General features: G+C 43.3%; 2 protein-coding genes across 5 annotated transcripts; both read right to left on the bottom strand.

The window, feature by feature from the left end:
* Positions 1 to 38,276: 38,276 nt before the first annotated feature.
* LOC140740087 (glutaryl-CoA dehydrogenase, mitochondrial-like) lies at positions 38,277 to 71,257 on the bottom strand. Of its 4 annotated transcripts, XM_073068960.1 has the most exons (12): positions 70,915 to 71,257; positions 67,384 to 67,422; positions 66,720 to 66,866; positions 58,525 to 58,587; positions 53,175 to 53,345; positions 52,500 to 52,629; positions 50,825 to 51,041; positions 45,274 to 45,377; positions 44,504 to 44,629; positions 44,246 to 44,406; positions 41,133 to 41,224; positions 38,277 to 38,718 (listed from the first exon to the last, which is right to left on the bottom strand). In XM_073068960.1, the coding sequence occupies exons 1-11, from the start codon at positions 71,006 to 71,008 to the stop codon at positions 41,151 to 41,153; spliced, it is 1,326 nt and encodes a 441-aa protein (XP_072925061.1). In that variant the 5' UTR covers positions 71,009 to 71,257; the 3' UTR covers positions 38,277 to 38,718; positions 41,133 to 41,150. The 4 variants fall into 4 exon arrangements, with proteins under 4 accessions (XP_072925061.1, XP_072925060.1, XP_072925062.1 ...); XM_073068959.1 differs by having other exon boundaries at positions 38,277 to 41,224; XM_073068961.1 differs by having other exon boundaries at positions 38,277 to 41,224; positions 66,720 to 66,863.
* A 2,421-nt stretch (positions 71,258 to 73,678) lies between these two features.
* LOC140739656 (uncharacterized) lies at positions 73,679 to 143,890 on the bottom strand. Its single transcript, XM_073068030.1, has 21 exons — positions 143,649 to 143,890; positions 141,177 to 141,265; positions 138,123 to 138,262; positions 137,183 to 137,376; positions 136,112 to 136,160; positions 134,507 to 134,688; positions 133,173 to 133,327; positions 130,331 to 130,620; positions 120,691 to 120,798; positions 117,172 to 117,366; positions 113,008 to 113,136; positions 99,486 to 99,617; positions 96,709 to 96,833; positions 94,082 to 94,307; positions 93,492 to 93,639; positions 90,819 to 90,988; positions 89,515 to 89,695; positions 79,659 to 79,767; positions 79,104 to 79,224; positions 77,075 to 77,141; positions 73,679 to 75,355 (listed from the first exon to the last, which is right to left on the bottom strand). Exons 1-21 carry the CDS (start codon positions 143,888 to 143,890, stop codon positions 74,964 to 74,966), a joined length of 3,444 nt encoding a protein of 1,147 aa, XP_072924131.1. The 3' UTR covers positions 73,679 to 74,963.
* Between the last annotated feature and the right edge of the window lie 289 nt (positions 143,891 to 144,179).

Here is a 144,179-nt window from a genome sequence, read left to right as displayed (position 1 = left end):
GGGAGTTAAGTGCGGCTGCCAGCTCCGAGGCTTCCCCCCTACCTGGGGGGCGGGGCCTAGTCACGACTCCCTCCTCCCTCCTCCCTTTACTGGTGCCGGCCACCTCTCTGGGGTCCACCTCTAGCTCTAGCTCCTCCTCCGAGGTCTCCTCAGCCTCATCCTCGGAGAAGGGGTGGAGCCCCCACAGCCCCTCCTCCCCCGGAACACTGACCGTCGCCGGCAGTTCCAACGTCCTGACGTCAGCACTCGTACGAACCAACACCCAGCTAGACTCCACCTCTTTACCACACCGTCTAGCTACCAATTCTACCTGCCCAATACCCTTCACCAAACTTAACCCCCGCACTAACGCGTCTCCTGAAATGCGAAAATCCACTCCGCTCACTATGCATGCATACTGCACCGGTACACCTTCAAATTCGCACCAGCTAACAATCTTATCTCTGTCCATCTCCGCTCTGTTGCCTGCGCGATTCCACAGCCCCTGACAATCCAATCCGGGATGAGCACCCCACAAATGTAACACTTACCCAAAAGGCTGGTATATGTCTAGGGGAAAAGGAGATCCAGCCACACACCAACCCACCTCCCGTACACGTAGGTGCTGTGAGAATCGAGTTTATGCCTCGCGCCGCCCACAGTATCAACTTCACACCAAATACCGTTATGAAATACACTTTAAAGAGTTTACTAACATTAACTAAAGAAGTATTAGGCAATACAATACATATATATATATATACGAGGAAAGAAAAAAAACAAAAGGCGCCAACTTAAAGTTCAGTCAGTGTAGTGCACATCGTAGGAGCTCAATCAACGAACCATCCGACCGCCACGTCGTCGCACCTGGGACCACCCCAGTGGTCTTACGAGCAGTCCAGCACATGTCCACCTTCCTCGTCCGTCTTCCTCCCAACTCTCTTCACACCAAAAGCCCACGAAAACCCCTCCCCCAAGTTCCCAGCCTCACAAAACACAATAACATTCCCCATTGATTAACAAATGAATACAATTATCATATCAGCCATTCTAAAGCGAAACAACGGTGAGAGAAACACTTATCAGACAAAGAAGCATTCCTACTCGTAACAAACCAAAGAAGCCATTTTGAGTAACATACACTGGACATTGTACATGTACATACAGAAGATGGTATAGAAAATGGAACAATATTCCTTACTGCCAAAAGAGCAGGCTATGGGACCTACAAATAGTGGTATTGCAAATGATCTTCAGCCAAAATTGCGTTCTGTCCTTCCCAAACAGACGACAACCTATTAAATTAGACACGGTGGAGCTTAGCATAGGAGAGCTGAATTTGTTTCAAACCTTTCTACTTTGTCCTGGTGTGCCTGTAAACTTATGTGGAAGAGGTTTATTGTGTAAATGTAAAATGTGAACTACTATTACCTACACTCCTAAGGGACTTAATGTGTATATACCAGACAGCCTTTGTGGACTCCACTTTTTTGTATAAGTGGTAGTTACTCACATCACTGAGGAACTCACATGGTCTATGCATACTAGCTGTGTGGTGAAAAAGACAACAGCGCCACTTTCCCCTCAGACAGTTGAGGAAGTTTGGTCTAGACTTCCTAAGAACCTAAGAACCAAATCCTAAGAACTTTCTACAGGGGCACAATTGAGAGCATCCTGACTGGCTGCATCACTGCCTGGTATGGGAACTGCACCTCCCCTAATCAGAGGATTCTGCAGAGTGGTGCGGACAGCCCAGCGCATCTGTAGTTGTGAACTTCCCATGATTCAGGACATTTACAAAGACAGAGTCACCCCAACCACAATCTATTCCAGCTGCTACCATTTGGAAAACAGTATGGCAGCATAAGAGTGAAGACTAACAGGCTCCAGAACACCTTCTTCCACCAGGCCATCAGGCTGATTAACTGAGGCAGATTTGAGTGTATTTCTATGTTACATTCACTGTTCTATTTATTATAAATTACTGTGATTGCACATTGCACATTTAGATGGAGAGGTAACAAAGATTTTTACTCTTTATGTGAAGGATGTAAAAAATAAATTCAAATTCAGATTTTGACTTGGCTTAAAATCTTTCCCCAGAAGCTGATTGATAGATCATATAAATCACACATAGTGTGTCCCAGGTTTATTGTAAGCTGTAAATCAGGTTTGTGAACAATGTATGATGTGTATTTTACAAAATCAGGGAAATTAATGAAGGTGGAAGGATCTCATACACCACCGTTCGTGCATTTGCAGATGGATTTTATAGTATTACCTGCATGAGGATCTAAAATATCGATTGATCATTATTGATGTTTTTCACCGTGGGTTGAAGCATTTCCTTGTAGAAAGAATGATGCAGTTACAGTAGCTAAATGTTAATTGAAGGAAATCATCCCAAGGTTCGAGATCCCTTGGAAACCCGGGTTCTAATGACAAGGGTACCTATTTTATTGGGAAGTTAATAAAAGAAGTGTGAAAAGTCTTAGATCAGCATTTCAATTGTAGCTATAATCCTCAGTCGGCAGAAAGTCCGTAGGAGAAAGGATGAATGGAACGATTAAAAATACGCTTAGTAAAATGTGTGAGCAATTGAAAATTAACGAGGCGAGCAAAGTCTGACCGAAAGAAACGCCAAACATACGATAAACTACAAAAACTACACTGATAGAGACAAAAAAGTCTAAAGAGCAAATATTTGCATTAACTGAACAAGCGAAAAAACACTATAGTTCAATCCAAACTTGTATAAAGTTTCAAAGCAAACTAAAAACAAAATGTTAAAACGCAGCCACGATTTCAAGTGGGTGATCCAACTAGTTACATCTCGAATGACACAACTGCCGGTGCTCCGCCCTAGGGAACACTTATTTCTGAAGCTCCGCCCAAGGAATTGCAGCTCATATCACATACAGCTCCAACATCTGAATTTAGAATTACAAAACTCCACGTACAGCGACACCATCTTAACTCCGAGGAATTACAGGATGACCACCATATGGATTCTACAGCGGCCCCTAGCAAGACATGTGGGAATGACATTGAAGAAACAAAAAGATGACAGCTGTGTCAGATGAAACAATTGCTAATTAATATAAGATAGTGGCCGATCAATCGACTATTGCTCAACCATTCAACAATCTTTTGAAGGAGAGGAAGTGCTCAGACGACCTTATGACTCTTAATGAAGAACAACTGAAAGCTCTTTAAACTTTAAAGGAGACTTTGTGTACTACACCTGCATTGAGAATCCCTGATTCAGCTGGGCAATTCACCCTGTATGTCAACGAAAAACAGTCTTAATTCAAGAACATGGAAATTACAGCCCCACATCCTACTGGGTATCACATTGCAAAAAATTTAATTCTATACAGTGATTGAGAGAGGAAATCAAATGGTTGTTTCTGGAACCGAGGCCATTGATTGGGTAACATTATTGAAACTGAAGGGGCAAGGTCATCTCTCTGGGGAGCAGTAAAGCTACACGTACGGGACTGACAAATCTCAGTCCTCCTTTCCGCTAAATGGCACTTATTGGGTATGTGCTTACTGGGTCCACCACTGTTATGTGTGAAGCCAAGCAGAGCTGCAGAACGGATGCTGCTAATAAGAGGGAGATAAAGGAGACCCATTCAAAATGCTAATGAGAGAGAGACACATAATTCAGTTTTTTGGCGTCTGCACTGATACTGCCACGGACATTTGCTTTGAACATGAACTGCTCGTTAACACTCCTGCTGAGACAACAGGAAGTGGTGAAGTTTGATGGACAGGTGATACCCCATGGGGGGGGGATAAAATAGCGGGTTTGCTAAGACACAGGGAGACACGCCACGAGACCCTGGAGAGAGCATTGTGCCCCCACAAATTGGTGGGAGTTTGGAGGATCGATTCACGGGGATCTGCCAGAGGCTCACAGGGTGTAAAGGTACGGCCGGTGGGGACCTGTTGTGTGTCCACCCTTGGCTGGGTGACGGGTTCACCACGGGACAACGGCCGCATCTGGAACGGAGGGGTCACAGTCGGTGACCACAACGGGACAAGAAGACAACGGAAGGTTTGCCTGAAATTTCAGCTGTCTCTCTCACTCTCTCTCCAACGGTACCACAACAACTACCTCGAACTACAGTAAACTGAACTGAACTCTGCTTCACTTGAAGACTGATCATTTACCCCTAGACTTTGACAGAGCTTGGCTGATTCCTATTCCCATATTTCTGTGTAGATGTGTATATTATCATTGCTAACCTGTTACATTTATATCCTTGCATTTAGTGTACTGTATTACTTAATTTACTAATAAACTTTATTAGTTTCTAGTAATTACAGACTCCAACGAGTGTTCCACTTCTGCTGGTTTGACAACCCAGTTACGGGGTACGTAACACCACTAACTGACAGGTATGTGCCGTGAATATGAGGGGAAGTGGGGAGAGCCGTAGCCCTTGAAGAGCAGCTGATCTTGCCTATGTAGTACCCCACATGTGACATTTGGTGTCACTATCTTAACACCCTCTGGTCCGGGCAGGAAGATCTCAGACAGCCTCGCGCTGCTGAGGGACACCATCGCTTACGTGCAGGACGGGGTGGGGGGTGGGGGGTGGACGCCTGCCTGGTCAGCTTGGACCAGGAGAAAGCCTTCGACAGGATATTGCACACGTACATGACGGATGTACTCTCCAAAATGGGATTTGGAGAGGGAATCCGGAATTGGATCAAACTGCTCTACACGGACATCTGTAGCGCAGTCCAGGTCAACAGGTGGGAAACAGACAGCTTCCCCATCAGGTCTGGAGTCAGGCAGGGCTGCCCTCTCTCCCCTGTCTTGTTCGTGTGCTGCATAGAACCCTTTGCCGAAGCCATTAGGAGGGATGAGAGCATAAGAGGGGTTCCTGCCAGGCAGTGGAGGGACCCAAGTCAAAACCTCCCTGTACATGGACGACGTCACCGTCTTCTGCTCTGATCCGAGGTCAGTTCGCAGGCTGATCAGCATCTGCAAACAGTTCGAGCAGGCGTCGGGGGCCAGGGTCAACCGTACGAAGAGCGAAGCCATGCTCTTCGGCAATTGGCCCGACCGATCCAGCCTCCCCTTCACCATCAGGGCTGATCACGTGAAGGTGTTGGGGATCTGGTTCGGAAGGGCCGAGCCGTGCAACAAGAACTGGCAGGAGCAGACTGCCAAGGTCAAACAGAAACTGGGGCTGTGGGGAGGGCGCTCCCTATCGATAGCGGGCAAGAACCTGGTCATCAGGTGTGAGGTGCTCTCAGGGCTGCTGTACTTGGCGCAGGTGTAGCCAGTCCCCCGCTCCTTCAGCTCGGAAATCACCCGAGCCGTCTTCAGATTCGTCTGGGGATCCAAGATGGAGCGTGTCAGACGGACCACCATGCACAAGTCCCTGGACAACGGGGGCAAAAACGTTCCCAATGTCACCCTCACCCTGATGGCCAGCTTCGTGTGTGGCTGCATCAGGTTGTGTGTGGATCCCAGGTACGTGGGCACCAAGTACCACTATGTGCCCAGGTTCTACCTGTCACCCCGGCTACGAAGGATGGGTCTGGCCCCTTTCCCGCGCAACACCCCTGTCAGCTGGTCATTGCCGCCATACCTGTCCGTAGAGAAGTTCTTTCAGGTCAACGCCTTTGACCTCAGGGCCATCAGGCAGTGGTCAGCACATAAAGTCCTGCAGGCACTGCAGGAGAAGGACGTGATAGACACAGTGGGGTGGTTCCCTGAGCAGACTGTCCAGTTCATCTGGCAAAATGCCTCATCGCCAGACCTCATCAACAGGCACCAAGACCTCGCCTGGCTGGCGGTGAGAAGGGCCCCCCCAGTCCGATCCCTCCTGTACGCCCGGAACGTCGACTACACACCCCTCTGCCCACGGGAGGACTGCAGTGAGGAGGAGTTGGTGACACACCTCTTTGCACACTGTGGGTTCGTGGAAAAGGTGTGGAGGAAGATGGAAGGGGCAGTGTCGAGGTTCATCCCCAGCAGCTGCGTGACAGAGGACTCTCTGATCTATGGGCTGTTCCCGGGGACGCACACCGAGACCAACATCCGGTGCTGCTGGCAGATCATCAGCTCGGTCAAAGACGCTCTTTGGTCGGCCCGAAATGGCACATTCTCAGCTGCAGGAGTACGTGCTGAGGGATACACTCAAACTTGGTGCAGCCACCGCAAGGGCTCGGTGGGAAAGGACCACAGTCTAGGGTTCTTCTCCCGCGGGAGTTGAAGGGTAGGGGGCGAGGTGCATTCCCCTGAACAAGTGTATGTAAATATGGAATAACAGAGTGCCACGTGGGTGGCGAAAAGTGTGAAAATGTAAAGACAGGAATGGAAACAGTTGTAAAGGACTGAAGGTCATTGAATGGTCTATTGTATATAATTTATTTTTGAATAAAGTATATTTTGTTTAATTTAAAAAAACACCCTCTGGTCCAGCAGCACCAGAGGTCCATAACAGAGTCCAAGAGATTCTGGTTGATTACCTTTCTGGGATATGGGACTGTGATACTGTCCTGGGAATTGATTAATATAGCATTGGCTTTGGAGAAGGGAATGAAACTGTATGTCTTTGATCAAACCCAATAAGCATTAACCAAGTTGTTAGTAGAACTGATAACTGTTCATACAGTAGCATTACAGAATAGAATGGCCTTGAATATTATTCTGTCAGAAAAATGGGGCATTTGTGTGGCTGTATTGCTGTACTTACATCCCTAACAAATCAGAAAATATAACTAATTTGGCAAAAAAACACCTGAGAAGCTACCAAAGATATTATGTAAGTCGGGGATCAATATTACAACTACTACACTCCTGGAGGTGAATGGTGGCCATTTGGGGGGCTGGGAAGATGGTGGGCAACTATTCTGTTTTATGATATAACTTATTATAATGACTGTTATTCTTTTACAATTTTGTGTGAAATCTCAGGATGAAGGAGAGGATAGTAAAGGAATGGGTACTATTTGAAGTGGATAGATGAAAAGGGAGTTGTTGGTAGGGCTTTGAAACTGCATCATTGCTTTATATAATATGTATATGTATATTTACTGTTTTTTTGGTGAAATATAGTGTTATCATGAAATGATATAAAAGAGGGAAAGTGGAAATGAACCTGTAGTAACAAAATGGTACTTTTGCCTGTAACAAAACCTTTATTGTACCAGAGTGCTTTGCTAATAGCACTTCTGCAACATGATGTCCATTGACCTCGAGTATATGACAAACTGCAGAAAGACATGTGGATTCAGTTACTGGAAGAATGCCAAGAACATGAAATAAGCATCCTGTCCTTGAACTGGAGCAGGTTAGTCCTGACGAAGGGTCTCGGCCCAAAACATCGACAGTGCTTCTCCTTATAGATGCTGCCTGGCCTGCTGTGTTCCACCAGCATTTTGTGTGTGTTGTTTGAATTTCCAGCATCTGCAGATTTCCTCGTGTTTGGACTTTGCTACTCTTTTCTTTTGAAGCTATCACTGGCCTTTATGCAGTAATGGTCTTCCCTTGCAACAAGTAAAATAAAGATGCTCATGATTGATCCACTCTGAGTTATTTGTTGTTTGCTATAAGACATAGTGAAAAGATGCTCAACACTCTCCATAGATGCCACCTTATCTGAGCTCCTCCAGCATTTTGTGTATGTATAATTATTCATATGACTATTAATCACACTGTAGTGAAAGTTTCTAGTTTTGGATTGCCACACATTTCAAGGCAGTGTTTACATATTTATCCTACCCAACCAAACAATAACTTTAAAGACTTATTTTTCAAATCACATCTATGTTTCTCATTCCTAAGTACAAGGTAAACCAGCAACACTATAGCCATGTTGCACTACAATGCATTAATATTCTAATTAGGTTCTTGTAAAGATTGTTTTTAACTTTTGTTTGATTAGTTTTTCTTGTCAATGATGCTTACCTGATGCTTTGTTCCTCTGATGCTGCTGCAAGTAAGTTTTTCATTGCACCTGTCCATACCAAGTTGACAAACCTTTTTTAGGGAGTGTGCCCACATTGGCAATAATCTTCTAAAAATTCTCTCATGCCTTGTTAATTTTGAGCAGAGATTATCATTGCTTAATGAAATGGTAAAAATAATTATGGACTTTAAGGAAAAAGAAGAACCCCGTTGCTTATTTAATTGTATTCATTGCTTTACTATTAATAAAAGTATAACAAAAACAGATCAAAACAAATAAAATATTTTAGAAAACCTGTTCAAATATTATTATTAATCTTTAAAAAACAAATGAAAAATAAGATAATTTCTAAATAGTTTTGTTACTGTAACCATTTACTTTCCAAACATGGATGTATGCACAAGGTCTGTGAGGATTTCCAATATCACATATTCTTGCCATTGTCAACTGGACGAGACATTTTCCGTGAAAACATCTCACTGCTCTTGGGTCGTAAAAAATCTTTGCTGCTTTATTTGGAGGTGCTGTAGTGTAGTGGTTAACACAACATTTTACAGAACAGACCCTCTGCTGCTTGTAAGGAGTTTGTATGTTCTCCCTGTGACCACTCGGGTTTCCTCCCTCATTCCAAAGACGTACCGGTTGGTAGGTTAATTGGTCATTGTAAATTGTCTTGTGGTTAAGCTCGGGTTAAATTAAGGGTTGCTGGGCAGTGTATCTCGAAGGGCTGGAAGGTCCTATTGCATGCTGTATCTCACTAAACAGCAATAATAAAAATTTGTCTGCACTTTAGACACATCAGACTGCTTCTTGTGTTCTTTTGGCCAAAGCACTACAGACATTCAGCATTGCTATATTAAGATCAACTGATTTAATAGTCTTGTTCAGATGAAGTGTCTTGACCCAAAATGTCTACTATTTATTCTCTATCATAGATGATAGGTTGAGAGGGATAATAAATCAGCCATAATGGAATTGCAGAGCACACTCACTGGGTCAAATGGCCTAATCCTGCTCCTCTATGTCTTATGGTCTTATGCTATCTGACTTGCTGAGTTCTTCCAACATTTTGTGTGTTACTGACTGTGTTGTTCTTTTTTTTTACTTTGTTGATTACAAGTTGACAAGTGGCTCTGTAAAAGTACAGCAAGGCACAGACACCGAGCCAAAATTTTACTTTATAGCTAACAAAATGAAAGCTGTATTTTGAATAACCAATGCCCATGAAGTCACTATCATCAACCACGATTAGCAGCTATGCTCTTCAGTGGTTGTCACAGTGAGCCACAATGGTTTTGATTTGGACATCCTCAAGCAGTGGAATAATGCCAATCAACACAGAAGAAACTAGAATTCTGATTAGCTAAAAAGATTCTGCTGTTACTTCGGTCGCACACGCACTGATAAAACTCCCTTGTGTTATTCTGAGGTCTCCCCACCAAAAGATGCCATTAAGAGCAGAAATGTGACACAGATACATATTTTAACAGGGATTTTTTGCAACTGGGCATTTGAGGCTGATTTACTTATCTATGTGTTATAATGAGACAATGGGTTGAATAAGCTTAATTTAGACATAGTTTGAGCAGATGTTTTAATGCAGAGAAGAGGGAGCTTTACATCTAACAGTCCTCTGCATGAGCCAAGAGACTCAAGACTATAATCTGAAATGGTGCTGCTCTCAATAAAGGCGTATTGATGGGAAGGCATGGTTGAGGATATCTTACTCTGTGAGGGGTTAAAATATATGGAGCTGGTACATGTGGATGATGTGAGGATACAGATGAACCAGGAATTCATTGAGTAGCAGAACAAGCTAAAGAATTTTATTGTTCTACTCCTGTTCCTATATGCCTCTGTTATCTTCCATACAAGTGCCCCACATCTGACCACTGAGTGCTTGGATAATGTTAGAACAGAGGACAAAGTTCACTGTTAAATTGACAAAAAAAGCAGACAAATAATTAATGGGATATGTGGGAGATGAAGTGAGGTTTTAGGACTGTTGGTTTTTTATCCTCATGGCTGTACTTTTCCTTCATATCCTTAAATACTAATCAAATTTGACTCTAAGTTCAGTTCTTCCAGTGAAACAAAAAACAATCTGTGAAGCAATGTGAGATTGAGTCAGTGTATTGTTGAAGCACTGAGGAAGATTAGTGTTACTGATAAGACCAAATCCATTAAAGTGAGACATGTTAAATTCTGGTGGTGAGACAGGCAACAGTTCCAGCGTCTAATTCATGATATTCCATGACCACCCATCTCCCCACCCTTCTCGTTACAGTCGATACCTGAATACAGGATGTATCTTATGACCACCACTTTCTCACACTTCTTATTACAGTACATAGTTGAATGCAAGATGCAGGGTGTATCTCAAGGACTTAGGTACTTAGATGCAACTCTCTTGTTGCACTGTCCTCTTAAGAACGCAAAGTTAAACCATTCTGCACTCTCTGCCAAAACCACAGATATTCATCATTGACTTTTGGTGGGCTTATGGCTCTCATGAGCTGTTAAGTTTCTTCTACTTCATCAAAGTTTAAGGGAATGAGTTTAGTGACTATCAGAATCAAGTATCCTCAGTTCAGTTGTTAAATGCAAATTAGAATCTCTGCTCTGTACTAATCTTGGTCACATGTTACATACATGTCTCATGTTTTTATACCAGGTACTCATCCTCTGTGAAATTTAATCTCTGAATAATATTGCCAAATTGTTGTTTGCTCTATGCTGTCGTTCCATCTATCTTTACCGGTTCACTGGGAGGACAACCCTACTGCCTATTGTTTTGATTTCCTGGAGGTTTTGCTCTTGATTTTGAGTCTTTACAGCCACAGACTACTTTGGGTGGGTTTCCACAAGTCTTGGCTCCAGCTGGCTTAGGCCGTCCACAACTACAGACTTCATTCTGTTGCTCATTTCCCCAGCCTTTAGGTGGTTTAGATTTTCCAGTGCAATTGGCTGGAGCTGGTTCAGAACTTTTGACTTCTGCGGTTGATGTGACATTACAGCGACAGGGTTCTGCCACTTTAGGCTTTGCACAGGGAATGACATCATTGTTTTTACTGGGCCTTTCTACTAGTGTTCTGAATTGACAGCCACCAACCTCTGGCTCTGTTCTGGGAACACCCTGTGCTGCTTTTGGTTTGTCAGTCATGCTCTCTTCTAGTTGCTGTTTTCCACAGGACGTTGCTTCTGGCCATTTGGGTTTTGTGCTAGCACTGTCTTTTGCTGCTTTTGTGTAGCCATCTTGGGGTGGTTTTGGTTTTTGATCTGTGCTGTCTTCTGGTTTGGGTTTTGTACAGGTACCTTCTTTTGATGTTGATTTATCATCATTGTCCTCATTTGCCGGCTTAGATTTCTCATCTTCTGGAGGCTTTGGTTTTGGACATGTTTGGCCCTCCTCTTCTTTTGCTAGTTCTGTAGGTGCTTGGTCCTTTTTAAATATCTCCTCAGGTGGTTTCTCCTCTTTTGGAACCTCCTCAGGTGGTTTCTCCTCTTTTAGAACCTCCTCAGGTGGTTTCTCCTCTTTTGGAACCTCCTCAGGTGGTTCTTCCTCTTTTGGAACCTCCTCAGGTGGTTCTTCCTCTTTTGGAACCTCCTCGGGTGGTTTCTCCTCTTTTAGAACCTCCTCAGGTGGTTTCTCCTCTTTTAGAACCTCTTCAGGTGGTTTCTCCTCTTTTGGAACCTCCTCAGGTGGTTCTTCCTCTTTTGGAACCTCCTCAGGTGGTTCTTCCTCTTTTGGAACCTCCTCAGGTGGTTCTTCCTCTTTTGGAACCTCCTCAGGTGGTTCTTCCTCTTTTGGAACCTCCTCAGGTGGTTCTTCCTCTTTTGGAACCTCCTCAGGTGGTTCTTCCTCTTTTGGAACCTCCTCAGGTGGTTTATCCTCTTTTGGTGCTGCTTCCTCCTTTGGTGATTCCTCCATTACTGCTCCTTCTTCAGATGCTGGCTGTTCTTCTGCTGGCACTGTCTCCAGTCTTGTTGGTTTCTGCTCATCTCTTGATACTTCATCCTGTGCTACCGCCTCTTCCTTTGTTTCTACTGGCACTGACTCCTCTTCCACTGCTTCGGCAGGCATTGCTGGCTGCTCATCTTCCACAGGCACAGCCTCCGGCTCCTTCTCCATTGTCACAGATACCAGCTGCCTTACAGCTGACGCAGGCCTTCATGTGTGCTGCCGGGCAGTGAGTGCTAGCAGCTTGATGGAGCAGGGGCATCACAATGAACCTTTGTCCTTTTGTCACCTGATGTACACTTGCTCAGACTATAGGGCTAAAGAGGGGGATGGGGAAGTTGATTTAACCTCTCCTGTTTATGGACTTCCTGCCTACAGTTGCAGACTCGAAAATGAAACCCACCTGAACTCACTGGTGATGCTCATAGGAAGAGAGCAGCATCACACATGGCTCTGTTGTCAGTTCCTTAGCAACCCTATAACAATTATGGTTAACAACTATGATAATATATCATATTATATTATGTATATAGATTATGATATATATAAATATACGATGAACAATCATAACAGCTATGATTCAAAAGAGTATTTGTTTCCTGTCCCATAATTGCCTCATCTACTGTTATCAAAAGAAAAATTGATAAGAATTTAATGGTTGTTTAATGCTATTCTACAACACTGTATAACCTAGAGTAAGTGAAGACTATTTGGAAGTTTAACAGAAGTGTCTGAAATCATGAAGTGCTTTCATAAAAAAAAATATTTCAAGTTGTCAACAACCTGAATTTAAAATAAATGGTAAAAGATCAGAAACAGCCAAGGAAAGTGTGGTTTTATACACAAAATTGTGATTTTAAATAAATGCAGTGTTGGTGGCTGGATAACTGGTTCAGTAATATCTTTTGAATGTTTCTTGTAACACCATTATAGCACCAGCAATCGGAAGATGTCTGTAAGGAGTTTGTATTCTCTCCCCGTAGCCATGTGGGTTTCTTCTGGGTGCTCTGGTTTCCTCCCACATTCCAATAAGACATACTAGTTAGGGCTAGTGAATGCTGGGCATCTATGTTGGCACCAGAAACGAGGTGACACAGTAAAATCCTCATTGATTTGAACTGATGTAAATGACACATTTCACTGTATGTTTTGATATACGTGTGACAAATAAAGCAAATCTTTATCTTTATATGAATTTTCACATACTCAGAGACTTCCTTCTGATTTTTTTAAAGAACAGAATAATGTTTTCAGCTGCAGTGGCAGTGAGGATTGTTTATATGCCTGCAGCATTAATTCTCCTGTTGCTTCATGTATAATTGCAATTATTGTTCCATTTACTTAATGAGGAAGCTTTTCCATGTATCTCTGGGTGCCTGAAGTAGAAATTAAAATAATGACATGCTGAAAGGAATTGAGTCTCCCTGACAGCTGGAAAATCCAGTGTTACCATGTGTAGTCTGGTGCCTAACCACCCCATCACCACTACATACACGTCAGCTGCTCCTCTCCACCGTCCCTCAGTACCCTTCACTCTCTCCCCCATGCACTGCCAATTTACATTTATACGCCACATTGTAAGCTGGAGGTTCCCAAACATTTATGGCTTCCAGTCCACATCACTCTCACCCCCCTCCCTTCCTCCATTACACAAAACTATAAAGAATGTTGATTTACAATGCACAGTGACAGAAAATATTAACTGCAAATTCAAAGGAACAGCAAATAATTGAAAAAATATTCAAATCTATTTAAGTTTACAAATAAAATTATTATTTATTTAATTACATTTAAATAATTTTCATCAACAATTCTAGAGCATACATTAGTAGTCCAGCTAAGTAAAGTTCAAAGTAAATCTATTATCAAAATACATATATGTCACTATATACAATCTTAAGATTCATTTACAGTGCTTTCAGGCATTCACAGTAAATACAAAGAAACACAACAGAATCAATGAAAAACTGCACAAGAGCTAACTTCTTCATTGCTTTTTCATTTTTCTTTTTTTTGTAATTTATTTTTTTATTGAAGTTCATCATCAAACAAACATTTCCATAAGATGTATTTCAGATATTGTACATATATATCATATAATCATATATATCAGAAATCTCCACAAAGTATTTATCTGGGGTATACACTCATAGAAAAGAATGGAAAGAAAAAACAAGCAAAAGGAAAGAACTATGTACAAGTAGGGAGTGATCTTTTTTTTTTACAACAGATTCATTGATTTGTGAGAATAAAATCAGGCCTATGAGGCATTATGTAGTTAAACCATTTTTCCCAGTATGAATCAAATTGTTCCAAATTGGATAAAATTCTCTTATGTTTGATTGGATTTAATAGCCCATTCACATTAAAAGAAATGAATTTTACCTTGTCCTTAGCCATCTATATTTATCTGTCAATGTACCATTGAAATTAGAATAAAACTTAATTGATCTACTCCCTGAACAAATAAGAACCAAGAAACGCAAATAACAATAAAAATGGCAATGAACGTGTGATTCCAAGGCTGAGGTCTCTAGTAGATGACCCTGCGTTGAGCTAGAAGAAATGTCTAGCTGTGGGGGATAACCCCTCCTACTTGTGAGTTAAGGGCCCCCAATGCAGTATTCATAAAAGTCAGTGAACAAATCCATTACACAGAAAAGATTTCCCTGTGTACTCCTATATATATATATCATACATACACAAACACACACACACACACATATATGTATACACATACATACATACATACATTACATACACATATATATTCTCATTTTGGTGGGGGGAAAGGAGTAGGTGAGAGAATAAAGAATAACAACTAAGTAATATAAAATCCACATTATAATAAGTATTTCTCGAGATAGGTATATCACCGTGTACTTTTGCTTCCGTTTAGCTTCTCAACATTTTTAAAGTTAGCCAAACCTTATGGCTGTTCTGAAGGGGGTGAGGACTGTCTTTAGGAAACTCCCGGTCTCTTCCTTATATATTTCTCTCAGCCTCCTCCCATCTCCTGCCTTCTCGATTCTCGCACTATTTCCCAAGCAGAGCGGGATAATTCCTCAATCAGGCTTTCTTTCCTTTTGATCATGCCGACGGGCAACCCTCTGGCCTTCATGTCCATAGTCGCCTCTTCCACTGTCTGGTACAACTGCGTCCCGTTGTCATAAAAACACTCGAAGTTTAGCAGGGTACGGAGTTTGAAATCTAATATTGTTTTGCTTTAGTACTCGCTTTACTTCAGAGTATTCTTTGCGTTTCTGCAGGACCGCGGGGGAGGGTAATCTTGGTCGAAATATATTAATTTATCTTAGTAAAACACTCTCTTCTTACCCCAGGCCCTTCGTAGAATCTCTGCCTTGGTGCTGTACCGAAGGAATTTAATTATTACTGAGCGTGGCTTTCTATCCTGGGTAGGTTTTGGGACTAACGTGCGGTGGGCTCTTTCGATTTCCAGCTTCATAGCCGGGGGAAGATCTAACGAAAAGCAGTAGCTTTTCGACAAACTCCGCTCCTTCGGGAACGTTGTAGATTCTGATATTTTTCCGCCGTGATCTTCCCTCCAGGTCAAGCAGTTGACCTTCTTGGTGATGTATGATTTTTATTGTCTTGTTCAGTATCCGTTCCACGTTTTGAACGCGATCTTCCACCTTCTCAATGCGAGTCTCTGCCACTGCTATTTTTTGATTAACGCTGGCGAGCGCTGCCTTAATATCACGGAGCTGTTGCTTTATATCTTTCTGGACCTCCATTATTTCTTTCAGGATTTCGAAGACATTCGCTGCTTCGACTGAACGAGGCCCAGCAGCCGCCTCGCTAGCACGCGGTCGGGTAGGAGAGCCGCTCGCTGCATTCCTCTCGGCCGCAGGCTCCGCAGTGTCGCTTTTTTATTTCCATTTCTTATCCCCATTCTTGCCCCCTTTTCAGTTCAAATATTTTTCAAAAAATATTATATTTGACGGGTTAATGGGGCTCAATACGCGTTTTTCCGGAGGAGCTAGTGACTTAAGCTGCCATTCTCGACGATGACGTCACCAGAACCCCCGCTTTTTCATTTTTCAATGAGATGGCGGGGGTTGCTGCGGTGATATCAGCTTCTCCACATCAGGAGTATCAGATTCCCATGTTCAGTAATTTGCAGTCTGTTTCATTGCTTTAAAAGAAGTTGGGTGTCTGCACTGAAACTGTGCTCTACTAAATATGATGTTGGAAAGGGAAGAAAGAAGATTTTGATCTTTTTCCACAGTGCAGTATTATATATTGATAGTATTATAGTATTCAGAGATTTTTTCTATAACCAAAGGTCTTGATATGATTGTTTTGAACCTTGGCTTCAGTGCAGTCATTTTGTAGCAAGAGTAGTTATTCCTCCATCCTTCCTGAAAATTCCTCATTACAAGTGTTCAAGAATGGATTTATTACCCGATCTGGAATTTGGATCAAGAGAACATCCTGAAATCTCTCCGACATGTCTCTTCCAACTCAGAGAGGCTCAGAAACTGGAAAGTTCGAGACAGCCAATGTTGCATTTAAATAGGGTTAACCTGAACAGAAATGTGCAGACGACTGATTTAACTTTGATAAGATTCATATAATTTCATTGCAATCAAAGATTGATTTAATTAAACTTTGTGAATAATTTTGACAAATGAGTAATGTCACGCCTAATATTCTTAAGTTGATTACTGAATGAAGCATTCAAGTCTTCTCAAAATTTTATCATAGTTTCAAAAAGTGTATTAAAGTGTCTCAGATGGTTTCCTTTTGAAAGTCATCTGATGCAAGCGTTCAAACAGTTCATCTTTCTCAATAAAAAGCTCTCAAAATAGTTGAGATTCAGGAGTATGGGTCTCCATTTTATTTACCACTACAATAACAGTATTTAATGATTTGTGCAGCTGATCCCTTACAGTAGATCTTAGCTGTGAATTACACAGCTAAATATGTTAGATATAGCATTTTTCAAGAATGTAATAACCCCACAGTGGAATCTTGTCATTGATGGTGCCCCATCTGCTGCACAAGTAAGAATGTTGGTAGCGGAATATCCTTCTCTTTGAAAAGTTGCCCAACAACCTGAAATATTGACTCCCCCTTCATATCTGTTTCTAAACCCCTTGCAAATAACAACTCTTGAACCATGTTTTCATCTTTTATTAAGCAAACGTTATCAAGAAGCAAATATTCACTGTCCAGCAAAGTTGACTTATCTAACTGGTTGACTTATCAAATTCTGTTGTCCTAAGAATATTGCACAATGTGTCTTCCACATTCTCAGACAACTTATCTATTTGCCTTTGAACAGAGTTGTCGCTGAGCAGAATCGCTTTATTTGGTCTCGTGACTTATGCAAAACCGTACTCAGAACCTCCCTTATTGCTGGTAGAATCACTTTTCCAATTGTATAGGGCTGTCCAGATTTAACAATGAGCAATGAAAAGTTGTATGAAGCATGCAGAGCATCACTGTTTTGTTGTGAAGTGCTGGTAAACATGTTTTGAAGCATTTTCTGTCTCTGAGCTAATAAAACTGCTAACAATTCTACTAAATATACTATACTTCTTTTGCACTACAATCTGCAGTTTTGAATTTCCCTTTGGGGGGTTGTGTTTTTGAACTGTCTGAAAGACCTAGTGTTTTTGTGGCATCTTGAAGGATTTAGTGTTTTGGACTCTTGAGAATGCACATACGGCCAAGGCAGCCATTTTCTACTCTTGGGCTGAATGGAAGTGATGGGACCAGGGCCTGAGAGTGAAAACTAAACCAAGGTTTAGCCAATTTTAAGTTCCGTTCTTTATGCTGCCACGGATTTGAACTAACAATCATTTCAATCTCCTTCACACTTGTATGATGAAGAATAACAATAAATAATCTGAAATCGTATTCCTCACTCCAGAACTGATGCTGCCAGAACTCAGCACACCATTTATGTGAAACTGTTCTTGAAGCTTTTAGTCAATAGACTGATCCAGCATCTTCACTCTTGGCAGTGGAGAGCAGAGAACAAATGCCTTTCTGTTCAGTGATGTAACTCGTGTTAATTTGTGAAGAAATCTGACCAAAGGTTTTTACATTATGGAGTAGACATGAATATATAAATCATAGATCTAGTGATAAATCGAAGATCAAGTGAATGTAGTAGGCCTCTGTTAGTCTTGATAGACCATGGAAAGGTTCCAGGGGACAAGGTTTTTTTTTTATGGAAGACCAGCAGTTGCCCAAGCTGCAAGTCTTCCCTCTCCACACCACCGATGTTGTCCAAGGGAAGGGCATTAGGACCCATACAGCTTGGCACCGATGTCATCGCAGAGCAACATGTGGTTAAGTGCCTTGCTCAAGGACACACACGCAGCCTCAGCCAAGGCTCGAATTAGCGACCGTCAGATCACTAGATGAATGCCTTAACCTCTTGGCCAACGCGCCAACTATTCAAGTGAATAGTGCCACATTCACGAGGCCCACAGAGGCAATGACAGCAGAAAAGTCAATTTCAGTAACTTTTTGAGTATTTGATACTGGGAGTGGCAGGTTGATATGGGTGAGATTGTGAGGGTATTCAATGCAATGTGGTCCAAGAACGTGTACGTGCCTTAGGCAGCCCAATACACATTCTGAGAAGATTCTCTGAAGTGGTGAAGGCTAAAGGAAGTTCTGATATTGGTTTATAAGATTATGAAAGGCGTAGGTAAGAGCTGTCAGGCAGTATCTTTTTCCTAGAATTGATATGTCTAATATCAGAGGGCATACATTTAAAGTGAGGGGAAAGTTTTTACACAGAGAATGGTGGGTGCCTGGAAGGTGCTGCCCAGGGTGGTAGTAGAGGGAGTTACATTAAGGGTTTTTCAGAGACGTTTAGATGGGCACATGAATATGAGGAAAATGGAAGGATAGGGTCACTACAGCTAGTAGTTTTGTAAGCTGCCTGCTCACATGGATCTCTTAGAAATAACAAAGAATTTTAGCTCCCGATAATGTCATTTTCACCTGTTTACATCTCTGCAATTTTCACTTAATTGTTGTCTATCTGTAAATATACCTTTCAGGACATCTTAACATACTTCACAACCAATCAACACACTAACAATGCTGGAAGAACTCACTGTGCTGAGTTCCTTCAGGATTTTGTGTTTGTTGCTCAAGATTTCCAGCATCTGCAGAATTTCTTGTTTGATTGACAGGCAATCAAGTACTTTTGAAATGTGATCATTAATATAGTAAATGTAGCATCCAATTTGAACATAGCTTGTCTCTGTTACATGATAATGATCTGAAATCTCATTCTGAGACATCGGTATAGAATTAAATATTGTTCAGTCTTCAAGGGATATTTGTTTTACCTATTTTCTAACAGTTCAGTGAAGGTTCTTTTATATCTACATGACTGTGCAAAAGTCTTAGCCACTCTAGCTAAATATACAAGGGGTGATTGATAAGTTCACATCCTATGGTAGAAGGAGTGAATTTTAGAAAACCTAGCACATTTATTTTTCCTACATTTACACACTTAGTCCAGCGGTCATGAAACACATGGATCCCTTCTTTGTAGAAGTCAGCGTCTTGGACCTCCAGAAGTGGTCCACAGCATGAGGTGATTGATAAGTTCATGGCCTCAGGTAGAAGGAGATGAGTTATTAACTTCAAACTAAAGTTCATTCAAAGAGTTGAACTGCACGTGCATGTAACGAGCTGTATAACTCATCTCCTTCTGCCTTAGGCCACAAACTTATCAATCATCCCTGCTGAGGACTAGATAGATAGATACTTTATTCATCCCCATGGGGAAATTCAACTTTTTTTCCAATGTCCCATACACTTGTTGCAGCAAAACTGATTACATACAATACTTAACTCAGTAAAAATATGATATGCATCTAAATCACTATCTCAAAAAGCATTAATAATAGCTTTTAAAAAGTTCTTAAGTCCTGGCGGTTGAATTGTAAAGCCTAATGGCATTGGGGAGTATTGACCTCTTCATCCTGTCTGAGGAGCATTGCATCGATAGTAACCTGTCGCTACCTGGAGGTCCAAGACGCTCTTGTTACATGCATGTGCAGTTCAACTCTTTGAGTTATAATGCAGAAAGTTTGACATTAATAACTCACCTCCTTCTACCATAGGCCACGAACTTATCAATCACCCCTCAAACACTTAGGATTTTTGTACAGTACTATACCTGTTTGATCCTGAAGCTTTGCAATCCAAAGGATCTTTAGAAGTTAACAATGAGACATAAAACTCGTTGGTTATGATCATTTTATTAAGTGTTACAACAGTAGAGGAGAGGAAGGGAGAAGCATGGTGAGAGACAAAGGTAAAAGAGAGCAGGCAGTCAAGAGCAGAGCAAGAGAGCAAGACAAAGGTGGTGCAGTCTTCTTATAGGAGACTACTACAGGAACTCCCAACAAATAACAATTCAGTCCTGCCGAAGGGTTTCTGTCCAAAATGTCGACTGTACTTTTTTCCCCTAGATGTTGCCTGGCCTGCTGAGTTCCTCCAGCATTTCGTGTGTGTTGAACCAATTAAACAGACAGATTCAAGTAATGCGATGCTCACAACTTAAACCAAGAAAATACAGAGCCAACTGTAATCACTGAAATACTGACTCAACAATTACATATTTATATATATTATACAAAATATGAATGAGCATAAGGAAGTTAAACTATTAGAAAAGTAACAATTCTACAGCCCAATCCAACATACCTGAGGGAAATTCAAACCTACAAACTTATTTACAGTTTGATCGAAAGACCAAGTACTGGAAATACCTGTTTCACTATCATATCAACTACATCAAATTAACAACCATGGAGACTTTTCCCCAATATAAGTAATCCCAGGTCCAGATATATCAAAGCCCCACCATTTCCTGTCACTGGAGATTAATTGAAGGGAGTATCTTTACAAAGAGCTAGTATAACACCACAGGTTTTCAATGACTGGGCACATTTTGAAAATACAACAGATTTGAATCCCTGTTATGAGCATCTCTCAGTTCAAGCACAGTGAATAAATAGTGTTGCTGAGAAGTATACTGTATATATTAGCACAAGATCTTTTATAAGATCACAAGACATAGTAGCAGAGTTTGTCCATTTGGCCCATTGAGTCTGCTTCACCATTCCACCATGCTAATTAAGGACAATCAATACATAGGTAAACAAGGTTTTTTTTTAATGATATTGAATCAAACGTACCCAGCAAATGTGCCACACCAGTGAAGGATGAGATCAGTGTTTCAGGTTGAAACCCTTCCATCTGAATTGGGAATGGGTGAAGATCAACACATTCTGATGTGCAGGTAAGGATGGTGGCCTGTGACTGGTAGAAGGGAGGGGACATGATGAGACGTTCTCCTACCTCCCCCCAATCACCACCTCCCCTCTGAGCCCCGTTAATTACAATCTTCACTTCACAGAACAGAGGTTGTCCACTTGGCTGTGGATGTACGAGGAGAACCACGCCGCGTCGTGTTCCATAATCTATTCGCGAAGACTCTACCTAGGTCCACGTGCAGTGTACTTTTCGATACAGCACCCGAGACCCCGTACCAGTTGATACACCCGCCACCGCCAACCTACCGAGGCCGCGACTCCCGCCGTGCGCACGCGTAGGAAAGCGCGGGACTCTGCAGGGGTGGCGCCGGACGGGCGTCTGACGTCATGTCGTTCGTCGGGTGATCGCGACGGCCCTTAGCAACGGGGTCTGGGGTGTCGCCGGTGTTGGAACCTTTTTGTGCCTTGGGGTGCACGGCTGCCGAATAACAGAGCGAGGCTTTGGCACGGCGTGGTGTGAGTGAGGGTCTTGCGGGTAGGAAAGGTGAGAGGAAAGTGGGGCTTATGGTTCTAGTCCCACCAGCACGGTGTTGTCCAATGTCGGGGGAACTCATCAGGTCAGAGACATCTGTGGAGGGGAATAAACATTCGACGTTTAGCGCCGAGAGCCTTCGTCTGGTTTCACAGTGACCAGCCCCAGGTGCTACCAACCATTGACAGAGCTGGAAAACTGGTGTAGATACCTTGCTGGGTCAATTTAGAAGGCAGAAACCTCTACTGTACCTCATGAACACTACATACCTCATGTTCTTGAGCAACACACAAAATATTGGAGGAACTCAGCAAGTCAGGCAGCATCTGTGGTGGGAATAAACAGTCGACAGTTTGGGCTGAGACATTATTATTTGCTCTATTTTATTTTGTAATTTACAGTAATGTTATCTTTTTGTACTGCTGTCACAACAAATTTCACATCATATAAGACCTATTTTTGATCAGTAACTGCTCCATCCTGTGGAGGAAATCTGATTGTGGCACTTATTGATACTGAGAAGAAAACGTAAACCATTGGATTAAGTCCAGCAGCATCTGTGGTGGCAAAGAGATAGATAGTTGTCATTTCAGGCTGAAATCCTGCATTATTATCTTGAGTTTGGTAATTACATAAATCAGAAATTAAAATGATATTCACTTATGAATATGACATGATTGTATTGTTAAAAACAGGGTCTAGCTCACTAATGCCCCATAGGGAAGGAACTTTGCCAACCTTCTCTAATCTGGCCTGAATGTAGGAGCCACAGTAATATAGGCTGGCTCATAAATATTTTTGAATGGCTCAAATAGAGTAATTAATATGAGCTTTGTCAGGAGTGGCCAGAACCTACAGGTGAATAATAAACAAAAGAATTTGAACAAAAGAATTTAAGAGAAACAGCTCGACAAAGGAAGTGCACTAGCTTTTTGTGCTTGGTTATCATTTTGGAGGACTGATATCTCAAGAGGTATTGTTGGGGCTTTGAGAGAGGCTATTTCAAAATAACCCTCTATCCTCAATGAATTAGAGGGAATGGCTTGTTTTCCAGCCAGGACACCTTATTCAGCATCAGTTTGTACGATTACCTGAAGCTGATTAAGAAGCAGACTCAGCTCCTGTGTGTATGAGAGACAGAATGGCTGCTCAGTTATCAATGAGGCTTTGGAACTTCAAATAACTGAGGAAATAGATGCTGAGCTTTCACTGAGGGCTGACTTGGTTCCAAGCTATTACAGAATACACAAATACAAATTTTATTTTCCTCATAATTCCCCAATGGAATAGCACAGTTTAGAACATTCAGCCCATCATTTCCATGCTGTCTCTTTTAGAAAATTTCCATTTCTTTGTTTCTTCCTTGTGGCTATGGTATTAAATTTGTAAATGACCATCAGTTTGTATCTGAGGTGTTAAAATGTACAATCTATATTCTTAGAAGCCTAGAGGTAACGGTCCAGCTGGGCTACATTGAGCCATATTTCATCCTTAATCTGCCGTTAAAGGATGTTGGGTGGAAATTGCGGTTTCCTGTTCATACAATTTACAGAATTTTTGTTGAGGGCCATCACTTGAATGAAGTACCAACTTGTGTTTGGGCTCCATGGTTTTCTAACATAGCATAGATAGTGCTTCACAAAGAGGAGACAACTGAAGCACGATGAAACCTAATTAAGTTGATCATATCTGATGCAAGCTGTTAAACTCTCCTGCTTTTAGACCAGGATGGCCAATACAGATTATGACAGTGAACAAATGAAAGGAAGCATTAATGAAAATAAAATGCAAACAAGTGGATGCAGGAAAAATCTCTACACAGAGGTCAGTGTAAGGTGAGCAAGCCTGAAGTTATTTTATTATGGGGGCAATGATAATAGGACTGAGCCTCTGAGTTCCATGTTCTGAGCCTGTTGATCTTGCTTAGTAGTCAAAGTAAATTTATTATCAAAGTACGTATATGCAGCCATATATTGTACTACCTTGTGATTAATTTTCTTACAGGCATTTACAGGAAAATAAATAAATACAATAGAGTTTATGAAAATAAAGCTAAACATAAACAAAGAGTGACAAGCAACTGTCGTGCAATAAAAAGTACTGAGAACATGAGTTGTAGAATCCTTGAAAGTGAGTTTATAGGTTGTGGAATCAGTTCAGTGTTGTGGTAACTGAAGTTATCATACTGGGTTGGCTGCTTGATAGCTGTAGGATAATAACTGTTCCTAAACCTGGAGGTGTGGGACCCAAGGCATGATACCTCCCACCCAGTTGTAGTAGCGAGAAGAGAGCATGGCTTGGATGGTGGGGGTTCTTGATGATGGAAGCTGCTTTCTTGTGGCAGAGCTTCTTTTAGATGTGCTCATTGGTGAGGATGGCTTTGTCTGTGATGGACTGTGCTCTATCCACTACTTTCTGTAGTCTTTTCTGTTCCTAGTCTTTGGTGTTTCCATATCATCCATGATGCAATCATTTCATTCAGATACTCTCTATTGTACAATACAGTAGTAGTATGAATTGTTGTTCTTGGGCCATGAGCCTTAATTTTCAGCTTTATTTGCACCTGATGCCTTTTCTGTTATTAACTTGAATGCAGCCCCTGATGTCAGGAGCTCATGATGTTTGTTTTATCAATTGGTGGTGAGGAGCTTTAACATTTAATTACTCTTAAGGTCCACACAGTCAAACACAGATTTAGTGGTTGCTTAACTCTGGGTTCTACCTTTAAGAATTTGCTGATAAAAAATCTTTGACATGCTCGGTGGAGCCATAATGACAAAAATGTTTGGTTCATTTGCTCAAGAAATTAATAATGTATTGGTAATCTGTTACAATCGGAAATTGAAATGTTATTATTTATGAAAAATCATTAGAGTACCCAACCTCTCACCCCCAACTTCACTGTTCCCCCCCGTCTCTTTCTGTCTTAGTCTGATGCTCCTCTTGGCAAATGAGTGTGTTAATGTCATGGACAAAATATTAATCTTGTTCTGTGTTTAGTTGGTATGTTCAGTCATGTTGGTGGTTGGACCCTATATTGGTCATTCCTCTGCAGATGTTGGAAATCTGAGCAACACACAAAATGCTGGAGGAACTCAGCAGGCCAGGCAGCATCTATGGAAAAAAGTACAGTCAACATTTTGGGCTGAAACCCTTCGGCAGGTCATTCCTAATCACTAACCAGTAAATGTTGCAAGACAGCATGTGTGGAGTTTTTCACGCTAGGTCAGGATCTGGATAAATTGTGATGTTCCAGTGTTTCTTATGTTCAGGATGTGCAGAGTGTGTAGACCTCCGTTAGTCTCGCTAGACCATGGATTTGCGCCTTGGAAAGTTTCCAGGGCGCAAGCCTGGGCAAGTTTTTTTTATGAAGCCCAAGCTGCAAGTCTCCCCTCTCTACGCAACCAATGTTGTCCAAGGGAAGGTCATTAGATGTGCAGAGTAGTAAATGAAGGAAAACTGCAAAGGGAATTGTAGTATAAAGCTCGGATTAGTTTAATAACAACCACTACTTGCAGTTATAAAGTGCATTTAATAAAATATCCAAGGCATCTTACTTGAGTGCTCTCAATGAAATTTGACATTAAGGTACAAGAAAGGCACCAAAAAGTTTGATCAAAGATCTAGATGTTGAACAACAAAATAAAAGAGAAAATTAGGTGTGGTAAGTTTTAGGAGTGGGATTCTCAGTTCCCAAGCAACAGCAACTTGACCATCAACGGTAGAACATCACGGGCTGACCAGCTGTACTCTGCTGTACTGTTCCACGTATTTTTACAGGACCAGTCTCAGACACCCGCAACTGCAACTGTCCACTACCAGCTCCAAAGATTTTTAACATGTTGCATATTCCTGCATTATAGCTTCAGTTATGAACCTGGCAGGTGACCATTTTTGTCTGACTTACAAAAAGGAGTTCTACTTGTATTGTTCAAAAATATAAACATATGTTATTAGGATTGGAACACAAGTTATTTCCCAGTGAACAATCAGGAACACTCAATGCTCTGTCTCAGCACAGTAATGATTTTTTGTTTTGATTTTTTTCCCAAATTTTAGAGATACAGTGGATCTCTAGAAATACAGATTTTTTACAGGGCAGAACCAAGCTAAGTGGTAGGGCACTGAGGAGTGCAGTAGAACAGAGGGATCTGTGAATACAGATACAAAATTCCCTAAAAGTGGCATCACTGGTAGATAGGGTCGTAAAGAGAGCTTTTGGTACATTGGCCTTTATAGATCAAAGTATTGAGTATAAGAGTTGGAATGTTATGATGAGGTTGTATAAGCCATTGGTGAGGCCGAATTTGGAGTATTGTGTGCAGTTTTGGTCACCAAATTACAGGAAGGATATTAATAAGGTTGAAAGAGTGCAGAGAAGGTTTACAAGGATGTTGCTGGGACTTGAGAAACTGAGTTACAGAGAAAGGTTGAATAGGTTAGGACTTTATTCCCTGGAGCATAGAAGAATGAGGGGAGATTTGATCGGGGTATATAAAACTATGATGGGTATAGACTGAGTGAATGCAAGCAGGCTTTTTCCACTGAGGCTAGGGGAGGAAAAAAAACCAGAGGACATGGGTTAAGAGTGAAGGGGGAAAATTTTAAAGGAAACATGGGGGGGGGGGTAGGCTCCTTCACACAGAGTGGTGGGAGTGTGGAATGAGCTTCCAGATGAAGTGGTAAAAGCGAGCTCACTTTTAACATTTAAGAAAAACTTGGGACAGGTGCATGGATGAGAGGTGTATGGAGGGATGTGGTCCTGGTGCAGGTCAGTGAGACTAGGCAGAAAAATGGTTTGGCACAGCCAAGAAGGGCCAAAGGCCTGTTTCTGTGCTGTAATGTTCTGTGGTTCTAACAGGCCCTTCCAGCCCACGGATCTGTCTGTCCAGCAACCACTGATTTAACCCTAGCCTAATCACAGGACAGTTTACAATGATCAAATAACCTATTAACCGGTATGTCTGTACTGTCAGAGGATACCAGAGCACCTGGAGGAAACACGTGCACATGGGAAGAATATCCAAATGTTCTACAGGACGATGCTGGAATTGAACTCCCAACTTTGACGACCAGGTTGTAATAGCTTTGTGCTGCTATGCTAACATGGTGCCCTTTCACTAAAAAGATTCATCACACATTGATGATTCATTAGGGCTGCTTCCTGAACCCATGCTAAGTTCATCAATTTCATAAAGTTTGCCTCCAACTTCCACCCTGTCATCAAATTTACTTGGTGTACCATGGACATCTCTCTCCTCCTCATGGATATCTCTGTCTCCAACTCTGGAGACAGAGCCAACTGATATCTTTTATAAATGTACTGACTCTCACAGCAATCTTGGCTATTCCTCTTCCTGCCCTATCACTTGTAAAATGCTGTTCCTTTTTTCCTGTACCTCTGTCTCCCCGCATCTTTTCTCAGACGTGACTTTCCATTCCAGAACATCAGATATGTCCTGCTCCTTTAAACTTTTGCCACCTTACCGCTTAACACATCTTTCCTCCCCCCCCCCACTCTCTACTTTCTACAGTGATTGCTCTCTGTGACTCCCTTGTCCACTCACCCCTCTTTGCTGATCTTCCTTCTGGCATTTATAGCTGCAAGTGGGGCAAGTGTTACACCTGCCCCAACACTTGCAGCCTCACCCACCATTCAGGCCCCCAAACACTCCTAGGTGAGGCAACACTTGAAGTTTGAAGTTTCATGCTTAGTTTCCTGATGCACAGTTATTGATGTACAAGGTTATTTTTTTCTCTTTACCAGTAAGACCCTGTATTTTGATAAATAACATTCTGATCACAACCTGAAAAATGTTCCATGAAAATTATTGTACTAATGCTTTCCATGTTTAATTAAAAATAATTCATTATTACTGTAATGGAGGCAATAACCTATGTTAAAGGGCCAGGTGTTACACTTTGGGAGGTCAAATGTAAGGGGAAGCTGTATAATCAACTTAACAACATTGATATACAGAGGGATCTTGGAGTCCAAGCTCCCTGAAAGTTGTTGTGCAAGTGGAGAGTGTGGTAATGCTTTCCTTCATTGGCTAGGCACTGGGTAAAAGAGTAAGGAAGTCGTGTTACAGCTATATAAAACTTTAATTAGGTCACAGTTAGGAGCATTGCGTACAATTCTGAATACCCCATTACAGGAAGGATGTGGAGGCTTTGGAAAGGGCATAGAAGCATTTCACCAGGATGTTGCCTGGATTTGAGGGTATAAGTATGAGTACAAACATGGCTTATTTTCTCTGGACTGACAGAGGCTGAGGGAAACCTGAAATCTGATAGAGGCTTATAAAATTAGAGGGAGCGATAGGATATCTTTCTCCCAGGGTTGAAATGTTTAATACTAGAGAACATGCATATAAAATTAGAAGTTGGAAGTTTAAACGGACCTGTGGTGGGTGCCTGGAATGGGCTGCCATGGTTATTGATAACAGTAGATATGATAGTGACATTTGAAAGGCTTTTAGATAGTCACATAGATTGTGCAGGGAATGGAGGGATAGGAATCGTGCAAGCAGAAGAGATTTAGTTTAATTTGGCATCGTGTTCATCACAGATTTTATGGATTAAAAGGCCTATATGTGTACTGAACTGCTCTGTGTTATATGATAGTAACGATGATCTCTAGGTTCTCCATGCCAGCTTATGTCAAGGTTTACTCTAAACAGAAGCACAATGATTTATGAAACATTTATTCATACATTAGTTGTATTAGGTGAATTGGTGTTCAAAGAACTCCATTAAACAGAATGCCAGGTATACTGGCTCCATTCTTAAAAATCTCCCTCTGACTGTGGTTTCAATTACCGATGAATAGAATTGTCTAGGTAACAATGTTTGGATATTGTATCAAATCAAACAGAAGGAATTTATGCTGCTTGTCTCACCACAGTTTTTGTCATCCCCTCTTTATTTGGTTCACTATATTCATAGATTTTAAATGGTTCTCCCTGTACTTTATGACAAAGAGAACAAAGACTAATTAAGATAGTGTTTCTTCATTTAAAGTATCCAGATGGTGCCACTGTATTCTAATTGTGACACATACTGGTGCTACACCTATGTTTATTTCAGGAAGGATTTGACTCTAGGTATCATTGCACCCAAGTATCTATGATTCTAATTTTCATTTTCTTGTAACAGAGAGGAATCCTGCAGCTTAGTGAATGAAGCAATGGCAACCTCAGATATTGAGGATTCCACACTGGATTTCACTGTCAAGCCTGCACACTGTTTTGTAGGACCAGATTCCAGTGTAGAAGGGTTGTGCGAAAGAACAAAACAGCTAGTTAACGAAATAAATAAAAGTAGAATAAAAGATCACAAGTTGATGTGCAACTTTAAGGACACTCTTATTATGAAGGTAATTATATCTCTTTCCTGTAACCAACCAAATGTTGCAACACTCTTAATTTATGTATGGCAGGATTTTGTGTGAAGAATGTTAAGTGTTTGTTTATTAAGGGAATTATCTCTTTCACAAGACTTTATTCGTCATGGAATTCTGTAGCTCCAGTAAAGAGCCTTGAATGCTTGCCAACTATTCCTTGTAGGCGTCAAGTGCAGTAGAAGTTGTGACAAAGGAAATCTCATGCACAATCGATTCCCTAATAGAGGATTATGGTTTTGTTTTGCAGCCTTCTCCTTTTATTTCCAGATTCAACATTCAAAAATCGAGATTGATTATTGTCATTCTTCAGTACCAAATGTAAAAGAGAATGAAGTGATTGTTACTCCGGATTCGAAGCACATTAAAAAAAATTGCACTAAGCATAAGGAATAAACAATAAAAATACCCTTTAAATACATAACATTAGCTTATATACATAGACTGATAGTGTATACATAAAGTGATGCTAGCTACAGGGGTATCTATATATAAAATGACTCCGACAGGAAATGATAAAGCTGTGGTGGTGGGGGGGATATGGTGGGATGAGTTAAAGTGTTGATCAGCCTGATGGCTTGAGGGAAGTAATTGTTTTTGAGTCTGATGATCCTGGCCTGGATACTGCATAGCTTTTTCTCTGATGGGAGTGGCACAGTCCATGAGTGAGGGAGGGGTGGGATCATTCATGATATTGCTGGCCTTTTTCAGTGGCACAGCAGTGGAAACATCTCGCCCAACCTTGCATCATCCCAGAACAATCCTACACAGTGATAAAGCTCACCAATGCCTCTTCTTTCTGAGGAGACTGAAGAGAGCTAGACTATGCACATCAATAATCACAATCTCCTACAAATGTGCATGAGAGCATCCTAATATGCTGCATCACTATGTGGTATGGAAACGGCACTGAGGCGCACAGGAGGGCTTTACAACGGGTAGTTAAAACTGCCCAACGCATCACTAACACCAGCCTACCTGCTATCAAGGACATACATACAGAAAGGTGCCCAAGTAACTGTTGGATTTGGTGATTTCAGCCAATGAGAATGTGTAATTGGACTCAGATGAGAAAGCAGAAAATAATCACCTTTCTCTGTTTCTTGATCATCAGGTGATTCAGTTCTGCAAAAGGTCAGTTTAAAACAGGATTGGGATTAGTCTTAATGATGCCTGTTCACCGTGTAACAAAAGCAAGAAACAGGTCACTTGGGTGGGGATTGCAGGTGCAACTCAGATGGATCCTCTCTTTTAAGAGTAGGTGTGGGGATAGAGAGAATGCGGGGAAAAGATGTATAATCACTTGTGATTTTTAAGGTTTCAGAGTTCTCTAAGAAGATGGAAGAAAGATTGTTTGAAATCTACAGCAGTGAGAATAAATTGATCGAGGACGCACTACAGGAACTATTGAATATCCTGGATAGAATCAGAGGTTTAGAGTCTGAACTTAAACAGACCTGCAATGCCATGGCCACAGTCTACAGGGACATGTGTTCACAGTCAGAAGTCTGAGTGGTACTTTATGACATGAGGTACTCTGCAGAATCAGAGTTTATTTTCTTTTTTGGTGTACTAGGTAAATCCTTTGTGGCCAGTTGGCTTGATGACTTAATGTTTTTTTGCAAACCAGTACAGTAATGCTTTTACCACAAAATGTCAGAACGTATACTCTGCTGAGATATTATTTCTCAAACTTAGTTAATACTCAACATAGATTTATATAATTAATTTTGTTTGGCAAGCTCATCTAACAATTGTAAAATAAATTACAGCTTTTGAAATGGCTTTAGATTAGTTTGTTCTCTTTAAAAAGAGAAACAAAAGGGTGGGGGTGGTTGTATTGATGTCTTCATATAACATGTATTAACATAGTGAATGTATGTGAGTGTAAGCAGTGTGCTTACTGTACTGTTTCCAGTACATATTCTTTGTGACTGGAAACAGTACAGAAAAGATATGTACATATGTGGAATATTTAGATACTTGTTTACACTTCTAGAACACACACACACACACACACACACAAAAAATGGTAGTAAAATAGGATCATATGGGAGATCTCATTTTAAAATATTTTATTGACTATGCATTCTGCTGTGCTTTTTGCAAAGTTAATGGATAGGGAGGACTGGTCTGTACTTCGGAGAGAGGAATGGGGTGGGGAGGTGGAATCTCATTGAAACCTACTGAATATTGAAAGGCCTTAACAGAGGATGGAGACAATGTTTCTATTAGTGGGAGATCTAGGAGCAGAGGGCACAGCCCAAAATACAAAAATGTCCCTTAAGAGATGAGTAAGGAATCGCTTTAGCCAGAGGGTGGTGAATCTGTGGAATTCATTGTCACAGATGGGTTTGGAGGCCAAGTCGTGTCAAAAGATTATGGGAAGAAGGCAGGAGAGGGTTTGAGAGAGATATGATCAGTCATGATTAAATGTAGGAGGAGACCCAATGGGTTGAATGGCCTAATTCTGCCCCTGTATATGGACTATGCATTAATGATTTAATACTGCAAAGGGCAAATGAGTGGACATTTACACTCAGTTAACCTCTGACATGGCCTTTATTCTGAGAGATCAAGAGAATTAGAAACATAGAAAACCTACAGCACAAAACAGGCTCTTTGGCCCACAAAGTTGTGCTGAACATGTCCCTACCTTAGAAATTACTAGGCTTACCCATACATAGCCCTCTATTTTTCTAAACTCCATGTACCTATCCAAGTCTCTTAAAAGACCCTTTCGTATCTGCCTCCACCACTGTTGGTGGCAGCCCATTCTACGCACTCTGAGTAAAAGTCCTACCCCTGTCATCTCCTCTGTACCTACTCCCCAGCACCTTAAATCTGTGTCCTCTTGTGGCAACCATTTAAGCCCTGGGAAAAAGCCTCTGACTATCCACATGATCAATACCTCTCATCATCTTCTACACCTCTATCAGGTCACCCCTCATCCTCCGTCGCTCCAAGGAGAAAAGGCCAAGTTCACTCAACCTATTCTCATAAGGCATGCTCCCCAATCCAGGCAACATCCTTGTAAATCTCTCCTGCACCCTTTCTATGGCTTCCACATCCTTCCTGTAGTGAGGCGACCAAAACTGAGCACAGTACTCCAAGTGGGTTCTGACCAGGGTCCTACATAGCTGCAACACTACTTCTTGGCTCCTAAATTCAATTCCACGATTGATGAAGGCCAATACACCATACACTTTCTCAACCACAGAGTCAACATGCGCAGCTGCTTTGAAAATTCTATGGATTCGGACCCCAAGATCCCTCTGATTCTCCACAGTGCCAAGAGTCTTACTATATTCTGCCATCATATTTGACTTACCAAAATGAACCACTTCACACTTATCTGGGTTGAACTCCATCTGCCACTTCTCAGCCCAGTTTTACATCCTATCAATGTCCCGCTGTAAGCTCTGACAGCCCTCCACACTATCCACAACACCTCCAACCTCTGTGCCATCAGCAAACTTACTAACACATCCCTCCACTTGCTCATCCAGGTCATTTATAAAAATCACGAAGAGTAAGGGTCCAAGAACAGATCCCTGAGGCACTCCACTGGTGACCAACCTCCATGCAGAATATGAGCTGTCTACAACCACTCTTTGCCTTCTGTGGGCAAGCCAGTTCTGGATCCATAAAGCAATGTCCCCGTGGATCCCATGCCTCCTTACTTTCTCAATAAGCCTTGCATGGGGTACCTTATCAAAAGCCTTGCATGGGGTACCTTATCAAATGCCTTGCTGAAATCCATATACACTACATCTATTGTTCTTCTTTCATCCATGTGTTTAGTCGCATCTTCAAAAAATTCAATCAGGCTCGTAAGGCACAACCTGCTCTTGACAAAACCATGCTGACTATTCCTAATCATATTATACCTCTCCAAATGTTCATAAATCCTGCCTCTCAGGATCTTCTCCATCAACTTACTAAACAATGAGGTAAGACTCACTGGTCTATAACTTCCTGGGATATCTCTACTCCCTTTCTTGAATAAAGGAACAATATTTGCAACCCTCCAATCCTCCGGAACCTCTCCCGTCCCCATTGATGATGCAAAGATCATCGCCAGAGGCTCAGCAATCTCCTCCCTCGCCTCCCACAGAGGCCTGGGGTACATCTCATCTGGTTCCGGCGATTTATCCAACTTGATGCTTTCCAAAAGCTCCAGCACATCCTCTTTCTTAATATCTACATGCTCAAGCTTATCAGTCCACTGCAAGTCATCACTATTATCACCAAGATCCCTTTCCATAGTGAATACTGAAGCAAAGTATTCATTAAGTACCTCTGCTATTTCCTCTGGTTCCATACACACTCCACTGTCACACTTGATAGGTCCTATTCTTTCACGTCTTATCCTCCTCTTCACATGCTTGTGGAATGCCTTGGGGTTTACCTTAATCTTGCCTGCCAAGGCCTTCTCATGGCTCCTTCTGGCTCTCCTAATTTCCTTCTTAAGCTCCTTCATAGTAGCCTTATAATCTTCCAGATCTCTAATGTTACCTAGCTCGCTGAACCTTTGGTAAGCTTTTCTTCTCAACTAGATTTATTACAGCCTTTGTACACCATGGTTCCTGTACCCTACCATTACTTCCCTGTCTCATTGGAACATACCTAGGCAGAACTCCACACAAATATTCCCTGAATGTTTGCCACATTTCTTCTGTATTCTTCCCTGAGAACAGCTGTTTCCAATTTAAGCTTCCAATTTCCTGCCTGGTAGCCTCATAATTCCCCTTACTCCAATTAAACACTTTTCTAACTTGTCTGTTCCTATCTCTCTCTAATGCTACTGTAAAGGAGATAGAATTATGATCACTGTCTCCAAAATGCTCTTCCACTGAGAGATCTGATACCTGATCAGGTTCATTTCCCAATACCAGATCAAGTACAGCCTCTCCTCTTGTAGGCTTATCTACACATTGTGTCAAGAAACCTTCCTGAACACACCTAACAAACTCCACCCCATCTAAACCCCTTGCTGTAGGGAGATGCCAATCGATATTTGGGAAATTAAAATCTCCCATCACAACAACTCTGTTATTATTAAACCTTTCCAGGATCTGTTTGTCATCTTGGCCAATGACTCCCATCCACTCCATAATGTACTGGTTAGGCACAGGAGTACATTCAGCCAGAGATTCATTCGACCAAGCTGTAACACTGAGCGTCATAGGAAGTCATTCCTACCTGTGGCCATCAAACTTTACAACTCCTCCCTCGGAGTGTCAGACACCCTGAGCCAATAGGCTGGTCCTGGATTTATTTCCGCTTGGCATGATTAACTTATTATTATTTAATTATTTATGGTTTTATATTGCTGTATTTCTTCACTATTCTTGGTTGGTGCCGCTGTAACAAAACCCAATTTCCCCTCTGGATTAATAAAGTACGTCTGTCTGTCTGTCTATCTGCTCCTCGATATCCCTGTTACTATTGGGCGGCCTATAAAAAACACCAAGTTATTGACCCCTTCCTGTTCCTAATCCGTAGACAATCTCTCCATGGCGTCCACCCTTTCTACAGCCGTGACACTATTTCTGATCAACAGTGCCACGCTCCCACCTCTTTTGCTTCCTTCCCTGTCCTTTCTGAAAGATCTTAAATGCGGCACTTTAACTATTCCTGTCCCTGAGCCATCCAAGTCTCTGTAATGGCCACCACATCGTATGTCCAAGTACTGATCCACGTTCTAAGCTCATCCTCTTTGTTCACAACACTCCTTGCATTAAAATACTTATTTCAAACCCTCGGTCTGAGCACATCCCTTCTCTAATCACCTGCCTATCCTCTCTCACACACTGTCTCCTAGCTTTCTCTCTTTGTGAGCCAGCCACCTCTTCCCCAGTCTCTTCAGTTTGGTTCCCACCTCCCAACATTTTCTAGTTTAAACTCTCCCCAGTAGCCTTAGCAAACCTCCCCGCCAAGATATTGGTCCCCCTGGGATTCAAGTGCAACCTATCCTTTTTGTACAGGTCACACCTGCCCCAAAAGAGGTCCCAATTATCCAGAAAACTGAATCCCTGTCCCCTGCTCCAATCCTTCAGCCACACATTTAACCTCCACACCTCATTCTATTCCTATTCTCACTGTCGTATGGCACAAGCAGTAATCCCGAGATTACTACCTTTGCGGTCCTGCATATCAACTTCCTTCCTAATTCCCTGTAGTCTTTCCAGGACCTCTTCCCTTTTCCTACCTATGCCGTTGGTACCAATATGTACCACAACCTCTGGCTGCAGGATGTCTTAGATGCGATCAGAAATATCCTGGACCCTGGCTCCTGGAAGGCAAACTACCATTCGAGTTTCTTTCCTGCGTCCACAGAATCACCTGTCTGACCCCCTAACTATAGAGTCCCCTATCACTACTGCCTTCCTCTACCTTTCCCTACCCTTCTGAGCCAAAGGGCCGGAACTTTTGCTTCCCCAGGTAGGTTGTCCTCCCCAACAGTACTCAAACAGGAATACTTATTGTCAAGGGTACAGCCACAGGGGTACTTTGCAATACCTGACTCTTCCCCTTCCCTTTTCTGACTGTGACCCACTTGTCTGTCTCCCGTGGCCCCGGTGTGACTGACCACCTGTCTATAATTCCTATCACCTCCTCGCTCTCCCTGACCAGGCGAAGGTCATTGAGCTGCATCTCCAGTTCCCTAACTTGTCCCCTTCTCTCGACACACCAGGTGCAGATATGGCCGTCCGGGAGGCTGGGAGACTCCAGGACCTACCACATCTGACACCGAGCACAGAAAACTAGCCTCACACACAAACTTCCTCCTTTCCGCAGTTAATACAGGTAAACCTACCTCACTTCATCCTGTTACCGCCTAAGCCCGTTGAGCCAAAGCCCTATCATTCTGCTGCCTGCTGTCTATGGCGGTCTTCTTTTTAAACCTTTCACGCTCTACTGGCTGATGTCACGCGCCTGCGCAGTCTTGCCTCTCTTTTACCCCATGTAGTAAAAACTGCCTTTGCTCTTGAAATCAGTCGTTCACTCGCAGCCTTCTTGCTCCGAATCTGTAATGAAGACTCTAACTTGGATCACTGAAGAGAAAGGAACATGGATATTCTAAATAACAGAACATAGTAACAGGCCATTTGGCACACAATGTTGCGCTGAACCAGATAAAAGGCAAATCAAAAACACCCAGACACTAATCCCTTCATCTTCCTTACATGCATCTGCCTATCCAAATGTCTCTTAAAAGCCTCTAATGCATTTGCCTCTGCCACCATACCAGGCATCCACTGCTCTGAATAAAAAGCTTACCCCTCAAATCCCCCTTGAACCCAACCCCTTTCACCTTCAATGCATGTACTCTGGTTTTAGACATCAAATAACTGATTTTTCCTACATTCCCAACTTGAGAGTTCGGTGGGTTTCAGTCAGCTGTTCTGAGGTTTAGCTGTCAAGGGAGCTGATCTAAATTGCTCCTATTAGTAATATAAATGAAGAATCCCAGTGGTGACTAGACCAGGCATTGATGGGTCTCTATCTAGGTGACATATCTGATAAAAGAAACATGTCAAAACTTCTAGAATAATATCCTTTTTCCATCTAAAATGGAAGAACATATTGTCAAAAAGTACACCAAACTTTTCTTCCTGTATTTCAGTTTGTATCTGGGCATTATCTAGAAGTTTAGCTGTGCATTTTTCCTCAGGATGGCATTTGTAGGCTGTGACAGATGTAATGTCACATTGTAAAGACTTTACTAGTAAACCTGCTGCTAGCGTCATCCAGTGGCAAAGTTTCGATATTACAGTACTTAATACTGATTTTTAAACAGATTAAGAAGAAATTCCAGTCCAGAAACAGGTCATTCTTCCAATGGATTAATGCCTGTGTTGAGCTCCAAACAGCCTCTATGTCCAATCTTGGTAACATAACATTTTCTGCAGAGATGCATCATCCTGGCTAGGTCTTGCCTTAATGAATTCAAATTGCCCACATGCACATCAATGGCTGTTCCTGCAGGTCCAATCAAGTCAAGTGAAATCACATTTATTGTCATTTCAACTATAACTGTTGGTACAGTACATAGTAAAAATGAGACGACGTTTTTCAGGACCATGGTGTTACATGACACAGTACAAAAACTAGACTGAACTACGTAAAAAAAAAACAGAGAAAGCTACACTAGACTACAGACCTACACAGGATTGCATAAAGTGCACAAAAACATGCAGGCATTACAATAAATAATAAACAGGACAATAGGGCAAGGTGTCAGTCCAGGCTTCGGGTATTGAGGAGTCTGATAGATTGGGGGAAGAAACTGAAAAAGTCTCTATTTTCTGACTCTATTTACCCCATCAGATTTAAAGGAACATTTTCCAATAACTGTGCAAATACAACTCCATTATCCAAACATGCTTATCTAAAAACTTGAACCTGATTTATAATTATATATAATCTTTATTTATAAAAACATGCATGGTGCCTGATAATATTGTCCCCATTTCTTCAAGATGTAAACTATAGCACAAATCAGACCAATATTTACAGTGTAAAACAGTTAAAAGTATGGGAAAATTAAAATAGAACTTATCTGCAAAGAGTTAGTATTTTCCCATTTATCTTATGCACTGCTTGATTAACAGTAGAATTTTTGCCAGTAGTCTGGCACTTTACAGCATAATGTTGTATGTAGCTGGCACGATTCTCCCTTGTATCCCATGGAGTTCAGATCTCTTGTCAGCTTATCCACGTCAGCAATCTCCAATCTAGAATTAGTGAAATATTACCATATAGGAGTAGCAAATCATAAATAGATTCTGCAGATCCTGGAAAATCCATGTTAACATAGAAAATGCTAGAAGAACTCAAGGTCAGACAGCAACTATGGAAAGGAATAAACTAGTCAACATTTCGCCTGAGTCCTAATTCCTTTCCATAGTTGCTGCCCAATGCACAGAACTGCTCCAGCATTTTGTATGTGTTGCACAGAGTAGGAAAAGGGCATTTGGTTCATCAAGCCCACCCTGACCATACTATCCAAGAGTCCAACAGGCAGCATTCCTGAATGTAAAGGAAAAGTTCCAACCCAAGATTATGAACTGAAGGCAATGAAGTGTAATTTTAGGGCAGAAATGGTAGGGAATAGGGGCTGGGTGAGAAAGAGTTCAAGGAGGGCACAGTAAGGGAAAAGCATACAAGAAACACATTTCTATAAAAGAGGATCTTTATTATTTATTTCTGTAGATTAACAAAATGATCATGCTGAATTTAATTGTGTACAGGATTTACAAAAGAACATTTTCTTCCAATTCACATATTACATTTTATCCTTATTTTAGGCTTGCATGTTATAGCTTATAACAATAGTGGCTTTACAAGCAGCATTTTGAAAACAATTTTTTTTTTAAAGTAACAGTAGCTGAAGCACCAACACACGGCAAAGCAGCCAGATACAACTTTTACATAGCTAGTACCTGTTATCCGAGAAAGAGTGGCTGTTGAAGGAGAGCTGTTTTCTTCCCAAAACGTAAAGATTCAAGAACAAAAGAGACAATGGAGCCTCTATCGGTCTGGAGACTGCAGAGAAATCTTAGGACAGAGGACTTTGTAGCATATTGACATGGATAATTTAATTGCTTGGTGAATAACTATGGAGAAGGAAAGTTTTCTTTTAATCGTATAAAATATTCAATGAGCTTCAATGTTCAAATCTCGTGTACACTGAAATACAGTGAAACAAATTGTTTGCATCAGCAACCAATACAGTCCAAGGATGTGCTGGGATCGCACTGCAAGTGTTGCCATGCTTCCAACACCAACATAGCTTGCCCACAACTTACTAATCTAAACCAGCATGTCTTTGGAATGTGGGAGGAAACAGGGGCATCCGGAGGAAATCCATGTGTTCAGCAGAAAACAAAGTACTTCCAGTCAATGACAGAAATGAAACCCAATCACAGATGCTGTAAAGCGTTACGCTAACTGCTGTACTACCATTACTTTGGTCAGCTAGAGGTTACAATAACCAAACACCCACTGTTCATGTTAGTAATCTCCATGTCAAGCCATCATAAATCTACATGGGCAATTATGGTTTGTCTGACATAAAATGTACATGTGTTGAGATACACCATCAAGAAATATCTATAGAGACAGAGCTCAGTGTTGTTCCTACATTGAAGTTTTACCAGCAAAAATGCTAAAACTTCTTACCCAGTGGAGCTTTGGGAGTACCTTCACCACATTATCTGCAGTGCAAGAAAGTAGCTAACTACTACATTCAGAGACAGTTAGGGAGAAAGATTAATTAGTGGTCTTGCCAACCACATCTACATCTAGAAAAAATAAACCTGCCTTTCCACATCCAACATGGCTTAACAAGAGCTCCCTTCAATGTGATTCTAGACCAGAATGATTTTCACTTTCTGGAATCGTTCTCTTCCCTTATCAATTATTTTAAAAACTTTGTTTAGAGATACAGTGCAGAATAGGCCCTTCTAGCCCAATAAGCTGTGCTGCCCAGCAACCCACCTGTTTTACACTAATCTAATCATGGGACAATGTACAAGACCAATTAACCTACTAATCAGTAGGTCTTAAGACTGTGGGAGGAAACCAATAGAAACCCAAATGATCATGGGAAGAATGTATATATTCCTCGCAGAAAGTACTGGAATTAACTCCAACACCCCAAGCTGCAAGTGTTACACTAACCGCTATGCTACTGGGTGCCCACCATTATTATACGGGAATTTATAACTAAGAGATTTGGGATGGGGAAGGGATAAAGAAGAGGAGCAATTAATGCAATTTCCTCTTGCCCTATCCACTGCATTACAAACCAATGATTTAGAATACATTGGCTACAGTTTCCTGTAATTAGGTCCAGCAGTCTGTGGCAATCTAGGTTTGTTACCATGGGACAACAGTTTGTTCCTTTGATTGTAATTACTCTTAGTTTTTATGTGCAATTGAAAATCCGTTAACAGTTAAGTGACACCTCCCCCATGTTATAAAGATGTAGGAGGAAGCAATGTAATTTATAACTTGTGTGCAAGGGCAACTAGGTGTACATGTTTAAAAAAAAGTGAAGGCACAAATTAAGAGGCATATAATGAGTAGCTTTAAGCAGTTGGCTGGTGTAGTGTGGAGAGAGTGAAAATTCATATTCTCCAGTGATTTCGATTGTGATCAAACTCATGAAATCCTGTACAAAAATTGAGATCTGATAGTTTAAAAGAGTTAGAACTGAAGAAAATTTCAAGGCGTTACAAAAGCATTTTTAACGACCTGAAAACAAGAATGTGGATGCATTTTTTAAAAAATCCTATTAAGTTCTTTCTTATCTACCATCCAAAATTAATTTCTTCCGAACTATTGGCTCAAAAGCAGTAGAATTTAAATGCCTAGAGTAACACATGCAAAATACTGGAGGGACTCAACAGGATGGCAGCATCTATGGAGGGCAATAAGCAGTGACATTTTGGGTCCAGACCTATCTTCAGGCCTGAAACATTTATTGTTTATTACCCTCCACAGATACCGTTTCATTCCATCAGCATTTAGTGTGGGTTGCTGTGGATTTCCAGCAGAATCTTGTGTTTATGAATTCAAATTCCTACTGCCTTGAATGTTTGTTTTGAAAGAGAGGAAGTTACAGAGAAGAGGGAAACATGATTGGAGCATTCCAGGAAAGCTCCAGTTAAAGGACCAACACGGCTGTCAGATGGTTGCCTTTGTGAGGCTTCTATACAGTAAATATTTAATTTAAATCCAATACCAAGCAGGGAGTTGATGAGACTTTTGTTTCAAAGTTACAACAGGTTAGGAAGCAAAACAAGCACAATGTAAATATCTTCAATAGTAAAATAAACTAAATAAATACCAGAGGAGAGCAGCAATGGATTACCAAGCTCTTTCAAACACGCAATGGCTTCATGGTTCTATGGCAAAATAGTGTTTAAAGAACTGACAGAAGTCAGTACATGGACTAACCCATCTTACCCAGAGATACGACTCTATACACAAACAACTGTCAAGGCATTGTTTTCCAATTAGTCACCTTGCTGAATAATTGTGATCATTTCTGTATAGTGAAGGATTGCAGACCCGTGATCGCTTTTCCAAGAATCAGAGCATGGATATCATGAGTACCTGAGGAATGAAGCAGTGAAGGAGAAATTGTTAAAACACAAGAGATTCTGCAGATGCAGGAATGCTTGAGCAACACATAGATGGAGATTAGACTGGTATGTGGGACCTAGAGTAGTGCAAGGCAGCCTGTTATGGACAGTCAAGTCAACCAAGAGGCACCTTATGTTTATAAGATTGAGAGGCATATCGTTGAGAGACAGTTTCTTTCTTTCGGGATTCAAGTGTCTAACATTAGAGGGCAGAATTTAAGGTGAGAAATGACAAGTTTAAAGGAGGTTTACAGGTTAAGAATTTTTTCTTGCACAGAGAATTGTGGCACCTGGAATGCACCACCCAGGGTAGTGGTGGCAGCAAATACAATGTAAGTATTTAAGAAGCTTTTAGGCAGGGACATGAATATGCAGGGTATGGAGAAAATATAGACTTGCGTAGGCAGAAGGAATTAGGTACTTAATTAGGCAGAAGGAACTCTGGGTATTTAATTAGTATCCCACATCATGATGGGCTGAAGAGCCTGTTCCTATGCTTTATGGTCTACATTCTATTGGAGGTGACTTACCAATGTCATAACTATTCATAAATCTCAACGAGAAGCACAGCAGTTCACAGAGGCTTTGAGAAAAGCAGCTCTATCATCCACAAGTTTAACATGAGATACTCCAGAAATGTGGTGTCAATTGGATTGGCAACAACAGTACAGAACAAAGTTGAGACCACACACTTCAGTGAAATGTTCAATAGGTCTATACAGTAAACTTTTGCTACTTATAGAATTGCTCAATGATTGAATCCAATACAAACTGAGTCAGATGCTTTGAGAAAGGATCACTTTGCACAATGGAGGCTGTTCTGAAGTCTGACAATCCTCTGAATGATGTTACAAGTGTGGAATTAGCCTCATCCAGCACAGAGTGCAACAGGACGTGCAGGAAACAGTGATGGCAAATTGACAATACAGAAAAGAAAGGTTAACCAAGATGACTGTTTCCAAGGATAGTAGCAGGAAAGATGAATTGTCCGTGTATCAAGAGAAGTGCATTGCATGTGACTGCAAGAAATTGCAGAGTGTTGTGGACACAAGTCAGCATATCACAGGAACCCCTATGGACTCTACTTCTTAACCTCAGTAAAGCAGCTAGCATAAACAAAGACTCCACCCACCCTGGACATACTCTCTTCTCCTCTCTCACTGGGCAGAAGATACAAAGAAACATAGAAAACATACAGCACAATACAGGCCCTTCAGCCCACAAAGCTATGCCTAACATGTCCTTACCTTAGAAATTACCTAGGGTTACCCATAGCCCTCCTTTCCTGAGCTCCATGTACCTGTTCAGGAGTCTTTTAAATGATCTTACCATATCCGCCTCTACCACCATCACCGGCAGCCCATTTCACGCACTCACGACTCTGTAAAAAAACTTCTGTACCTACTTCCAGGCACCTTAAAATTGCCCTCTCGTGCTAGCCATTCCAGCCCTGGGAAAAAGCCTCTGACTATCCGCACGATCAATGCCTCTCATCATCTTCTACACCTCTAACAGGTCACCTCTCATCCTCAGTTGCTCCAAGGAGAAAAGGCTGAGTTCACTCAACCTATTCTCACAAGGCATGCTCCCCAATCCAGGCAACATCCTTGTAAATCTGCCCTGCACCCTTTCTATGGCTTCCACATCCTTCCTGTAGGGAGGCAACTAGAACTGAGCATAGTACTCCAAGTGGGGTCTGACCAGGGTCCTATATAGCTGCAACATTACCTCTCAGCTCCTAAACTCAATCCCACGATTGATGAAAGCCAATGCACCATATGCTTTCTTAACCACAGAGTCAACCTGCACAGCTTTGAGTGTCCTATGGACTCAGACCCCAAGATCCCTCTGATCCTCCACAATGCCAAGTCTTACCATTAATGCTATATTCTGCCATATTTGACCTACCAAAATGAACCACCTCACACTTATCTGGGTTGAACTCCATCTGCCACTTCTCAGCCCAGTTTTGCATCCTGTCAATATCCCCCTGTAACCTCTGACAGCCCTCCATGCTATCCACAACACCCCCAATCTTTGTCTTCAGCAAATTTACTAACCCATTCCTCCACTTCTTCATCCAGATCATTTATAAAAATCGCAAAGAGCAGAGGTCCCAGAACAGATCCCTGAGGCACAACACTGGTGACCGACCTCCATGCAAAATATGACCCGTCTACAACCACACATTGCCTTCTGTGGGCAAGCCAGTTCTGGATCCACAAAGTGTCAGACTGAAGGACAGCTTCTATCCCACTGTTATCAGACTCTTTGCTTCATGTGTTTCATTATGATCTTACACTTCATCGTTTACTTGTACTGCATTTTTTAGTATCTTTTACACTTTATCTTACATTGCATTTGTTTTACCTTATTCTAACTCAATACACTGTGTGATTTGATTTATATGAATAGTATGCAAGACAATCTTTTCACTACATGCCAGTACATGAGACAATAATAAACCAATTCAAGGAGCAATGGATTGAACACCAGCCACTGGTGTTGTGGTTCATCAGTTTTCATTCTTTTACTCTGACAATGCAACAGTAAAAACACAATTGAATGGTCTGATGGGACAGGAGAGAGCGAGAGTTATACGCAAGCAAACTAGGAGTCCACCATTCCACCCTTCAAGGCTATTAGACAAACTGGATCAATACCATTTCCCTGTTTATTTTCTCTCATGTCCCTATGTCTCTTTATTACACATCTACACTAGGTAAATTTACAATAACCAGTTCATCTCCCAGCCATGTCTCTGGGACGTAGGAGGAGACTGGTATACAAGTGTGGGCCTCATGTACTCACAGAAGAACAAACAAACTTCACCTAAATAGCACTCAAGATTGGGATCAGTGTAATAAATCGCTGCTTCCAATTAACCCTTGATTTGTACCCAGAATCAAATCTTCCATATCAATGCAGCAGCATTAGGAGAAAATGGGGAGTTTTTATGTGCAAAACATGCCTGGACTTTGAGGTCCCTCACCTTCATATGTGTTCACAGCCTCCAGATTCATGACATGCCGAATCACATGGTACTCGTCAGAAATTCCATTCCCGCCCAGCATGTCACGAGCTTGCCGGGCAATATCCAGAGCCTTCCCACAGGAATTCCGTTTTAACATTGAGATCATTTCAGGCGTGGCTCTAAGGAGAATGAAAGGAAACAACAGGTCAACAAGTGACCGGAGGCACTTTGCTCTTGCCCAATCTGGTTGTGTTTGCAGTTGTAATCTGTACACACTTATCTTCATCCTTTAAACGCCCCAGCTGTACACATGCATGGAGCCCCAGTGTGATCTCAGTCAACATGTCTGCCAGTTTCTTCTGGACAAGCTGGTTACGAGCAAGAGGAACACCAAACTGAATCCTGTAATGGTACAAAAAAAAAATCTTGAAAAAAAAACATCACAATAAGTAATACCTCACGTTCTCTTTCAGGCAGGCACTAATCATAAGATATAGGAGCAGAATTAGGCCACTTGGTTCATCGAGTCATTACCACTAACAACTACTAAGAAGTTGCTGCTGGTTATTATTATAGGTGGTGATCATCATTATCTAGACAGACTGCCAGATTTACACAGATGTTACCAGAATTCAAGGGCCGGAGTTACAGGGAGAAGCTGAACTTTTACTTGGAGCGCAAGAAACTCTGGGGTGACCTTAGAGATGTGCATAAAATCATGAGGGGCATAGACAGGATGCATGTGCACAAACAGGATTGGAAAATCAAGAACTAGAGTCCAAGGATTTAAGAAGGACCTGAGATTCCTGAATGATGGCGAAGAAAGAGGTGTAGAGGCAGGTGTAGCACTTTTCCTGCTCAGTATTAGATCCTGGGTGCAAATGCCTTAAGAAAAGACAAGACTCCAGCTGTCCAGAGCAGCTTCCAATCTCCTTTTACAGCACTTGCTGCACCTTGCAAATGCAAGGTGGAATGACATACCGATTCAGGTCATTGCAGTGTTTAATATCACATTCCTCTCTCCCCCCATCCTCCAATCCATTTACCTATCCAGTGCATACTGCCGAGCTGTTTCCAGACAGAACTCAGCAGCTCCCAGGGCACCCCAGGCAATTCCATACCGTGCATTGTTCAAACACCCAAAGGGACCCTGGAAGAGTAAAAGAGAAACAGAAACTTTACAGAATTCATTAGAGCTCAGATATACCCTGTGGGAGAGAGAATGAAAAGCTAGTAGAATGGTCCAACAACAACTTATAATGCAACATCAGCTAAACCAAATAGCTGATTATTAACTACAGGAGCAAGAAGTTGGAGGTCCATGAGCCAGTCCTTGTTAGGGTATGGAGGTGGCGAGGGTCAGTAACTTCAGTAACTTTAAATTCCTTGGAATGATCAGACAGAGGATCTGTCCTGGAATCAACACGCAAGTGCCAACAAAAAGAATTCACAGCACAGCCTCTACTTCCTTAGAAGTTTGCGTAGATTCAGCATTCCACATAAAACTTTAGCAAACTTCAGTAGATGTATAGTGCAGAGCATCTTAACTGTTTGTATCATGTCTGGTATGGAAATACTAATGCCCAGAAATGGAAAAGTCTACAAAATGTGTGGACACAGCCCAGACCATTAGAGGGAAAGCCCACCTCATCATTGAGGGCATTTACAAGGAGCACTGCCACAAGAAAATTGCATTCATCAAAGACCTCCATCATCCAGGCCATTTTCTCTTCTTGCTATTACCATCGGTAAGGATGTACAGGAGTGTTAGATTCTACACCACCAGGTTTAGAAACAGTTATTACCCTTTGAACATCAGGCTCTTGAATCAGTGTAGTTAACTTCAACTTTGAACTGATTCCACAATCTACAGATTCCCTTTCAAGGACTCTACAACTCGTATTGGTATTATTTATTTACTAATTTGCACTATCTGTCTTCCTTTGCAAATTGGTTGTTTGTCAATCTTTATGTATAGTTTTTCAGAAAATTCTATTGTATTTCTTTATTTTCCTGTAAATGCCTGGAAGCAGAAGAATATCAAAGTAGTATGCGGTACTTTGATAATATATTTACCTTGCCTTTGATTCAGTCCAAGGTTCAGTACTAACTAGTGGAATTTTAACAGAAAGAGAGAAATAACAGGTCAAAAGGTACACATTCTTGCTCTCCTGAGCAATGATTTCAGGAACATTCAAACATAAGCAAAGAAAAATCAACCTAGTACCTATTACGACTTCAGAACATGGAGCTTCTGACAAAGGTGTGCTGAGATTTGGTTAGGGACTAGCTTTATTTGTCACATGTAAACTGAATCAAAGCATATAGTGAAATAGACCTGCTGAGTTCCTACAGCATTTTGTGTGTGTTGCCTGAATTTCCAGCATTTGCAGATTTTTTCTTGTTTGTAACAGTACATTGTTTACATTAACAGCCAAGGATGTTCTTGGGGCAGCCTCCAGGCGTCATCATGTTTCTGGCACCAACATAGCATGCCCACAACTTACTGATCTTAACCATATGTATTTTGACTGAGTGAGAAAACTGGATCACCCAGATGAAGCCCATGAAGTCACGGGGAAAATGTACGAACACCTTACAGCAGGGGCAGGAATTAAACTCGGATCACTGGCACTATAAAGCATTGTGCTAACTGCTAAAATACCGCATCACCCCCATTAATAAAATGTTACAAAAATAAATAAATAGCGCAAGAGAAATAACGAGGTAGTGTTCGTGGACCATTCAGAATTCCGATAATAGAACACATGAAGCTGTTTCTAAAATATTGTATGTGTCTGCAGGGAGATCAGACCTGGGAAATGAATGTACAAGGGTATACGTGCTATCGTAGGGACAGAAATGTGGGCAGACGGGGTGGGGTGGCCCTGTTGGTGAGGAATGAGATTCAGTCCTTTGCAAGGGGGGGACATAGGATCAGGAGTAGAGTCTGTGTGGATAGAACTGAGGAACAGTAAGGGCAAAAGGACCCAAATGGGTGTTGTCTACAGGCCACCAAACAGTAGCATGGATATTGGGTGCAAGTTGAATAGGGAGTTAACATTGGCATGTGGCAAAGGTAATATCGCAGTAGTTATGGGATTTCAACATGCAGGTGAACTGGGAGAATCAGGTTGGTGCTGGACCCCAGGATAGGGAGTTTGTAGAGTGCCTACGGGATGCATTCTTGGAACAGCTTGTACGAGAGCTGACCAGGGACAAGACTATTCTGGATTTAGTGTTATGTAATGAACAGGATTTGATAAGCGATCTTGCAGTAAAGGAGCTATTAGGAGGTAGTGATCATAATAAGTTTTTATCTGCAATTTGAGAAGGATAAGGGCAGCTCGGAGGTGTCAGTGTTGCAGTTGAACAGGGGAAACTATGGAGCCATGAGGGAGGAGCTGGCCAAAGTTGACTGGACGGATATCCTAGCAGAAAAGACAGTGGAACAGCAATGGCAGGTATTCTTGGGAATAATGCACAAGGTGCAAAATCAGTTTATCCCCCGGAGAAGGAAGGATTCAAAGGGGGGAAAGGGGCCACAGTGGTTGACAAAGGAAGTCAGAGATTGCATAGCATTAAAAAAAAAGGAAGTATGACAGAGCTAAGGTGAGTGGGAGGACAGATGATTGGGAAGTTTTTAAGGAACAACAGAACTTAACTAAAAAGGCAATACAGGGAGGAAAAAATGAGGTACGAACGCAAGCTAGCCAGGAATATAAAGGAAGATAGCAAAAGCTTTTTTTTTTAGGTATGTGAAGAGAAAGAAGATAGTTAAGAACAATGTTGGGCCCTTGAAGAATGAATTGGGTGAAATTGTTATGGGAAACAGAAATGGCAGAAGAATTTAATGAGTACTTTAGATTTGTCTTCACTAAGGAAGACACAGGCAATCTCCCAGATGTGTGGATGGGCCAAGGACATAGGGTAACAGAGGAAATGAAACAGATTGACATTAGGAAGGAAATGGTGCTGAGTAGACTGATGGGACTGAAGGCTGACAAATCCCCAGGTCCTGATGGTCTGCATCCTAGGGTACTAAAGGAGGTGGCCCTGGAAATTGTGGATGCATTGGTAATCATTTCCCAATGTTACTTAGATTCAGGATCAGTTCCTGAGGATTGGAGAATGGCTAATGTTATCCCACTTTTTAAGAAAGGAGGGAGGGAGAAAACAGAGAACTATCGACCTGTCAGCCTAACATCAGTAGTGGGGAAGATGCTAGAGTCCATTATTAAAGATGAAATAGTGGCATATCTAGATAGCAGTGATAGGATTGGGCCGAGCCAGCATGGATTTACCAAGGGTATTGGAGTTTTTCGAGGATGTAACCAGGAAGTTAGACAGGGGAGATCCAGTGGATGTAGTGTACCTCGATTTTCAGAAGGCATTTGATAAGGTCCCACATAGGAGATTGGTGGGTAAAATCAAAGCTCATGGCATTGGGGGGAAGACATTGACATGGATAGAAAACTGGTTGGCAGATAGAAAGCAAAGGGTAGCGGTGAATGGGTGTTTCTCAGAATGGCAGGTGGTGACTAGTGGGGTGCCACAGGGCTCGGTATTGGGACCACAGCTGTTTACCATTTACGTTAACGATTTGGATGAAGGCATAGAAAATAACATCAGCAAATTTGCTGATGATACTAAGCTGGGTGGCAGTGTGACATGTGATGAGGATGTTAGGAGAATTCAGGGTGACTTGGATAGGCTGGGTGAGTGGGCAGATACTTGGCAGATGGCGTTTAATGTGAATAAGTGTGAGGTTATCCACTTTGGGAGTAAGAACAGGAAGGCAGATTATTATCTGAATGGTGTAGAGTTGGGTAAGGGAGAAATACAAAGAGATCTCGGAGTCCTTGTTCATCAGTCACTGAAGGTGAATGAGCAAGTGCAGCAGGCAGTGAAGAAGGCTAATGGAATGTTGGCCTTTATTACAAAGGGAATTGAGTACAAGAGCAAAGAAATCCTCTTGCATTTGTACAGACCCCTGGTGAGACCACACCTGGAGTATTGTGTACAGTTTTGGTCTCCAGGGTTAAGGAAGGTCATCCTGGCTGTAGAGGAAGTGCAGCGTAGATTCACGAGGTTAATTCCTGGGATGTCTGGACTGTCTTACGCAGAGAGGTTAGAGAGACTGGGCTTGTACACGCTGGAATTAAGGAGATTGAGAGGGGATCTGATTGAAACATATAAGATTATTAAGGGATTGGACAAGATAGAGGCAGGAAATATGTTCCAGATGCTGGGAGAGTTCAGTACCAGAGGGCATGGTTTGAGAATAAGGGGTAGGTCATTTAGGACAGAGTTAAGGAAAAACTTCTTCTCCCAGAGAGTTGTGGGGGTCTGGAATGCACTGCCTCGGAAGGTAGTGGAGGCCAATTCTCTGGATGCTTTCAAGAAGGAGCTAGATAGTTATCTTATGGATAGGGGAAATCAAGGGATATGGGGACAAGGCAGGAACCGGGTATTGATAGTAGATGATCAGCCATGATCTCAAAATGGCGGTGCAGGCTCGAAGCGCCGAATGGTCTACTTCTGCGTCTATTGTCTTCAGGCTGCTATACCTCGTTCTCAATGGTAGTAACAAGAAGGCGTGTCTCAGATGGTGAGAGTCCTTAATGAGTCCTTTTTGAGGCATGGCCTTGTGAAGATGTCCTCGATGGTGGGAAGAGTTATGCCTGTGATAAAGCTGGCTGAGTCTACAACATTTTGGGAATTATCTGGGAGAACCCATCTGTCATAGGAGAATCTGCAAACTCCACACAGACAGTATCCAAGGTCAAGATCGAGCCTGGGTCCCTGAAGTAGCGGTGCTAACTGCCAGTTACTGAATTTCATCATCATCATTATGTGTCGTATGACATGAACGATCATGGTCTTCTGTCTTTTGGCCCCATTATGTTGTTGTTCTTATTCTTTTCTCTATCCATGACCATAATTGTTCTTAGCAAATGTTTCTACAGAATTGGTTTGCCATTGCCTTCTTCTGAACAGTGTGACCCCAGCCATTATCAATACTCCAAAGACTGTTTGCCTAGAGTCAGTGGTTGCATAACCAGGACTTGTGATATGCACCAGCTGTCATACAGCTGTCCAGCAACTGCTCCCATGGCTTCATGTGACCCTGATTCTGGGGAGGACTAAGCAGGTACACCTTGCCCAAGGGTGACCTGCAGGCTAGTGGAGAGGAGTCCCTTACACCTACCCTGCCACCCTTTACACCACTGAATTTGTACTGCTTTACTCAACAGCAAGATGTAACCCCCAATCACACCATGTTAGTACACAAGACCAAAAGACACGTCCTTATATTGAGGCTGTGCCTTCTGCTCCTGGTCTCCCTCACTATTAGAAACATCCTCTCCACATGCACTCTATCTCAGCCTTTCAATATTCAATAGATTTCAAGGAGATCCCTCTCATTCTACTAAACTCCAGTGAGTACAAGCCCAGGGACATCAAACTCTCCTCAAATGTTAGCCTGTTCATTCCCGGGATTATTCTCATGAACCTTCTCTGGATCCGCCCCAGACTATTCATTCAAAAGCCTATTATTTACAGGGACCCTGCTCTAATGACAGAGTCACTCACCCTGAGTCCCACTGCATTGGGAAGCAGATTTTCAGCAGGAACCTCAACGTCCTCCATCAGAATCATCCCAGTGGACGAGGCCCGCAACGAGAACTTGCCTTCGATCTTTGGCATGGTCAGGCCTTTCATTTCCTTCTCCAGCAGGAAGCCACGTACTTTCCCATCGTCACATTTAGCCCAGACCACACAGATGTCAGCCATGGGCGAGTTAGTAATCCTGGCAGGAGAAACAGGCACAACTTTTCACAAGTGTTTTTCTTTTCCAATCAAGAACACAAAACACATGAGCAGAATTAGGCCATTAGCCCCAACCAAGTCTGATCACCATGGCTGATTTATTATCCCTCTCAACCCCATTATCCTGTCTTCTCTGTCACCTTTAACACCCTTATTAATGAAGAACCTATCAACCTCTGCTTTAAATACACCTAATGACTTGATCTCCACTGCCATCTCTGGCAATGAATTCCACAGATTCACCAGTCTAACCCTCCATTCACCACCTCTGTTCTAAAGGGATGCCCTTATATTCTGAGGCTTGCCCTCTGGTCCTAGACTCACTCACTATGGGAAACATCCTCTCCATGTCCACTCTTTCTATGTCTTTCAATATTTGTTAAGTTTAAATGAGACCACCACTCTGCTAAACACCAGTGAGTATAGGTCCAGAGCCATCAAACACTCCTCGTACATTCCAAGAGGACCACAGCCTTTCATGGTTTGGAGGCTTGTGTGCTTCAATGACCCAGAGAGCTACAGTGGCTGGAGTCAGGGCTTAATGCTTTGGCTCTTGGTAGTGTCACCCATGCCAAACAGGTAAAAGGCAGAGGCCAGACTAAGAGTCATCCACTTGTCCTCCAGGTTCAAGGGTTCAGCTCAGGACGAACAACCCTGACTGGTAAAACAAAAATAGTTATGGAAACAGCAATGAAGAATCCATCAATATCTAAGTGTAATGGTATTAGAAACACAGAAAACCGACAGCACAATACAGGCCCTTTGGCCCACAAAGTTGTGCCAAACATGTCCCTACCTTAGAAATTACTAGGGTTACCCATAGCCCTCTATTTTTTTAAACTCCATGTACCTATCCAAAAGTCTCTTAAAAGACCCTATCTTATCCGCCTCCACCACCGTTACCGGCAGCCCATTCCACGTACTCACCACTCTGCATTAAAAAAAACTTACCCTTGACATCTCCTCTGTACCTACTCCCCAGCACCTTAAACCTGTGCTCTCTTGTGGCAGCCATTTCAGCCCTGGGAAAAAGCCTCTGACCATCCACATGATCAATGCCTCTCATCATCTTATACACCTCTCATCCTCCGTCGAGTATTCCTGAGTATCCACCCTGAACTTGCACGACTGATAGTAGTGAAAACCAAGAAGAAGCTACTGACACAATGAAGGAAACTATGAACACCGCCAGAGATGGCGGATCTTTATTGCTGCCCTAATCACCAGAAGCATAACAGGCAGTAAGTACGCTCTCAGGTCAAGTGAAAACCTTGGACCCCAAGTCTGTCACTCAGATTATCTCACATCTTGACAGCAAGTACTCTGTACAAATTGTGAGCCCTTGCAATTTAGGTAATCAATAGTAAACTTGTACAGCCTCCAACCACCTCTGTATTAGAATGAAGGAAAAAATGCAATCGATATTACACCACATTACCAGGTCTTTGATCCATTTAGTGTGTAGGTGTTACTGCTAGTGTTGAACCTCGCCCTGGTTTCCATGCCTGAAGGATCACTTCCGTGATTTGGTTCTGTCAGACCAAAGCAACCCAACAATTCCCCTTTGGCTGCAGGGACGCAAGGACAGAGAAACAAGATGAGCGATTACATTAAGGCAGGTTACAGCCAAGCCAGATTCACTGCATGTACATTGAAACATATAGTGAGATGCATTGTTTTGTATTAACAACCACACAACAACAACCACCACCAAGGATATGCTAGGGGTAGCCTGCAAGTGTCACCACACATACCAGCACTAACATACCATTCCCACTATGTTCAGCAGAATAATACAAGTGGCAACAGAATAAGCTCCTTTTCAATCCACACACACACAAAGATGTAAACTTTTTTTGTGGGAATGCTGTTTTTCTTTCTTCTTTAAAGTTGATTCAACAAGAGACAGTTCAAATTAAAATATTGCAATAGAATTACAATAAAAATTGTGTCCAAGACAGACATCCACCACTAAGCAAGCTAGAGTGCCCATACAGATATCAACTTAACAAGTATATGGGTGATGCTTCTGTACAAAATCAATTATTTCATAGTTCATTGTAAAGGAACCATGAGCTTATGCACTAGTCATTAATCAGAGATAGTGACTAACCCAGCTTTGGAAGGTACCGCTGTTTCTGTTCTTCTGTGCCATAGGCAGCAATTGGATACATGACAAGGGAGGACTGGACACTCATCACAGAGCGGTAGCTACTGTCTACACGTTCGACTTCCCGTGCGATTAGTCCATAGGACACGTAGGAGGTCCCTGCACAACCATAGCCTGTAAACAGAACCTACTATTAGACTCCCAATTTCAGTATCTACCCAGTCAAAAAAAATGAAACTGTGGCGACCCACTTCCTAGCGCACTCGAACCGGCTCAAAAATAGCCAGCGCGCCGGCACAAAGGCCAGGTCTGCTTCACCAACAAAGGGAAAAGCCTGCGGGGGATTGTGAGTACGTGCCCTTTACAGCATCCACGCCCGGGGAGGGCGGGATGAGGGAGGCTTTAAAGCAAGGCTGTGAAGTTCGAATAAAATCTTCTTTAATTGCAGTTTACCGACTCCGTATCGTTATTTTAGCGCTGCGTGTAGCACACCGCTACAATTGGTGACCCCGACGGTCCAAACGATTTTTGGACCGGAGATGACCGACGCCGCATCTGTTCATGCAGTTTCGTTGAAACTGCCAAGCTTCTGGACGCTGCGACCTCACCTCTGGTTTCAGCAAGCAGAAGCCCAATTCCACGTTCGGCAGATAACCTCAGAGGACACACGTTACTACTACGTGGTGAGCTCCCTCGACCAGGACACAGCGGCCCAGGTTGTGGAGTACGTACAGTCTCCCCCAGCGGACGGCAAGTACACGGAATTCAAAGCCCTGCTCCTAAGGACTTTTGGACTCTCACGGTGCGAGCGGGCTGCCCGTTTACTGCACCTGGATGGCTTGGGAGACAGACCTCCATCGGCTTTAATGAATGAGATGTTGTCTCTGGCCGACGGACACACACCCTGCCTCATGATTGAGCAGGCATTCCTGGAGCAGCTGCCCGAGGACATACGCCTGCTGCTGTCCGACGCGGATTTCAGCGACCCCCGGAAGATGGCAGCCCGGGCGGACTTGCTGTGGAACGCCAAGAAGGTGAGTGGGGCGTCCATCGCACAGATCACCAGGCCACACTCCAGGCAGCAAACCAGTCCAGGCCCGGCCGCAGAGCCCGCTAACCCCAGAGGCAGGGGTGGGGAGCCCAACGAACAATGGTGTTTCTACCACCAGCAGTGGGGCTCAGAAGCCCGCCGTTGTCGCCCGCCCTGCCAGTTCCCGGGAAACGCCAGGGCCAGCCGCCGCTGATGGCTACGGCGGCTGGCCATCGGGATAGCCTCCTGTATGTGTGGGACAAGAGGTCGGGACGCCGTTTTTTGGTCGACACTGGTGCCGAGATCAGCGTCTTACCTCCGACGAGTTACGACACCCGCAACAGGGCACCGGGTCCCCCCCCCGAGGGCCGTGAACGGCAGCATGGTAAGGACCTATGGCACCCGTACGGTGCAGCTACAGTTTGGCTCCAGCCGGTTCACGTGGGACTTCACACTGGCCGCCGTAGCCCAACCGCTTCTGGGTGCGGATTTTTTGCGGGCACACAGCCTGCTGGTCAACCTGCCGAGGCAGAGGCTGGTCCACGCCGAGACCTTTCAGATGTTCTCCCTGGGAGAAGCCCAGTTGCCAGCCCCACACCTCGACTCCATCACGCTGTCCGACAACAACTTCACCAGAGTCCTGGCGGATTTCCCATCGGTTCTGGCACCGCAGTTCACGGCAGCCATGCCCCAACACGGTGTACAGCACCACATCCCGACCCAGGGACCACCCCTCCACGCCCGTGCTCGGCGGCTTCCCCCGGACAAGCTCCGACTGGCGAAGGAGGAGTTCAAGAGGATGGAGGAATTGGGGATCATCCGGCGGTCCGACAGCCCATGGGCCTCCCCCCTGCACATGGTGCCCAAAGCGACAGGGGGCTGGAGACCGTGCGGCGACTACCGCAGGCTGAACGAGGCTACCACACCGGACCGCTACCCTGTGCCGCACATTCAGGACTTTGCAGCAAACCTGCACGGCGCACGGATCTTCTCCAAGGTAGATTTCGTCCGAGGATACCATCAAATCCCAATGCATCCGGACGACGTCCCCAAAACGGCTCTAATCACCCCGTTCGGCCTTTTTGAGTTCCTCCGCGTGCCGTTCGGCCTGAAGAATGCCGCACAGACGTTCCAGTGATTAATGGACACGGTGGGACGCGACCTGGACTTCGCATTCATCTATTTGGACGAGATCCTCATAGCCAGCAGCAGTCGTCAGGAGCATCTGTCCCACCTCCGTCAACTCTATGCCCGACTGAGTGAATACGGTCTAACAATCAACCCGGCCAAATGCCAGTTTGGGCTCAACACCATTGACTTCCTGGGCCACAGGATTACTAAAGTTGGGGCAACCCCTCTGCCCGCTAAGGTAGATGCGGTCCGCCATTTCCCCCGACCACCACGATCAAAGGCCTTCAGGAATTCGTAGGTATGGTCAATTTTTACCACTGCTTCCTCCCTTCAGCTGCCTGAATCATGCGCCCCCTGTTCGCCCTGCTGTCAGGTCCGGGCAAGGACATTACCTGGGACGAGGAGTCCGTCGCCGCTTTCATTCAAACGAAGGTAAGCCTTGGCGAATGCCGCGATGCTAGTGCACCCCAGAATGGATGTCCCTACCGCCCTCACAGTGGACGCATCTAACACGGCAGTCGGTGGGGTACTGGAGCAGCTCATCGTGGGTCGCTGGCAACCCCTGGCGTTTTTCAGCAAACACCTGCGGCCACCCGAGCTCAAATACAGTGCTTTCGACCGGGAACTGTTGGCGCTATACCTGGCAATCCGGCATTTCAGGTACTTCTTAGAAGGTAGGCCCTTCACCGCGTTCACGGACCACAAACCGCTTACTTTTACGTTCATGAAGGTGTCCGATCCCTGGTCGTCCCGCCAGCAGCGCCATCTGTCCTACATCTCTGAATACACGACGGACGTCCGGCACGTCTCGGGTAAGGACAATGTCGTGGCGGATGCGCTCTCTCGCCCTAAAATTCATGCCCTTTCCCAAGGGGTAAACTTTGAGGCGCTGGCAGAGGCGCAGCAGGCAGACGAGGAGATCCCGAGTTACAGAACCGCAGTCTCCGGTTTGCAGCTCCAGGACCTCCCCGTAGGCCCAGGTGAGAGGACCCTAACTCTGTGATGTCGCCACCGGCCAGCCCCGTCCCGTCGTCCCGGCACCTTGGCGGCGATGCGTTTTCGACTCCATTCATAACTTGGCGCATCCGGTTGTCCGGATGGTCTCCAGCAGGTTCGTTTGGCACGGACTCCGTAAGCAGGTCAGTGAATGGGCCAGAACGTGCATGCACTGCCAGACGGCCAAGGTGCAGCGGCACACCAAAGCTCTGCTGCAGCAGTTCCACCCCACCCACCGGTGTTTCGACCACATTCACGTGGATATCGTGGGCCCCCTGCCAGTGTCGCGCGGAACCTCCTGACTATTGTGGACTGGTTCACAAGATGGCCAGAGGCAATCCCGCTCACGGACACCACCTCCGAATCTTGCGCCCGGGCACTGATCGCCACCTGGGTGTCCCGCTTTGGTGTACCGGCCCACATTACCTCCGACAGAGGCGCCCAGTTCACCTCCAGCCTGTGGTCAGCTATGGCCAGCCTTTTGGGGACACAGCTGCACCACACCACTGCCTACCACCCACTGTCGAACAGACTAGTGGAGCGTTTCCACCGTCACCTGAAGTCGGCTCTCATGGCCCGCCTGCGAGGAGCTAACTGGGCGGACGAGCTTCCCTGGGTCCTACTGGGCATCCGCATGGCGCCCAAAGACAATCTGCACGCCTCGTCGGCCGAGTTGGTGTACAGCGCACCCCTGGTCATCCCCGGGGAGTTCATACCAGCCCCAAGGGGGCAAGAGGAAGAACCCGCAGCAGTCCTGGGCAGACTACGCGAGAGGCTCGGTGACCTGGCCCCCATACCCACTTCGCAACATGGGCAGAACCCGACCTGCGTACCCAAAGACCTGCAGAACTGTAAGTTTGTGTTTGTACGAAGGGGCGGGCATCGGCCACCACTGCAACGGCCCTACGAGGGGCCGTTTACGGTGCTCAGGAACAACAGGTCCACGTTCGTGCTGGACGTTAGGGGGAGAGAGGAGGTTTTCACGGTGGACCGACTCAAACCGGCCCATGTGGACTTGGCGCAACCGGTCGAGTTTCCGGCACCGCGGCGCAGAGGCCGACCTCCCAAACAGGGTCCGGGGGTCCGGCCCAGACTGTGGCCATTGGGGGGTGTATCGCCGGTTCGGGGGGGGGGGGGGGGGGGTTATGTGGCGACCCACTTCCTAGCGCACTCGAACCGGTTCACAAATAGCCAGCGCGCCGGCACAAAGGCCAAGTCTGCTTCACCAACAAAGGGAAAAGCCTGCGGGGGATTGTGAGTACGTGCCCTTTACAGCATCCACGCCCGGGGAGGGCGGGATGAGGGAGGCTTTAAAGCAAGGCTGTGAAGTTCGAATAAAATCTTCTTTAATTGCAGTTTACCGACTCCGTGTCGTTATTTTAGCGCTGCGTGTAGCACACCGCTACAAAACTGCCTTTAAACCAATACCCAAGTGGTTCCCATTCCATTAAATTGCACTTGGAAAACAAAATGCAGAAATTGACATTGCATGAATTCAAGAAAATCTGCAGATGCTGGAAATCCTGAGCAACACACAAAATGCATGGAGGGAAATTAACATTTTTGGCCAAGATGCACCATCAGGACTGGAAACAAAGGGGCAGATGCTAGGATAAGGTGGTGGAGGAGGGGAAGGAGTACAAACTGGCAAGTGATAGGTGAGACCAAATGAAGGGGAAGGTGGGTTCGTGGGCGGGGATGAAGTAAGAAGCTGGGATGGAACAAATGGAAGAGGAAAAGAGCTGAAGAAGAAAACCAACAAGAGGGGACAATGAACCATGGAAGAAAGGGAAAGGGAAGAAAACCAGAGGAGACGATGGCAGGTGAGAGAAGGGGCAAGAGGGGAACCACAATGGGAATGGAAAATTTAAGATGGGGGGGGGGGGGAGGGAGTGGGGGATGGGGAGAGAGAAATTACCAGAAGTTACAAAAATCAATGTTCGTGCCATTAGGTTGGAGGCTACCTAGACGGAGTATGAGGTGTTGCTCCTCCAAATGAGTGCAGCCTCATTGTAGCAGCTGAGGAGGCCAAAGACAGACAAGTCCAAATGGGAATGAGAAGTCAAATTAAAATATGTGGCCAACGGGAGGCAGATGAAGCGAAATTGCTCGACTGACATAGTTTGTTTATTGGCTCAAGCTTTAAGTTGTCTTTAAACCAATGAATGGTGAAGGCAGGTTCAGAATGTGTGTTACCTTTAATTGTGGAGCCCAAGACTCCCAGCTCGCCCATCTCCTGCAGAATTTCACGGTGAAACACTGGGAAGAGGATGGAAAAATGTGAATGGTTAGAGATACAGTCATCAAATAAACTTGTTTGAAAGTAGACTGAATATAATTAAGTACAATGTTAGATTAACAAATTCACATTAGAGTCACAAAGCACTACAGCACAGAAACAAGTTCCTCAGCTCATTAACTGGTTTTTCTGCCTTGTCCCATTGAGCTGCACCCAGACCATAACTTCCATACCCCTCCCATCCATGTACTTACGCAAACTTCTCTTTAATGTTGCATTCAACTCTACATCCACCACTTCTGCTGTTAACTCATTCCACTCTCACCACCCCGCATGAAGACCCCCTTCAAACATTTCACCTTTCACCCTTAATCTCTGGGTCTAGTCTCAGTGGAAAAATCTGCATGCATTAACCCTATCTATACCCCTAAAATTTTGTACACCTGCATCAATCTTTATTCTCCTATGCTCCAGGGAATAAAGAACTAACAGTTAACCTTTCTCTATAACTCAGGTCCTCAAGTCCCAGCAATATTCTTGTAAATTTTATCTACTCTTTCAATCTTATTGATACCTTTCCTGTAGATGGGTGACCAGAAATACACACAATACTCCAAATTCAGCCTCAACATCTCATACAACTTGGACTTAACATCTCAATTACTGTACACAATGCCCTGATTTATAAAGGCCTGATTTATAAAAGCCAGCCCTGTTGGCTCTGGTCTGGAGGTATCAGGGAAGCAACATAAAAACAAGCCCACCCTCAGAGTTGTGCGTAGTTTGTGATGGGAAACGGACAAGGAAGACGCAGGTAATGTATTTACAGTATGTACAGAAGTGATCCAGGGCAACCAGATCCAAAGGGGTAATCCAAAAAACAAAATTCACAATATGAAAACAGGTCAGAACACAAAGACTACAAGTTTGTTCACGGGGAAATTAACGCGATTTTTCAACTATTGATTCTCCCCAGCAGCTCTCTCTTTCCAGGTTACTTCCCAGATACCAGCTTCTTTAAACTGCGTTCTCCAAATTCTGATTGGAGCCATCCTGACAAGGAGGCAGGATCCAGCTCCCTCTAAACAGAGATTGACAGCGACTCGGCACACCTGAAACTAGCAAAGCTAGATAGAGAGACAGAACCCCCCCCCCTCAAAAAAAACGGGCATGTGGTGTGCAGCATATAACACCTCACCAACAAGAACAAACTTGTCTTGACTTTACAACAAAGTAACACTAACTCATGGACTGAGACAGTGTGTCTACCAATACATTTTTGTTCCCTTTCTTATAACAAATATCAATACAATCATTTTGGCAATCAAAGACCAATGTGTAAGGCGTTGGTTCTGGTTCTACATGAGATATAGAGACACTTTTTCTATGGTGGAGTAGTTACTTTGGTGCTTGTCAAGCTTCTTGGAAAAGTAACTTATGGGGTGTTCAAATACCGTTACCGTCCACCAGCAACAGCACCGCACCCACACCTGCAGTGCTGGCGTCAAGCTCCAGCTTGAAAGACTTGCTGTAATCAGGTGCGGCAAGAACAGGTATGTGGCACAGCAGCATCTTCACATGCTCAAACAAGGCTTGGCACTCGGGTGCACACAAACTTGCGGCAAGAGCTCAGCAGGCTAGTAAGTGGGGACATGACTGTGGAGAAATTTTGACAATAACCATCCATACCAAGAAAACGCTGTATCGGGCACAGGGAAGGAATGTATTGCCTCCACCTTTGCAACAACTGGACGCACTTGACCCTGGCCAACAACTCTGCCCAGACAGGTAACCGAAGCTTTCCCAAATCACACACAACCAAATTAAGGGTCAACAAGGCCTCACCTAAACGCGCGAATACATGCTCAAAGATGTCCATATGCAACAGCCAGTCAGCAGAATAGACCACCAAGTCATCTAAATAAGCCTTGCAGTTAGACACCCCTTCTAAAACTAGGGACACAAATCATTGGAATGTCGCGGGTACATTACACATTCCAAGTGCCCTGATGTAACACTGGAGCAAGTGGTCTGGAGTGAGAAAGGCAGAGATTTCACTGGCAATGGGACCTGCTAATATTCTTTTAACAGGTCAAGCTTACTGACAAACTTGGCTGAACCTACTCTGTCAATGAAACCTCCATACACAGCAGTTGAAGTGTCAGGCACCGTAACAGCATTTACTTTCCAATAATCTGTGTAGAAGCGGACATTTCCATTGCTCATGGGCACCAGGATGCAGGGGAAATCCACGGACTAGAGCTAGGATGGGCTGGCCCATGATTGAGCAAGTAGGTTGCCTCCTGCTGCATCAGCGCTCTTTTGGTGGGGTTCACAGGCTTAGCGCCATTCACAACAATGGCATCTTCCAACACATTCATTCCAGTAGGCACATCGTAAAACAATGCCAGATAATCCTGAATTAATAGTAACAGAGCTGACTTGCAGGGGATCAAGGTGTGACAACTGACCAAGGAGTTCCTGTAACACTGAAGAACTCTGCAATCTGGCACGCTGCTCCAGGGCATTCCACGACACTAGGCCATCATGGAGCCAGCAGCCCCCACTTCCGAAGACGGAACTCCCGATCGTAATATGGCCTTAGCATGTTGATGTGGCACACAGGGGTCTGTCGCCTACGGTCAAGGGTATGAAGATTGTAGTCAGTTTCAGAAAGTTTGCGAGCAATCACCCAAGGTCCTGAAAAGTGAACCTGGAGAGCCGATCCAAATATGGAAAAATTGCCAGACCCAAATCCCCAGGACCAAAGCAGCAAGGCACAGTGCATCTTCATCTCAGCCTCTGAGGATGACAGAGTCTAACTGGCATGTGCACAAGCAGTGCGGAGGCATTCTCTGAACATTGGATGAGGACTTTGGGAAAGCTCTTAACAGCTGCTCTAGTGGCCCTCTAACAGTATGGCCAATGCCCAAGGATTTGCAGTACTGAATCCTAGGGCCTCTTGTACAGTTTTCTGCACTGCAAATAATACAAAAGGAATGCCAGTGTCCCAGTTTCTGCTATGTTCCAAACAACAGACACCCAACGTAGACTTTAGCGCTTGATGAAATCGCTCTAACGTGGTGATAATGCTGCGACTTGGGATGATACGCACTGGAGACCTTATGATGGACTGAAAGTGTGTTCATAACCTGTGCAAACACTCTGGACATCAAATTTGTACCCCAGTCTGTATAACTCTTGGCAGACCAGATGAGGAGAAGAACAGCATCAAGTGTTTAATTGTAACAGGGAAAATGGGTGGCTGCACACATTACGGTCAGCAAAAACCAGTTTCCCAACTTGCTTTTAGGCAAGGGACCTGTGCAATCCACCCACACTCACACCAATGGCTCTCCCATCACAGGAATCAGGTGAAGAGGCATGAGGTATAATCTGGTTAGGTTTAGCTATGTGCTGGCACACTGGACAGGTTCGGCAATAGCCATGGCAGACTTCATTTAGGGCCAAGAGAAGCAGCGTAAAATGCAGTTATGTTTTAGTAACACTCAGGTGTTGGTTATGCGCTAACTGTAACACATACTGTCGGTAATTGGTAGCTATCACAATCTGAAAAACAGCACCCCAGCCCAAGCCATTGGATACAACTGGCACCCACTTACACATAAGCAAGTCATTTCCTCTAAGTAAGCACACTTCTTGCCCCTGACCGTATCACCCTCCCAAGGATCTGCCCGTTGAGTCGCTATCAGCTGCTTGCGATGGAATTTCCTTCGGACCCTTCACTGCAGAGTTCGGCGCTACCGGAGCCCCTGCGACTGAGCCAGGTTGAAGTGACGCAAAGAAGGAGGCGGAGAGATTCATTGCATCTTCAAGTCTGCGGGACTGAACACGAGTCGTCAGGCAGGCAGGAAACATGGAGGGGAAATCACGAGCAAGCTCCTCATTCTTCATTTGATCCAAGGGTGTAGCTGCCACCTCCGGCCATGGCAGCATCTTCCCACCAGGTAAGTTATTGCCCAGGATGAGGGTGACCCCTCTGGCTGGTAGTGAAAGCATTACCCTGACTATGACAAACCCACTCACTAGTCTGACTGTAAATGGATCGAGTGTAGGGAAATTTTAAACACTCCGTCTGAGTTCCCTACACTGAGACATGTGACCCACAAAATGTGTTCTCAGAAAAATTTAGTGCATCAGAGCAAATAAAAGACTTGCTGCACCAGTATTATGCAGCATGGTCACCGGGACTTGATCACTGGGCTTACCACACTTAGAAACTAGCCAATGAAATCAGAATGGCATATAGCTAGGATCAGGCTTGGATTGTACATCAGCTGAAACACCACAAGCGGTTTTAATCAGACCCACACATTGAGACTGATTCAACTGCAGCCGCTACTGTCCAGCTCACATAGTCTACGAATAAATGACCTGACCTGTGACAATAAACACTTACACTCTTCCTTAGAATAATGCGAAGTAGGAGGAGGCCGTTTCTCAGAGTGACCCTTAGTGACATTGACCCCCTTCTCACTGCTCTGAGCTATTGCACAGTGAGACACAAATAGATTCTTGTGCGCAAGGCTAAATTCATCTAACACAGTGGCTTGAGAAAGGGATGTACTTTCTCTTCACCCAGGTACAGTACAGAACAATATGCTCAGGTAAATAATTTTAAAATCCTCCAAAACTATCAGCTCCTGAAGAGAAGCAAAACCTTATCAAAGAGATGGCACTTCTCCCTTGCAAACTCATAGGCCTGAGTTGTGATCTTTCTTTAAGGCTACGTCCACACTACGCCGGATAAATCCGTCACCGAAGCTTCTTCTCTTTGTTTTTACCCTCCTTCCACACTAAAATGGCGTTTTCGTCCCCCGAAACTGGAGCTTTTCAGAAACGCTCTCCAGGGTGTGTAATTTTGAAAACGCCGCTTGGCTGGAGCAGTGTGGACAGGGTAACCAGAGAAATCTGAAAACACCATCAGGACTTGCTGAAACAGATGGTGATGGCAGCGTGCCATTTCATTGTTTTCTTGAACGCAACCTAACAATTTCAGAACAGACAGCAATGAGACTGCCAGAAGAGTTAGAAATGTACTCAACAAATACTTTGACCCATAACTTACTGAATAAATAAGTATTTATTCCTTGTTTGCCCTGTTTTCTGTCCTTGCTCGTATGAAGGTGGTTTACCTATTTATGCAAGTACTTCTCTGACAATAAGTGTGTAACCGCCTAATGTAACATTGTATGGAAATACAAGATAATACTGATGCAGACACGTTTTATACATTTAACAAGATGCTTTATTAATGCAACAAAGTTAATCAGTTTTTCAATGTTCATCGTCAGCCGGGTCAACCTGTCCGTGAACTCCTTGTCGGTTGCCTCCATACGCTCCAGTATTCTTTTTTTTTTACTTTTAAGTCCTCCTGCGCGAGAGCCAACAGCTGTCTGTCGTTTAAGTTTTTCTAGTCTTTAACTGAACAAACGCACACCAAGTCTTTCACTGCGAGATTCGACACCAAACATGTTGCTTGTTTTCGGTAGATGTGTCCTGCACATGCGCAGTAGGAGATTCACTGAAATATCCGTTTTAATGTGGACAGAGATATTTTTTAAAAACGCATAGTGTGGATGCCTATTGTTTTTACGCAATACCAGCGTTTTCAAAATTATCCGGACTAGTGTGGATGTAGCTTAAATCTTAAAGCACTATCATTACATCTCAGGCATCAGCTCATATACATGCAAGACAGTAGCTTTAACGGTCTCATAATTGAGGCCATCAGACAGCAACAGAATGGGGCACACACTTTCTGCCCTTTTCCCACAAACTTACATTGCAATAGGAGAGGTCAGACATCCTGAGGCCATTGCAAAGACAACGCCATGCACTCAATAGCACTGAAGTACAAATCCACCTCACTCTCCTGAAAATGTGGCACTAACTTGATATGCTTACTCACATCAAACCCAGGCTGCAGGGTTACTGGGTCAGTGTTCACAGCAGGCAATGAATCAGGAGTTGACCGCACAACCGGAGCTGCAGCAATTTCATTGTCTCAAACCTCCAGCCGCCAGTTTAGTTTGGCGTGCAGTGCATGCTTTTTCTCATCTGAGGGAGCTGCACCATCATACGAGGATCGCACATACCGACCAGTGAACCTTCACCCTCAGACACAGCTGACACACAAGGTGGCAACATGACTTTGGCCCCAGCCTCAGCCTCCACCTGCCCTATCTCTTTTGCCCTCAGACTTCTCAGCTGTGGGTATCTCCCCCCATCAGATGTCTGTGCACCAAGCTACAAGCCACACTCCATCAGACCTTCAAGCACAGCATGCTTAATGACCTTTCTCTGGGCTTGTTTTGCCACAGGAATACTAAAATGCTCTGCCAGAGCCAGCAAGTCATCCTAATGGTGATAAAGTACGTAAAAGGGTTAACACTTCGTTAAACAATAGCAGCCTGTTTTTCTGAAAGAAACCACTGATGATCAACAGATGCGCTAATTTTGTTATTCATTGCTGAGCAATATTTCTTGGAGGTAGCCAGCTAGAGTTTCAGGATGCTTATCTCCTTGTGCAGTCATGTGTAGAGATAGGGCCGCTCCAGTCTGTTTTGTATATTAGGCCATTATGACTATCCTGTAATTTGTCTCTCAGTACTGTCAAGCAATAGATAAGTCTGACTCCAGCTCTGTATGTGTGAGGAGTATCTGAATGAATGTATCCATTTGTAAGGGGAATTATGAGTTGGTTGGTGGATCGGGCATGAACAGTCACAGGCAGACTGTTCCTGTTTAAGCGACTAACTGAGTAAGCCCTGGGTGCTTTGAATAAAGAGTCTGTACTTATACAGTCTCTGAGTGACTTTATCCGAGTTCGACTTCCATAATGGCACATATCTAATTGCTTTACTGTAGGATTGCTCAAAAACGCCTGCAACATAAACTGGTCCATATCCACACTGAGAGACTTTCACCCGAACAGCAGTGAGTTTAAACGAGTGACACCAACCAAACCAGCCAGCACAGTTTAAGAGCACTCTCCAGTCCCTGTCTACCTAACCAACAAACACTAACTAAATCCTAGCTGCTCTTCAAAGGCCTTAAATGCTCAACTCCGCAACATAATATCTGATAGCATACCCCCACCAAGGAGTCATCCCTCATAAAAGAAAAAAAAACTTCAACTCACCCATTCCAGAAACCAACTCCAACAGAAAGTATCCTGGACAAGGCCCTAACTTATGTTATGTCCCCTGTTGGCTCTCAGGAAAGTACCATAAAAACAAGTCCACCCTGAGTGTTGAGTGATGTTTCTGACAGGAAAAGGACAGGGTAGACACAGGCAGCCCTATTTGCAATATAAGTGATCCAGGGCAACCAAATCCAAAAGCCAGAATCCTCAATATGAAAACACAGATCAGAACACAAAAACTACAAGGTTGTTCACGGGAAACTAGCGCAACTCTTTAACTATCGATTCTCCCCAATGGTTCTTTCTTTTCTGCAGCTTCCTGGATGCCGGCTTCTTTAAATTGTGCTCTCCAAATCCCGAATGGAGCAGCAGTGTTCTAAATGGAGACTGACAGCAGCTCATCACACCTGAAGCAAGCAAAACTGGACCAGAAGTGGGGGTAAAGAAAAAGATGGAGAGAGAACATAAAACAAAAATAATATGGGCACACACTGCACGCACGTAACAAGTCCAGTGTGCCAAAGGCTCTCTTTACAAGCTTTTCTACCTGTGACACCACTTTGAAGGAATTTTGGATAAAGAACTTCCAGATCAGAGCCATGAAAGTTGTTCTGTGCAGTGTGCTGAGTAAACAGCAATGTGGGGGGGGGGGGGGGGGGGTCATCTGGACATTTAATCCTCACTCTTGTGAATTAACACTAATTGTGACAGCTTCAACAACAGCTTTATCACCCCAATCGACCAAGGATCGAGACTCACAGCTATTTCTGCCAAACGTCTGGGCAAGATAGTAATACACCTCACACTGAATCACATTCTTTACAGTCACTGACCTAAATTCAGCTCCTTTTCTAATAACGACTAGCCTTTAAGTTTGTAACTGACATAGAACAGTATTGTTTGAATTTTGTGAATTGAATTGGGAGTCAAAAATACTTTGATGTACCCAAACAAATTGCAATGGACATGGTTCAGCATCTGTACCTTCATTTCGGTTTGCCATGAGAATTCTGGGCATCAGCTTTGTCTGGCAATACGCACGGAACGAATCTCTGATCAGGATCTCCTCTTCTGTGAGTTGACCCTCCATATTTAGGGCATCTCGCCAGTCAAACTGGACACCAGCCACTGCTGGAGAGAAGAGACTGATATTTTAAAAAATTCCAGAAATTCCAGACCCAAAATCAACACTAACACCACAGTTAATACTCAGCTCATATGCTGTCTTCCAGACATGATTAAATTTTCAACTGTGCTATGCTTTAATCTGTTAACTGACTGCTAAAATAAATTCATTGGGATGATGATAATCTCAGAAGAGATCACATACAAGATTATTACAGCTCAGGACATGAGATTTCAGAGTTCAATTCCAACATCAGCTGTAAGTAGTCTGTACCTTCTCCACTTGGAATGTGTGGGTTTCCTCTAGGTGCTCCGGTTTCCTCCCACAGTCCAAAGACATTCTAGTTATTAGGTTAACTGGTTATTGCAAATCATCCTGTGATTAAGCTTGGTTTAAACTGGGGGTTGCAGGGTGGCACAGCTTGAAGGGCCAGAAAGGCCCATTTCACATTGTATCTCAATAAATAAACAATGTCCGCACAAGAATATCCACACAGTGTAATGAGTTTTAATTTTGACCTACACTTTGAGGTTTTCATCTCTTCAGATCTTTCATTTTTCTCTGTGAAAAGAAAGTAAATGCAGGTTATATTTTCCCTTTCATGATGTTAATTTTCTACAATAGACTTTCAATGTACATGAAAGCAAAATTCTGCAGATGCCTGAAATCTGAAATAAAGTTATCAACCAGCCTCTCCTTCACCGACTGTCTATATTTCTTGCTGCCTCAGTAAAGCAGCTAGCATAATCAAATACCCCACCCATCCTGAATATCCTCACTTCTCCCCTTTCCCATCAAGCAGAGGTACAAAAGCCTGAAAATACCAGACTCAAGGATAGCTTCCACCCCGCTTATCAGACTTTGGAATGGACCTCTTCTACTCGTGCCCCATTAATCTAACTTGGGTTTTTTTTGCACATTATCGTTTACCTCCATTACACTCTTTTGGTAGCTTTTGCACTTTATTCTACATTATTATTGTTTTACCCCATCCTACCTCAATGATCTGTATATACAGTATGCAAGAGAAGTTTTTCATTAAAATTAGCCTTCTAATTACTAAAGGACTTCCCCACTGCACCACCCAGAATGAACATTTGGCCTCCTAATAAAGCAGTATATGCTTTTCACACCTTGAGATCTCACCAATTTAATCTAAGAATGGTCAATAGGTTCTAAACTTCTACAGCATAAAAAAAGCATTATTAAGTCTGCCTGGTTAAGGTGAAAACACAAAGGCCCTGTCTAATTCTGATTTGTTGCAGCTTACAATTGAGAATCCCATTGGCTTCTGAACTAGAGCTACAACCTTCCCTTTCTATTCACAGTGTCCTGTATTGCTGAGATACACAATACTGACTCAGTGAAGTGCCTGAACTCAGACATAGCACCAGACCAAGACTTCTATCTCTGAAGTGTGGTGACACCCTCAATCACAGACTTGGAAAAGATCTCAGTGCCAATCTGCATTACTTGGGATCTCCCAAATTTAATATGACCAAGTGAAATTGTGCAGAAGTTTTGCAGATTTGGAAAGTTCTCCAAAGCTCCTAAGGCCTTGAAGGACAGAATGAAAAAAGAAAAATTATTTCAATTTGAAACTTAGGGAGTCAGTAAAAGTGCAAACCTTTTACTAACTACCATATTCCCAGGTAATATTGGGAAGTTTGTCAGCAGCTACTTGTGTTACAAGTTAATCAGGAATATCAAATTCTGTATAAATGAAGCTGTTTTCAGCATCTGTGGGAATTAACCTGTCACAGGCAAATACTCAAACACCCCATCACCTTGGGATAGTGTAGTGGTGTATCGATTTCAATACAGTGATCAGAGTTCAATTCCTGCCATTGTCGATAAGGAATTTGTATGTTTTCTCCCATAACCACATGGGTTTTCTCCCACAATCCAAAGATGTACAGATTAGGGTTAATGAGCTGTGGGCAGGTTATATTGGTGCCGGAAGCATGGTGACACTTGCCGGTTGTTCACAGCACATCCTCAGATTGTGGGGGTCTTTCACACAAATGTCACATTTTACTGCGTGTTTCAATGTTTAAATGTACATGCGATAAGTAAAGTTATTACCAAGGTACATATTACCATATACGTCTTGGAGATTCAGTTTCTTGTGGGCATACTCAATACATCCAATAACCATAATAGGATCAGTGTAAGACCACAGCAAAAGGGTCGGCAACAATTGTGCAAATACACAAAAAATAAATAAGCAATAAATATCTTTAAACTATCTTCAAGTATTTTTAAAGCTAATCTTTAAATGAAGTCTGTCTCACTCCCTCTTTGCTGAGATGCTCTAAACTACTCATTCCCATGATGAAACTCATTTTACGTACCACATCCCTCTGAGAGAATGTAGACCTACCACCTCATTCTCTGCCCAACGTGTCTCCTCAATGCAGCAGCAACGAATTCCTGACCTACGACACTAAACGGTGTTCACGTCTTGCACTGGGGCGGTGAGATTCCCGCTGTGCAGTGCAAGCTGGCACCCTAGGGAGCAGCTGGAACTACAAACTGCACTCAGCTAGCTGCACCAGTATTAATACCTGCACACAGCCTTACCCAGCATTCAGGCATACCTGCAGACACCCTCGCTCACTGCCTCCTCCCCTACTTCTTACCAAGTTCAACTACTATGTTTGCGCGAATATTTACTTCAGCCCCTCTTTCTCATTGAGATTCTTGGTTCTGAAATTTCTGTCAGGTTATCTAGAATCAGAATCAGGTTTGTTATCACTGACACGTTGCAAAATTTGTTGTTTTGTGGTAGCACACAGAGCAATGCATAAAATTACCATGTTACAATAAGAAATATAAACAAAAATAAATAAGTAGTGCAAAAAGAGCAAAAATAGTGAGGTAATACTGGCTATAACCTTCCTTTAAACAGTTTCATGGAAGGAAACTATACTAGTTAACCTTCCATGGGAAAATCTTCCACTTTCTCATTATATAGCCTCATCTCTCTCTGTAAGGACACACATTTGCCCTCACAACTTTTCCTTATCTCATATTCTCACAGTATCTTAGTTTCTTCCACAGGGAAGGGGCGCCTAACACCTCCTTTGACGGAATCGTATCTTCGTCCCGCCACCCCAAAATTACAAGTTAACCAACTTAAATTACCATAAATAAAATATAACTTACACCATAAAATAAACAAAACACTCGTACAAGACAGAGAATTATAGTCCCGTGTTGTTATGTTCCAGAACATGATGGCAAGGTAGGTCTTCAAGCTCCTGCACTACCTGCCTGCTCGATGGTAATTAGAGAAGAGGGCTGGGGTGGGGTGGGGTGGGGGTGCCTAGTGATGGATGCTGCCTTGTTCTACAACATCATCTTGTAAATGTTCTCGATAGCGGGCAGGGCTGTACTGGAACTGATTGAGTCAACCTCCAAGCCTCGTATCCATGTGCGCTGGAGATTCCATACCAGGTGGTGATGCGACCCGCTAGAAAGCTCTCCACGGTACATCTGGAGAACTTGCTGAATCTCCTTATCCTTCTAAGAAAGTAGGACCAGTGGCGTGCCTTCTTCGTAGTTGCTGGGCCCAGAAATCTGCCTTTCCTCGCTTGATCAACCTCCCGTCTTCCTGTGCCGAGTTTAGTTCGTCCCGATCCTCAGGCCTACCGCGATTTCTGACAACTTTATAAATCAAATCTTTGAATGACATAATTTGTAATGCTTTTTAATTTTTCTCCCGTCAGTCAGAAATGGTACATCTTTTCTTTCGGAATTTTGCATCCCAGTTTTTTCGGCAAATTAAGCATTGATTCTTTAAGTGATATGCTTCGCTGTAATACCTTCTGATGCATTTTCCCATTGAAATACAGCTAATTCTCCTCTCATACCTTCATATTTTGCTTTGTTTAGGTTGAAGTAAACCTGAAAAAAATCCTCTTTTTGAGCTAATTCAAATTGTATCCATATTAATCCCCTTCCACGACCGAGAAAGTTATGCAACTGCCATTCTTGGCCACTCTAATAATAAGCAACCCCGCACCTCACTATAAATAGACGTCCCCTCACCTCTTAGTGCCTTCGCCGTCCCCTGCGTCCGAAAGGAACTGGCGGCTGTCGAGAGCCTATTCAGGAGCCTCCGAGTTACTTTGATCAGGGCCATGGCGGATGCTGGCGCAGGTCAGGTCTGAGCTGCAGCGATTCCCTCCGGGATCCCTTCACGCCGACTTCTGAAACGGGATGGAACAATCCTCGACCCTCCGTCCGCCCGCCCGCACGCTGGAAAGAATACCTCAAAAATACAACCGCAGACGCTGTGGATCAAAGAATACCTGATACTTATGCGACCAACAGGAAGACACACACCTCTCGTCGGCAGTGCTCGCCGCTCTGACGTCACCCAGGGTTGACGGGCAACCTCTGTAGCCGATTGCTGTTGCGAACGTTCCAAGGTAACACCCAGAGCCAATCAGCGCCCTCCTTCTGTTCGGCCAACAACACGTTCGTTGCAAGAGGCGGCAGGGTGAAGAACCGCCGCGTTCAATTGGTCCGCGTCAAAAGACAGTGTTCGCCCACCCTATTAATCATTATACAGCTTGTTGAGTTAGGGGCATTCTGTACCCCTCTATTAAGTACAGAGGGAAAGAAGCTAACTACGCTTTGTCAGGTTCATTTGGGAGAAAGGAGTAATTGTTGTGGGTAAAGCCAGTGTTTATTGTCCATGTTTGTGAAATTCTGCACACGTGGTAATATTTAAAATTACAGTAGCAACATCCAGGCTTCTCATACAGGGAGGATACATTTTTGGGATATTAACTGGGAATACAACACAATGAAGGGCTGGGAAAAATATTTGACAAGGTTATTGAAAACGTCTTCCAGGAGGACCACAACCTACCTTGTGGTTTGGAGGCTTGTGTGCCTCAATGAACCAGCAAGATATGTTGGCTGAAGTCAGGGCTTTATGCTTTGGCACTTGGTCGGGTCATCCTTGCCAAACAGGTCAAGGCCAACTAAGAATGGTCCAGTGGTCCTCCGGTCCTCCATGTTCGGGGATTCAGCTCAGGACTAACAACCCTTACTGGTAAAACTGTTAAGGAAACAGCAATGAAGAATCTTACATCTGATGGTATTCCTAAATCTCCGCCTGGAACTTGCATGACTGACAGTAGTGAAAACTGAGCTACTGACATGATGAAGGAAGCCCTGAACACTGCAAGAGATGAAGGATCTTCATTACCACCATAAACGCCAGCGACGTAATGGGCAGTAGGTTATTGAAAGAGCATAAGACATAGGAGCAGAATTAGGCCATTCGGCCCATCAAGCCTGCTCCACCATTCAATCATGGCTGATCCTTTTCTTTTCCCCTCCTCAGCCCCTCTCCCTGGCCCTTTGAATCATTAGCTAATCATAAATCTATCGATCTCCACCTTAAATATACCCAACGATCTGGCCTCCACAGCTGCCTGTGGTAACAAATTCCAGAAATTCACCACCCTCTGGCTAAAGAAATTCTTCTGCATTTCTGTTTAAATGAACGACCTCGATCCTGATGCTGTGCCTTCCCTAGGACCGAGCTCAGAGAAGAAGGCCCTGTGCCCTACATGGTGAGTTCAGAGTGATTTGCTGGTGGATTGGAGGGACTGCAAGGGTCAAGGAAACCTCTGGTAGCCCCTGTTCCCAATATGCTGCATAGTAATTGAAATGCTCCTGCGCACATAGTCTTTGTTGCTGCACAGCTGTTCTTTAATTTTATATAGTGTTAATATAATTTTGGAATTATGCTAATATAATTTTGAAATCTATGTTAATGTAATTGTAAAATACCCTGTAATTAATTATGTTAAAGAATATAATCCATAAGTTTCCTAAAAAAATTAAAACATTTTAGAGTTTCAACGCATACACATTGTCAGTATTTCAAGTTACAACTTAGTTATAAATTAGTTACAAACATAGAATGGGAGTCGATAGTTCATTGTTGATAAACCGTCAATCTGCTAAATGCTGACACTGTCTACAAAAAAAACATTTAAAGTGCTGCGCAGTTTTCAGGTCCTGTAAAAATTTCCTGCTGAGAGCAATGGTTGGTCTCTGCAGCTGTAAAAAAAATCAAAGGTAATGTTGTTCTGGACACACGCAGACTCACCTTACTGAGACTGGAAGAGAGTTATCAAGGGTGTGGATGTTGTCAACTGTCTGTGGCAGTGGTACTTCATAGCACCACCCCACCACTCCTCCGTCATACTACAGACACTTTTTGAAGAAGAGACCTCCTAACTTCTAGGTACATCACATTTTTATAACCTTAAGATCAATGATAACTCAATACAATTTCAAAGGTTACAATGACATCGTTCACTTCAATACTTTGGGTTGACAATGCTTCATTTAAATTATATATAATTTTCAAACACCTAAATCTTCACACCAGTGCTACAGATGCCCTAGATTGAATGTCAATCACCATTGTCTGTGTGTGTGTGAGAGAGATTGTGTGTGCACACGTGCTGTGTGCATGTGTGTCTGTGGGCATACAGGAATAGTTCACCACCTGTTGAATGGCCTTTTGAGAAATACCTGTGTATTTATCACTTAGGCCTGACAATGGAGATGAACTAATGCAAGAAAAGTCACAATATGCTGAACAGGTCAACATCTTCAGGGGTGGATATGTGTAACTATTTGTATTTTGTTTTGTGAATGTATCAGATACTGGGCAGGAACGTTAGTCACTCAAATTAGTCTTTTCCTATGGGGTTTAAATAACTTCTTTGGAACCAAAAAGCAAAGCACTATTTAAAGATGAGTCTAGTTTAGTTTAGGCAGCTATGTGTAGCCTTTAACCGCTGTGGCATTGATTGTACAGTATCTGTTTAGCAGAATACAGGTAATACATTTCATCAAAAGGTAGCCACTGAACATGTACATAGTGACAGAACACCCAATTCATCACTGCATATAAGTGCTGTATACTTATCTGAAGTATGCATTAAAGTATGAACTTTATTTTTTTGTAAGTGTTCTTACTGTACTGTAATTTATATTACCTTTTATGTATTGTGCACACAGAACTGTGGCTGAAAAACAATGACCTTCACAACATGTCAATGACAGTCTGGGCAGCACAGCAGTGTAGCAGTTAGCGTAACGCGATTACAATGCCAATGAACCAGGCTCATTTACACTGCTCTGTAAGAAATGTGTACATTCTCCCCACGACTACATTGTTTTCCTCTGGATTACTCTCACATTCCAAAGACTAAAGGTTAGATTTAGTGAGTTGTGGGCATACTATGTTAGCACTGGAAGCATTGTGACACTTGCAGGCTACCCCCAAGCACATATTCACAGTATTTTGGTTGTTGATGCAAACAACGTATTTCACTGTATGTTTTAATGTTTTGATGTACATTTGACAAATATATAAAGAAATGAACTATATAAAAAATCTTCAAGATGCTGTTGTTAATAAGCTTATAGGTTAGTAGCTTACGAGAGTGTAATTGGGCCAGAAGGGCCTGTTACTGTACAGTATCTCTAAAGAATAAAACTATTCAATGATAAACCTGATTCTGTATGCTATATTTCTACTATATAATATGTATGGTCACAATCTGCACCATAAAGACTTCCAGCCATTAATTCACTGCAGTTCCTTGCACTTTCTCCAGTGGTTCAAAGATCAGCAAAGCACAAATTCATAGCAATGAATATTCCTCTTTAAGAAATATTGTACTGAATCAGAATCAGGATCAGATTTATTATCACTGACATATGTCTTGAAATTTGTTGTGTTGTGCCAGCAGGACAGTACAATACATAAAATATACCTTCAGGTATATATATCTGAAAAATAACTAGTGCAGAAAGAGAGCAAAAAAGTGAAGTAATGTTCATGAGTTCATGTTTCATTCAGAAACATGAAATCAGAGGAGAAGATGCTGTTTCTAAAATATCGTGTTTGTCTTCAGTCTCCTGTACCTCCTCCCTGGTGGTAGTAATGAGAAGAGCACATATCCTAAGAGGTCCTTCGTTATGGTTACTGCCTTTTTGAAGCATCGGTTTTTAAAGATGTCCTTGGCACTGAGGAGACTGGTGTACTGCTCCAGTCATCACCAGCTCTCCAGTGCTTCCCTGCTGGTGATAATCTGCACTGGAGTTTCCTGGATCCTCCAGGACTCTGAGGTCTCTACACCTCGCTGTGTTTGTTGTGCTGGTGGTAAAGCAATGACTGCTGGCAGCGGGCTGCTCTGCTTGTTGAGGGAATGGAGCAACAATTCCATTTCAGGGCACAGAGCGTGAATCTCCCAAGCAACAACATCGGCCACAGCCTGGCACATCACACCAACATCCTTCAGCAGATCTGTGTTGCCCCTCCCACCAACGCTGGTATCAATGTCATGAATCTTGCTCCGGGCAATGTCCAGAAGGCCACCTGGTGCCAGGCAGCTTGGATTCTCGAACATGATTTGTAATTCTTGCTCATACATCAGCAAAGCCTCATCTGCAACAAAACAGGATATCAATCATCACTACCTTTTACATTCTCTGTCTGTCCTGGTGAGGACAAAGGAGTTTCCTTTTGACTTGAACTGAGATTGAAGACTCAAGGCATGGTAGATGTGAAACAAACTGCTGGAGGGTCTCAACCCGAAACTTCGATTGGATAGAAAATCTCAAACTCAAATATCAACAGCTCTCTTCCTTCCATAGATGCTGCCTGACCCTTCGAGTTCCTCTAGCACTTTGCTCTTTGCTCCTGTGGTTAAATACAGATCATGACAGCATGGTAGTGTAGCAGTTAGGGTAATGCTTTACAGTGACAGTGATCAGTGTTCAATTCCTTTCACTGTCTATAAGGTGTTCATACATTCTCCCTGTGACTGCACGGGTTTCCTCCCACTTTCCAAAAGCATATGGGTTAGTGTTAGTGAGTTGTGGGCATGCTATGTGGGCACCAGAAGCATGGCGTCACTTGCAGTCTCCCAGCGTATCCTTGCACAGTGTTGATAATGATGCAAACAACACATTTTATTATATTTCGATATACATGTGACAAATAAAATTAATATTGAATGTCTTAACCCAAAATGTTGACAATTCCCTTCCTTCCAAAGATGCTGCTTGACCCAGTGAGTTCCTCCAGCACTTTGCTTTTTGCTACTGAACACGGATCAGTACAATCCCTCCTTCGCCTTCTTATTCAATCAGCAGAAATATTTGGGATTTTGGGCATTCTGCAGTGAGAAGTGTTTGGTTGGAATGGAGCTACACTTCCCAGAGGTTTAGAAACGTATTCCCTGAGCACATAAGTCTTCTAAGAGTGATGTGGAGAGGTAAATTCACCATTCATAGACAGAAGGTCTAACAGTGCAGCAGTGGTCAAGGACCACATCAGGCTTGAACTTATTCTTGCACCTCTGGAGGGGGAATCAGAGATGTTTGAAGTGGACAGTGTCAGCTGTTCTTAATCTTTCTGAGTAAATTAAAATCTTTGATTGTTTGCCCAATCCCAGTGTAAATCTGATGCATTGCCTAAAGATGATTAGAGTTAGGAAGGATATGGAAGCTTTAGAGAGGGTGCAGAGGTGATTTACCAGGATGCTGCCTGGATTGGATAGTGAAAAGTGGTGTTGGATGATATGAGAACAACACTCCTGTTGACTGAATCTGATCATATTGAGTTGTGGAGCAACTCAGCCCCATTCTCCCAACTTCTTATCATAATCTTTGATGTCCTTACTAACCAAGAAACTATCAACCTCTGCTTTAAATATACCCAATGACTTTGGCTCCACAGCCATCTGTAGCAATGAATTCCACAAATTCACCATCCTCTGGGTAAAGATATTCCTCCTCATCCCTGTTCTAAAGGGGCATCTTTCTATTCAGAGACTGTGCCCTCTGGTCCTAGACTCCCTCATGAAAGGAAACATTTTCATCATGTCCATTCTATCTAGGTCTTTCAATGTTCAATGTTTCAATGAGATCCCTCCCCCCCCCATTCTTTTAAACTCCAACAAGTACTAGCCTAGAGCTATCAAATGCTCTGCATACATTAATCCTTTCATTCTTGGGATAATTCTCACGAACCTTCTCAGGACCTCCTCCAATGCCAACTGAGGTCCATGGTGCATGTCATCGCTTGGAATTCCTGGTGAAGGTTATGACCTACACACTGATATAAAGTGAGCAACATAACCAAATAGAGAAATGTACCCACCTACAACTTTGCCCAGACTTGCTCCAGCAGTCTTGATGTCATCCATATCTTCAACTGAGAGGAGTTCCTGTGTGTAAGGAAAAATACTCTTAATACAGAACTTCTCTTTAATGTTCCACTCTCCAACATGAACAAAACTGTCATATCAGAAGTAGAAAGTGGTAACCGTGGTTTCTGAATTGCTATGTGGGATTTTCTCCAGCAACAGCCTTTATCCTCTAGTACTTTATCACATTAGGAAGGAGATCAGACGTGTGCCAGGTCCTGTTGCTCCCTGCATCCCCTCATTTGTCACCGAGCTGTCAACAACTTCAAGGAGTGCTCAGTGCTAAATACTTCCCCTCTCCAGAGGAAGCATTGCAATGATCCCATCCGGAGCATCTATGGAGGGAAATAAACAGTCACCATTTCGAGCTGAGACCCTTCACTGGGACTGTAAAGGAAGGGAGCAAGACCCAGAATAAGATTGAAGGAGGAAGGTGAGGAGTACAAGGTTAGGCCAAGTGAGAGGGAAAGTGGGTGCATGGGGGAGAAGGGATGAAGAAAAAAGTTGGGGGGTATAGGTGGAAGAAGTAAAAGGCCGAAGAAGCAATCTGTTAGGAGAAAAGAGTGGACCATGGGAGAAAGGGAAGGATGAAGGGAACCAGAGGGAGATGATGGACAGGTAAGGAGAAGAAAATGGGTGAGAGGAGGGCCAGAATGGGGGGTGGAAAAAGAGAGGAGGGAGAAATTACTGAATGTTGGACAATTTGATGTTCATTCCATCAGGTTGGAGGCTACCCAGACAGAAAATGAGGTGTTTCCCCCAACCTGACTGTGGCCTCATTGTGACAGTAGAGGAGGCCACGGACCGACACATTGGAATTGGATTGGGAAGCTGAATTGAAATGGGTGGCCACCAGTAGATCCTGCCTTTTGTGGTAGATGGAACAAAGATGCTTGACAAAGCAGTCTTCACAATCTACATCAGATCCTTACCAATGTAGAAGAGACCACACCAAAAGCAATATATATTGTAGGCAGTTGACTTGTTGTCTTGGCTCGTTGGGCCAACAAGTACGTGTACTGGGTCAGTTTGGGTGGCAGGGTGGAGATTCGGCTCCACGAAAAGAAGTGTGAGGAACTCACTCCTTCTCACCTCTGGCCTGAAGATCACCCTTTGGCAAGGTGTAACACCTTCTTAGTCCCCCAATCAGGGTCATGTGAAGCCATGGGAGGAGATAATAGATGTTTGTATGAATAGCTGGTGCATATCACAAGTCCTGGTTATGTGACCACTGACACCAGGCAGACAATCTCTGAGGAATAATGGCTGCCTGGGGTCACCCATCTTGTCCAGAAGAAGTCAAAGGCAAACCACTTATGACATAGCACATGATGAATGAACTGGGTCAGTGAGGGTGGATTTGAGATTGCAATTAGCCGCAAGATCGGGAAGCAGAAAATCGCAGCCATGGTCCTACTGTTTGATGCATCCAGTTACCTTTCTGCTGGCAGCATGTTTATGTTGCAGTTAGTGTAACACTTCATAGTGCCAGTGACCCAGGTTCAATTCCTGCCACTGCCTGTAAGGCATTTGTACATTCTCTCCTTGGCCACATGGGTTTCCTCCAGGTGTTCTGGTTTCCTCCCACATTAGTGTCAGTGAGTTGTGGGCACATTATGTTGGCTCCGGAAGCATAGTAACACACGTGGGCTGCCCCCAGTACCATGGTTGCTGATTTGATTTGACACATTTCACTGTATACTTTGATTTACACGCACCAAATAAAACTAATTGTTACGAATGTCTGGTGAGAACAGTTTAGGGCTCAATCACACTGATCCAGCATGGAAGCGACTGTTGACGAGCAGGAATGAGAAGTCCCAGAAGAGAAAGGCTGACCCGTCTGCAGATGACAGGACTAACTCACACATTGCGAGGAAGTCTGTGCCTGAGATTATTTCCCAATTATATTGTTAAGGAATAAAGCTACAGAAATTGTTTTGCTCTGCCCAGGGAGAGCTCCCCGGGTCTGGTGAGACTGACCTGAATGGTTTCATTGAGGTGGTTGAGGTGGTCAAGCTTAGCAGCCAAACTGTGTAACATTCGCCAGCATGCAGGGATGATGTCATAGTGCTGACTAATCAAGCACTTCAATGCTACTAACCTAAACCAATGAAAAGATATGTCAAGAAAAGCATTTAACAGAATCTGCAGCCGGCTATCTTGGTTGGATGTCCACATCTACCTTCCGCCGTTTATCCCTCCATTGTCAGCAATTCTAACACCAAAATCTGCTCCTCTATCAATCTAGAACAGGGGTTCCCAACCTGGTGTCCATGGAACCCCTGGTTAATAGTAGGGGTCCATGGCATAAAAAAGGTTGGAAATCTCTACTCTAGAAGGAACTGAACTAAATTGAGGTGAAGAGCAGGATTTACCCTGGCACATCTCCCCTCACACAACCAGAAAGCATTAAAGTCAGTTTCAGCTCCCCAATAGATATTAGATAAATTGCTTCCCCTTCTCTTGTATATGCTGTTGGATTGATGGTGGACAGGATCCCCAGAGGAAAGGCTTTGCAGTATAGGAGATACCAACCTGTAGGTACCTAGAATGTCTTCCTTCAGAAAACTGTTGAGAATGTCAGTGTCAAGCACCATCATCACCTTATGGAGGTTTCTACCACTGAATGGGTCTCCAGGAGGACCTAAGACACAATAAAATGCACTGAAACATGGAAAAGCTTTTGAACTTAATGGTGTAAATCATAATCAAACTGTACAGCACAGGAAGAGACTATCTAGGATGGTTGTCTGGAAAAGTGTATCACCTAATTTATTTTCATTGTATTTTACAGCATGGAGAAGGCCTTTCCAGCACTTTGAACCACACCGTCCAACAACCCCAACAGTCCCAATTTAACCTTAGTGTAATCACGGGGTAATTTACAATAACCAATTAACCAATCTGGTAAGTCTTTGGACTGTGGAATGAAACCAGAGGACCTGGAGAAAACCCATGTATTTCAAGGGGAGGATGTCTTTACAGAGGATGCCAGAACTGAATTCTGAACACTGACACCGCAAGCTGTATTAGTGTTAACCACTATCCTACATACTTCCCTGTTAAGACCTTCCAGATTCACCAGTACTACATTGTTTCTAGGTGATTCCTAGAAATATCATATGGGGTGCTGAAGGCAGACCCAAATGCAAGACACAGACACTGAAGTACTAGGAACTGGACTAGGCATGAGAAGGAAGCAAGGGAAGTGAGGAAGCAAGGACGCTGGACATGACAAAGGCCCTGGACAAGACAAGGATTCCAGGCCTGGGCTAGGACTTGACAAGGATAGCGGAACCAGGACATAGAACTGGGAACTAGGAGCCTGGGCTTAGACTCCGAGCCAGAGACTGGACAAGGACCCAGAACCTGGGTCTTGACTTGGGCTCAGACTCCAGAACCAGGCGAGGACAAGATGTGGCTACAGGATGAGGAGAGGCACAGGACTGGATGTGAGACTCCTGGACAGGTCAAGGGAATCCCAGCACCTGACTGGGCAAGGTACTCCTGGGCTGGGCATGGCACATCGACACGACGAGAGCACAGAGCCCTGGTCAAGGGAGAACAGGAATGCAGAACACAGAGCCTGGGTCCAGGGAGAACAGGAACGCAGAACACAGAGTCGAGGGAGAGACAGGAACATGGAACACCAAGCCAGGACCCCTCCTTGGGTACGGGACGTAGGGCCAGGACTCATTACACAGAACGCTGAACACGACGAGACAATTCCCAACGCTAGGTAGCAGCAAAACAGCTGGTCCTACCTCGCGAAGGCGTGGACACAGGCAGACAATTCCAGGCAGAGGCAAAGCTCCAGGCGTAGGTTGCAGGGCAGGGCTTAGGAGGGAAGGAAGGGGACAGTCCAGCCTCAGGGTAATGGCAATGACAGCCTGACTTACCCAACAGAGGCAAGGACCAGGAGGGACAGATCCCACCATAGGGTAACAGCAAGGACAGCCTGACTTACCCCACAGAGGCGAGGACAGGATACCAACAGGACAAACCCACACAGAGACAAGGACAGGATACTGACAAGACAAACCAGCCACCAGCCTCGACCCCAGGGCCACTTATATTCCTGGCCCCAAGACGAGAATCAGGTGCCTATGATTAAGCCCACGAGACAAGGGAATGCCGGAAGACCCGGAGTCTGGAGTCCACAGACCGGACCATGAGCCGGAACGTGGACTTCACGGACCAGACCATGACAAGAACAGAGCTCTTAAGACCATAAGGCCACAAGACATAGGAGCAGAATGAGGTCATTTGACTCACTGAGTCTGCTCTGCCATCTGATCATGACTGATTTATCATCCCTCTTAACCTCATTCTCTTGCCTTCTACCCATAACCTTTGATGCCCTTATTAATCAAGAGATGATCCACTTCTGCTTTAAATATACCCAATGACTGGCCTCCCCAGGATAATGAATTCCACAGATTCACCACCTTCTGGCTAAAGAAATTCTTCCTCATCCTGTTATTAGAAAAACCAGCATTTATTGCACGTCCCTACCTGCCCTTGAGAAGGTAGTGGTGAGCCATACTTTTATACCCAAACTTTGGTATGGTGAAGGAGCTCCCTCAGAATTGTTGACTGGAAAGTTCTAGGATTATACTTTAAGGTTGTTGCGGTGAAGGAGCTCCCTTGGTACTGCTAATTGGGGAGTTTTGCGATTTTGTATCAGCAATTAAATGCCCAAAACCCTCATAGAAATGTGCCCCAGCAACACACACAAAATGCTGGAGCTACTCAGAGGGCCAGGCAGCATCTATGGAAAAGAGTAAATAGTCGATGTTTTGGGCCAAGGTCTTTCATCAGGATATCAGCATCTGCAGGTCTTCTCATGTTAGAAATGTCTCCCATCTCAGATATCCTGGGTCAGCCAAGGTCCAGTGAACTGTGTTAAATTCTGATCTCCTGTTGCTGTCTTTGTGGAGTTTGCACATTCTCCCTATGACTGTGTGGATTTCCCCTGAAGCACAGGTCAGTGGGGTAACTGGCTGCTGTAATTTGCCTAGCATAGCTGGGTAAAGATTATAGACATATAAATGAGATTAAGTTACAGAGAAAGAAGTGGGGGAAATGGAAATGCTGAGCTGATTCTGAGAGGCAGTATAGACTCGTTGGGCCAAGTGGACCCCCCCCCCCCCGTTTTACTAGGAAATATAACATGGGAAATATTATAATCAGAATTAAATTTATTAACTCTGGCATACTATGTCATGAAACTTGTTTTGCAGCAGCAGTACAGTGAAAGGCCGGAAATAAATAATGCAAGAAAGTAGTTATGAGGCAGTGTTTATGGAACATTCCAGAAATCTGATGGTGGAGGAAAAGAGGATGTTCTGAAAGGAAGGTAGAGAGAGATGAAAGAAGGAGTAAGTCAATGATAATAATAAGCCAATAGTTCCTAGGTATTTTTGCCATAACCCACTTCAAGAAAAACGGTTTATTTCTGGTTACCACCCCCTCCTCCATTATTCCCAACATTGATCCTAAACAAGAAGTAGAATACTATTTGTTCTTGTAACTGTACCCCTCCTCATCTCACCATTACAAAGCCCACCACCTCATTACCCCATGGGATTAAAATGATGTGGACCCTTTTACCTTCTCATTCAGCCTCTGCTATTCCATAAACGTGAACGTCACCTTCAGTCAGTGCGTTCTCAGAGTGTTTGCTGCTGAGTTGCTTGCATAGTTTATTTTGTTTTGGGAGACAGCTCAGCAGCTACCAGTTGACCTACCAGTTCCAAAAGCTTAAGGATGGCACAGGGCATGGGAAAGGCAAGTTCCCACAGGAAAATGAGGGGGCTTCTGATGCAGGGTCTCAATACAAAGCATCAGCTGTCCATCTCCCTCCACAGACACTGGGGAGTGTCTGACTCACTGAGTTCCTCCAGAGCTCAGTTTTTGGTCCTGCCTCCAACCTTTGTTACACTTGGACTGGGTGATTCCTCTTGAAAAATGAAACAAACAAGTTTCTGTTTCTTCCCAAAGGCAAGAAACATATCAGTCTCAAAATCCCTTAGCACTGCTCTGTTTGTACATTCAGTGCCCACATTATTAGGTACCTCCTATGCCTAATAATGAGGCCAATGAGGGTCTGTTCATGATCTACTGCTGCTGTAGCCCATTCTTCAAGTTCAAAGTTGCTCTTCTGCACACCACTGTTGTAACACATTTGAATAAATGTCGCTTTCCTGTCAGGTTGAACCAGTCTGACCGTTCTCCTTAGACCTCTCTCATTAACAAGGCAATTTCACCCACAGAACAGCTGCTCACTGAATATTTTTTGTTTTTTGAACTATTTCCTATAAACTCTAGAGAGTGCTGTGCATGAAAATCCTAGGAGATCAGCAATTTCTGAGATACTTAAATCACCCTATCTGGACCCAACAATCATTCCACGGTCAAAGTCACTTAGATCACATTTTTTCCCCATTCCAATGTTTGGTCTGAATAACAACTGAACCTCGATCATATCTGTATGTTTTTATGAATTGAATTGCTGCCACATGATTGCTTGTTCAGATATTTGCATTAATGAGCAAGTGTACAGGTGTATCTAATAAAATAGCCATTAAGTGTAAAGGTGGTGTGCAGTCACATATCTGGAATGCATAATATTGCTCCTATTTCCAGCTGCCTGAACACTTGAGCATTTGAGCTGACTTTGCCATGCTGTTTTGGATAATAGTCTTTAGTCCAATGTGATCTTCCTCCTCCAAATGACGTCACCAATGGTCCCCAAAGACCATCTTCAGTGTCATTGGTTGGAGAAATATCTTTATTTTCTCACAGAAGCAGCCTTTCTTGGTCTTATCCCCCCTAAGATCACACTTTAAAGTATGTTCTTTGTCCCCAAGGCGACCTCAAATACTACATCACACGCATTCCTGGTCAGCTTTGTTGTGGAGGACCTGACCATCACCTTCAACAAAAGTCTACGGCAAAGAAGGCAGCTCACCACTACCATCTCATGGGAAATTAGGGAGGGCAGTAATTGTTCAGTGTGGGCAGAGTGAGGAGACTCTGCCCCTTACCTGCCACACCTTTGTCCCTTTTGCATTTCATTTTAACTGGACACGGAAGAGAGGGAGCAAAGTCAATTTATCATGTTACACTAGCCAGTGAATGTTCAAGGGAAGTTGTCCTACAGTTCAGTGTGTGGCTACAGTCCACCACACATGCACACACAATGTCCCCCTCTCTGTGGCCACTTTAGGATGAGGCTGTCTCATTTCCATGTACATGTGACAAATAAAGGTATCTTTATAAGGGGAAAAGAATTTTGGAAGAATTGAGGTCAGGAGGCATGTATTTGATCCAGACCTGCTCAGCTGGTTATGAGTTGAGGAGAAGTGAAGCAGACCGAGCCTTTAAAGATGAGAATGAGAGAAACATTCCAGGTTCTAGAGAGGCGGGGAGCTAGTATTTCCCTGGGCTAGAATATCCAGTAGCAGGGGTCACAAGGTCAGCTGTTCAGGGCAGTGATGAGAATGAAATTCCTCACCTGGAGGGCAATGGATCCTCTGGAATTCACTGCTCGGGGGATTGGGAGATGGGAGGACTCAGTGACTTACAACAACTTGTTGACAGGTGTTAAAGCACTTGAGGGATTTGAGCTCAGTGTAGAAACTCTTTCTGAGGAGATGGGGGTCAGGGTGTGGCTGTGAGAGGGTTGGTGGCAGTAGGAGGGGTATTGGAGATGGAATTCGAGCTGTGGCTGTGGGAAGGTTAGTGGCAGAGAGTGTGTTAGAGATGGGTGTCGGGGTGTGGCTGTGGGAGGGTTGGTGGCAGTAGAAGGGCTGCTGGAGATGGAATTCGAGGTGTGGCTGTGGGAGGGTTGGTGGATTTCCTGGAACCTTGATGAAAGGACAAGATGATCAATTCTTCCACTGAACAACCTGTGACAAATTCTTAGACTGCAAGGGGGAGAAGGACCCACCTCCACTACTGTGTCACCCTTGCCCACCACTCCTTTAGGTTTGTGAACAGCCAAATCTAGGATGCAATCCTGGGATAGCAGAAAAGAAAGGAGACCTAGATTTACATAGCACCTTTTTGCAAAGCACTTTTCAGTCATTGAAATGAAGCTCTTTTGAAATGTAGTCACTGTTTTATTGTGGGAAATTTGGCAGCCGATTTGAGCAAAGCAAAATCTTACAAGGAGCAATATGAACATGAATGAATAAGCTGTCTTTTTAATAATTTTGACAGGACAAGAAGGATGTGAAGGGATTCCTCCAAACAGCATGAGAGAAACTGCTGTATCCACCTAAAAAGCAGGCATGGCTTCAGTACTTATGTTTCATTCAACAGATGACACCTCCAACCCTGCAGAACCCTCACATGGTGTCAGGCCAGACTAGTGTGTCAAATCTGAGGAGTGGACCTTAATCTTACAGCATTTGGATTTAGCAGAAAAAGTTAGAAAGAAACATAGAAAATCTACAGCACAATACAGGCCCTTCGGCCCACAATGTTATGCCGACCATGTAACCTACTCTAGAAGCTGGCCCGAATATCCCAACCACATAGCCCTGTAGTTTTCTAAGCTCCATGTACCTATCTAAGAGTCTCTTAACAGACCTCACCACTTTTGATAGCAATACATTCCACGCACCCACCACACTCTGTGTGAAAAACTTACCCCTGACATCCTCCTTGTACCTGCTTCCATGCACCTGAAAACTATGCCCCCTCGTGTTAGCCATTTCAGCCCTGGGAAAAAGCCTCTAGCTATCCACACAATCCTACAAAATCGTAACTACAGAGTGTGGAACTTGTTGGAAGGAGCAACAGTTACTGGAGCAAAATGAAAATCACATTTCTGTCAATGGGAAACTGTTAAGATTTGGAGAAGACCAACTTTGAAGGAGAAGTAGCAGAATCATTGAGTCACCAGTTATGAAGTGCTTTATTGATTTTGAGAATTGGGAAATACCACTGAAGGAACTTCATCGACATGATTCATTATAGAACATTGCTCTTCTACACTCCTGCTCAATTTTATTGAGCTTGGTCTCCATCTCGGCTGGTATTTCTGGAACGGCCAGATGTAGCACCCGCTGGATCCCAAAGAAACCGTGCTCCAAAGCCACAGCAAGGAGGAAATAGTGGAGGTCCGGGAGGTCAGCAAAGAGGTTCCTGAACTCTGGAGACATGCTAATGAGCCCACAGTTGGTGATGATCGCCAGGTTGGTAAGGTATTCAAAGGCGAGTCGCCAGGCCCCAATATTTGCCGAAGGGATTGGAAATTGTCTCTGCAAGACCTTGCTGAATTTCATACTTTCCAACTTAATGCCCAGGAGATTATTTAAGAAACTGAAAGAACCAGCGAGTGGGTAAACACTTGAGAAGAGAGACACAAAGCCAAATTTGATGAACAGCTCAAGGTAATCCTCCAGTAAACCATCCTTCGAATCTTTCAGGTTGGCTTCTGTTTCAATCTGTTGAAAGCCGACGTTGGCAGGGGTCACATGTTTTTTGTTTAGGCGCACCAGCCTATATTTTGTTGTCCAGTATGGGAGAACAGTATCGAAGAATTGCCCCACGACCTGGTGAACAAGGAGCTGGGCCGAGAGGACATCAGCCAACAACTTCAAGTCCTTCAGGTAGAAGGCAACATAGTAGTGCATGCCAAAATTGTTGATGAGATAGAAGATGAGGACCTTGGTCATCAGGTGGTTTTCGTGAGTGGACACTAAGCGATGGTTCTCCTTCTCGGTAATGAGCTTGGCGAGGTAGAGGTAGACCCTGTTCAACACTTCAACACTGGTGCTGTAGACCAGGATTGGGGCATACGTCATCAACAAACTCTGCACTGATTGCTCTTTCTGGTCATGTTCTCTGACCTTCTTGTCTGCAGTGAGGAACATTACGATGAAGGAGACACTGACAACCAGGCTTCCAGCTAGAAATGGGATGGATCTGAATGCCATTTTGATGCTGCGCTCCCTGTCAAGCACCAAAGGTTCTTTGGTTTGGTTGATTCCGATTTTTTCTTGGAAACCAGCCCTTACCTTATCGAAGCTGTCCATCTGCCTGAGGGTTCCCCATTTGAAAGCCAGCTCTGAGCTGCGGCGCTTCCAGCCCTCGAGGAACACGGTGGACCACAGCATGTTGTAGAGCGCACAGGCGATGCACCCACCGTACTCCTTCAGGTTGGTGATGTAGAAGAACAGTTCCAGGAGAGTCCGGAAGGCCAGGCCCCAGGTGAAGTAACCCAGGAAGCTAAAGTACAGGGCGATTGACTCACCAAAGTAGTTTCGCAAAGCCTGCACAGGCTGGTCAATTAGGTAGCTGCGTTTCCTCCACAAGGCTTTCAGTTTCTCCAGCTCCTCCCGGTTGTGCATGGGGTACATTTTGGTTAATAGTTTGCTGCCCCACAGTTCCTCAAAGAGGTGCTTTCCGGGGTAAAGTTTGGCCGTGGCCTCCCCAGGAATGTGCTCCTCATCTGTCGCCTTGAGGTTGTCCAGCATATACTTGATGATGTAGAGCATCTCGGCCGTGGTGAGGAGCTGGGTCTCTGTCTCACGGAAATTGTCGCGGTCTGCATAAGTAAAAGGTCGGAGGTTCCCATCTTTATAGACCTTCACCAGTGATACTTCCTCTGCCCCACGGAGCAGCCTCTCCAAGGTGGCCCCCACCAGAAGGACTGTCCCTTTGGAGTCTGAACGCTCGATCACCTTTACCTTCAACTCTGCCCCATCTGAGGACTTTGGAGCCTCAATGCGACGTATCAGCCAATCCAACGTCTCCTGCTGGGCTCTTGGGGCCAGGTCCAGGACAACAAGGGCCAGGGGGAAAGGGGAACTGCTTTGAACATCATTGTCCATCTATTGACCTAATTATCACAAGCAGACCAATCATTTTCTTATCTGCTAAGTACTGAGAACTTGCTGAAGAAAACATAGGCCTGACAAGCTACATTATTCTATGAATATGGGGCAATTGAGATACCTTGCTTTAGTGTACATTGCTGCTCAGGAGACTATTTGGTTTAAGTTTGAGTTGCCCCTGAATAGCTGAAGGTTTTCCTACCATTGTGGTCTTTGTGATGTCATTGGTGATATCATGAGTGTCATGAGTTATAAAGTTGCTTTTGTGCTGGGGCACTTGCAGCATTATCCTGTCTTACCCCACTCTCCCGTTCCTGAAGTTACTGTGTTGTTGGGAATGTCATGACGGAATAGGGAAGGCAAGGGAGAAAGGGCGAAGCTAAGATGGCTTCATATGGCATCATGTGGCTATATTCTCAGTTTGGAAAGATCAAGGGAAGGCCTGGAGAATGAAAAGAAGGGATTGGAGGATTGCAGACACAGTTCCTGCTCCCCTGCCTAATCTAGACCCTGAACAAAATGTCCTGAGAATCCCGTAAACTTATAGCATAACCAAGAATCCATCAGTTTCATAATGAATAAAGATTCCTGCAGCCTAACTTCATACCTATGCCCTTGGCTATAGTTATATCTCCAAAAGAGTTGAATTATGAAACTGTAGGTTCCTCGGGCTCGAATGTGTTGTAGATAGTGATAACTATATTTTAGTTTGAAACTGAAAATAGTGTGCTTTCATAAGTCCTGAATGTTACATAATATTGTATTATTATGCTATTGTAGCCATCTGAATAAACTTCAGTTTATAAAAAGAATTGAATTATGCTTAGACTAAGGAGACATAAGAGACTGCAGATGCAAGAATGCAGAGCAACAATCTGCTGGAAGAATTCAGCAGGCCAAGCAACACCTGCTCCGGGTTAGGGCGGATGCATGCTGGAACAGAACTGGATTTGCTGTTGTTGGTTTGTTCTGTGTTCTGCCAAGCATTGTTGGCTATATTGGCACGGGAATGTGTGTTAACTCTTGCAAACAGCCCCCAATGCACCCCTGGGTGTATGTATTGGGTAATGTAAATGACACATTTCACTGTATGTTTCGATGTACATGTGATAAATAAGTGAATATGAATCAGATGTTGAGGGTTGTGTATTGACCATCATACAACACCCCACCTCTGATACCACAGGTAGTGTACTTTGACCTTAACAATTCTACACATCTCGGTTCAGTCTCCACTGAGAGGATAATAGGCATAGATCAAGTGGACAGCCAACACCTTTCTCCCGGAGGAAGGAAAAAATGACTAATACAAAGTGACATAATTTGGAAAGAATAGGGGTGATGTTCGAGACAGGTTTTTTTTACTCAGAATGGTAGGTGAGTGGAACATGCTGCCAGGAGTGAAGGTAGGTTTCAATGTACTTGTGATAAATAAATGAATCTAAATCTGAATTTTATATGCTACTCCAGACTCTGGAATCTGTAGTCTCCTGTGCTCATACCTACATAGAGAAGGGATGGTATATCCTCCCATCACTCACCCACTCTCTGGAAGTGAAATATCACAGCCTCCTTTGAAAGGAAAACATTTTGATAAAGTCCAATTGAGTCATGGTGAGGAAAGCATTGCCACCTTTCTTCTTCATCCTCGAAGTAATACAGCACAAAGTACTTAATGATTGGAAGATAATGCCAGGGGGAGCCAGGGGCAGACTGAAGCACCTTGAAAGAGAAACAGAATTTAGAATACACAGAGCAGCCTACACTCACACCCAACAGCCCACCAGTCAGGCTGAGAATCACCGATCGATTCTTCTCCAAGTATCGTTTCCTCATTGTGGTGAAGAGGCTTGTGAGTTACTGAGATTCTGAGCGTGATGCCGTCTGGAGTTTAGCCATCTGGTGCTGAGCTCCTTGTACTGGCAAGGTCAAGGGAAGGTTGAAAACAAAAAGCGACCTCAACAGTGGAGCTGGCGAAGATGGTGACACATCACATTGGCAGTGAACGTGGAGGAGGGCTGCAGCAGTGAAGGGTCCCCATTTGACTGCTGGATCCTTACCCCAGTCTGTCCAGGACCATGTGGCTGCCCAAACATCAGCCTCCCAAAGTTAAACAAAGTCATACACATTAAGAGAATCAACTGTAACATCCCAGATTAAATCTGCGAAGGTATTCAGTATTCAGAACATTGTGGATTCTGGATCAGCCTCTACAGCCACATGAGGACCCACCAATTTGCAATCCCTTAGTAGAATGTCACACTTGACCCAAATGATTGTACTACTACTACCAATCAATTATAAGAATCATGTAACTTTTTGCTGTAGTATTGAGGCCAAATGACAGCAGGCAGTGTAGTGGTTAGCATAACACTTTACATCATCAGCTGTAAGTTCGGGGTTCAATTGTGGGAATTGTCTGTAAGAAATCTGTACATTCTCCTCATGACCAGGTGGGTTTTTTCTGGTTGTTCCAGTTGTCTCCCACAGTCCAAAGACATACAGGTTAAGAAGTCGTGTACTTGCTGTGTCAGCTCAGGAGGCATGGTGATGCTTGTGGACTGCCCCCAGTAGAACCCTTGCTGATTTGATTTGTTACAAATGTATGTTTTGATGTACATGTGACATACAAAGCTAATCTTTATCTTTATCACTGTAGTAATTAAGTTGTGAGAGGCCTTTTTAGTCTTCTGCTTTTTCCTCTCTTTGTCTTTTGCCATGCTTCCTCTTCATTTCTGCACTTGTAGGACTTAATAAAATGATCACAAACAACAAATTTTATGTAATACTCTTGACTTTCAAAGAAACTTTGGATCGCAAAAACATCAGGATCAACACTTGTTACCTTCAGGTATGTTTGATGCCCTTTGGCGGCGCTGAGGGCCAAGGCCTCAGTGAATGCCGATTGATATGTGAGGATGTCGTTGGCAGTCCAGCGGTGACCCTCGGAGAGCCACATTGTGAAGGTCTGTGCTCTCTTCAGCCGCACCCTCAGTTCCTCCACGTGTTTGTGCACTAGATGTGGACAGAAAGTGAATCCAAGAAGTCCATCCATCAACAGTGGACATTGACCACAATCTCCATTTTCTCTTCCACATTGAGGCCATTTGGCCTTACAGTTTGTGCTGGTTCATTTCCTCACTCATTTTTCCAACAATTTACGATTCCCACTTCCCCATTAACCGCACTCCCCCCACCCTCACTCACATGCAAGGGGTAGTTTACTGCTGCCCTTTAACATGCTGATACATACCACTATAGGATGTTTGAGGAAATCAGAGTGCCTGGGGAAACCCATGCAGATACTCAGAGAACATGCAAACTCCACGCAGACAGCACTCGAGGACAGGATTGAACCCTAGTTTTGGGTGCAGTGAGGCAGCGGCTCTATCAGCTACAGTCCTCTACTGGTCCTGAGGTGAGTTTTTTGCTACAGTTTCAGTAGGAAGTTAGACCATAAGACATAGGAACAGAATTAGGCCATTTGGCCCATCGAATCTGCTCCACCATTCCATCATGGCTGATTTATTTTCCCTCTCAACCCCATTCTCCTGCCTTCTCCCCGTTACCTTTGACAGCCTTACTAATCAACCTCCACTTTAAATATACCCAGTGACTTGGCCTCTACAGCCGTCTGTGGCAATTCCTTCCACAGGTCCAGCATCTTCTGGCTAAATAAATTCATCATTACACACACAAATTTCTGGAGGAACTCAGCAGGCCAGGCAGCATTTATGGAAAAAAGTATGGTCGATGTTTTGGGCCACAGATGAGGGCCACCATCAAATCCATAGATATGGGAGGTGCTGTAGTAGTCTTGCGTACTGACCTCTACTTTGCTGATGCCCAGCGCCAACTCTCAGACACCTCCTGATCCCTACCCATTGAACAGGACCCCATTAAGGAACACCAGGTCATTGTCTCCCTCCAGACCTAACCAGTTCACCTCCACCACCACTCTCCTCTGCCTAGTGGAACTTGTCCTAACTCTAAATAATTTCTCCTTTGGCTCTTCCTACTTCCTTCAAACTAAAGGAGTAGCCATGGGCACTCGCATGGGTCCCAGTTATGCCTGCCAGTTTGTCGGCTATGTGGAACAGTCCATCTTCCAAACCTACACTGGTGACTGTCCCGCACTTTTCCTATACTACATCAATGACTGCATTAATGCTGCTTCCTGCACCCATGCGGAACTTGTTGACTTCATCCACTTTGCCTCCAACTTCCACCCTGTCCTCAATTTCACCTAGTCCATTTCTGACACCTCCCTTACCATTCTCGATCTCACTGTTTCTATCTCCAGAAACAGCTTGTCCACTGATGTCCATTACAAACCCACGGACTCTCACAGCTACCTGGACTACACCTTGTCCCACCTTACCACTTGTAAAAATGCACCCCCCCCCCTTTCTCAATTCCTCTGTCTCCGCCACATCTGCTCTCAGGCTGAGGCTTTTCATTCTAGAACAAAGGAGATATGCTCCTTTTTCAAAGAAAGGGGCTTCCCTTTCTCCACCATTAATGCTGCTCTCAACTGCATCTCTTCCATTTCACCCCAACCTCCTGCCATTCTACCAGGGATAAGGTTCCTTGTCTTCACCTACCACTCCACCATCCTCCACTTCCAGCACATAATTCTCTGAAACTTCTGCCATCTCCAATGGGATTCCACCACCAAGCACATTTCCCCTCCCCCCCCCCCCCCCCCCCCACTTCCTGCTTTCACAGGGATCACTTGCTGTACAACTTCCTTGTCCATTAGTCCCTCCCCACTGTTCTCCATCCTGGCACTTATCCTTGCAAGTGGAACAAATGCCACAGCTGCCTCTACACCTCCTCCCTCACTACCATTCAGGGCCCCAAACAGTCCTTCCAGGTGAGGCGACACTTCACCTTTGAGTCTGTGGGAGTCATATACTGTGTCTGGTGCTCCCAGTGTGGTCTCCTGCTGGTTGGCATGAACAAGATGGGGCAAAAGACCAGTATCTGTGCTGTATAGCCTATTGAATATTGAAAGGCTTAGATAGAGTGAACATGAAGAAGATGTTTCCAGTAGTGGGGGAGTCTAGGACCAGAAGGCACAATCTCAGAAGAAAAGGATGTCCCTTTAGAACAAAGATGAGGAGGAATTTCTTTAGCCAGAAGGCGGTGAATCTGTGGAATTCATTGCTACAGAACTGCTGTAGAGGTCAAATCATTGGGTATACTTAAAGTGGAGATTGATGGGTTCTTGATTAGTAAAGATTATGTGGATAAGGCAGAAGAATGGTGTTGGGAGGGAAATTAAATCAGCCCAGAACAACTCAGGCAGAGCAAACTCAATGGGGAAAATGGCCTGATTCTGCTCCTATGTCTTATGATCTTATCTGTGTTATGGAGCTGTGTGTATCAGCCCAGATTGGACCTTGAACACAAGACCCTCTTGTCCTGGATGGGCTGATGATACACTTGCAGGGGTCACCAAGCCACGGTGAACACCATCTTGCTTTAAACCCACCTATTGGTACAACCTCCTCACCTATGTTAGCATAAGCTTGAAGTGCTTCTTCGTGACATCCTGGAGGACCTTTGAGGTAGTAAAACTCAGTCAGTTCCAAACCATTACGGAACGGAGTTAAGAAGCTGAGCCAGGTAGCTGAGGTGTTCACACCCAGACCCACGGCCACCTGAGAGAGAGGTTGGTAAAAGAAATATTAGGGTACAGGCAGGCATAACTCAATGCCTTCCTTCTTAGACAAGGTAATGATCCTTGGAGAAGTACCTGTCGCTTACCACACCATGAAGAAGTCATCGCTTCATCTGAGGGTCAAAGAACGATAAGGTGTGATTTTCATGTCGCTTGGCGGAGTGGATTCTGACGGGATTGTTGAAACACCAGCAAATATTATTCTCCCCATTCAACAGAGAGTAAACCAACCTTGTCTCTGTCACTGCATTCTATCCCATCCCTCCTCAGAATGACTAAAACTGTCCTCTCCAATATTACAAAGAGACAGTGATCCCTGGATGTTTCTGAAGGCATAGAAATATGGATGTGGTGGAGATCACGCATCACATTAATTACAGCATCCCACAGCATGCTCTTGTTCTAGTTCAAGTTGATCATACCTTAAAGTCTTGGCATTGATGTGGGAAGTTACTGTTTCCCATCAAAGAGATCTGCTCAAGGACACTTGGGAAGGTGTTAAGATTCAACGTGCAGAGAGCACTCTTTAACCCAAAAGCCTCAAAGTCTGGAATTTGGAAGATGTGGTTCTCGTGATCAATCAGTTTCCGAGTAAAATATAGGGTCTGATGGATAATTTCCTCATCTTTCTTCTGCCATAGCTCCATCCTGTTAGGAAGGAAGTTGATATGAAGCTTTCACTTGGACAAACAGAAGCTAATGTTGCTTGGGGTATCCTAGGAAAGGCATAGGCATGATGGCCAAAATGGCTTTGTGTGCTGTTGGTTCCTCTGATTCTATATCTTCAGTTGAACCAAAACAAATAAAATTTGATATTTGTGATGTTTGTGACAGACCCATGCCCCATGAAATGAAAACATTGGCAGTCAAGTAATTTAGAAGGTCCAGAGAAGAAGATTCTTTTAAATCAGTTAATTTACAGGATTTGGTCAGGCCAGTATTTACTGTCCTTCCTGAATCACTACTGTACAGGTTGTAGTGAGCTGTCACTTTGATACAGAACAGCCTAGGGTGAAGGTAACTCTACACTACGGAACTGTTGGGTGGGGGAGTTTCAGGGTACAGAGCCAGCAGCGATGAAGGACCAGTCAAGGTGCTGTATGGTCTGGACAAGAGTCTGGTGGTGGTGCTCCCACGCACCTGCTGTCTTTGCCATTGATACTGGATACCAAAGGTTTGGGAAGTGCTATTGGAGTCTCCTAGCCAAGTAACTACAGTGCAATTATAGATGGTGTCCTCGGCAACCCTTGTGTGCTGATGAGTGTTTAGGATGGAAGAGAGACTTGACAGCTGACCATAATTTTATCCTTAGTTTCATTGATTAACCTTCTGTCTACCTGGCCCTACCCCTTCTCCGCTCTTCCTCCCTCTCCCTCTCTGACTCCCACTCCCTCTTCATCTCCCTTCTTCTTCTCTATCACCCTCTCTGCTTCCCTTTCCCTCTCCCTCTCCAAATCTCTCTCCCATTCCATCTCTGTCTCTGGTCTGTGTCTCCCTTTTCATCTGTGTCATCCACTCCCTCTTTGACCCCCTCCCCCTTTCTGTCTCCCTTTCTCTCTCCATCTCTATCTCCCTCTCCCAGTCTCTACCTTTTCCTCTCCATCTGTCTCTGTCTCTCTCCCTCTCCCCATCCCCTGCCCCTCCCTCTACCTCTGTATCTCTGTCCTCCTCTTCCACTCCCTCTCACTCATTTCCCCTAATATCTTTCTCTCATTTATTTCAAAACTAGGCTACAGTCAGTGTCTCAGAGGGAGTGATGGGGTTGCAGTCAAAGTGCGAGATATAGACTGAGGGAACGAGAGAGGGAGGAAGAGAGAGAATCAGTATGAGAGACAGAGAGAAGTGATGTATGAAGTAGACAGTGAAGCAATAACTGGTACCATTCCCCTGTTGTCCATGGTGGATTTAAAATATGAAAGAAGATGTCGAACTCCAATGGATCAAGGACAGTGGAAGCAGACAGTTCAACTGTCTTTGTTCCTGCCATGTACTTGGAGATGAAGGCTACTGTTGTACACTTTCCATTTTGTGAGATGGAGTTGCTTTGCTTTCTGTGATTTAAAGTGGACATGATGCTTCAGGTAATCTGCTGGACAGGAGATCATTTCCAAATAAGTTATTTGTGAAGTGTTCTTTGATATAACATAATGTGCAGGTGTGGTGAACTACATATACCTGTCTGGACACGCGCCCCCCACCCCCCCGGCTGACTGCTCCTGTGGCTCCTCCCATAGATCCCGGTATAAAGGCGATTGGAGCCACAGACCCTCCCTCAGTCTCCAGGATGTTGTATGATGGTCACTTGCTGCTTGTGCTTTCTTCCAGCCAATAAAAGCCTACCTTAACCCACGTCTCAGAGTTATTGATGGTGCATCAGCAGGTTTGTGAATGTTGGGGTTGGTGCCTGCCTGGAGTGATTCGAGCTGGTTACTGAAGAGCCATAAATTACCAATTGACACTTGCTGGGAAGAGGGCAATAAATGAATGCTAGCCTGGAGCAGAGACCAATAAAAAGGTGCTAAAGGTCAATCAGATGACCTACAGCCAATGACACTGGAATATTACATTTGAATTGGTAAGGAACAAGTATAAAATGGGCATTTTGATGCCAGGGTCTGGGCGAAGAAAGGATCGATCGTCTGGCCAACGGAAATCCCCTATTTCGGTGTTATAAGTTGGACAAGTGGTCTGTGTGAGTATTGGTACAGAGGGGACAGTAGAATTTATGCTCTAAGCTGTTGGCCCAGGATCAATTATGATGTTGTTCGTACAGAGACAATGAAGTGTGAGCTTTGATTAATTACGAGTTGCGTAGTGAATTTCCTAACCTTGTTCCGTTGACAAACAGTTAACACCCGCGCACCAAGTAACTGCTGAATCTGCAATTTCCAAAAATCACAACTTAATTTGAGCAGGTCTAATTTATAAAAGCATTACTTATGGAAAGTATATTGATGTGAAAAAAGATCTGTTATAGTTCTTTGGGTGTATATTTTTGATTATTGGTAAAATCTGAAACATTTGTTCCTATTTATATTTCATACTATACCTTAAGGAAGCCTTTATGAATTCTGAAGCTACTATTGGGTAAGGATTTGGTGGGAGAGGCAATTCAGAAAAGATTGCCTGTAAGCATTGTTCCCAGTGCCAATCCAGCCGACAGTCCACACAATACTGTAAAGAACAGAGAGAAATGTCAAATACCAAAGGGCGTGTACTTACAGCAAGATGGGGTAAGTTTAAAGGAGATATGTGGGACACACTTTTTTTACACAGAGAGTGTTGGGTGCCTGGAATGGGATGTCAGGTGGTGGTGAAGGCAGAAACCATAGCAGTGTTTAAGGGACTGTTCAACATGTGAATAGAGGAAAATGGATCATGTCCAGGAAGAAGAGATTTAGTTTAACTTAGCATTTTGTACAGCATGGACACCACAGGCCAATGGGGCTGGTTCTGTGTTCTATGCTTTCCTTGTGAATGCTGCTTATCTGGTGCTATGTGCCTGTGAGTCTGCTGCAAGTTTGTATTGCACCTGTGCATACAAGCATTTGTGCAATTGACAATAAACTTGACTTTAGCTTTGATTTACTTCTGTGTTTGAACATATAGAACAGTACAGCACAATACAGGCCCATCAGCCCATGATGTTGTGCCAACCTTTTAACTTACTCCAAGATCAATATAACCCTTTCCTCCTATTTAGCCCTCCACTTTTTTCATTCATGTGCCTATCTAAGAGTCTCTTAAATGTATTTACCTCTACCACCACCCCTGGTAAAGGGTTCCATGCACTCACCACGCTCTGTGTAAATAAAAACACATCAGCCATTCCCCCTATACTTGCCTCCAAACACCTTAAAATTATGCCCATTCATATTAGCCATCTCAACCCTGGGGAAAAAGTCTCTAGCTGTTCATTCTATGCCTCTTATCATTTTCTACACCTCTATCAGGTCACCCCTCATCCTCCTTTTCTCCAAAGAGAAAGCTTGTTCAACCTATCCTCATAAGACATACTCTCTAATCCAGACAGCATCCCTGGTAAATCTCCTATGCACCCTCTCGAAAGCTTCCACATCCTTCCTATAATGAGGTGACCAGAACTGAACACAATATTCCAAAAATGGTCTAAACAGGGTTTTATAGAACTGCAACATTACCTTGTTGTTCTTCAACCCCTAACTAATGAAAGCCAACATTCCTTCTTAACCACCCTATGCCTTGTGACTGCACTCTGTATAACATGTCATTTGATGACAAAAATAAAGAACTGCACAGAGGCTGTGTATGGTGTCAGGTTTTCCATGTGGTCAGGTTCGAATTCCATGCTGGTGCTGACTCTCCATTTGTGACCAGAGAACAGCTGGATAGTCAGAGGTGCAGCCTTTAGATGAAATACTAAACTTCCCTCCCTCTCTCTCTAATGTAGTTTCAAAAATTCTACACATCTCAAGGATCAACTTTATTCACCAGATACATTACACTTTGTTGCTGTGGTGTGTTGGTACGGCTGTGACATGCAACAAAGAACAATATTCAACAATTCTAAAGAATAAAGAATTATATAAAAATAAAGTCAGAGATTAAAGGATGGATATGGACTAAAATGTGCATAGCATTATCAAAAATGGTTTAAAGTGTCTACAGTGCAGAGCAAAGACAGGGGTCATTAGATAGAGGGGTGGCGGGGGCTAACTAGATGAAGGGTCTCGAGATGAAAATGCTTTCAAATGTTTACAGTGCAGTGCAATGACAGAATAATTAGAATGGTTGATCAGATTAACTGCCTGGGGAAAGTAACCTCCCCCTAGTTTCTCACTCAACGTTTATCTTACAGTCACTGCATTGAAACGGTAACCTGGGCATTAACGCATCACTGTTTCTGGCAGCTTGCTGTGCACAAAATGGCTGCCAAATGTCCTTCATTAACCGATATGTGTCTCAGGACATCTTGAAGCCCTACAAAGTCCGATCCTAAACACATTCACCTTGCCTTGTGCTGCTGGGTTCACCACCTCCATGTCTGTGTTTAAGGACCCAAATTCTTTGCCACAAGTAGGTGTGGTGAACTACATACACCTGTCTGGACACGCCCCGCCCCACCCCACCCCCGCTGACTGCTCCTGTGGCTCCTCCCACTGACCATGGCTCCTCCCACAGACTCCGGTATAAAGGCGATTGGGGCCTGAGCCCTGCCTCTCAGTCTCCAGGATGTAGCATGGTGGTCAATTGCTGCTTGTTCTTTCTTCCAGTCAATAAAAGCCAATATCTCGCCTCACGTCTCGGAGAGTTATTGATGGTGCATCAATTTTATTGACAGTGGAATTGAACGGTTCTGGATGGAACGGGTTGGGGTATGGGATGTTCTGTGTTTCTCTCACGGAGTGTGAATGTCTCCTTAAACTCCTGGTTGGGGGTTGGGCAGAATCAAGATAAACTTTGAATGTTCATGAACCAGTTAATGCAGCACAGTACTGGTTAGCGTAATGCCTTACAGCACTGACTGGGTTTGATTCCCACCTCTGTCTGTAAGCTGTTTGCATGCTATCCCTGTCACTGTGAGGGTTTCCTCCTGGTGCTCAGGTTTCCTCCCACATTCCAAAGATGCATGGGTTGGGGTAGTAAGTTGTGGGCATGCTATGTAGGTGCCGGAAGCATGGTAATATTTGCGCAATGAACCCATCACTTCACAAACGATGATATAGACGACACTTCACTGTATATTTTGATGATTTGATTTACATGTGACAAATAAAGCTAATCTTTCTTCTTTCTTTAGTGAAGAACACTTTGTGGAGATGTCACATTGTTCGAGGAGCCACCTACCTTTATGAGGGCAGCGTCCTGTTCCTCCTGACCAGTGGATTTTACATCCATGGCATCTCCAGCTAGATTAATGTATTGTTCCCTGGTGTGTGACAGTATGGGTGCACCATGGGGGGGATGTTCACTGTTAACCTGCAGTACAAGGCAGAGAGGGTCAGTCCTGTTGTAGTGAACATCAGTTAGGGCAGCAGAGCAGAGCCAGTACTCAGTTTGAGAATACCTATTTCTCTCCTGTTAGGCAACTCTGAAAGGGAAATTGTCCAGATCTCCTCTTGGCTGGGGGTCCATGCAAATTAGTGGATCTGAATGGTTACTACACCAGGGATTCTTTTACCATATGTTGCTACTGAATCCACGATCAGAGTATTCCAGCACAGAGTCCATCTCAGCTAAAACAAAACATTCTTCATTGCCTCCTGCTCTACTTGTTCCATAGCTGTGGTGACTAGTCATGACAAACAGCTTATGGTGTAGAGGGAGCCATTTGCAACACCAGAGGCAACTTGTATCTCAGCACACCTGACTGGAAATGGAGAGATCAAAGAGCAGCACAGTAGCATAGCGGTTAGCAAAACGCTATTACACAGCCAGCGATCCAGGTTCAAGGTTTACTCCCACCTTCAGGGTTAATAAATTGTGGGCTTAGAACACAGAAACGTAGAACATTACAGTACAGTATGGGCCCTTCAGCCCACAGTATTGTGTCATCCTTTTAACCTACTCTCAGACCAATCTAACCTACCCTCCTACATAGCTTTCCAGTTTGTATCATCCATATGCTTAACTAAGAGTTTCTTAAATGACCCAAATGTATCTGCCTCTACCAATACCCTTAATAGGACATTCCATATACCCACAATTCCCAGTAAATGACATCTCTGGCATCGCCCTCCCATCCTTTCCTCCAATCACCTTAAAATTATGTCCACACATATTATAACCATTTCCATATTGGGAAAAGTCTTGCCGTTTACTCTGTTTATGCCTCCTATCATCTTCTATACCTCTATCAATTCATCTCTCATCCACCTTCACTCCAAAGAGAAAAGTCCTAGTTCACTCAGCTTTTCCTCATGTGTTCTATAATCCAGGCAGCATCCTGGTAAATCTCCTCTGCACCCTCTCAAAAGCTTCCACATCTTTCCTACCATGAGGTGACCAGAACTGAGCGCAATATTTCATTTATGGTCTAAGCAGGGTTTTACAAGGCTGCAACGTTACCTCACGGCATGTTATGTTGGTGCCACAACTTACAGGCTGCTCCCAGCATATTCTCGAGCAGCATCCAGCCTAAGCAAGGATCAGGGCCTGCTGCAGTTTCTCTTTCACCAACATAGTGCCACAGCGGATGCAATCTCACTAGCTCTCCACTCTATACCTATGCCATTTTGCTCAGCATTAAACACAATCATTCCCTCAGTACTAAACAACAAGCTCCAAAACCTGGGCAACTGGACTTCCGGTAAGATGGCGATTGTTTAGTTGCTCCGAACTTTTGCTCCGTTATTCTTCTTACCTTTGCACTATGTGTCTCCCTTCTTAAACATTAGTTAGGTATTTTATTAGTTCTCTTCTACCTGCCTGCGAACACATCTATCTTATAATGGCTACCAAAAGTACTAAAACCGGGAAAAAGGAAACTTCTACAGCTTTGCCGGCTGACATTCTCGCTGTTCTGGAACAACATCCACAAGATACTTTAATGGATTTTAGAACTGAATTTAGAACTTCTTTCAACCAGCTGAATGTCAAACTGGATCAGATTAATGCTAGAGTGGATGATCATGCTGAACATTTATCTCGCATTGACGTAACTTCTGAAGATTTAAAACACCGTGTTCAATATCTTGAAACTCTCTGCTCCAACTTAGAGGAGAAGAATAGTAAACTTTTTTCCAAAATGGTGGATCTTGAAAATCGGAGCAGATGTTGCAATCTACGAATTCTTGGTTTGCCAGAGGCCACTGAAAAGGGCTCTCCCGTTGAATTTTTTTCCAAGTTTCTCTGTGAGATTTTCGGGAAAGAATTTTTTCCGACTCCACCTGAGCTTGAAAGGGCACACAGGATCTATGTTCCTCGAGCAATTCTGGGTTCCCGCCCACGGCCGATTATTTTATGCTTTCATCAATACCAGGTGAAAAACCATTTGATGATGGAGGCACGCCGCAGAGGTACTTTTGCCTTTCAAAATACGGTCATTCGTTTTGTGGAGGATTTTGCCCCCCAGGTTCTGAAGATGCGTGCTGAGTTTAAAGGTGTAATGAAAGTGCTTTTTGATCATGGATTCAGACCCTCTCTCCGAAACCCAGCCGATCTTCAAATTACGCTTACTACTGGAGATTATAAGTGGTTTAAATCAGTGAAGGAGGCTGAGGCGTTTGTTGGAAGCCTTCCAGCCACCTCATCTTCTTCGGAACCGGCCTGACCTTCTAAAATGGTTGATAAGTACTTCTCGAAGTAAAACTATTTTTTCCGAACTCGGACTTTACTTGAATAATTCAGTCATTATCTATTGAAACTCTAAGGGCTGTAGTCAATCTCTCCCTGGACTTGGTGCGTTTTTTCTAAACAGATAATTTAAGTTTAATGTTTCCCTGCGAACTTTTAGATTTTACCTGTGTAATCTATTTTATTTTTGTATAACCTTATCTATAGAGAACTACAATTGTCTTTAACTTGTTTTGGAGGTTTGGAGTTTTTATTGAAGGCCTCCCTGTTGGTTGATTCATAGTTTAAGTTTTGCTTTTTTTTTCCTGTAAGTGGTTGATAAGGACTCGCTTTGAATTTTATAATTTCCCCCTTTTCTCCCTCCCTTTTTTTTTTCTTTTAATCTTTTATAATTTTTCGCGGATAGGTTAGTTTTAGTTTTCTTCTGATTTTCTTTGTATTAAGTTTTATACTTCTGTTGAAGTTGTTCCTATTTATAATTCTGTTTTCTAGTGCATAAATTAGTTATTATTTGCTATATTATTTATACAGAACTTTTGTTAACGACACAGAACTGGAAGTCATACTTGGGTTAATTTTTTTGGTAGAGCTAGCTGCCTTTTTAGGTAGCCGTCTAATTTTGGGTTGCGAGGGGGGGGGTGGATTCTCCAGTTCCAACACTACTCACTGTTTCTTTTGTTTTCCTTTGTTATTCAGGACATGTTTCTGTTTTGATTCTACGGATCTATGTTTACATTTTTGCTCCCAAACTGTTATTGTATGGCTTGATTTTTTATATGCCTGCTACCTTCTATGCACTAACAATTGATAATGGTTAATTCACTTAAATTTGTGAGCTGGAATGTAAAGGGATTGAATCATCCTGTTAAAAGAAGGAAGGTCTTCTTGCATATTAAACAACTCAAAGCTGACATTGCTTTCCTTCAAGAAACTCATATTTGTAGTTTTTATAATTCTTGGCTTCTGTCAAAGTGGGCAGGTCAGCATTTTCATTCATCCTTTGCTGCCAAAGCTAGGGGGGTCTCCATCCTTATTAATTCAAATATTCTTTTTGAACTCCATAATAAGATATCTGATACAAATGGCCATTTTATTATTGTTTCTGGTAAATTATACAATACTAAAGTTGTACTAGCAAACCTGTATGCTCCCAATTTTGATGATGTTAATTTTTTTGAACGTTTTTTCTCCTCGCTACCAGATTTAAACTCATACTCTCTTATACTGGGTGGCGATTTCAATTGTTGGTTAGATCCTAATTTGGATCGATCATCCTCTGTTACTAGACTACTTACTAAATCTGCCTTAGCTATTCACTCTTTTCTCTCTAATTATGGTATCTCTGAGATATGGCGTTTCCTTCATCCCACTGAGAGAGACTATTCTTTTTTTTCACATGTTCTCCATACCTTTACTAGAATTGACTACTTTTTACTCGATAATCAACTTATTCCATTTGTCTATTCTTGTGACTATCAGAGTATACTGATTTCTGACCATGCCCCAATTACTTTGTCTTTAAATTTTCCTGGTCTCCCTCAGAGGAATAAACACTGGCATTTTGACTCGACTTTATTATCGGATGATGATTTTCTAAAATTTATTAAGGATCAGATAACCTTTTATTTTAACACCAATACATAATCTGAAATGTCATCCCAGATTGTCTGGGATGCCATGAAAGCATATTTGAGGGGTCAAATAATCTCCTATACAGCAAATCTTAATAGAAAGTCTTGTGCAGATCGATTAGACCTCATTAATCAGATTAAGGAATTGGATCAACTGTATGCTCAAACTAAGAATCCTGAATTATACAAGAAGCGTGTAGAACTTCAAACTAAATTTAATCTTCTGTCTACTCAACATGTCGAACGCCAACTTCTTGAAAGTAAGAGTTGCTTCTATATTCATGGTGACAAATCTGGTAAATTTCTAGCCAATCAGCTGAGACGTTCCAAAGCCAAACAACATATTACAAAGATCCGGAAGGAGAATGGAGACTTTACATTGGATCACTTAGAAATCAATGACGCATTTAAAAATTTCTATTCTCGACTTTATTCCTCTGAATCTTTGAATGACAATATCTCTGTTGATCACTTTTTAAATAACCTGAATATTCCTTCGCTTTCATCTGATTCTAAAGCCAAACTTAATGCGCCTATTTCATCAGAAGAAATATCTTTTGCAATTTCTGCATTGTCTTCAGGGAAATCTCCTGGACCTGATGGGTTCCCCGTAGAATTTTATAAATCATTCTCTTCACTTCTTTCCCCTCAGTTATTCTCAGTATTATCTGACTCGTTTAATTACGGTAAATTGCCACCCTCTTTTAATGAGGCATCTATTATTCTTTTATTAAAAAAGGATAAAGACCCAACAGAGTGTTCCTCGTATAGGCCGATTTCTTTGCTCAATGTTGATGTTAAAATCTTGGCCAAAGTTTTGGCTTATAGATTAGAAACTGTTATTCCCTCTATTATTTCTAATGATCAAACTGGTTTTATTAAAAACCGTCTTCCTTTTTTTAACATTCGGCGTTTATTTAACATTTTATATTCACCTCCAACTGGGATTCCTGAATGTGTTATTTCCCTCGATGCGGAGAAAGCATTTGATCGTATAGAGTGGAACTACCTTTTTGCAGTTTTAGAAAAATTTGACTTCGGTCAAAGTTTTATCTCTTGGATCAAATTGCTGTATTTGTGTCCTACTGCCTCTGTTTTGACTAATTTTCAGAAATCCCAGTTATTTAACCTTAAACGTGGCACCCGCCAGGGATGCCCTTTAAGTCCCTTTCTCTTTGATTTGGCTATAGAACCTTTGGCGATAGCATTTCGAAATTGTCCTGAATTGACCGGGATTTGGAGAGGGGGTGTTGAGCATAGAGTTTCTCTTTATGCTGATGACTTATTACTTTTTCTTTCAAATCCGTCTACATCCTTACCTCCAATGTTTTCACTTCTTGATCAGTTTAGCCAGTTCTCTGGCTATAAACTTAATTTACATAAGAGCGAACTTTTCCCAATTAATAAAGAAGCACAACAATTAACATTTCGTGATCTCCCTTTTAAAGTAGTTCATAATCAATTTACTTATCTTGGGATTACAGTCACAAGGAAGTTTAAAGATCTCTTTCGTGAAAATTTTGCCAATCTTTCAAATACTATAAAACAGAGTCTGTTACAATGGTCACCTCTATCTATGTCTTTGGTAGGTTGTATCAATGTTGTTAAAATGTATGTTCTCCCTAAACTTTTATATTTATTTCAATCAATCCCAATTTTTATTCCTAAATCTTTTTTTGATTCCTTAGACTCTATTATTTTGTCATATCTGTGGAAGAATAAACGCTCTAGAATTAATGAAGTTTATCTCCAAAAATCTAAAAAAGAGGGTGGCATGGCTTTACTTAACTTTCACTTATATTATTGGGCAGCCAATATACGTTGTGCTACCTTTTGGTCTTTTTTCCATGGCCAACCCAAGTGCCCTAATTGGGTGGCAATGGAGTTGAGTTCCACTAAAGATTTATCTATCTCTGCACTTCTTGGCTCTGTACTCCCTAGTAGTTTGTCCAGATTAATTGTTAATCCTCTTGTTAGACACACTTTGCGTATATGGGCTCAGTTTAGGAAGTTTTACGGTTTCCATGGTTTTTCCTTTTCTAGCCCTATCTTACATAATCACCTTTTTTTACCTACTACGTTTGATTCAGCATTCCATGATTGGTATAGGAAGGGCATTAGACATTTTGAGGATCTTTTTATTGATAATCGCTTCGCATCTTTTCAACAGCTCTCTGCTAAGTTCAATCTGCCCAATGCTCATTTTTTTAGATATCTCCAAATTAGACACTTTATTAATCCTTTAATTCCTAACTTCCCTGAAATGCCTGAGAAAAATGTTATGGATTTCTTTCTTTCTATTAATCCACTAGGTAAAGGTTTAATATCATTTATTCGTGATAAATTAGCATCCTTACGGCGTGCCCCTGTGGATAAAATTAGAATGGCTTGGGAGCATGATTTAAATATCTCCTTATCTGATGAGACTTGGGATTCGATTCTCAAATTGGTTAATTCAACCTCTCTTTGTGCTCGCCATTGCCTTTTACAGTTTAAGATTGTTCATAGAGCCCATATGTCTAAATCTAAACTATCTCGATTTTACCCTAACATTAGTCCTCTCTGTGATAAATGCAAAAGGGGCGAGGCCTCTCTCATTCATATGTACTGGTTTTGTCCTAGCTTGGAGAAATTTTGGAAAGACGTCTTCATAACGTTATCTTGTATTCTGAATCACCACCTAGAACCTAACCCTTTAATTGCTTTGTTCGGTTTTTTGGGTGAGACAGATTTACGTCTGAGTTCGACTAAGTGTCGAATATTATCTTTTGCTTCTCTCCTGGCTAGACGTTTAATCCTCCTTAGATGGAGGGATGTTGCCCCGCCCACGCATGCTCAATGGCTTAATGATAGATATTATGTCCTGCTTAGACCTTGAAAAAATTCATTATTAAGTTCTTAATTCGGATACAAAGTTCCATAAGGTCTGGGGACCTTTTATTGAGTATTTTCATAACCTTCCTCTTAACTAAGGTTTTTTTTTTCGGTCCCTTGCTTTCAGCTCCTTTTTTGTTGGTAGTAGGCATTAATATCTTCTGTTGCTAAGTGTATTTACAGTTTTGGGGGTTTGAATGTCCTGATGTATACGCTCTAGATTGTGTTGTGGTTGGTCTGGAGTTCTTTTTTGTTGCGGGGCTTGGGGAGGATACTAATTTTACATATCTTCAATTTGGGTGCTTTCTCAATTATCTTCTTTTGTATTATATTATTATTGTATGTTTATTTTTGCACTGTATTAATGTTCTTCATTCCGATCTGGGTTTTTTTTTATCTGTAGCGATGTAGAAAATGTATAAAAAAACTAATTTTAAAAAAAAAACAAAAAAAACCTGGGCATCTATACCTCCCTCTGCAGCTGGATTCTTGGCTTCCTCATTGGGTGACCACAGCCAGTGTGGGAGCTGAAATAACATCTCCTCCTCACTAACAATCAACATTGGTGCACCTCAAGGATGTGTGCTTAGCTCATTGCTCTATTCACCCACAACGATGTAGCTAGCCACAGTTCTAACACCACCTATAAATTTGCTGATGACACAATTATTGTTGGCATAATTTCAGATGGTGATGAGGAGGTGTACAGGAGTAAGATAGATCAACTGGTCGAGTAGTGTTACAACAACAGCCTTGCACACAACATCAGTAAGACCAAGAAAATGATTGTGGACTTCAGGAAGGGGAATTTGAGGGAAAACACACCAGTCCACATAGAGAGGTCAGCAGTGGAAAGGGTGAGCAGTTTCATGTTCCTGGGTGTCAACATCTCTGAAGACCTGTCTTTGGCCCAACATGTTGCTGCAATTACAAAGAAGGCACAACAGTGGCTATATTTCATTAGGAGTTTGAGGAGACTTGGTATGTTACCAAAGACTCACAAATTTCTACAGATTCTACCGTGGAGAATATTCTAACTGGTTGCATTACTGTCTGGTATGGAGGGGTGATTGCACAGGATTGGGAAAAGCTGCAGGAAGTTGTGAACTCAGCCAGCTCCATCATGGACACTAGCCTCCCTAGCATCGAGGACAACTTCAAAAAGCGATGCCTCAAGAAAGCGGCATCCATCATTAAGGACCTTGTCACCCAGGAAATACCCATTTCTCATTACTACCACCAAGGAAGAGGTACAGAAGCCTGGAGACACTCATTCAACATTATTAGGGACAGCTTATTCCCCTCTGCCATCGGATTTCTGAATGGACAATGAACCCAGGTACACTACCTCATTTTTTCTTATTTGAACAACTTGTTCAATTTTAACTTTAAAAATATTTATTTTAATTTATAGCATTTTATTATTATGCATTGCAATGTACTGCTGCTGCAAATCAACAAGCTTCACAACATACAGTATGCCAGTGATATTAAACCTGACGAAGGGTCTCGGCCCGAAAAGTCGACAGCGCTTCTCCCTATAGATCATATATGTCAAACTCAAGGCCCGTGGGCCAAATCCGGCCCACGGTGGAATTACTTTTGGCCCGCGATATAATATCTAATTACTATTAAAGCTGGCCCCAGTAATCGAAGTGCCTATGGCGTATGATATGGCTAATGTTGAGTTTATTCAGGTACCAAGGTTTTCAGGGTTTTTAGTGTTTATTCGGCAGTCTTGCTCGGCAGTCTTCTTCATAAGAAACGGAATTTGTAAAGTGAAACACTTTGTAGTTACAGCAGAGACTGAGACACATGAGAGCAGGCTGAAAAAAACGGAGGCAACGAAAGCTGAGTTTGCACGCGTCCGACTGATCTGGCCCGCATGAAGCTGCATTTTGCTCAATCCGGCCCGTGACCTAAAATGAGTTTGACACCCTTGCTATAGATGCTGCCTGGCCTGCTGTGTTCCACCAGCATTTTGTGTGTGTTGTTATATTAAACCTGATTCCGGTTCTGATTGTGTTTGCAATGTACTGTGTGACTGTTGGAAGAAGCTAATGTTCAAGGCATTTATAGCCTGGTGTGTTTTCCTGTGGCAATAAACTTGAAATTGAATAAATATGAACCTGACTGACATTTTAATGAATCAACATAAGAGATTCTTTAGATGCTGGAAGTCTGAGCAACACACACGGAATGGTGGAGGAACTCAGCGGGTTAGGCAACATCTATGGAGTTTCAGTAAAGAGTTGACATTTCAGGTTGAAACCCGTTATCGGGACTGGAAAAGAAGGGGGAAAAGCCAGAATATGAAGGTAGGGAAGGGAAAGTTATTCAAGGGTCTCAGCTCAAAACGTCAACTGTTTATTCCTCTAATAGATGCTGCCTGATCTGCCGAGTTCTTCCAGCATTTTGTGTAGTTGAAATTTTAATTCTTCCTCAGAATGTTGACATCACTCACAGGACCATCATTTATTCTTCACCTCCATCTACCTTGTTACCAACCTTTAGACCGTCTGCATGAAGATTCAGCCATGTCACTGACAGACGGTGGCTGTGTAATGGTAAAGATAGAAAATTTCCTCCATTGCAGGATGAATAATATGCTGTTGGTTCACCGTCACTATTACCGGTTGTAGATTTTTATTCCACATTTATTTAATTATTCAGTTGAATCCATCTACACTGCTCGCTGCCTCAGTAAAGCAGCCAACGTAATAAAAGATCCTTCCCACCCTAGGCATTCTCTCTTCTCCCCTCTCCCACTGGTAGAAGCCTGAAATTATGTACCACTAGACCCAACACAGATTCCTTGAGCTAAAGGGTCTTCTTCTGGGTTGTAGCAAATGTAGAAAACATGATCAAGAGGCCAGAGTGGCATCTGAAGATAAAAGTTAGGGTTATACCCCAACCCCATCCCTTACCCTTCCCTCCAAGTACTATGTTTGCATTTCCAGCTGTCTCAGTAAAGTGCAGCATAATCACGAACCCTTCCATCTCCCTTCTCCCCACTCCCATTGAGCAAAAGATACAAAAGCTGAAAGCATGTAACACCAGTCAGCTTCTATCCTGTTATAAGAGTACTGAACAGTTGCTCACAATCTACCTCATTATGGGCTTGCATCATATTCTCTGCCTTTATCTGTAACTGCAACACTTTTTTCAGCAATCTGTTATTGTTTTCCCTTGTTCTCAATGCATCGTGCAATGAATTGATCTGTATGGATGGCACACAAAATAAATTTTATCACCGTGTCTTGGTACATGTGACAATAATAAATGAATTTACCCATTTAAATTGCTGTGGTTCAGATTCTTGGATTAAGAATCTCAACCTCTGGATCATACATCTAGTAACATTACCATTCTGATAGCCTCAATATTTTCCTGTCACGAGGCAGGAGAGGAAAATGGGTTAGATGCTATGTGATGACTGCTGTATTTTGATGGTTTCCACAGGTGAACAGCCTCACAGTTCCAGCCTGCACAAGGAATACAGGACATGCGTAGAACACAGAATGTAGAGCAGTACAACACAGGCCCTTCAGCCCACAATGCAGCTAAATAGGATCCTGGTCAGACCCCACTTGGAGTACTGTGCTCAGTTCTGGTCGTCTCACTACAGGAAGGGTGTGGAAGCCATAGAAAGGGTGCAGAGGAGATTTACAAGGATATTGCCTGGATTGGGGAGCATGCCTTATGAGAATAGGTTGAGTGAACTCGGCCTTTTCTCCTTGGAGCGACGGAGGGTGAGAGGTGAGCTGATAGAGGTGTATAAGATGATGAGAGGCATTGATCGTGTGGATAGTCAGAGGCTTTTTCCCAGGGCTGAAATGGTTGCCACAAGAGGACATAGGTTTAAGGTGCTGGGGAGTAGGTACTGAGGAGATGTCAGGGGTAAGTTTTTTACTCAAAGAGTGATGAGTGCGTGGAATGGGCTGCCGGCAACGGTGGTGGAGGCGGACACAATAGGGTCTTTTAAGAGATTTTTGGATAGGTACATGGAGCTTAGTAAAATAGAGGGCTATAGGTAAGCCTAGTACTTTCTAAGGTAGGGACATATTCGGCACAACTTTGTGGGCTGAAGGGCCTGTATTGTGCTGTAGGTTTTCTATGTTTCTATGTTGTGCCAACCTAATAGCCTACCCTAAGATCAATCTAATGATTCCCTTCCATATAGCCCTCCATTTTTTGGTCATCCATGTGCCTAACTAAGATTCTCTTAAATGCCCCAATGTATCTTTTTTTTTAATTTTTTTATTAGTTTTTCAAAACATTTTACAAAATTAAAAACCCCAAAACCCAATGAGGAGCATTAATACAGTGCAAGGTTAAGCATACAATAACAATATGCTACACAGGAAGAGAATTTAACAAAAAAGCACCTAAATTAAAGACAAGTGAGCTTAGTGTCCTCCCCAAACCCCACAACACAAGAAAAAAAAAACAATTCCAGACCAACCACCACACAATATAGAGAGTATAAGTCCGGACAGTCAAACTCCCAGACTGTAAATACACTTAGCAACAGAGGATAATAATGCCTACTACCAGAAAAAAAAAAGGGAGCTGAAAGCAAGGGACTGAAAAGAAAAAAAAACCCTAGTCAAGAGGAAGGTTATGAAAGTACTCGATAAAAGGCCCCCAGATCTTATGGAACTTTAAATCCGAATTGAGAACTGAATAATGAATTTTTTCGAGGTCCAAGCAGGCCATAATGTCGTTAAGCCATTGCGCATGAGTGGGCGGGGCAACATCTCTCCATCTAAGGAGGATCAAGCGTCTCGCCAGGAAAGAGGCAAAGGATAGTATTCGGCATTTGGTCGGACCCAGACATAAATCTGTCTCGCCCCAAAAACCGAACAGAGCAATTAAGGGGTTAGGTTCTAGGTGCTGATTCAGAATACCCGATAGTGTAGTGAAGACATCTTTCCAGAATTTCTCCAAGCTAGGACAGAGCCAGTACATATGGATGAGAGAGGCCACGCCCCTCTTGCATTTATCACAGAGCGGACTAATGCCAGGGTAGAACCGAGATAGTTTAGATTTAGACATATGGGCTCTATGAACAATCTTAAACTGTAAGAGACAATGGCGAGCACAAAGAGAGGTTGAGTTAACCTATTTGAGAACTGAGTCCCAGCTCTCCTCGGATAAGGAGATATTTAAATCCTGCTCCCAGGCCATTTTAATTTTATCCACAGGGGCCCGTCGTAAGGCTGCTAGTTTATCTTGGATAATTGAAATTAAACCTTTACCTAGTGGATTAATGGAGAGAATTAGGTCCATAGCATTTTTCGCAGGCATTTCAGGAAAGTTAGGAATTAAAGGAGCAGTAAAGTGTCGGATTTGGAGATATCTGAAAAAGTGAGCGTTAGGCAGGTTGAACTTGACAGAGAGCTGTTGAAAAGAAGCGAAGCGGTTATCAATGAAGAGATCTTCAAAATGTCTAATGCCCTTCCTGTACCAAACATGGAATGCTGAATCGAACGTGGTAGGTAAAAAAAGATGATTATGTGCGACAGGGCTAGAAATGGAAAACCCCTGGAAACCATAGCATTTCCTAAACTGAGCCCATATACGCAAAGTGTGTCTAACCAGAGGATTAGCTATTGATCTGGGCAGACTGCTAGGGAGTGCAGAGCCAAGAAGTGCAGATATAGATAATTCTTTAGTGGAGCTCAACTCCATTGCCACCCAGTTAGGGCACTCAGGTTGACCGTGGAAGAAAGACCAGAAGGCAGCACAACATATATTAGCTGCCCAGTAATATAAGCGAAAGTTAGGTAAAGCCATGCCACCCTCTTTTTTAGATTTTTGGAGGTGGATTTTATTAATTCTAGAGTGCTTATTCTGCCACAGATATGACAAAATAATAGAGTCTAAGGAATCAAAAAAAGATTTAGGAATAAAAATTGGGATAGATTGAAATAAGTATAAGAATTTGGGGAGAACATACATTTTGACAACATTGATACGACCTACCAAGGACATAGATAGAGGTGATCATTGTACCAGACTCTGTTTTGTAGCATATGAAAGATTGACAAAGTTTTCACGAAAGAGATCTTTAAACTTCCTTGTGACTGTAATTCCAAGATAAGTAAATTGATTATGGACTACTTTAAAAAGGAGATCTCGAAATATTAGTTCTTGTGCTCATATGAAAGATTGACAAAGTTTTCACGATGCCCCAATGTATCTGTCTCTACCACCATGCCTGGCAGGCACTTCCACACACCCACTCTCTATGTAAAAAGAACTACCTCTGATAAACCCCCATAGTTTCCTCCAATCACCTTAAAATTATACCCCCTTGTAATTGCCATTTCTGCCCTGGGAAAAGGTCTTTGGCTGTCAACTCAATTTACCTATTTCTCTTATTATCTTGTATGCTTCTACCTTCCTTGAATAAAGCCAGTTGAACTATCCAGGGCTAGATACTGGTGTAAATTACAAAAAGGGAGAAAATGAGCAAAATAAATGGTCCATGTTTTCACGGTGATGTGCTGTTAATTATTGCATTCACAGCAATCACACAGAAATCATTCCCAGTTTGCCGTTACCTGCTGGCTGTCTGGGCTTGTTTCCTGACAGACATCTTCTGCTTGTTTCTTCATGTCAATTAACACCGGCACCCAGGGCAGGGAGTCTTCCACTGCCTGAATCAGTATCACCGTTCCAACAGACAGCACCTGGAGGCAGACACATACGTCAACTCTGTATGAGCACCAATCTAACAAGATAATCACTCACTAATCACACACCTCAACACTACCCTGCCATGATCTCGCAGAACAGACCTGAATGATGCTAATTTACAGTAGATGAGAATTAAATGGGAGCCATTTGGCCCATTGTACCCGTATTGGTTCTAGCCCATCAAATTGTTTTAGTCCCGAATAAACTCTTCTCAGGTTTCCAGCCAGGAATTTTAACAAAGATGAATGTCTCAGTCTAAGTAAGAACTGGAATTCAATTGTAGACAAGGTGGGAGAGCAGAAACCTGATAGGATGGGGACTAATCAATCAGGACGGTTGGACTATGGGTGTATTAATACCACTGGACTAGACATGACCAGGCATCATCCCTGATGAAAATGGCAAAGTTTGTCTTTAAAACGTTATTTACAATCGATATCGATACCTGTACCCGGCTGGAAGTCCGAGTAGAGTTTATTTGTCATATACGCCCGGAAAGCACTAGATCCTGTTTCAGTCCCATTTAGAGAGTATGTCTTATGAGCATAGGTTAAATCAGCTAGGGCTTTGCTCTTTAGTGCAAATGAGGATAAGAGGTGACTTGATAGAAGTGTACAAAATGATGAGACATAGATCCAGAGGACAGCCAGAGACCAGGGTGGAAGGGGGGAGGAGCATTACTTTAATGTGATTGGAGGGAAGTAAAGGGGGATGTTAGAGTTTGAATTTCACACACAGAGCAGTGGGTCTGTGGAACGTGCTGCCAGGGCTAGTGATAGAGATAGATACTTTAGGGAGATTCAAGAGACTGTTAGATAGGCACATAGATGATAGAAAAATGGAGGGCTATGTGGGAGGGAAAGGATAGATTGATCTTAGATGAACTTAAAAAGTCAGCACAACATTGTGGGGCAAAGGGCCTGTACCGTGCTGTAATGTTTTGTTACTTTACACAGTTTTATTACATTTCCTCCCTTTTGAAGTACATGCTGCAGTTTATATCAGATGTGGTTTCCCAATCACCAGCTGTGGTGAAACATTTCCGTCTCTGGTGGCTCTTGAGTGAGAATGTTATTCTCACTTCCCTTTGAGGATCCTCACTTGGTGGCCACTCAGCTGCCTCAGCACCAGTGGAAACAACCTCCACTGCTTTACCCCCATACTCCAGCTCCGGGGAAAATATTCCCTGCCTTTTCAGGGCACAGTTTACATCTGAATTTCTATGTTCAACAGAGAAAGTCAACAAGAACTGCCAAGTTCCACAAAGTTGCTGCACATGTGGATAGGGTGGTTAAGAAGGTGTGAACAGAGAAATACTAGAGCCCTCAACACATTGAATGAAAGGCCTCTGACCTGAAAAGTTAACTCTGTTCCTCTCTCCACAGATGCTGCTTGACTTGCTGTGTATTTCAATATTTTTAAGTTTTACATAGAATATAGAACAGTACAACACTGTTATGCTGACCTTTTAACCTATTCCAAGTCCAATCTAACCCTTTGCTTCTACATAGCACTCCATTTTCCCATCATCCGTGTGCCTATCTCAGAGTCTCTTAGATATTCCTAATGTATCTGCCTCAGCCTCTACTGCAAATGGGATTAGCATTTTGGTCAGAATGGCTGAAGGGCCAGTTTGACCCTATGACCCTGGCAGTGCATTTCATGCTCCCATCACTCTCTATGTGAAAAAGAAAACACACAACTCTGACATCTTCCCTATCTTTTCCTCTGGTATTAGCCATTTCTGCCTTAGGAAAATGTTTCTGACTATCCACTGTATCTGTGCCTCTTATCATCTTGTGCACCTCTATCAAGTCACTTCTCATCCTCCTTCACTCCAAAGAGAAAACCCATAGCTCACTTAACCTATCCTCTTCAGATACGCTCTCTAATCTAGGCAGTATCCTGGTAAATCTGCTGTGCATCCTCTCTCAGGCTTCCACATCCTTCCTGGAATGAGGTGACTAGAACTGAACACGAGATTCCAAGTGTGGTATAACCAGAGCTGCAGATTTACCTCACAGCTCTTGAACTCAATCCCCCAACTAATGAAGGCCAACACATCATACGCCTCCTTTACTACCCTATCAACATGTGCAGCAACTTTGTGGAATCTATGGATGTAAATCTCCTGTTTTTACTGATTCTGTGCCCTGTTACAGATTACTATACAGTAAATGTCAGAACTGAAGATGACTTGCTGGTGATCGGTTGGCTGTTGAGACCGCAGGAGGTGAATTTCTGAGGGTAGCCAAATTTGAAGAGTGTTCCCTTCTGAGATTAAAATATTAGCTTTATTTGACACATGTGTAGTGAAACATCAAAACACACAATGAAATGTGTCATTTGTGTCTATGACCAACACAGACTGAGAATGCGCAGGGGACAGCCTGCAAGGGCTGATATGCTTCTAGTATCAACATAGCATGGTCACAGTTTACTGATGTGTCTTTGGAATGTGGAGGGAATCTTGAGCACCCAGAGGAATCCCATGTGTCACTGGGAGAACTCCTTGCAGACAGCAGCAGGAATCAAATTCCCACCTTACAGCAGGTGCTGTAACGCTTTGAGCTAACCACTGTGCCACCCGAATCACTGACTGACCTGACCGGCTGAAATCAACGTTCAACAGTCTCGAATACCTGCTGGACTTATTGTGGTTGACGGTAATGAAGAATGGTTGGAACCCTGTGGTCAATCCAAGAGATTAAGGTGATCAGGGAGTGGTGTGTAGGGGTGTGGGTGAGGGTGAGGGACAGGGGAAGGTTCAAGTGGTTCTATTTTAATATCAGAGAAAGTATACAGCATACAACCTGAAATTCCTACTCTTCACAGACACTGAAAAAATCTTCATTTATGTATTCACTGGGCCGGCCAGGATTGACAAGACCAGATTTATTGCCCATCCTGGTTGCCAATGAGCAGGTTGTGAAGAGCCACCAGTCAGGTAGCAAGAATCTGTGTGGTGAAAGTGTTACCACTAAGATGCTATGCAGAGAATTTCAGTGTTAAGACCCAATTAAGGAATCATGGTTGGCAGCTCATCCAGGAGAAAGAAAACTGATCTCAAACCTCCACTGCCTTGCAACTCTACCCACTCATGGGAAGGCTTCAGGAGTGAACCTCAAGGAAAGATCTGCTGGAGTCCTTAAGGCAGCCCTACATTGAGTTCAACGCTGACTGATAATGCCTGTGACACCGCTGGTGCCAAAGTGTATTGGTCTCTGCTGTTCCTTTTGCCTTCATCAGCTGCATGGAGAAGGGGTGCCTGCTACGGGAACTCTCTACGGGTTGCTCTCTATCTTACACTGCCCTGGCTTACAATGGTGGTGTACCGTCCTCAATCAGTGAGATCTAAGAGGAACCAACCGGTGGTGGTGAGCCTCCAGCCCCCGTCCATCAGGTTTGGGAGGTCATACTGTTATTACCCATTAACTGGACCCATACCTCCATCACACTTTATTTACTAGCGTACAAGAATAACCTGGCCCCAGCCACCACACTGTTTGAAAATATGAATGAAGAAAGGCCAGTATTATACAGAAATTGACTAGTTGGATACAGATTGGTGACCTCGTGGATGTTTAAATTTGCATAATCCATTACCAACCATTTACAGGTGTCAATAACTAATGGAATCTATGGATTAAAAGCCAGTAATACTTCAGAATTAGTATAACTGATGAATAGTAAAAATCACCCTAGAATCCTTTGTTTTACATCCTTACCTTGTCTTGGTATGTCCTCCATTGTGCAAAGGAGAGCTATGCTCTTCTAAGACCTTTTTTGCCTGGGCTGACTGCACATTGTCTGTAACCTATCCAGAGGTCTCGCTCCGAAACATCGACTGTTTATTCCCGTCCATATTTGCTGCCTGACTTGCTGAGTTCCTCCAGCATCCTGTGTGTGCTGCTCTGAACTGCTAGCATTTGCAGAATCTCTGTGTCTGTAAACTATCCTTGTCTGGACATTATCTTAACCCTTGTCTTACTGCAGGTTCCACACTGCTTCCTTACAGCTCTACCTACCGCCTGGAAGTTGCTGAGAAGTTTTCTAGAAGGAGCTTCCAGTAGAGCATGCAGTGCTGACACCATCCCTCTCTTCAAAATTCTGCCGAGTGTCACAAAATCAGATGAGACCTTCTGGTAATCGGAATCCAAAAAATCAGAAACCAGCTTCCTGCATTTGTCAGCTACGACTGGATAGATCTCTCTGTGATTGACCTATTACATTGGAAAGCAACAGTCAAACAGAAAGACTCAGGAAGTTCATGAAATCTGTGGTATAACTATTTCCCTCCTCTTTCTCAACAGCAACAGTGTAAAGATTAAAGATTAGTTGTATTTGTCATACATACATCAAAACATCGAAACATACAGTGAAGTGAATCCTTCCAAGTTCAAGTTCAGTTTATTGTTATTCAATATACCCATGTACATTGGTAAATGAAAGAACATTCTTCTGGACCCAGGTACACAACATAGCACATATAACTCACAACACACACAAAACATAAAGTAATGTTACCACAAATAAATTAACAAATAATAAGGTGCATATACCACAGAAGTTAAAAAGTATTACGCTGCTGGTGCTTCATGCATGGGTGTGGCAGGGAGGTTCGTAGTCTCACGACCTTCATTTGCATCAAATCAATGAGGATGTGCTGGAGGCAGCCTGCAAGTGTTGCCCTGCTTTCCGTGCCCACATAGCATTACCCACAACTCACTAACATTAACCTGTATGCCTTTGCAATGTGGGAGGAAACCCACGCGGTCATGGTGAGTACTTACAATCTCCTTACAGACAGTGATGAGAATCAAACCCTGGTCTCACAGCCCATGCTATGAAACATTGCGCTAACAGGTATACAACATGGAAAAGGCACTTCAATCTAACTTGCCCATGCTGTCCAAAGTGCCTTCCTGAGCTAGTCTTATTTGCCTACATTTTTCCCATATCCATTAAACCCCACCCTATCCATGAACTGGTGTGTGTGTCCTTTAAACACTGTCACTGTACCTACCTTGACTGCTTCCATTGGCAGCTCATTCAGTGCAGTAAAAACCCTGATGGATTTTACAGGATCATTTTCAGACAAAGTTTGACCCATAATGAATGTTAAGCTGGGTGATTTAAGCTTAACCAGAGAGACTGCCTTGAGGAAATATCTTAAGAGAAAGGCAGAGAAGTTTGGGGAGGAAATTCAGGAGTCAGAGCCCTAGAGATTGAAGGCATGGCCCTCAGTGGTGCAGTGACTAACACTAAGAAGTCCCAAAAGGCAGAATCTCAGGGCTGGAAAAGGTCTACAGTACAGATACAAGCAACACACAAAACGCTGGAGGAACTCAGCAGGCCAGGCAGCGTCTATGGAAAAGAATACAGTTCACGTTTCGGGCCAAGATCCTTCAGCAGGACTGGAGAAAAAAAATTGAGTAGATTTAAAAGCTGGGGGGGGGAGGGAGAAACACAAAGTGATAGGTAAAACTGGGAGGGGGAGGGATGAAGTAAAGAGCTGGGAAGTTGTTTGGTGAAAAAGATACAGGGCTGGAGAAAGGGAAACCTAATAGGAGAGGACAGAGGGCCATGGACACCAGAGGGAGGCGATGGGTAGACAAGGAGATAGGCGAGAGAGGGAAAAGGGGATGGAGAGAGAGGGGCCATTACCGGAAGCTCAAGGAACTGATGTTCATGGACATTACCCAGATGGAATATAAGGTGTAGTTTCTCCAACCTGAGTGTGGTCTCAGTACAGGAGGCCATGGATTGACATATCGGAATGGGAATGAGAAACGGAATTAATATGGGTGGCCACTGGGAAATCCTGCTTCATCTGGCATATGGAGCATAGGTGCTCAGCAGAAGCAGTCTCCTAATCTACGTTGGGAGATACAGGAGGTCACACCGGGAGTACCAGACACAGTATATAACCCCAACAGATTCAAAGGTGAAATGTTGCCTCACTTGTTCCTTGCAAGTGGAACAAGTGCTACAGCTGCTTCTACACTTCCTCCCTCACTACCATTCAGGGCCCTAAACAGTCCTTCCAGGTGAGGCAACACTTCACATGTCAACTGTACTCTTTTCCATTGATGCTGCCTGGCCTACTGAGTTCCTCCAGCACTTTGAGGGGGAACTTCTTCACTCAGCGGTGATGAGAGTGTGGAACGAGCTGCTGGCAGAAGTGCTGGCTGTGGGTTCAATTGTAACATTTAAGAGAAGTTTGAATAAGTACATAGATGGGGGGGAAGAAGTATGGAACACTTCATATATCATCCAGTAGCACTTACATCCACCATGATGACGTGTTTTGAGAGGTTGGTGATGAAACATAACAACTTCTGCCTGAGAAACAACTTGGACCCGATCCAGTTTGCCTTATATCACGACAAGTCAACAGCAATTGCCATTTCATTGGCTTTTCACCTAACACTGGAACATTTGGTCAGTGAGGATACATACATCAGGATGCTCATCATTGACTACAGCTCAGCATTCAATACTATCATCCCCTCAAAACTAATCAATAAGCTTCAAGACCTTGGCCTCAATGCCTCCTTATGTAAATGATCCCTGATCTCCTGACTTGCAGACCCCAGTCAGTTCAGATAAGCAAAAACATCTCCTCCACAACCATCATCAGTATCAGTGCACCACAAGGCTATGTGCTTACCATCCCCCCCCCCCCCCCGCTCTACTCGCTTTACACTGATGACTGAGGCTGAGCACAGTTCCAATGCTATATTTAAGTTTGCTGATGACACCACAGTCATTGGCTGAATCAAAGGTGGTGACAAATCAGCATGTAGGAGGAAGATTGAAAATCTGGCTGAGTGGTGGCCACAATAACAACTTCTTATTCAATGTCTGCAAGACCAAACAGCTGATTATTAACTTCAGGGGAAGGAAACTGTAGGTCCATAAGCCAGTCGTCATCAGGGGATCAGAGGTGGAGAGGGTCAGCAAATTCCTCAGTGTTATAATTTTAGAGGATCTCTCCAAGTGCCATTATGAAGAAAACATGGCAGCTCCTCTACTTTCTTAGAAGTTTGCAAAGATTCGGCATTTCATCTAAAACTTTGACAAACTTGCAGAGATGTGCAATGGAGAGTATATTGACTGGTTGCACCATGGCCTGATATGGAAACACCAATGCACAGGAATGGAAATGCCTATTAAAAGTAGTGGGATACAGCCCTGTCCATCACAGGTAAATCCCTTCACACTATTGAGCGTATCTTCAGGGAATGCCATTGCAGGAAAGCATCATCCATCATCAGGGACTCTCCCTTTCCAGGCCATCCTCTCTTCTCACTGCTGCCATCAGGAAGGAGTTATAGGAGCCTCAGGACCCACACCGCCAGGTTCAGGTCCAGAAACAGCTATTATTCCTCAGCTATCAAGTTCATGAACCATTTGGGAAAACTTCACTCATCTTCACTTGCCCCATCAGTGAAATGTTCCCACAACCTGTGGACTCACTTCTATATTTTCAGCTCCAAGCAGAGTGTACCACAAAATATTCTAAATGTTAAAAATGCCTTTACCTCCACGGTCTCAGATTCCAACAGGAGGCAGATGGTCTGCGTTAGGTTTAGGATGTTCCATATTCGAGAGGCGGAACCATGAAGAAACCTGTGAAGCTGCATTAAGCCCTGGGTAAAAAGGAAAAGGAATGGCCTTATTAAACAGCTCAAGATTTCTGCTGACCATCTCCATCAGTCAAGTACCTGAAATATGAGTGGGCAGGAAGTAAGTGTAGGGGGAACGTCAGAGGTGAATTTTTTACACAGGGTGTGGTGGGTATCTGGCCTCAATATGACAGCAGAGGAGGCCATGTATAGACATGTTACAATGGGAATAGGAAGTCATATTGAAATGAGTAACCCTTGGGAGATCCTAGCCATTATGGTGGACAGAGCAAAGGTGCTCGATGAAGTGATCCCTGCTTTTGGGTGGAGGGAGAGAAGCATTTATAAAGATGACATGTTCCTGTCAAAGAGCTTTGAATACATTGGGTATTGGGTGTAGTTAAAGCTCACTTCAGTGATGGCTCTCCACTCCTCCCCAAGACACACCCTGACTGTACCAGAGAATGCTTTTCTTTTTCCCAGTCTCGCCTGACATCTCTCAAAATCAGCACCTCTTTCACCTCGAGGGATAATGCAGCAAGTGTTCAGGAACACCTCCAGCTAGTGTCCCTTCAATTTGTGCACCATCCTGACTTGTTCATTGTTCATTGTCACGGGATTATTGTCTGGACAACCAACTCTTCTTTTTTTCTGTAATTTATTTTTTATTGAAGTTCATCAAACAAACATTTCCATAAGATGTATTTCAGATATTGTACATATATATCATATAATCATATATATCACAAAATCTCCACAAAGTATTTATCTGGGGTATACACTTATAGAAAAGTGGAAAGAAAAAACAAGCAAAAGGAAAAAAACTATGTACAAGTAGGGAGTGATCTTTTTTTAAAAAACAGATTCATTGATTTGTGAGAATAAAACCAGGCCTATGAGGCATTATGTAGTTAAATCATTTTTCCCAGTATGAATCAAATTGTTCCAGCTTATGATTAACAGATGCTGTTATCTTCTTCATTTTGTAAATGTCCATTGTAATTTCCATCCATGTATTTAAAGTTGGGCTCTCCTGTGATAACCATTTCCTAGTAAGAGTCTTTTTAACAGCCACCAACAGTATATTCATTAAATATTTATCTCTTTTCAACCATTCTTGAGGTATATATCCAAAATATATGGTCTTACTCTCCAAGGGTATTTCACATTTAAAGATGTCTTGTAGGGCATTGTGTATCCCCCTTCAATAGTTTTTGATAACAGGGCAGTCCCAAAAAATATGATAATGATTTGCATTTTGATTTCCACAATTTCTCCAGCAAACAGGGAGGTTACTATCATAATGGGATTTCTGAGAGGGTGTAATAAAATATCTTATCAAGTTTTTCCATCCAAACTCCCTCCATTTCTGTGAACTGGTACACTTCCATTGATATCTCCATATTGTTGTCCATTCTTCCTCAGATATAATTATCCCTCCTTCCTTCTCCCATTTTGTTTTAATGTATGAAGTCGAATGTGTTTTAAGATTTGACAACCCCTTATACATGCTTGAAATGATTCTACCGTAGCGGTGTGCAACATGCAGCGCTGAAATAACGACACGGAGTCGGTAAACTGCAGTTAAAAAGGATTTTATTTGAACTTCGCGGCCTCGCTTTAAAGCCTCCCTGATCCCGCCCTCCCCGGGCACGGATGCTGTAGGGGGCACGTATTCACAGTCCTGTCCCACACGCGGATGCTGTAGGGGGCACGTATTCACAGTCCCGTGCGGGCTTTTCCCTTTGTTGGTGAAGCAGACCTGGCGCCCTTTTGGGACTGGCCTTTGTGCCGGTGCGCTGGCTATTTGTGAGCCGGTTCGAGTGCGCTAGGAAGTGGGTCACCACACTACTACCATTATCTGAATTATATGCTTTTCTAAAGAGCTCTATCAAGCATGTATTTGCCTTGGTTACACTTTTAAGCGTCTTATTAACATATTGTCGCATCTGTAAATACCGATAAAAATCTTGTTTTTCTAGTAAGTGTTTCTCTTTAAGCATTTCAAAACTGAACAGTGTTCCTTCTTTCATTATGTTGCAAAGAACTGTTATTCCTTTAGCTGTCCAGTCCTTAAATCTAGCATCCAATTTATTTGGTGTAAAATCAGAGTCATATGCACATCATTTAAGAATTGCAATATCTCCCTCGAGATTTTATTCTTTTATAGTAGTTTTCCATATTTTAAAAGTCAATTTCACCCATGGGTTTTCAATAGTATTTATGTACCTTTGCAGGTTGTTATCAGCCAAAATTGCTTGTATGGGGATGGGAAGTACCCGCTCTTCAATGTTTTTCCATTGAGCGTCATATGATGGGTTGCACCAACATATCACAGATCTCAACTGTGCTGCAAAATAATAATCTCTAAGAGAAGGCAAGCCCCAACCCCCCTTTTCCTTTGCTAATTGCAAAGTTTTGAGATGAACTCTGGGTCTTTTACCCTGCCAAATATACCTTGATAGCATCTTGTTCCATTCATTGAATTGATTTTGATTCATCTCTATTGGTAGGGTCTGAAAGAGATATAACAATCTGGGCAGTACATTCATTTTAATAGACTCAATCCTTGAACTGAGACTGAAAAAAGGAATCAGGTTCCATCTTGCCATATCTTCCTTAATTTTTTATGTAAAGGCTGATAATTACATTCTGATAATTTTACCAAATCTTTTGGCATGATGATGCCCAAATATTTGAAAGACTCTGTGTGCTATGCCCAGGGGTATCGACTTTCAATTTCTCTTGGTGGGCTATAGTAATATGAAAGTAATTGGGTTTTATCTATGTTGATCTTGTATCCTGATAATTGACCATATTGTTCAAAGGATTGCATCAGTTTAGGTAAAGAGTATGTTGGTTGCCCTAGATAGATCAAAGTGTCATCCGCATAACAAGCCAATTTATGCTCTGTCCCTTTAATAGTAATTCCCCTGATATCTTCATTTTGTCTGATGTATTGAGCTAATGGTTCCAGATATAATGCAAAGAGTAGTGGTGACCATGTACAACCCTGTCTCATGCCCCTTTCTAGGGTAAGACTATTTGATAGATATCTGTTGATTTTAATCCTAGCAGTAGGATTGTCATATAGTGTCTGTATAGTTTTAATAATTGTGTCTTGGAAACCAAATCTATGTAAAACTCTGTAAAGAAAATTCCAATTAACCGAATCAAATGCTTTTTCGGCATCCACGCTTATCACTATTGCTTTGATTTTATCTTTTTGTATATGATCCATAATGTGAAGTGTCCTTCGTATATTGTCTTGAGTCTGGCGTTGTCGTATAAAACCTGTCTGCTTATTACGTATCAGTATGGGTAGAAACTCCTCTAATCATTTGGCCTTGATGGAGGTAAATAACCTATAATCTACATTAAGAATGGATATTGGTCTAAATGACCCACATTCCATTTTATCCTTGCCTTCTTTTGGTATAGCTGAGATTATCGCTTCCTTCCAACTGGGTGGCATTTGTGCCTTTTTTAGAGCCCAGTTCAGTGTGGGGAGTAAAACAGGAATTAACTCATTTTTAAATTCTTTGTACCACTCTGCCATATACCCATCTGATCCTGGTGACTTGCTTAATTTAAGCCAACTAATTGCAGCTTTTAATTCAACTTCAGTTATGTCAGCAGTCATCCTTCTATTTTGTTCACTTAAAGTGGGTAACTGTAGAGAATTCAAGAAGGTGTCAATTTGGGTTATGCTTCCCCCTGGAACTTTGGAATATAGCGTTTTGTAAAACACTTCAAAAGCTTCACTTAGGTTATTTTTTATCATTGTATTTTCTGCTATCTTTTTTTTCAGTTTCCACGCCAGTATTTTCATAGATTTCGATCCACTTTCATAATATCTCTGTTTCAGAAACATTAGGTTTTCCTGATTTCTTGCGTAGCCAAATTATTTATTTCATTCCTAATTCTTTTAATTTCCCCTAATGTATCCTGTGCCAAATTCAATTTGTGTTTTTTCTCTAGTTCCTTCAGCCTATTTTGTAATTCCTCTAATGTTTTATTCCTTATTTTTTTCTTATATGAAGATATCACTATAATTTTCCCTCTTAAGACCGCCTTCAGAGTATCCCATAAAATGGGAGGTGAAACCTCTCCATTATCATTACATTCTAAGTAGAGACCAATTTCTTTTTTAATTTGTTCCTTAAAGTATGGATCATTGAGTAGACTTGAATTTAGTTTCCAAATAGTATTCTTTGGTTAAAGTCAAAATCAACAGATAAATATATAGGTGCATGGTCACTTACATCTATTGTCCCAATTCCACAGGTGTTTATTTTGTCTTTGTCTTTTCCAAATGTTATGAAATATACAGAATGGGGAGCAGAATAATGAGTGTAATCCATTCTGTCAGGGAAAAGGTCCCTCCATATATCAATTAAACCAACATCCTCAAAAAATGTATTAACTTTCTTATGTAAAGATTTTGTTTCATAGGTTTTTCTATTGGAAGAGTCTAAGTTAGGTTGTAATTGTAAATTTAAGTCTCCCCCACATATCAGGAGACCTTCTGTTTCCGTTACCATAATATCAGTAATTTTCTGAAAGAAACCAATATCACTTCCCGGGGGTGCTTATATACTCAATAGAGTAACTGAATTGCCATCTATATTCCCCCATACCAGAATATATCTGCCTTCTTTATCTCCCATTTCGAATATTTTTTCAAAATTTAGCTTACTGGAGATAAGAATAGCAACTCCTCTCCTATGTCCTGATTTATATGAGGAGAAAAACAGATTAGTGAAGCCCATTCTCTTTAGTTTTCTATGCTCATTATCACTTAAGCGAGTTTCCTGTAAATATACTACATGGGCTTTGTCTTTTTTCATTTTGGATAAAATTCTATTACATTTGATTGGATTTAATAGCCCATTTACATTAAAAGAAGTGAATTTTACCTTGTCCTTAGCCATCTGTATTTATCTGTCAATGTATCATTGAAATTAGAATAAAACTTAATCATCTACTCCCTGAACAAATAAGAACCAAGAAACTCAAATAATAACAAAAATGGCAATGAACTTGTGATTCCAAGGCTGAGGTCTCTAGTCGATGATCCTGTGTTGAGCTAGAGGAAATGTCTAGCTGTGGGGGATAACCCCTCCTACTTGAGAGTTGAGGGCCCCTATTGTAGTATTCATAAAAGTCAGTGAACAAATCCATTACACAGAAAAGATTTCCCTGTGTACTTATATATATATATATATATATATATATATATATATATATATATATATATATATATACACACACACACACATACACATATATATATACACACACATTACACACATACACATATATGCACACATATATATTCTCATTTTGGTGGGGGAAAAGGAGTAAGTGAGCGAATAAAGAATAACAACTAAGTAATATAAAATCCACATTATAATAAGTATTTCTCGAGATAGGTATATCACCGTGTACTTTTGCTTCTGTTTAGCTTCTCAATATTTTTAAAGTTAGCCAAACCTTATGGCTGTTCTGAAGGGGGTAAGGACTGTCTTTGGGAAACTCCCGGTCTCTTCCTGATATGTTTCTCTCGGCTTCCTCCCATCTCCTGCCTTCTCGTTTCTCGCACTATTTCCCAAGCCGAGTGGGACAATTCCTCTGCCAGGCTTTCCCTCGGTTTGGTCACGCTGACGGGCCACCCTCTGGCCTTCATGTCTGTAGTTGCCTCTTCCACTGTCTGGTACAACCGCGTCCCATTGTCATAAAACACTCGAAGTTTAGCAGGGTACAGAGTTTGAAATCTAATCTTATTTTGCTTTAATACTCACTTTACTTTGGAGTATTCTTCGCGTTTCTGGAGGACCGTGGGGGGGGGGTAATCTTGGTCGAAATATATTAATTTATCCTCTAAAAACACTCTCTTCTTACTCCAGGCCCTTCATAGATTCTCCGCCTTGGTGCTGTACCGAAGGAATTTAATTATTATTGAGCGTGGGTTTCTATCCTGGGTAGGTTTTGGGACTAACGCGCGGTGGGCTCTTTCGACTTCCAGCTTCATAGCCGGGGGAAGATCCAACGCATCCCTCATTAACTTTCCGACAAACTCCGTCATAGACAAGCTTTTGGGAACGTTGTAGATTCTGATATTTTTCCGCCGTGATCTTCCCTCCAGGTCAAGCAGTTTACCTTCTTGGTGATGTATTATTTTTATTGTCTTGCTCAGTATCCATTCCACGTTTTGAACGCGATCTTCCACCTTCTCAATGCGAGTCTCTGCCACCGCTATTTTTTGATTAACGCTGGCGAGCTCTGACAATATCAGGGAGCTGCTGCTTCATATCTTTCTGGACCTCCATTATTTCTTTCAGGATTTTGAAGATATTCGTCGCTTCGACTGAACGAGGCCCAGCAGCCGCCTCGCTAGCACGCGGTCGGGTAGGAGAGCCGCTCGCTGCATTGCTCTCGGACGCAGGCTCCGCAGTGTCGCTTTTTTTATTTCCATTTCTTCTCCCCATTCTGCCCCTCTTTTCAGTTCAAATATTTTTCAAAAAATATTATATTTGACGGGTTAATGGGGCTTAATACACGTTTTTCCGGAGGAGCTAGTGACTTAAGCTGCCATTCTCGACGATGACGTCACCGGAAACCCGACACAACCAACTCTTCTCAGTCTCATTCATCCCAAGAGAAAGAAAACTAGCCTCTGCAGTCTCTTCTCATGGCTGATATGATCCAAACCCAGCAACATTGCAAGGCAGGCAACATCCTGGTAAACTTCCTCTGCATTGTTTCACTGTAATCTCCATTATTTTATGTGGCACTCGAGCTACACACAGTTCCCTAACTGTGGCTTTACCACTGTTTTATAATTGCTATGGTCTCTATTTTTATAGTCTATGTCCCAGCTATAGGAGGCAACCATTCTATGTGCTTTCTTAACCATCTTATCTAACTGTGCTACAATCTTCAGAGATCCTTGGACTTGTAAACCAAGTCACCTTTTCCTCAGTATCCCTGGAGTCAACCATGCATGTGTATGTCCTACCTTTACTTGTCCCCCCAAGTACATCACACTTATCGGGATCAAGTTCCATCTATCGACCCTCTGATCATCATTCAATCACTATCTTCACCCCCAACTAAAGCTACAAGACCTGCACAAAACCACATTGTTACAACAGTGCAAACAATAGCATAATTGATAAAAAAAAAAACAGACCATGGGCACAGTAAAAGTAGTCCAAAGATGTTAAAAGACTATAAGTTCAAAAGAAACCACCACACAGTTTCCACGTCCTCAGGGTCCCGATAGACTCGTCATCCCACGCAGGTGGCAGAAGGGAATACCCCCACTATGGACTTCCATGGCGCTGCCCAACTCAGCCTCGCAGACGCAGCACACAGTGAAAGCTCTGTCCAACCCAGCCTCGCAGACACAGCACACAATGAAAGCGCTCTGACCGCAGTGGACTCCGAGTCCGTCGAACCTCCGAGCCTCCGACCATCCCCTCCGGCACAACTTCTCTGAGCACCATCCCTGCCGAGTGTATTAAGACGCCCCACCAACGCGACCCCAAGGACTGGGGGCCTGTTCTTCCCAGCAGAGACCCGGACCTCACAGCAGCAGCAGCAACAAAGAAGGTCTTCCTGGAGATTTCCAGATGTTCCTCCGTGTCCCACATCCGTTTTTCATCTGATTATGATTGCGCACGGCACCCCGCTTCACAAATAACAGATAATCAGCTCCGGAGTGGCCACTGCAGGCTGCGTCGCGCCGCCATCTTGGATGAAATTTTATCAACTGATCATTATCTTCATGATCCTATACCAGAGCCCAAAGTCTGTGAACCTCTGCGAGTCTGCCAGGGAAGTCAAAGGCCCAAGTCTATGAGCCCACAAATCCACTGGAGGCTGAAGACAGCCTGTCCTGGGGTTAGAGGACTGTGTATGTGGGTGAGTGGGGAGTGAGGGTGAGAAATGCGCTTGTTTTGCTGCTGCTGTTTTGTTGTTTTACCAAGTATTGTGGTTATGCTATTTTGGCACCAGAACGTGTGGGGATTTAGAGATACAGCACAGTAACAGACCTTCCCAGCTCATTGAACCCTCATCACCCAATTACACCCATGGGACCTATTAAGCTACTAACCCACTCATCTTTGGAATGTGGGAGGAAGCTGGAGCACCTAGAGGAAACGCACGCGGTCATGGGGAGTACGTATGGTGGCAGGATTTGAACCTGGGTCACTGGTGCTGTAATACTGTTATAGTAACTGCTACACTACCGTGCTCTGGTCATTAACTTAGCATTCACGAGATGTTGTTGCACACTAATCCCACACTGATTTTCCTGCTTTCCACTTCTGGTTGTTAAGTGACTGAGATTGGGAAACACCAAAGACCATAAGACATAGGAGCAGAATTAGGCCAATTAGCCCATTGAGTCTGCTCTGCCATTCCATCATGGCTGATCCCGGAACCCACTCAACCCCATACACCTGCCTTCTCTCCATACCCTTTAATAACCTGACCAATCATTCTTTAAATTCTCCCACATACTTTAAATTCCAGTGAGTACAGGCCCAAACCTGCCAAATGCTCCTCATATGTTAACTCTTTCATTCCCAGAATCATGAACCTCCTCTGGACTCTCTCCAATGACAACATATCCTTTCTGTGATATGGGGACAAAACTGTTGATAATACTCCAAGTGTAGCCTGATCAGTGTCTTATAAAGCCTCAGCATTATGTCCTAGTTTTTATATTCTATTCTCCTTGAAATGTATGTTAACATTGCATTTGCCTTCTTTACCACAGACTTAATCTGTAAATTAATCTTCTGGGAGTCTTGCGCAAGGACTCCCAAGTCCCTCTGCACTTCTGATGTTTGAACCTTTTCCTCATTTAGATAATAGTCCGCACTATTGTTCCTTTTATCAAAATGCAATATCATTCATTTCCCAACATCTGCCACTTTTTTGCCCATTCTTCCAATTTGTCTAAGTCCTTCTGCAATCACATTGCTTCCACAGTACTACCTACCCCTCCACCTACCTTCATATCATCAACAATACTGACCCCTTAAGGAACACCACTAATTACTGGCAGCCAACCAGAAAAGACCCCTTTTATTCTCACTTGCTGTTTCCTACTTGTCAGCCATTCCACTATCCATGCCAGTATCTTTCCTGTAATGTCATGGGATTTGTCTTGTTAAGCAGCCTCACGTGTGGCACCTTATCAAATGCCTTCTAAAAATCCAAGTAATTGACATCCAATGCTTCTCTTTTTTCCACCCTGCTTGTTACTTCCTCAAAGAATTTTCTCAGATTTGTTAGGCAAGATTTCCCTTCACGGAAACCATGCTGACTTTGATTTATTTTATCATTTGTCTCTAAGTACCCCGAAACCTCATCCTTAATTATCAACTCCAACACTTTCCCAACCACTAGGGTTAGGCTAACTGGCCTATAATTTCCTTTCTTTCGCTTCCTCCCTTCTTAAAGAGTGGAGTGACATTTGAAGTCCCAAACCACCAGGGAGCAAGCAGGAAAACTCTGTGTCATCATGTGGAACTCTCACCTCTAGCAGATGCTGCTCTCTGTCTGTCATCTGCGGTCCATGTTCCTGGTTCCCAGAGTTTCCCAGCTCCATAAGAATCATTAGGATGGAGAAATAGGTAATGTCGAATGCTCCTGTGCTCAATGGAATACATGCGATTCTCTGCAACATGCTTGCCCTGATGGTCTGCAAGACGAGGCTAGAATCTGGGCAGTGTTTGCCTTGCCCTGTATACTGGAAGCCATGAAGAGGCACCTTGGAAGGGGTTGAAATGCTTTTCTGAGCATCCCTCGGCCACTCGCTTGGCTGAGCTGCAGGTACACAGATCACAGTGAAAAGCAGAGCTGAACACTGACTGTGAAGAACGACCCAGTGTGTCATGACAGGCTAGAGCTTCGCTTGTCACTTTCAGATGATCCTAATCTCCATTTTGCTGATTACAGTGAGACAAATGCTGTCCTTGAGCCTGGTGGTACCTGCTTTCAGGCCTTTGTACTTTCTGGCCGATGGAGGAGGGGAGAGAGAAAACACCTGGGATGGGTTGGAGACTATGATTATACTGGCTGCTTTACTGAGGCAGTGGCAAGTGCAGACAGTCTCATGGAAGGAAAGCTTGTTTCCATGATGTCCACAACTCTCTTAACTGATGTAAATTTGTAAGTAATGTAAAATTTTAAATTACTAATTAATTTCAATCTGCATCTCAGCATCACTGATTACAAGCTAATAGAATCCTGAGTGGGACTTTGGAGGCTGAAGAACAGCAGTAAGACCTCATGGACACAGGGAGCCAAAAGTTTTCTGATAACTCTGACATAGTTGGATGCATCAGCAAAGGAGATGAGGCGGAGTACAGGGCTATGGTGGGAAACTTTGTCACATGGTGTGAGCAGAATCATCTGCAGCTTAATGTGAAAAAGACTAAGGGGCTGGTGGTGGACCTGAGGAGGGCTAAGGCACCGGTGACCCCTGTTTCCATCCAAGGGGTCAGTGTGGACATGGTGGAGGATTACAAATACCTGGGGATATGAATTGACAATAAACTGGACTGGTCAAAGAATACTGAGGCTGTTTACAAGAAGGGTCAGAGCCGTCTCTATTTCCTGAGGAGACTGAGGTTCTTTAATATCTGCCGGACGATGCTGAGGATGTTCTACGAGTCTGTGGTGGCCAGTGCTATCCTGTTTGCTGTTGTGTGCTGGGGCAGCAGGCTGAGGGTAGCAGACACCAACTGAATCAACAAACTCATTCGTAAGGCCAGTGATGTTGTGAGGGTGGAACTGGACTCTCTGACGGTGGTGTCTGAAAAGAGGATGCTGTCCAAGTTGCATGCCATCTTGGACAATGTCTCCCATCCACTCCATAATGTACTGGTTAGGCACAGGAGTACATTCAGCCAGAGACTCATTCCACTGAGATGCAACACTGAGCGTCATAGGAAGTCATTCCTGCCTATGGCCATCAAAGTTTACAACTCCTCCCTAGGAGTGTCAGACACCCTGAGCCAATAGACTGGTCCTGGACTAATTTCCACTTGGCATTATTTACTTATTATTATTCAATTATTTATGGCTTTATATCGCTATATTTCTACACTACTCTTGGTTGGTGCGACTGTAACGAAACCGAATTTCCCTCGGGCTCGGTAAAGTATGTCTGTCTGTCTGTCTATAAGTATCCTACTGGAGCAAATGTGGGACATGCAAGGAGTTACTGACAATCCTGCTCATTGTGTCACCCCAACAGGAAAAGACGAGGGTTTTAAAAATCTGTCCCTTAATACTTCCTATGAGACAAAGGAGCAGAACTAGGCCATTCAGCCCATTGAGTCTACTCAGCTATTCCATTATGGCTGATTTATTTTCTGTCTCAACCCCATTCTCCTGCCTTCCCCTGTAATCCTTGGCACGGTTACTAATCAAGAAACTATCAACCACCAATTTAAATATACCCAATGACTTGGCTTCCACAGCTGTCTGTGGCAACGGATTCCATAGATTCACCATTCTCTGGCTAATCTCTGCTCTATTCTAAAAGGATGTCCTTGTAATCTGAGGCTGTATCATCTGGCTCTAGACTTCGCACATCCTCTCCACGTCCACTCTATCTAGGCTTTTCAATGTTGTATAGGTTTCAGTGTGATCCCCCTTATTCTTCTAAACTCCAGGAAGTACAGTCCCAAAGCCATCAAACACTCCTCATACATTAACCCTTTTATTCCTGCATTCATTCTCATAGAGCTCCTCTGGATCCTCTCCAATGCCAGAACACCTTTTCTTAAATAAGGGGCCAAAACTGCACACAATACTCCCAAGCGCGGCCCAACCTCAGCATTACATCCTTGCTTTTATATCCCAGTCCTCTTGAAATGAATGCTAAGATCACATTTGCCTTCCTTATCACCAACTCAACCTACAAGATAAACTTTAGGGAATCTGCACTAGGATTCCCAAATCCCTTCCCATCTCAGATTTCTGAATTTCACTCTACATTTAGAAAATGGTCTCTGCCTTTATTCCTTCTACCAAAATGCATGGCCATGCACTTCCCTACACTGTAGAATACAGAATAAGGAGTGGGGGGGATGGGCCAGAGTACAAGCTGGCTGGTGATAGGTGAGAACACAGAGGGAGAAAAGTGAGAGAGGGTCTCAGAAGATTTAAAGTTCCTCAGGGAAGGTATGCACGGTGGAGCAGCATATCATAGACACACTAGGTCCTGCAGATGCTGGAAATCATAAACATAAGTCATTGCATCACCTGCAGAGTCTCTTTGTTACAGAATGATCTGCCTGGATGCAAACAAACAAATGTACTGTGTCCCAGTACACGTCAGACAATAAAACGGTTTATCTGATACCCACAGTTATGGGAGGCCTTGCTCCGTGGGTGCTGCAGGTCCTTGTCAATAGCCTCCTTCCTTGGGATGAACATCCCACAGTAGGCTTCCGCATGACTCTGCTGGAGGAAGACACTGGAGTATAGATGGATCAGCGGAAGCTCGGAGTAATCGAAAACCCTGCAGAGAAGAGGGAAGCAATCACGCTGAGATAGCAACACACACAAAATGCTGCAGGAATTCAGCAGGCCAGACAGCATCCAAGAAAAGTATGAACAGTTGATGTTTTGGGCCGAGACACTGCATTAGAACCCTATGCTGAGATGGGGTGGACCTTTATTTACAGAGGGTCCAGGGGTTGGAAGCAGGTAGTGCAGGCTCACATCAATCCCAGGTTTGATCCCAGCCTAGGGTGCTGTCAGTGTGAAGTTTGCACGTTCTCCCTGAGACCATGTGGGATTCCCCCAGGTGCTTCGGTTACCACCCACATCCCAACGATGTGTTGACTGGTTGGGGGAGATGTTGTGTAGGCAATCACAAGAGGGCAAATGGGTGACAGGAGAACAAGGAAGAGTTGGTGGGAATATGTCACAAAGAAGTAGGTAAGGAATGGGATTGATGAGATTGTCAGCATAGACTCAATGGGCCAAATGGCCTCCTTCTCAATGGTAAGAAAATATGAGATCTCTGGAAAGGGAAAACAAGGTTGAATGGCATTTCTAGCAATGCTGCTCTTCCTTAGTGCTGCAGCTCAAATCTCGACCACACTGGCGAGCTACGTGTTCTCAGCCCACTGGCTTCTGGCCTGGAGTGAGTCACACACACGCACACACTCAGACACAGACACACATACACATGCACGTTCAGACACACACACTCGCATACACACACACACTCTCACACACAAACACACGCACACACACATGTTCAGACACATACTCGCATACACCCACACCAACACACTCACACTCATATGTTCAGACACACACACTCACGCACACACATACACACACACAGACACAATTGCACATACAGACACACACACTCGTGCATACATACATACACACACACACACACACACACTCACACGTTCAGACACACACTCGCACAAGCATGTTCAGATGCACACACTTGCACTCACACACTCGTGCACACATGTACACACATTTACACAAACACATGTACACACGCACATTTTTCATTGCATCTGTGCATCTGACAATAAACTCCACCTTGAGTTTGGGTCACAGCGCAGTGCACAGGTCTGGGGGTGGAGTGAGTACATATTTCTGCTGTGTGTTGAGGTAGATCAGCATGGATCCATGTTGACCTACCTTGAGTAGGTTCACCCGCTCCTACCTCTCCTCCATGTACTCATCTGAGGGCCGAATGAGGCTCAGACTGTACAGCTTTGCCCCCATGACGAAGTCCCCGCCATTCACGTTCAGTCGCCACAGGCACTGCAGCCAAGCCATCTGCTTTATGGATACGGCTGCTGAGACACAGGAGTGAAAGTCATCGGGGAGGTCTGTCAGCTGGTCCTACAGGTGAGGAGAGGGCGAAGGTGATGAGAGAGAGTGAGATGGACAGATGGATTGGTCCAATAACAGGACCCGGTGACCCAGTCATTACTGGTGCTGTGTCAGATCTTCAGGAGCTCAGGAGAAGGTTGATCCTTGCTGGAATGGAGTGGACATGGCTGCCCGTCAGTGCACAGCAAGATCCCACAACCTCATGTTTTCCTGTCAACACTGCTGTCCCGTCCATTTCTGGGCACTCACCACCCAAAGCTCTGCCTGGATCGTTGATACTCCCCCAAGCAAGGGATGGGGTCCATGAAAGACCCAGCCACAGTGCAGGTAGTGAATCCCATAGCTCTGCGCCAAGGAGACAGTGACATTGGTGGACCGAGTGAGGACTCCGAGGGCAGCGTGCGAGCTCCTGAGAGGACTGACACACAGCAACTTCCACAGAGAACAGTCAGCTCGATCGTTCAGTCTGTCAGCAGTCTTGACTGACGGACCAATGTTGGTCCGGGTACCAGTGCTAGGGGTATGGGAGAGGCAGATACATTAGGGACAGTTAAGAGACTCTTAGGGAGGGATAAGGATGATAGTAAAATGGAGGCTATGTAGGAGGGAAGGGTTAAGTTGACCTTAGAGTAGGTTAAAGTGTTGACAACGTTGTGGGCCAAAAGGCCTGTAGGTACTGTGCTGTAATGTTCCAGGTTCTATGTGCTGCCCTCCATGACCACTTCATTAATCACACCTGTACACCTGTACGTTAATGCAAATATATAATCAGCCAATCATGTGGCAGCAACTCAATGCAGAAAAGAATGCAGACATGATCAAGAGGTTTAGCTGTTTAGACCAAACATTAGAATGGTGAATAAATGTGATCTAAGTGACTTTGACCTTGGAATGATTGCTGGTGCCAGACAGGGTGGTTTGAATATCTCAGACATTGCTGGTCTGCAATTTTCACACACAACAGCCTCTGGAGTTTACTGAATGGTGTGAAAAATAAAAAGAGATCCAGTGAGCAGCAGTTCTGTGGGTGAAAGTGCATTTTTAATGAGAAAAGTCAAAAGAAAATGGCCAGACTGGTTCAGGCTGACAGGAAAGTGACAGTAACTCAAATAGCTACATGTTAAACAGTGGTGTGCAGAAGAGCATCTCTGAATGCACAGCATATTGAACCTTGAAGTGGATGGACTGCAGCACCACGAACATCCACTCAGCATCTGTTTTATTAGGTACAGAAGGTACTGAATACAGTGGCCAGTGTCTATGTTCAATTTTCTATAACACGGTGTGGTGCTTGGGCCGTGGTGCTTTTGTTCAACCATTTCCTTCAGGGCAGCTATGGAAAGGCTGTAGGTGCTGATCGCTATGATGATGTAAACATCACATAAAGGAGAAGAGGAAAGTGACTGTTCATCACTAACAGAGAGGTACTCACTCTGGAGAAAACTTTCCTTTGTCCATTTTTGTCAATAGGGATAACCAACCTGCAACAGAAGGGCAGACCAGTGAGGATGGCGGTAACCGGACTGCAGAAGCAGGCGCACAGTACATCAGAATCAGAAGCAGCTTTATTATCACTGACGTATATCGTGAAATTTAAACACATGCGATTCTGCAGATACTGTCAATCCAGAGTAACACAAACAAATTGCTGGAGGAACCCAAGCAGCATCTGTGGAAAGGAATAATCAGTCGACATTTCAGTCATCTTGGCCTGAAAGGTTAACTGGTTATTCCTTTCCACAGATGTTGCCGTGAAACTTGTTGTTTAGTGGCAGCAGTATAATGCAATACCTAATAAAAATAAGAAATATATATAAAAAATTAAATTAAAAAGTAATGCAAAAAGAGAGCAACAATGTTTTTGTGTTGGACATAAGAATAGGGGTGGGGTGGAATCTCACTGTAAACTACAGAGTATTGAAAGGCCTAGATAGTGTGACATACAGAGGATTTTTCCAATAGTGAGAGAGTCTAGGACCGGAGGGCACAGCCTCAGAATAAAAGGAAGCCCCTTTAGAACAGAGAATAGGAGGAATTTCTTTAGCCAGAGAGCGGTGAACCTGTGGAATCCATTGGCACAGACGGCTGTCATTGAGTATATTGCAAGCTGAGATTGATAGGATCTTGATTCGTAAGGGTGTCAAAGGTTACGGAGAGAAGGTGGGAGAATGGGGTTGAGGGGGATAATAAATCAGCCACGATGGAATGGCAGAGCAGACTCGAGGGGCAAAATAGCCTAGTTCTGCTCCTGTGTCTTATGGAATTATGTGCAATTAGTGTAAATGTTGCAGTGGGGCTGAAGGGCGTCTTTCTGTGCTGGATAATTCGATCAATTTCCATTTCTGAGCAGATTGAAACCCTGGCTGCTTTTCCATCTTCCCAACGTTCTGTGGTGTGATGGGTGCCCCCAGCCTTTCTTGTTTCAGATTTCCAGTATTCCAGTTCTTTAAATTGTTCCAGTGTGCTCAACATTCCCAATCCCTTCCCAGCTTCTGGGAATTACCTAAAGACCAGGTGGTTTTCCTGTTTGACTGTCCTGCTGATATCATTCCTGATACATTCTGCATAGACAGATTCGGCTCTCTGGACATCTGAACTGACGATGATGAAATTTAAGAGAACATCTACAGCGGGAGGCAGGTCATAGAAAGTTCCAGTAAAAATGCCTGGGCCTGTGAGAGCAGCTATCACCTGAACCTGAAAGTGACACAGTAATTTTCAAAATTAATTCATTTACAGATAAAATGATCCAACAGTCTTCATATGCTCTAAACTGAGCCAAACATCCAGATGGTGCCGTGTATGGTATGGTTAACCCCAGGTGTACCACAACCATTTGTGGAACACAGGATCGAATTCTTACCACTGAATATCGGGGCTCTGGGATCAAGTCCCACTCTAGAACCTTGAGCTGCAAGCTTCACGGGAGTGTCTCAAAAACACTTCTGAGATTCAGAAACCACTTCTCACAGTACAGAACCAGGCCCTTCAGCCCATCTAGCCAATGCTGAACTATTAGAACATAGAGCATAGAATATTAGAGCACAGTACAGGCCCTTCAGCCCATCTAGCCAATGCTGAACTATTAGAACATAGAGCATAGAACATTAGAACACAGTACAGGCCCTTCAGTCCATGATGTGGTGCTGACCTTTCAGCATACTCTAAGATCGATGTAACCCTTCTCTCCTATATAACTCTCCATTCTTCTATCATCCATGCATCTTCTTAATAACCTTGTTAACTTGCACAGCAACTTTGAGGTATCTGTGGACTCTAAATTCTCTCTGTTTCTCCACATTGCTAAGAATCCTGCCATTAATCTTGTACTCTGCCGTCTGGTTCAACCTACCAAAGTGTATCCCTTATCACTATTTTTGCACTGACCGCCATCTGCCACTTTCACGGAAGAGTGACCAAAGGATCTGCAGAGATAGACTCACTGAGTAGGCAGGGGACTGAGGCAGACTGGTGGGAGGAGGAGTGACGCTGGCTACCAGCTGGTTGTATTGTTTGACGTGAGCAGGAGAGACGCAGCGGAGAACACTAGGTAGTCCCCACACCTGGGAGGAGCTGCAGGCACCTGTGGGTTTCAACAATAAAAATTACAGTTAGGGAGCCACAGATCGTCAGTACTGTGACCACTGCGCCCAAGGTTCAAACACACAAAGGACACAGGCTGAGCCACGTAAGAATTATCTGAAATGCCACAAGATGTATTAGATTGATTGCGAGGATGTGGCATGGTGAATCGGCTGGATCTCCTGCGTATGGAGGGCTCTTTAGCGAGGGCTTTGCAGTGCCCACGTTTTCAACACAGCCGGCCTGATTCGTCGCTCACACACTACAGTTGCCCAGTGTGTACAGCGGTTAACATGGCTCAGCAAAAACGCTTCATCCTGCTGCTCCCGTGTCATTATTGCTTCATGCATATGTAACACTCACCCTCCCGGTACCCTGACAAAGTGGAGTGAGTTTCTGTTTGGCACAGGGAGTGACTGTGATCTGTCTGCAGGTGATGGAGGAAGATCTGACTGTAACTGTTAGAACTGGATAGGTGTGTATCCAATAACCAGAGGGTCGTAGGGCAAGAGCAGGAGGAGGGACAAGCTGGATCACTCTTACCAACTGCTGGTGCAGATACAAAGGGCCATATAGCTTCTTTCCACACTGTAGGATCCCATGGAGGTATAATTCTGCAATGAAGTTGTCTATTGATCAAGGCCATCATTTATCATAGAGTCATAGAGCACTAAAGCAAAGAACAGTGTTATGGTCTAAACAGCCCTTCAGCCCATCTAGTCCATACCTAGTCCCATCGACCTGAAACTGGATCACCCTCCATACTCAGCCCATCCATGTACTTATTCAAATTTCTCTTTAATGTTGCAATTGAACCGCATCCACCATTTCCAATGGCAGCTCTTTAAACATTTGCACCACCTCTGAGTGAAAAGATTCCCCTTAAATAGAAACATAGAAATATAGAAAACCTACAGCACAATATAGGCCCTTCGGCCCACAATACTGTGCTGAACATGTCCTTACCTTAGAAATTACCTAGGGTTACCCATAGCTTCTACTTTTCTAAGCTCCATGTACGTATCCAGGAGTCTCTTAAAAGACCCTATCGTTTCCACCTCCACCACTATCGCCAGCAGCCATTCCATGCACTCACCACTCTCTGTGTAAAAAAAACTTACCCCTGACATCTCCTCTGTACCTACTCCCCAGCACCTTAAAACTGGGCCCTCTCATGTGAGCCATGGGAAAAAGCCTCTGACTATCCACATGATCAATGCCTCTCATCATCTTATACACCTCTATCAAGTCACCTCTCATCCCCCGCTGTTCCAAGGAGAAAAGGCCGAGTTCACACAACCTATTCTCATAAGGTATCCTCCCCAATCCAGGCAACATCCTTATAAGTCTCCTCTGCATGCTTTCTATTGTTTCCACATCCTTTCTGTAGTGAGGTGATCAGAACTGAGCACAGTACTCCAAGTGGGGTCTGACCAGGGTCCTATATAGCTGTAACATTACCGCTTGGCTCATAAACTCAATCTCATGGTTGACGAAGGCCAGTTCACCATATGCCTTCTTAGCCACAGAGACAACCTGCACAGCAGCTTTGAGTGTCCTATGGACTCGGACCCCAAGATCCTACTGATCTTCCACACTGCCAAAAGTCTTACCATTAATACTATATTCTGCAATCGTATTTGACCTACCAAAATGAACCACCTCACACTTATCTGGGTTGAACTCCATCTGCCACTTCTCAGCCCAGTTTTGCATCCTATTGATGTCCTGCTGTAACCTCTGACAGCCCTCCACACTATCCACAACACCCCCAACCTTTGTGTCATCAGCAAATTTACTAACCCATCCCTCCACTTCTTCATCGAGGTCATTTATAAAACTCATGAAGAAATGGGTCCCAGAACAGATCCCTAAGGCACACCACTGGTCACCGACCATGCAGAATATGGCCCGTCTACAACCACTCTTTGCCTTCTGTGGGCAACCCAATTCTGGATCCACAAAGCAGGATCCCTTTGGATCCCATGCCTCCTACTTTCTCAATACGCCTTGCATGGGGTACCTTATCAAATGCCTTACTGAAATCCATATACACTACATCTACTGCTCTACCTTCATCAACGTGTTTAGTCACATCCTCAAAAAATTCAGTCAGGCTCATAAAGCACAACTGCCCTTGACAAAGCCATGTTGACTATTCCTAATCATATTATGCCTCTCCAAATCTTCATAATTCCTGCCTCTCAGGATCTTTTCCATCAACTTACCAACCAACCAACCACAGAAGTAAGAATATTTTACCTTTCACCCTTAATCTCTGGCTTCTAGTTCTAGTCTCACCCAACCTCAGCAAAAAAAGTCAACTTGCATTTATCCATCTCTACGTCTCATCCTTTTGTATAACTTATCAAATCTCCCATCATTCTCCTGTGCTCCAGGGAACAAAGTCCTAACCTGTTCAACCTTTCTGTATAACTCAGATCCTCAAGTCCTGGCAACATCCATGTAAATTTTCTCTACACTCTTTTCATCTCATTGATATCTTTTGTTTAGGTAGGTGAACAGAACTGCATACAATACTCTAAATTTGTCTTCATATACAACTTCAACATAATATCCCAATTCCTGTACTCAATACTTTGATTTATGAAGGTCAAAGTGCTGAAAACTTTCTTTAAGATCCTGCCTACCTGAGATGTCACTTCCAATGAACTGTGGATCTGTATTTCCAGATTTCCAGAAGTAAACAAAATAAAACAATAACAATGTTAAATGAAGTGTTACAGTACAGTGAAAGTGCGGTGCAGGTAAATAGTAAGGTATAAGGCCATAACAAGGTGGACTGAGTGCCGATGCCCACTGTTCCCACGTAAGCTCAGATAGCGACCATTACTGGGCTGAGTGGTGTCTTGGTGAGCACAATGCTCTCCACAGAGAGACCCCAGTTACTGCACCTGATACGTATCCAATGGCAGTGGAAACTGTCGGTAAGCTCAGATCGGGAAGAATTCTTTCAGATGGAGTGAATTTAGTTAATCGGAACCTGTGAGACACAAAACGCAGTGCAATGCAATAATGATCACAAGAAAGACAAACAATTCAAATGTAATTAGTTCACTTTTGTGACTTGCACAGGTGGGACTTGCCAGGTGGATTTCTTCTAATTTTTCACCAGAAGTCAGAGAGTCACACAGCATGAAAACACACCTTTCAGCCCAACACATCTATGCTGACCAAGATGTCCCCCTCAGCTCTTTTTTTTAAATCTGTGTTTGGCCCAATAACTTCTCCTGTTTATGTAGCTGTCTAAATTTTTTTTAATGTTAATGGATCTGCCTCAACTAATTCCTCTGGCAGCTCATTCAACACACTGACCATCCTCTGCATGAAGCAGTTGCCCCTTATGTTCCTATTATATCTCAGCCCTCTCAGCTTAAACCCATGTCCATAACACCTAGAAGCAGAATTAGGCCATTCAGCTCATTGGGGCTGCTCTGCCATTCTATATTAGCTGATGTATTTTCCTTCTCAAGTCCCATTCTCCTGCCTTCTTCCTCTCATCTTTGATGCCCCTACTAATCAAGAACCTATGAACCTCCACTTTAAATATACCCAATGACTTGCGTGCATACCTATCTGTGGCAATTAGTTCCACAGATTCACCACCTCTCCACATCTACCATATCTAGGCCTTTCAATATGTGATAGGTTTCGATAAGGCTTCCCTCTTCATTCTTCTAAACTTCAATGAGTATAGGTCTAGAGTGATCAAACACTCCTCTCATCTTTCCCAGGGTTATTTTTGTGAACCTCCTCTAGACCCTCTCCAATGTCAGCGCATCTTTTCTTGGATAAGCTGCTCACAATACTCCAAATGTGGTTTGACTAATGCCTTGCTACCTAGTTCATTTATTTACCAATCTGTGCATTAACCCTATCTATGCCCTTGTAATTTTATACTCCTCTATCAGATTGCCGCTCTGTTGCCCAACTACACTCGGAGATATTTTGTTACTGCAATATCTCCGACCTTCATCCTGGCACCATTGGCAGCCATGTTTTCAGTTACCAAGTCTGCATTCCCCTCCCAAAATCCCTCTGCCTCTTCTTAACTCACTTTTTAAATCTTAAATCTTTGTTCATGTTTTTGATTTCCTGATTTTCATTTTGCATTAAGGTCTCAGAAGTTTTTTAAAACACCCTTCATTTTTTTGGGATCAAGTTATTCTTGGGAAGGTCAGCTTGTGCAACCTTTCTCCATTCTCCATTGAACCTGTGTAGCTTTTATTTCTGTATTACCAACTGAACTTCCGAACCATCATCAAGGACCCCCACCATCCAGGTTATGCCATCTTCTCACTGCTGCCATCAGGCAGGAGGTACTTGGGTCCCACACCACCAGGTTCAGAAACATTTATTGCTGTACAAACATCAGGCTGCTGAACCCATGTGGATAACTCCACTCACCTCAATGCTGAACTAACTTCACAACCTATGGACTTACTTTTAAGGACCCTATAACTCACGTTCTCAGAATTATTCATTTTTAAATTTTATTTCAATTTGCCTTCTTTTGCACATTGGCTGTTTGTCATTCTTTGTTTATGTATATTTTTTCATAAATTCTATTGTTTTTCTTTATTTCCCTGTCAATGCCTGCAAGAAAATAAATCTCAGGGTTGTATATGGTGATCTACTCTTAGTGGCCACTTTATTAGGTACACCTACTCATTAATGCAAATATCTGATCAGTCAATTATGTGACAGCAACTTAATTTATAAAAGCATGCAGACATGGTCAAGGGTTCCGTAGCTGTTCAGACCAAACATCAGAATGGAGAAAAAATGTGATCTAAGTGACTTTGTTTGTGGAATGATTGTTGGTGCCAAGTGGGGTGTTTGAGTATTGAGTATCTCAGAAACTGTTGGACCTCCTGGGATTTTCAAGCACAACAGTCTCTGGAGTTTTCAGAGAGTGGTGCAAAAAACAAAACAAAACATCCGGTGAATGACTGTTCTGGGGGTGATAACACTTTGTTAATGACAGAGGTCAGAGGAGAATGGCCAGACTGGTTCACGCTAATAGGAAGGCAACAGCAAATCAGATAGCCATGTGTTACAACAGTGGTGTGCAGAAGAGCATCTCTGAATGCACAACATGTTGAACCTTGAAGTGGGTGGTATACAGTAGCAGAAGGTCGCACCAGGTTCCACTCCTGAGGTCACTTTATTAGATACTCTCCTGTCTTTAATAAAGCGGCCACTGAGTGTACAGTATACATTCTTTGATAGTAAATTTATTTTTATCCCCTTTGATCCTTTAAACCCAACTGCTAGCTACTCTAGTGGGATTTGACATGGGACTCTAGAATATTAGGTTAGGATACTGGATTACAAAATCAGGAACAACCAATACTTTCTCTTACCCTTCTGCCTGCTGCCGGACCTGACGGAAAAGGCTCGGATATGGATTTTGTGGCAGTTCTGTCCTCAACAGCCTGGCATACAGGTCCTCCAGAAGTCCTTGAAGTCCAGTTGCATCCAAGTATTTCCACAGCAGGTTTAACCTTCGTGCTACACTTGGGTTGCTAGATTGTGGAACTGTGAGCCTCCCAACAATCTGGCCAGACATCTCCTTACGTGAGTTGCTCTCAGCAATGCCTTTCATTCTCTGCAACTCACAGGGTCCAGTCATTGAAAATAATACTCAGTGACCTGTGGAGAAACAGTTTGTGCTTCAGATCAGCAGTTGAGGATGGTTCCATCTTCCACAAACACTGCCTGACCTGCTGAACATTTGTAGCATTTTCTGGTTTTCATTTCGGCATCTGCAATATTTTGTATTCCTCCTGTGCCGTAGCTGGCAATACCTCAGGCTTAACTCGGTAAGGGATCTCACTGGGGAAGGCAAAAAGAATTCTGCTCAGGCAAATGGAACACTAGAAACAGGGGAACTG

Source organism: Hemitrygon akajei, chromosome 16 (genome assembly GCF_048418815.1).
Source record: "Hemitrygon akajei chromosome 16, sHemAka1.3, whole genome shotgun sequence".
Taxonomy (NCBI): Eukaryota; Metazoa; Chordata; class Chondrichthyes; order Myliobatiformes; family Dasyatidae; genus Hemitrygon; species Hemitrygon akajei.
The sequence above is the reverse complement of the archived record's forward strand: the minus strand, read 5'-3'. Positions and strand labels throughout refer to the sequence as shown.

Coding starts and splice junctions, on each gene's coding strand:
- LOC140740087 (XM_073068959.1), bottom strand. CDS start 71,008: ATGGCCCTGATCAAAGTAACTCGGAGGCTCCTGAATAGGCTCTCGACA. Junction 53,346..58,524: donor CTTGGGCTCCACAATTAAAG/GTAACACACATT, acceptor TTCTGTTTACAG/GCTATGGTTGTGCAGGGACC. Junction 52,630..53,174: donor GCGGTACCTTCCAAAGCTGG/GTTAGTCACTAT, acceptor GCGTCCCTGCAG/CCAAAGGGGAATTGTTGGGT.
- LOC140739656 (XM_073068030.1), bottom strand. CDS start 143,890: ATGAAAGGCATTGCTGAGAGCAACTCACGTAAGGAGATGTCTGGCCAG. Junction 130,621..133,172: donor GAGCAAGGCCTCCCATAACT/GTGGGTATCAGA, acceptor GTGTACCTGCAG/CTCAGCCAAGCGAGTGGCCG. Junction 96,834..99,485: donor AGGACGCTGCCCTCATAAAG/GTAGGTGGCTCC, acceptor TGTTCTTTACAG/TATTGTGTGGACTGTCGGCT.